The 144,179-nt window shown below is 39.9% G+C and overlaps 3 protein-coding genes across 7 annotated transcripts in view; 2 read left to right on the top strand and 1 right to left on the bottom strand.

The window, feature by feature from the left end:
- Nucleotides 1–9,270, top strand: part of LOC116332862 (collagen alpha-4(IV) chain-like) — a 35,959-nt gene extending 26,689 nt beyond the window's left edge. For all 3 annotated transcript variants that reach the window (XM_039602862.1, XM_039602861.1, XM_039602863.1), the window contains 18 exons: nucleotides 516–683; nucleotides 924–1,067; nucleotides 1,579–1,680; nucleotides 1,816–1,994; nucleotides 3,762–3,825; nucleotides 4,060–4,134; nucleotides 4,272–4,379; nucleotides 4,829–4,936; nucleotides 5,199–5,270; nucleotides 5,488–5,616; nucleotides 5,812–5,919; nucleotides 6,197–6,352; nucleotides 6,446–6,553; nucleotides 6,682–6,819; nucleotides 7,899–8,015; nucleotides 8,201–8,389; nucleotides 8,542–8,825; nucleotides 8,915–9,270. In XM_039602862.1, the coding sequence (XP_039458796.1) occupies nucleotides 516–683; nucleotides 924–1,067; nucleotides 1,579–1,680; nucleotides 1,816–1,994; nucleotides 3,762–3,825; nucleotides 4,060–4,134; nucleotides 4,272–4,379; nucleotides 4,829–4,936; nucleotides 5,199–5,270; nucleotides 5,488–5,616; nucleotides 5,812–5,919; nucleotides 6,197–6,352; nucleotides 6,446–6,553; nucleotides 6,682–6,819; nucleotides 7,899–8,015; nucleotides 8,201–8,389; nucleotides 8,542–8,825; nucleotides 8,915–9,175 (2,510 nt within the window). In that variant the 3' untranslated portion in view covers nucleotides 9,176–9,270. The remainder of the gene's footprint in view (nucleotides 1–515; nucleotides 684–923; nucleotides 1,068–1,578; nucleotides 1,681–1,815; nucleotides 1,995–3,761; nucleotides 3,826–4,059; nucleotides 4,135–4,271; nucleotides 4,380–4,828; nucleotides 4,937–5,198; nucleotides 5,271–5,487; nucleotides 5,617–5,811; nucleotides 5,920–6,196; nucleotides 6,353–6,445; nucleotides 6,554–6,681; nucleotides 6,820–7,898; nucleotides 8,016–8,200; nucleotides 8,390–8,541; nucleotides 8,826–8,914) is intronic.
- Nucleotides 9,271–9,579: 309 nt separating this feature from the next.
- On the bottom strand, nucleotides 9,580–29,075 carry nyap2b (neuronal tyrosine-phosphorylated phosphoinositide-3-kinase adaptor 2b). 2 transcript variants are annotated; one of them, XM_031755934.2, is made up of 7 exons: nucleotides 28,449–29,075; nucleotides 25,918–26,119; nucleotides 21,932–22,248; nucleotides 17,870–18,943; nucleotides 12,943–14,232; nucleotides 12,745–12,848; nucleotides 9,580–11,922 (listed from the first exon to the last, which is right to left on the bottom strand). In XM_031755934.2, the coding sequence occupies exons 2-7, from the start codon at nucleotides 26,094–26,096 to the stop codon at nucleotides 11,629–11,631; spliced, it is 3,258 nt and encodes a 1,085-aa protein (XP_031611794.2). In that variant the 5' UTR covers nucleotides 26,097–26,119; nucleotides 28,449–29,075; the 3' UTR covers nucleotides 9,580–11,628. The 2 variants fall into 2 exon arrangements, with proteins under 2 accessions (XP_031611794.2, XP_039458802.1); XM_039602868.1 differs by having other exon boundaries at nucleotides 12,745–12,836.
- A 10,336-nt stretch (nucleotides 29,076–39,411) lies between these two features.
- On the top strand, nucleotides 39,412–142,620 carry gpc5c (glypican 5c). Of its 2 annotated transcripts, XM_039601620.1 has the most exons (9): nucleotides 39,412–39,937; nucleotides 49,088–49,249; nucleotides 65,404–66,107; nucleotides 78,304–78,467; nucleotides 79,532–79,588; nucleotides 80,196–80,312; nucleotides 106,475–106,595; nucleotides 121,293–121,434; nucleotides 139,490–142,620. In XM_039601620.1, the coding sequence occupies exons 1-9, from the start codon at nucleotides 39,766–39,768 to the stop codon at nucleotides 139,672–139,674; spliced, it is 1,824 nt and encodes a 607-aa protein (XP_039457554.1). In that variant the 5' UTR covers nucleotides 39,412–39,765; the 3' UTR covers nucleotides 139,675–142,620. The 2 variants fall into 2 exon arrangements, with proteins under 2 accessions (XP_039457554.1, XP_039457555.1); XM_039601621.1 differs by lacking the exon at nucleotides 79,532–79,588.
- Nucleotides 142,621–144,179: the final 1,559 nt, after the last annotated feature.

Raw genomic sequence — 144,179 nt, 5'->3', positions numbered from 1 at the left:
AAATAGTATATTTATTTTGTTTTGGAGCATATAAACAGTTTGCAAAAATGTATTTAGTAAAAGTAGAAAAGTAAAGCAAAATACAGGACAATGCAAAATTGTTTCGCATCTGTTTAGTTTCACTAGAAAAGAAGTTGAATGAAGTACAAATCCCATTTCTGCTCCATATGTTAATAATTATTATTTATCTAGTTTCCTTATCTCTGTGTGATATAAAACTGATCATATATTTTATATCGACACGTCAAAGACAAATAGCTGCAGTTTGTGGACTGCAATATATAAATAAACATGGAGTAACACTAATTTTAATACTTGTTTCATCTTTTAATTTTTAGATGTTCATAAGTTGCTAATCTATGAAATAACAACACTGACCTCTGGTGGCCAGTATGTCCATACATAAGGAGGAACAGTCAATCAACTTCTATGTCAATATATGAGAATATTCATGCTCATTTATCCAGGTGATCTAAACCATATATTTTGTCACTGAATTTTATGATGTTGCATAGGAAACATTGGGCAGATAGGTCTGAGAGGCGATATTGGTCCACCTGGACATGGACGGAAAGGATCAAAAGGTGTTCAGGGTCCTCCTGGTTTACCAGGACCAGCTGGACCAACAGGCTCCACTGGCCTCCCAGGAGATCCTGGAACTGATGGGTGGCCAGGACAGAAAGGTCAGCCGATGGTATCTTATTGGATAATTATTTAAAACTTTATAAGTATTTTCCTTTTATTCTTAAGTATAAAATTCAACAGGTAATTCCATTCAGTTTCCAAAATCCAGTTTGTTTAACTTAATAGCCCATCACTTATCTCATTTACATTCAACAGCTAGCTGGCAAACAGCATGCTTAATTAAATCTGTGAGCCTCAGTGTGCTGATTAAAGCAAGGCTTTCTGTTCAATTTCTATAGGTGAAAGGGGGTATCCTGGCAGGGCTGGAGCCAGAGGTTTCCCAGGTCGCCCTGGACCTCCTGGACCAAGAGGTAAACAGGGTGAAAGGGGTCTTAATGGCCGCCCAGGTTGCCCAGGGTATCCAGGACCAGATGGTAATAAAGGCAAGTCTGTAAATGTGTTGTGTTTCTCTTATTCTCCTAACCTAAACTTGTGGGTATCTTAGCCTGTTGTTTTTTATTTATAATAATATATATTATTATTATTAAATATTTGATCAAAAAGCAGAAGATTATTATTAGTTGAAACAATCAAATATATTGAACTATGTACCTGTACTATTCAAACTCTAGACAAGTCTATGCCAAGCAAAACACACAAAATTCTATATCAAATATCAAAATTCTATATCAATATCAAAATACCTATTTTTGTATGTTTAATCTACTCTGATGTGCTTGTGGCTCCTGTTCACAACAATGATCAAATAATTTAATTAACTTTTATCTATATAGTGCCAAATCACAACAGTAGTTGCCTCAAGGTGCTTTTTATTGTAAGGTAAAGACGCTTGGAAGTACCAAATGTAGTCTTTTTCTTTAAGCTATTTTCTCTCACTTCTTGTGTACTTTATGGAAGAAAATGGCAAGCATTTCATTTCTGTTGTCTATTCAGGTTTACGTGGAGACCCTGGAGAGCCAGGAGTACCATGTCCAGTGAATATAAGGAAAGGTCCACCAGGAATGATTGGGCCAGCTGGTGAGCCTGGACTTCAGGGTAATGGAGTTTTAATTTAACCTGCATAAGTCTTTATAAAACAGCTTTATTCTTCTTTGGTAGAAAGACTGTATAGATTGACAGTGATAGACAGTGCAAAACTAAACAATTAGGAATTTGTGATGTAATTTATAGGTCCAAAGGGCACACAGGGAATGCCAGGTGATTCTGGATCTGATGGATGGCCTGGTCCACCAGGAATTAAGGGTATCGCTGGAGTTCCAGGCAGGTCAGGAAGAGCAGGACCTCTTGGAGACCCTGGGATTAAAGGTTTCATTGGTCCCAGAGGGTATCCTGGGAATGATGGAGATCGGGTACTCAAGTCAATTCAATTTAATTTATGTAGCACCAAATCATAGCAGTGACCTCTAGGCATTTTGTACAGTAAGGTAGAGACCCTGCACCAATACTGTGAAGTTATTGTCTGCATATTTTGATCACAGCAGTGTAAATATATATATATATATATGTGTATGTATTAGTGCTGTCAATAGATTAAAAAAAATTAACTCATTAATCTCACAATTTTCTGTAATTAATTATGTATACATATGAGAGAGAGGAGACCCTTGATTTTAGAGCCTTCATCAGGAACTCAATGGGGATGTGGCGTACAACACTAGAGGCCAACTTCAAGCCAATAGCACGTCACCATCAAGTGCGGGATCTACCAAGTAGATGCTCTGTCCCCACTGCTGTTCTGCATAGGCCTGAACCCCCTCAGTGAGATCACTGACAAGACTGGCTACGCATACCGACTACTGAATGGAGCAGCTGTCAGCCACCTCCTGTACCAGTGGCTGGACAAAGCTGGACTGAAAGACAGCACAGAGGCACTAATCATGGCAGCACAGGAAGATCCAAAGAGGCTGAGATCTACCACACCAGGCAAGACCCCAGGTGCAGTCTGTGTAAAGATGCCCCTGAGACAATCCAGCACATAACAGCAGGGTGCAAGATGCTAGCTGGCAGGGCATACATGGAACACCATTATCAAGTGGCCGGCATAGTATACAGAAACATCTGTGCCGAGTATGGCTTGGAAGTCCTGAGGTCAATATGGGAGACACCCCAAAGGGTGGTGGAGAATGACCGAGCTAAGATCCCATGGGACTTCCAGATACAGACGGACATAATGGTGGTGGCTAACCAACCGGACATAGTGGTGGTAGAAAAACAGAAGAAGATCGCCGTAGTGATAGATGTAGCGGTTCTGAATGACAGCAACATCAGGAAGAAGGAACACAAGAAACTTGAGAAATACCAAAGGCTCAGAGAAGAGCTGGAGAAGATGTGGAGGATGAACGTAATAGTGGTCCCAGTGGTATTTGAGCACTGGGTGCAATGACTCCCAAGCTAGGCGAGAGGCTCCAGCAGATCTCAGGAACAACATTGGAGATCTCTGTCCAGAAGAGCGCATTCCTAGGTGTAGCAGTCCCCCGGACCAAGGAAGAAATAGAGAGAGCCTCGATGGGTGCATTTTTACTTCAAGATTCATTCAGAATCTAACAGTGCTGAGGTGCGCCAATACAACGTGAAAACTAAACAGAAACACAAAACACATTTTCTTAGATGCTTATTACAAATATGAACTCAAATAAAGCAGAAAATACAACAAAATATCAACTAAGCAATCAAATACAACTTAAAACATGTACCTCGCTCCGCATTCCAAGGGCTGCAAATTGTTAATTTCGCTAGAGTCCGGTATCGCGCTGCTTCACGCTTCATTGAGAGCTGCCTACTGGCACATGTGCGCCACAAAACCGGTCTGAGGTGGAGGTGCAGCTTGCTGCTAACTAAGCGACAGAGTCCTCTACTGGACACTACGGGTAGCTGTTCAGGCTTAGATCAATAAACAAAAACTGGACCTTTACACTAGGAACAGCTAACATACTGCGCAGGACCCTCAAGCTCCCAGGCCTCTGGTAGAGGACCCAGGCTTGAAGGATACATACATATATATATATATATGCCTGTTCTGAGTGGCTTCTGTTATTCTGTCTCTGTGCATTTTTAAGTGGAATTATACAGACAAATGCTGGTGTTAAATTATTGGATTGTATTGATGTATGTTATAGGGAGATCCAGGGCTCGTGGGATATTCAGGTATTCCAGGGAGACAAGGATTTCCTGGTGTCAAGGGTAATTATGCATTTTTTTTAATTAATACATATTAAATAGCTGATTTAATTTAGCTACAAACAGTGGAAAATTTATGTAGAAACCTCAGTAGAAACCGCAGAATCAGTGCAATAATAATAAAAAAAAGATTTAAATACGTTGTCACTGCAAATACGGTCAAGAATGTAGCCCAGTCTCTCAGTACAGTCTCATTTTGTTATGTATTTGTTATTCAGTTATCCAAATCTCTTCCAGGTGATCCAGGACCATCTTATGGACAACCAGGTCCACCTGGACCCAGAGGCATCCCAGGAGAGGATGGCTTCAGTGGTAAGCCCCCCATTTATACCACATCTTAAAAAAAAAAAATAATAATAATAATAATAATATCCTACAAGATATATGGTAGTTTCATTGGCTAAATAAAGTTTACATACAAAATCAGAAAAAGTTGATAATTTCTTTAGCACCTCGAGGGATACCAGGAGACCCAGGTGATCCGGGACCCAGAGGAAACCCAGGACGACCAGGACCATCAGGCATTCCAGGAGAACGGGGAATACAAGGAAGACAAGGTGATCCCTATAGGTTTGATTTTAGAACTTTCTGGATGTACTTCAGCAGTACAATTAATAAACTGATGTTCCCAATGTTTGCCTTATTCATAGTTTGATTCAGAAGAAAAATAAATTTCCCCCTGTTCTTAGCTTTTTTCTTCATCATGAAAGGGAAAAAAGAATTCTGTGCAAGTAACCATTTCAATTTGTTCTCACATAAAATATTGTAAATATGTAATGTGTCAGCCAGAAGCTGGATTCGGTTGTATAAAATCTTTGAGTGTATTTAATTTAAAATAATTTAATCTGGATTTAAATTTAGCTCCTTTAACCATCAATTTGATCTACAATAATAATCAATTTCTTCAATTTGACACTTGATTTTATTCCCTCAAATAACATCGATTTGTTTGCTATATATAAATGCTTGTTTGAGCTCTTTTGTGTATACCTATGTATACGTACAGGCTGCCCGGGACTCCGTGGTCCACAAGGCCATCCAGGTCTTCCAGGTCTTCCCGGTGATCAAGGAAGTGTGGGACTACCAGGCCCCCCTGGCCAATATGGGCCCCCAGGTACAAACATAACTGTCTCAATCCAAGAGTTTAGATGTGTTCATATTGTTTAATAATGAAGTAAAACATTAAAAGGGTTATGAACATAGATTTGCTTTTTTCATTTATTTTTTGATCATATAGCATAAAAGATCATATAATAATTAATCATACAGAATAATAGAATACAAGATGAAAAAAACTGAAACAAGAAGGATGATTTTGCAATCATAGGAACAAACAAGACAATTTACACATCATCACACTGTGCTTGTTATGTTAGGGCCCCCTGGACCACCAGGTCTAGATGGACTGTATGGGCTTACAGGTCCAAAAGGGATGAAAGGGGCAAGTGGTAAGAGAGCATTATATGATATTATTCCTTTTCTATTTTTTTTTAGGACTGTAGGAATTTTGTTGCAGTTGGGTGTCAGTCCTGTGGCACATTATTTATTGTTACAATTAGTAATAATATGTGTAGTTGCTAATTTTTTTTTTTTCTTGATACACAATCAAATGTGAGCACATTACAATGTGATGCTTTGTTTTATATTCACTCACTTATAATACAGGCATAGGTATCCCTGGCCCTCGAGGACCAGATGGTTTTCCAGGAGTCAAAGGGGTCAGGGGCTACCGAGGACCTCCAGGAACTACTATTCTTGGGACTAAAGGCCAAAGGGGCCCACCAGGCAATCCAGGTATCATGACTGTTATTTGTAACAGTACTGTCTGCACTAGAAACACAATTCCCTTGTCTCAGGAAGAGCATCTGGCACAAAAACTGTCAAATCAAACATGCAGAGCCACTATGCTACTATGGTGACCCCTATTGAATAAGGGAGCAACTGAAAATAACTTTTTATGTTGCTGAGGGTAGATGTTTTTTCTTTTAGGTCTCCCAGGCCTCCCAGGTGAACCTGGTTACCCTGGTATAATCTGCCAAACACCTTTGCAGGGACCTGCTGGAGATCAAGGATTTGAAGGACCTCCAGGACCCCCAGGTATGTGTGTATGCTTGGTCATCTTTAATTTACTTTGCTCTACTTTATTTCATTCTCATTAAACCCCCTCCTGGGGTAAAAGGGAAAATATACAACAAATAAACAAAGCAGAGGGTTATTCAATACACATCATCACTATCACAAAAGGAGAAATAAGTAAATACAACTGTCAACAAATTCCCCTTTTGAATTGGATGGTGCTTTGTGCCTTTGTAACTGTGTGTATGTTTGCCACTAAATATATTTATATATATTTCAAATTTTGAATTTTTTTTAGGTCCTCCTGGAGAACCTGGGATACCAGGCTCCAGCCTTTTGTTCAAAGGAGACCCAGGCCCAACTGGCCCCCATGGCTTACCAGGTGTTCGAGGAAGAAGGGGCCTACCAGGACCACCTGGACTTTCTATCCACCAAGGCCCTATAGGACCAAAAGGTACAAACAAAACAATGTTAAATAGACATCATCAGTAATTTACAGTGCAGCTATCCAACTGATTATACTCCAAATGTTACCACACTTTGACAGGTGAGCATGGTCCTGTTGGTCTAAGGGGTCTACCTGGACCCAAAGGTCAGCTAGGTGCCCCTGGGCCCCAGGGCCCCAGAGGAGGAACTGGCCCCCCTGGAAATAAGGGTAAGTTGTACTGTAGACAAGAAACTAAAATATACAAGACTTCACAGTTCAAAGCAAAATAAATAGATTTTTAAAAAAAGTTGTACTTGTTCCTACAGTAGATGTAGTAATCAAAATATTTTTTCTAGGTGTCAAAGGTGCTCCTGGTGACTCTCTCAGTATTGTAACAGCTAATGCTCCCCCTGGACCTCCAGGTCCTCCTGGTAGCCCAGGACCTGTAGGATTCCAAGGTGTCATGGGTTCTCCTGGTACTCCAGGTCGTAAAGGTAAACCTAATGTAGTCTTTGGACAGTTATAAGTGTATATTTCGTTTCTGTCTCTGTACAACTAGTGTATTGTACAAGTCTTTACCCGCTCTTTATTTCTTTATATTTTACAAGGAAATATGAAATAGGTGTGAAAATACAGTCCAAGAGGAAAAACCATAGTTTGAGTTGTCTTAGGTAAACTTCTTCTAATTTCTTCAAATTAGATTTCTAATTTCTAAATCTAATTTCTAATTTCTTGAAATCTTCAGGAATAGTTTTCCGAGCTTCTTAAAGGACAGTCAGAGGTCTTCTTTTGTTCTTTTTTTTGTTCTCTGTCATGATTATATTGAGGTCCAGGCTCTGGGGAGTCCAGTCCATGACTGATAGTGTTCAGTTATGTGTTTTTATAACCAGGTATGCCTATACAGCAGATGCTTTCCAGAGGGTATTGTAAAACTGCGATGGTGCTTTTCTGTGTTCATAGTTCCGTTTATGCAGCCCCAAACCACGGGAGAGCCTGTTTCAGGGCCTCTGTCAGGTCTTTGCTTTATTTTTTAATTTCTTAAGGACATGAGTTGTATAAAGCGCTTTGAGTGCTCAGTAGAAAAGCGCTGTATAAGAACCAGTCCATTTACCATGACTTTCAAAGACTGTTCATCTGATGTAGTGTTTTTAGCCCTGCCAGTTCCTTCTTTGTCCTCTACTTTTCTGCTTACCTCAAATTTTTTTAAGGCATACTGCACATCATGTTGAGATATGACAATTTTTGGCTGCAAGTTCTTTGGGAATCACCTTGTTGGTGTTAAAATATATCCCCAGTTAAACTGTGTTATCTTTGGCATTTTTCATAGATTCAGATAATGAAATTGTAACAAATAGCATGATTTTCCAACAGGTTGCTAGTAATATAGTGTTTTAAAATTACAATTGAAATTTGGGTCTTTGGTTCTAAGTTGTCTGCTATGTGTTAGAAGCATTTTTATGCTTTAATGTTTTATAGGTCAGTGTAAAGCGGCTTAACAACCAAACAAAAAAACCCATACCCCTCCTGTATACGTGGCTGTATTTACTCATTTGCTTTTATCTGCATGTTTCAGGGGAGAAGGGTCCGGTGGGGTCTGTGGGCCTTCCTGGTATAACAGGTCCTCCTGGTCGTAATGGTCCAGCTGGAGATCCAGGAGATGTTGGTTTGCCTGGATTTCCTGGACCTCAAGGTAAATATTCATATTTTCTAGATGGCTCACTAAATTGGTGTGGAAATTTCCAGATAAAATTTGGAAATTCGCTCTGGGGTACAAATATAAATAGTATAGCTCTGATATGCTTTTTTTTTCAACCTCACTTTGATGCTTTCTCCACCTAATACACATGCTCTTTGTTCAACCACAACAACTTCAAGGTATCCCAGGTCCTCCTGGTGACCAGGGTCAGCCAGGCTACAGGAGGATATTGAGTGCTGGATTTCTGTTAGTTATACATAGTCAATCAGTTCAGGTCCCACGGTGCCCAGCAGATACCACTCAGCTTTGGGTGGGATACAGTCTCATTTACCTGGAGGCACAAGAAAAGGCTCACACACAAGATCTGGGTAAGCATCAGCATAAAGTGGTCATTTTGTTGATCTCTTGAAATGTATTCATCCCTGGTATATAGAAATTAGAAAAAACAAAAACAAAAACCCTTCCTTGTCTATATTTCATAACATCTGCTTTTGTTTTTTTCAATCTTTTTTCCTTGCAGGCCAGCCTGGCTCCTGCCTCCCTGTTTTCTCCACCATGCCGTTCTCCTATTGTAACAAAGCTGCCTGTTCTTATTCTAGTCGCAATGACAAATCCTATTGGCTCTCCACAACTGCTCCCATACCCATGATGCCGCTATTTGGCCAGGATATTGTGTCCCATATCAGCCGTTGTGTGGTGTGTGAGACCATTTCACCTGTGGTGACTTTTCACAGCCAGAGTCATACATTCCCTTCATGCCCACCTGGATGGAGGAGTTTGTGGGTGGGATACTCTTTCCTCTTGGTAAGTACATAAAAAAAATGTTAAAGTGTTTCAAAGGAAAACTACTGTCAACTCCCCTCACTGTGTACCTGCTGGCTTGCTGTCTTTAGCACACAGGAGCAGGTAATAATGGTGGTGGCCAGTCACTGGCTTCTACTGGTAGCTGCCTTAAGGATTTCCGAACTCATCCCTTCATTGAGTGCCAAGGGGCACGGGGTTCCTGTCACTACTTTGCCAATCTCTATAGTTATTGGCTGACTACTGTATGCCCAGCAGAGCAGTTCATAACCGCAAGTCCTGGCACCATCAAAGCAACTGACCAACAGCGAGACAGGACCAGCCAGTGTAATGTCTGCCACAGAGAAAGATAAGCATTGTGGCATTTTACCCATTTACCCAAACCTTACTAATACCACTCAGGGTTAAAGATGCATTTGATTATGTTCGTTGACAATAAAAATGTTTTGCACTCCTCAACATTTAAACAACTTTTCTTTTTGTCATTATTTTCACTTAGGTACCATTTATAGTTCTAAAAAAGCTCCTTATGTTCTATAATTGTGCTATAAGTTCAAGATTAATTTCCATTAAATCTGTCGGACTAATACTGTGATCCTCTCTGAAATGACCTTTTCTTGTGTTTATTATTATTTTATTGTTTTTAAGTTGTTTTTCATTTTGTTATTTTAAAATAAGACTTTAACTTGACATGTCATGTAAAAATAAATAAATAAATAAAATTTTAAGAAAAAGAAGCATTTTGACAGGATGCAGATTTTCCATAGCAGGTTTCGAGTCCATATTTATTTATTTCTCTCAACAGAACCCAAGTGACAATCAGAATACAGTACTTTATTCCTCAAACATGTTTTTTCCTTTTCTTTTCTTTTTTTTATTACGCAAAACAAGAGAACACTCAGTGCAATAAGACAGAGGACTGACGGTGCGGTGCTCTCTCTACCTTTTCACAGTGCACGTTTATACACACAAAAAGATTGTACATCATCATCATTGTTACATTTCCAACCTTCACCCACCAACATCATGAGGGCAAAGTAAATGTCTTAAGACAATCATTTTTTAAACTAGCAACTTGCATACAGTGTAGCCTGGCACACACACTCACACACACACACACACACACACACGCACACAGCTCTCTCCCTCGCACGCATACTGGTACCAACGAAGGTTTCTGAATCGTTGATTCTCATAGAGAGGGGGTACTGCACTTGCACTTTAGGGGCTGTTGTTAAACCCATACTATTTTGGCAATGTTGACATTGCCTTTTAATGTGCAAAAGAGAACCAACTGAATTCATGCAAATAAGAGGTTGAGGTAGAGGGAGAGAGCAGGGGGAGATGAATGTGTATGTAACCAGCCTGATTTAATGTGAAGGAAGATGAGAGTTAGTGCAGTTTACTTATTTTTTCGTAGCCTCACAGAATTGCAGGCCCTTGTGCAACCCCTCCCCGTCATTTTTGACAGCTTAGAGCTGTTGTCATGTGATAGGTCCTTCAATAATTTGATCTCTAAAATGGTTGCCAGCCATTGAATTGGATTGGAAACATTGTCAGAGACACCCAAATATAGATGACTGATGTCACACACCCAGCCATTCTCCTGAGGCTTTACCTTTCAGCCAATAAATGAAAACTTACATGGCACGACTCACTATTCCTAACAATTTCAAAAAATATATATAAGCATAAACTTGAAAGTTACTTCTTAAGCAAGTGCATATGGCTATTATAATCTGCAGTGAAATTAAGAAATCTTCTAAAAGCTCAGGTGTTGATTGTACGGGCTGGTCGTTGGCGTCAAGTATTTACACTGTCACGGTGCTTTGCAGTGTGCATGGCAATGTAAAGATGCTGGTACTCGCCAGCTATTGCCACTAATCCCATTTTAAATAACCAAGCATCCAAAGTGCAACCACACCCATATCTCGCTTTTACAGGCTTTGGCTGGTCTTGGAAAATGATCCTGTTTATAATGTATGTTCTAATTTGCTACCTCCCCTCCCCGCCCTCATAGTGTATTTTAGAATACAGCAAAAAACATTACACACTATCTCTGTCCTCTACAAATGCCAGCCAACAGGCTTTCCTGCGAAACAGCTTTAAAAGGCTTTGACGTAGTGACCACACAGTTTCTCACTGTTAAATACAAACTGAAGCACAAGTAGTTTCCTGTTTCTGTTCTAGGACCAGCTGTTGTACATTCTAGAACATCCTGGACCAGGCATGGAGAGACCTGGAATCTAAAGCACGGCGACGTAAACTCCCCAACTTACAATACAACAGTGAAAATGTAAAGTATATATAGACAGAATTAAATAGTCCATTCATTTTAGTGCTTTTAAGCACAAACAAAAAAAAAAGCGCTTGGCATAAGAAAATTATGCAACTACAGTACAAGTATCGATAGATTATGTTTTCAAATGTAAAATAACCTGAACAAAAATAACATAAAAACAAATATTAGATTGCATCTACATCTACTATACATAATTTAAGTTGCCTTTTGATCCCCATCATCTCATTTAGAAAATATCTATTCATCATCAAATATCTACTCTACTAATTACATTACAGGAGTCCAGTCACAGGAAATAGAAAAATATCAAATATCACCAGTGATGATAAGAAACATGACAACCTGAACAAGCAGAAATATTGCTGTGGTAACCACCATTGTCCTTTGACATCAGTGAGCATCATCCCTGTTGTCCTCTCAGCGGCTGCCCTGAAGCCTGTGATGTTTTAGGGAGGAGAGGGAGTGGGTAACTGTGGGTTATGTGTTCAAAATGCCTTGCAAATGTCAGATGGCGGTATCCCAGAATACCGTTGTCTGGGTGGGGTATGGAGGAGGACGGATCTTCTTGGTCCCGCCGTTTTTTCCCCAGCTTGGGAGAACAGATGCATTTTCCTGCTTGCACTGACTTCGTTCCTGGTGTCTGTCCTCATTCCTGTCTGGCAGAGGAGGAGGAGGCCTCTCCAGAGATCTCTGCAAGTGTGGATGCTGTCTGGAACGGATTTCCATGCATAGGGTGCGTTTCCTCTCGATTTGCTCTAGCATAGTGGTGTCTCCACATATCCATGGCATCTGGGGCATCTGAGGAACACATTTAACATACCACGTGAAATAAATACAAATGAACTCTTTCTAGAATTTCTTTTTGATGTCATTCACAATTGACTAAGTGATCATATAACACAAAAAATGAATTCAGGGGCGGATGGGTGTGGTTTTTGATTTGATTTGGTGTAACCCAGTGTCTCACCAGTACTGATCATTTGTAATGGAGAGAATGGTAAACCCATTTATCTGTTCCTGGCTTTAGGCAATAAAAGAAAAAAAAATAGAAAAATGATTTTGACAAAAATCATGTTCACCAAATTGCTGCGCTAGGAGCACCCTTACTCATGAACTTCATCCTACATTATGACTTAATAAATCAGTTTAAAAAAAATACAGTTGATATATCTGGCAGAAGATGAAGAGTTAAACATAATGTAGATCTCTCTGAAAGTTGTGAAACCTGCTGTGGATTTCTCTTCACTGTCTTTGCAAACAATTTACATTTTTTAAAAATAAATCTTCAGTTGTATCTATTATGTTTTAATAAACTGAAGATTTTTCACATTACTAATGAAAATTGCCTAATTAACCAGTGTTATTAATTAGTATTTTGTCAAATAGCTAACTAGTCAGTCAATTGAATAGTCACTTAATTTGAATTGTTGAGATAAAAGACCATAGATTTTGAATCCCCACACCAGTTTGAAGACCAACGAGAACAAAATGTCTTTAAAAAGTCTAAACTGTTCCATAACAGACTAAGAAAGAAGTTTTCAGGACCTATAAAAAACTGACACTTCAGGTAAAGATACAGACAAAACAAAACAAAAGAAAGAACGAACCAGATGTGCATACCTGACTTTGATGTGTCTCTGTTGCCCTCCTTTGTGGAGTTCCCACTGGGGAAGGATTAGCAGGTTTAGACGGTGAGCGGGCATACTTAGATGCTGCTTTCAGATCTACAAAGGAATAAAAAAATCACATATAGTATGCCATTTGAATAGTTATATGCATTGTCTAATGCCGCCTTAAAATTTAGGTCCTAACACTCACCATTTCCTGTTCCTGTGGTCATCGGTGGGCTACCTGATGACCTTCCGTGGTGAGTGGGTGTTGTTGTTGATGAATGCTGTCCTGATATTGTGCTGCCATTCCTCTCTTGTGCTTTTGACTGGTCTGTGTTGTAATTTGCTCTGTTATCTCGTCGGGGGGTGCCATCTGATCTGTATCCTCGCTCCTTATTATCACACCTGTATTCCATTGATGAAGGGCTCTTGGTGCTCTTGATGTCAAAATGATGATGCTCTGAGCCATTCAAACTTCTGTCTTTGCTGTCCCGCCTCACTTCAAGGCCAGTTCTGCTCAGATCTTTGCTGTCCTGCCTGGGTAAAGGAGGAGGAGGAAGATCTCCACTATTGTGGCAGCTTCGATCTCTCCCCTCATACCTGGATTCGGAGTTGGAACCAACTCTGTCCCTGCTGTTGTTGCTTCTGGATGCTTCTTGTCGGGGAAGGATCTCTGGTGGCTGATCTATTCTACCTTCATATTTGTGCTCCGTGTCATTCCTTTCTCTCTCTTTGCTCTCCTGTTGGGGTAACAAATCAGGACGGTGGTCTTTGCTATCATGCCTGTATTCTGGTCCGGTTCTAACCCTGTCTTTGCTCTCTTGTCGGGAAAGAAGCTCAGGGGGCCTATCTCTGCTTTCGTGCTTTGAGTCCACACCATTTCTGGCTCGCTCTTTGCTATCCTGTCGGGGTAAGAGTTCAGGTGGCTGATCCAGTCTCTCTCTGCTTTCATGTCTGTAGTCTACAGGATTTCTTGCCCTTTCCTTGCTGTCTTGCCTTGGTAACAGCTCAGGTGGCTGATCAAGCAGTCTGTCTCTGTCTTTGCTCTCCTGTCTTAGCAAAGACTCCATTCCATGTCCCCCACTTCGATCTTTACTGTCTCTCCTTGGTAATAGGTCACCATTGCTAATCCCTCTGTCCTTGGAGTCTCTTCTTATCAAAGGGATTGTTTCAATGGAGCTGCTGCCCCTATCTTTGGAGTCCCGCCTTACAGGGATGGGCTCTGCATTGCTGCAGGCCTGGTCCCTGCTATCCCTGCGAACAAGCTGTGCATCTACATTGCTACAAGTACGGTCTTTACTATTTCGTCTGTGGGGCAAAGGTTCTGCATTGCTGCTCCCTCTCTCTTTGTCTTTTTCTCTGTCTTTGTCTCTGTCTTTTCTATGTGAAGACTCTTTACTGTGACGCTCCTTGGATTCACGCTTGGACTCCTTGCTGTGACTGTGACGTTCCTTGCCTTCTCGCTTTGACTCACTGTGAGACTTACTTTTGGACTCAGCTGCCAAAGAAAAGGGGGGTAAAAATAAAAAACACATAATTAGGTGAATCAATAGATATTCAGTTTTTGATGTACCTATCAAAATAAACTGGATTGAAAAACACACACAAATAATAACAATAATAAATATGATAAACAGTGGGACAAACTGTGAGTATCATCAGAATCAGACTTGTTACTGCAATGCAAACAGTTATCCACTAGGTGTCCCTTACTACCCATGTGTGAAGCTGTGGTAGGAGTTGTAAACCTCTGGAGTTGAAACAAAATGATTGATAGCCATATATATATATACAGTGGTGTGAAAATTGTTTGCCACCTTCCTGATTTCCTATTTTTTTAACGTTTGTCACACTTAAACATTTCAGATCACCCAAAAAATTTAAATATTAGACAAAGATAACACAAGCAAAGACAAAATGCAGTTTTTAAATGAAGGTGTTTATTATTTAGGGGGAAAAAAATCCAAACCTACATGGCCCTGCTTGAAAAAAATGATTGCCCCTTCCTGTTATAAGATAAATTAACTGTGGTGTATCACATCTTTGGAAAGATGAGTTCAATGTCTCTAGCCAGTTTCTCTAGGCCTGATTACTACTGTGCCTGTTCTCAATCAAGAAATCGCTTACATAGAACCTGCCTGACAAAGTGGAGTAGACCAAAACATCCTCAAAAGTCAGACATCATGCTGCGGTCCAAGGAAATTCAGGAAGAAATAAAAGACAATGTAACTGAGATTTATCAGTCTGGAAAAGTTTATAAAGACATTTCTAAAGCTGTGGGACTGCAGTGAACCACAGTGGGTAACTGGCCACCCAAAATTACCCCAAAAGTGCAGCAACAACTTATCCAAGAGGTCACAAAAGAGCACAGAACAACATCCACAGAAGTGCAGGCCTCACTTGCTTCAGTTAGGGTCAGTGTTCATGAATCCACCATAAGAAAGAGACTGGGTAAAAATGGCCTGCATGGCAGAGTTCTATGACAAAAGCAACTGCTGAGCAAAAGGAACACAAAGGCTGCTCTCAATTTTGCCGGAAAACATCTTAATGAACCCCAAGTCTTTTGGCAAAATACTCTGTGGACCCACAAAACAAAAGTTGAACTTTTTGCAAGGTGTGTATCTCATTACATCTGGCAGCAAGACAATGAAACACACCAGCCAGTCCACTTATGAATGGCTTAAGAAAAACAAAATGAAGACTTTGGAGTGGTCTAGTCAAAGTCCTGAAACCTGAATCCAACTGAGATGCTGTGGCACGACCCTAAAAAGGTGGTTCATGCTCTCAAACCCTCCAGTGTGGCTGAATTATAATAATTCTGGAAAGATGAGTGGGCCAAAATTCCTCTGCAGCGCTTTAAAAGAATCATTGCCAGTTATCACAAATACTAGATTGTACTTGTTGCTGCTAAGGGTGGCCCAACCAGTTATTACGTTTAGGGGAAAATCACTTTTTCAAGCAGGGCCATGTAGGTTTCGATTTTTGTCCTCTTAAAAATAAACAACTTGATTTAGAAACTTAATTTTATCATTTTTTTGATGATCTTAAACATTTAAGTGTGATCAACATACAAAAAAATAGGAATTTAGGAAAGGGGCAAAAACGTTATATATATATATATATATACATATATATATATATATATATATATATATATATATATATATATATATATATGATTTCCATAGGTATATATGTATCTGAATATATATTATATATGCATGACTGATTTCGTATAGGTCGTGTCTCTGGATAGGTTTCCGTACAAGCTTTAACTTACAATACATTATGGAAGCATCCCCTGTCATGCCTGCATGCGTCATATGTGCAGTTTCATGCAGATGTGTGTATGGGGGGGTAAAAGAGAGCAAGTGTGGTGATTAACCAGTTGGTAAGTGGGTCAGGGTAGCTGTTGCTGCCCCTGTTGCCTTAGAAAGGGAAAGAACAAAATGATCCTCCATTCCTTCATAACCTTCATGTTCACAACACACAACATATTAGTGTTATGTGACATTTGCACTAACTAAACCAAAAATCTCACTGATGAGAAATCAAAGGGTAATCCTCGCACCTAAATGCAGTATCTAACTAAAAACACTTTATTCAGCAGCTAATAACGCCAATCTCTGGAATAAGCAAAAAATATATACGAGTCTGGTACATGCATGAACACGTATATCAAAATGGCAAGAAATCATAAATTCTCTCAGCGTCCACCGTCCCCATCTGCACAGCTGCTCCAGCTGCCCGATTGGCTTACGTATGTGTGTGCTGATTGGACAGAAAAGGGAATCTGAAATCCTGTGATCAGGTGTAGGATAGAGTTCAGAGGCATAATATCTCTATCAGGAGCATGCATTGTAGTCTGACGTGCCCTGAGCTGTGATTGGCTGCATTACCCACGGGGAGGGAATCTGCAAATAAGAAACAGGGATTTCTCCTCCTTCCACTGTTGCTATGTTGTAGTTGCTAAGAGCACTGAGTAAGGATGGATGTGTGGATTCTTTGTAGCTTTTTTTCATGATTTATGATGTATGCATAAATGCTGTGTTTGGTGGTATTTACATTACAGAAAACTGTTAAGCTGTTAAATTGTTGTTAAATTCTTTCAGATTGTGAAACTCAGGTATGAGGAGAGTTATGTGAAGTTGAGGGTTAAACAGCATGTCATCTTCACTGTATATGATTACGTACTCCATCTGACTTTGTTACTGACCCTTCTCAAGTAAAGTACGACATGCTTCTACAAAATGAATCTAAGCTTCAAGAATTTGTGAATCATCCTGTTCTGTTTTTGGTACAGTTTAAATAGCAAGCACATTGGGTTTCACAATATTCAAGTTTAAAACCTCTATTTTAACAGAAAAATAAAGGTTGCAATATGCTTGAGAATGAGAAGGCCAATTTGTGACTGACTGATAATGCTGCTGGCACCAAACTCAGAAATATTTTCTGCTTTTATATCTTTCTTCTTTCGTAAATTCAATTTGTGCAGCAAGGGGTTTGTTTTCCTACCCGACCGCACATATTTTGGCAGCGTCTTCCTGACTGTGGCATAACATCTGTATTTAAATGTTGATGTTTACATATTTAAAAGTAATGCTGCCTGATGGCCTAATGCCATGAGTTGGTTTGAGAGACCTACGGCCCGCTTTAGTCTCTAATCCTCTCAGATTAAATCATACGATCTGTATCAGACTTGGCTTGGCAGGTCTAGATTAAACAAACGCAAACTGCAAAGTGCCCTGCAAACATCGTGCTGTGAAAGCGATGCATTAAATGCACAAACTTGTTAACTCTAAATGTGGACTGATTAAGGAATTAAAAAGTGTTTATTTATGTTTGCTGCCAGGTTTACTGCCGCTAAATCACTTTAAACTAACACAGTGCACATTGCCCAGTGACACACTTCTGTGTTACCTCTGCTCTTTAGTTTGTTATCCTACTTTCTAGTGCTGCTTTCTAACTAAATCTGTCATTCTCGTGAAACAAATGTGTGTACAGTAGACAGGGTAGAAAAACTGTTCAATGGGCATGTGTTTGCAAACTATCTACACTCATATGGAAACCAGAAAGTTTGCAATACTTTGAATTAGTATCTTTTTGTAACTACATTTCATAATTGTAAGACTTACTTTCTCCAGGCTCCTTGGATTTTCTTCCACTGGAATTTTTCTTTAGCATATTCCTGCCTGTCGTAAACAGGTTGGTTAGTTCATCCAGAGGGCTGGTGGGTGTCCGTGAGCGGCCTGTTGATACATTTTGCATAGACCCATGAAGTCGTCCGACACCATCTTGAGGTGGCGAGCCTTTTCCGTGCGGTGTAGCAGAAGCACTTCGGGGCAGACCCCCAGGGAATGGCATCGGAGCATCAAAAGGAGGTGTACGCATGAGGCTGAGAGGGGTGAGACAGCGACCCATGCTGACTGGCGATGGACAAGCAGAGTGGCTACGCTGATAGGATGATGATGAGGAGGATTTATAAAGGGTACAGGGCAGAGGAGGCGCAGAGGAGCGTCCAGAGACAGTGAGAGTTGGGGTGGCTGTGAGCTCTCTACGGATGTGTGCGGAGGAGGGTGGCTCGGTGGAAGAGGTGGGAGATTTGCTGTACGACTGGTTCTCCAGCATGGGCAATTTGGCTACATCTAAAGGGGTGAGGGGAGACTCATCTGAGTTAGGCGAGCACTGGGCAGGCGCTGGTGGGAACACCAACAGTGGAGGTCGATGAGTGAGTAAATTGGGGAAGGGTGCAGGAATGTCACAGAGTGGAATGTTTCGAGGTGTGGAGCAGCGGCTGAGAGGCTCGGGTTCATAGGGTGCCGGGGTAGGGCACGCAGAACGACATCCTACAGGGTCGGTGCGGTACTCCATGTCATCCAGAGCTGGGTACTTCATCTCCTCGTACACAGACTCATCTGGCTCCTCATCCTCACTCTTCAAGGGTTCTCGCATTCCAACATCAATCCCACCCATCTCTATATAGACAGGTTCGTCTTCACAGTCATCAGTAGGGCTTTCATCACTTTGAGGAGGTGATGGGTTGCATTCGTTTGGGGAAGTGACATGGTGGAGGGGTTTGGAGGGGCAAACCCCACTGCCTCCATGGCTCTTAATGTAGGACTCATCGAAGGAAACACTCAGTTGTGTGTTGGGGTTCCTCTTGGGTTTGGGTGGCGGCACCCTCCTACAGTCCTCACTGCATCCCTGAACTGCTCAAAAAGAGAGAGAAAGAAAGTCTAAGATCTAATTTGTTGAGGTATGAGTCAAATAATTATAGAGTCATATATAATAGAGTACTGAATTGGGTGAAATTCAAGTTTTTGTAATCTATTTGTCATTAATTATTAATGTGGGTCAGTTGTAGGTCTTTATGTGCTGCTGAGCGCAATATCTTGAGTCAGATATGTGGGAATAGTTGAGGCATATACATGTTTCTAGGTCACATATATGGCAGCATGTGAGTGTACTATCTGGGTCACACACACTGTTGAGCTTCTTTCTGATAGTGGTGACGTAGCTTTGCAGTGCGAATCTTTTTAGATGTGGTGCGGAGAGGCATTTGTACAGCTAGTACTGTAAAATACACTGCGGTACCACTACAGTAGCTTACAGAGGGTAGCCATAGCTCTATGCTACCAACTTGCTCTGAGTCTATTTCTAGGCCAAATACTGAGATGTTTAGATAGAAGTGTCCCTCACACTGGCAGGTAGTGGGAGATGAATGTGGTTAAGAGCTGGAGTATGTCTAAAATTTTTAAAACTGCAAATTTTATACCTTAAATAATTCATGTGGCAGATGGCCGAGACACACTCCTAGTTCCAGTAACCGTATGACTCACCACCCTTACTCCATGCATACAGGCGCACAAACACACACTAAAGATGCCGACACATTAAGAGAGAGGAATTAGGAGTGATATGTACCTATTTCACAGCTCACACTGAAGTATATCCCTATAGGTTTTTAATGTACTTTTTTTTTGTTTTTGTTTTTTTTTGGGGGGGGTTAGGAAAAAATTGGATACAGTGTATTGCACGTTGATAAAAATGTCTCTTGTTTATAATATTATTTGAGAAAAAAATGAATTCAGTGTTAGGTTTATGATCCAGTGCAAGAACCAAAAGACTACAAATTAAAACAAAACATCCAATTTTGTTCTGCTTGTTGCATGCTATACATTTAGTCACGATCATATATATAAACTAATTTGAACAGAGGATGCTTGGGTCTTTTGGACTGGTGTTCTCTCCTAATTAACACTTGCTAATAATGTGCTAATACAAGATTTGGTTAAGCCCAAATGTGTTTTGGCATGTGCTTCTTCCAACTATAATACTGAGATTCCTGCATATGCTCCTCTCCTGCCTTTGTGTGGGCATGTGCATGCATGTGTATATATGTGCGTGCAGTAATGGGCACATAATGATGTTCTTCTTCCTCGTTTCCACAGCAGCAAATTACATTACTACACTAGCAGGTTTCCATGGTTAATGCTGAGATCTGTTTCAGCATGGATGATGAATCCACCCCTTCAAAACATTGCTCTCCTTTCTCTTCTCCTCTCTCCACTGCTCCCTCTACCCCACCTCCCCCTTGCAGCGGATGTGTTTACCCGCAGCACCCTCCCCCCTCCCACTCCTCCTGGGGAAAACGAATCTAGGTCAATCGCTCCTCCTGAATGAATTCTACTCTGACAAGCTCCTCCCCTTCCCACTAAAGCGCCAGCTACAGAGCACGCAACCCTCCCCTCAGCCAGGGACACCCCCACACTCTCAATTTGATTGGCTCAGAAGCCTTAGTTTTCAGCATCTCTGGAACCTCATTGGCCCAAGCTGCTCAGTGATGCTGGGATTGGCTGGGCTGCAGGGGGTCTTGTTTCTGTGAGATGGTTGCCGTGGTGCCCAGGAAGATCTGTGCGCACATAGTGATCCCCACCAATCTGAGCCAGGCAGGGTGACTCCCTAAACATCACGTTGGCAGCGAAGCATCCAAACGGGAATGGAGTCAATGCTTCCTGCAAACTCTAAATCTTTTTGTTATTAATGCAACCTGAAAACTCTATCTTATGCTATCAGTTTAACTTTGCAAAATGCATTTATTGTGATTTTTTTTTTCCCTGAGACAGTACTGTGCAGCTTGCATTTGTTGCAAGACAAACTGTTTTGGGATAATAATGTTCAGTTAAATTACTCTAAACTGCTCTTACATTGGCACAAGGCATATTTGAAGAGGAGTTTTAAGCACTAACTGAGTTTTAGAACTGTCAAAGCAGTTGACGCACGGGAACAGCTTCAATTACTAAAAATGTGGCAATAACCTTCTATAAGCAGCACTATTATTACTCTGCTGAGCTGAAACCTACTATGCTGAGCAAGAGATGGAGTTTGTATATAGAGCAACACCTGATGATTACATGCACAAGGATAAATAATCCCAACGTGCTCCAAAGATCTTATCATACACTTCAAGGTTCTTGAAATATAGTGAAAAATGAAGCAAGCAGGATAACACATGATAAACTGGGGTACTTTTTCTCCAAAGCCTAAAGACATGAGAAAAGACACACACACACATTCACATGCATTATAAGTGACTACTTCCATCTCTGTCTCTACATGGTAGTACTCACACATGCAACCTGATTTATCTGTTGGGAAGCAGAAATTTTGAAACTACCATTTGCTAATTTGATAACAAGAGAAAAAAAAGAAGTATGAGAATGAAAACTCAAACAAAGGTACAACTTATCCCAAACTTCTTAATCTTTCTTTGGTATTATAATGGTATTCTCAATTTCTATGGCCTGTTCATTTTGCAGTATGTTATTAAATGCATGCTAGAGTAGGTCAGCCCTCACGAAATGGAAAACCATGACCATCAGAACATATTGCAGCACAGATCTCTTTAAATATTCATTTATTATTATACATGTGCTTCAGGCTGTCATGTTTGCAATGTTGTTTAGCATAGCCAAAATATGGATACATATGATATATAATACTTTAATCACAGTTCAATCCCCTATTGTATTTACACCCTTCATCTTATATCAGTTTACACCTATGGTAGGTCAGTGAAAAGCATACACTGAATAGTTAAATGTCATGTCATTGTGAGAGAAGCAATGTTGAAGAGGGCCCTGCAGTTCAGCTATATATAGTGCATCAGTCTTGTGTGAAGTGCCACCTCCACTCACCGTCACATCTCTCCCCGCGGCAGGTGGACATGGGACTGTGGTCCACCGCCTCAGACGACATGCTCAGCTTGGTGGCTGGGTCTCTCCTGGGCTTAGGCGGGGGCTGCTTCCTAGAAGTTGGACTTCCCACTTCCTCCTCTCCTCCACCCCCAGTGTTCCCACCACCGACCGAGTGCAGGGACTGGGAGCGTACTGAGAAGCCCTGCCCACAGGCGATAGGGTGCAGGTGGGGCACGGGCATGCGTTCCTGGGGGTCTGGCATGGTATTTAAGCCCATACGCAAGTGCTTGCCCTCAGTTGCTATCTCCTCACCCGATCTGAAACAGCGAAAGAGGAAAGACAAAGAGAAGGGTTAAGAGATCAGAATGAATAAATGTGGAATGCAAAGATTAAAAAAGATAAAGACACAGAAATACAGACATTCGACAATCCAACACATTACCATCAAACGTCTTTCATTTGATCGTATGCGCACGTAGGTATGTGTATTTCATTGTGTGCAGGTGGTCAAAATGACAAGAGCACTAAGTTAACAATAACAGATGTGTTAGTGCCATTGACAGGATGGCTTCTTTCAGGGCAAAGCATTGATTTGAATTTAACCCTGGATATGACTGATAACCCTCACACAAGCACACACAATCAATCCCTTTAAACGGATGATTGGCCTGAATGGAGTGTTAATGATGTCTGAGTGTTGTGCAATAATGGCATAAAGGGAAGTGTGTGCTTGAGTGTAAATGGGTGAATAAATGAGTTCAAGATCTGACTGTGTTTTACCATCATATTAAAGAGAGAGCAGAACTAAGCTTCATTTCAGAGATTTATCTGTTTGAAAAATCTCACATTTGCATGTGTGATATTGTCAACCATGCATGTTGGTATGGATGTATGTGGGGGTGACCCCTCAGCTTGTTACTTTGCTGACTGTGACTCCCTCTCTGGCCAGCTGCTGAACAGAAGGTGCTCAGTGGGTTGGGTTCATTGGTCAGGGGCTTAACTTTGCCTAGCAACAGGGTACCCATAGAAACCAGACACAAAACCAGCTGCCACTGCACAACAATAATAAAGCACACGTGCACGCCATAAGCACATGATAACCGCAGCAGGGTTTGTTTTAATAGGATACTGCTGATATAAGTTAAAAAAAAGGGACCTGCAGAAACATGTAGAGGCACAGAATGAACAAACACAGAAGTTAAAAATTATAAGTTTATGTAAAAATAACTATAAAATATATAAACAATAATGTATATATATATATATATATATATATATATATATATATATATATATATATATATATATATATATATATATATATATATATATAGATATGATATATATATATATGATAGATGATAGATAAAAAAACATCAATGAAGAAATTATAAATTCTTTATCAACAAGATTCAGCCACAGGTGTCAGCAGCAAAGCATTAACAATGTCTTACATGTTTTGGGCATGCATCTGCTGTGATGTGCACTTTTATATACATGGGTTGGTAGTGTGGGGGTGGCTGGGTGTGACTGGAGTACTGGTGACTGGGTTATTTATAGGATATTTGCCCAGTGATTGGCTAGAGGACAGACCACAGGTGCAGTAGGCGCAGTTGGGGTTGATTTGTTTTTGAGCAGCTCTGGTTGTCTCACTGTGACACCATGGGATGGCAAAAGAAGGCACCCCCCCAAAAAAACCCAAACAAACAAACAACCCCCCCTCAAAAAAAACCCCCAAACACTTACTAAATGACATACTGAGAAATAAGGAAGGAAAAAACGTCTGTTTGTGTCTGCATGCACGTGTGCACAAAGGGCAGGGCAATCGTTGGGAATTTGCATGCATATGCAAATAAATGCATGTGCATCTGTGTGCATGTGTGTGCATGAATGTGGGATACAGGTCGTTTTGAAGACTCTTTGACATTTAAATGGATTTGTGTGTCTGTGACTCTGTGGATAACTTTTTTCCCTCTGATGAAATACAATAAAAGAAAACCAGAGTGAGAGTGTGCTAGGCAGGAAGGCCCGCCTCACTCAAACCAAACGTGCTGATTTGATTGGCCTATGGCTGCTCCAGCTGTTACCAGGCAGAACCCACCTCCTGCAACTGAGCTCACACTTAATCTCTCTTTAACATTTTTTCCCCCATTTTCCCCCCAACTCTAAAACACACTTGTTCTAACAAGCTCTTTTTTCCTTCACACGATCACACTGTCAGTTTGCTCTTTCCAACCCTTTCTCATAAACTAATATATTCCCTTTTCCGGTTGTTCATGCCCATGCACGCACATAGTACGCAGCATGGACACACAAATTCTCACACTCTCACAGTCATTCACTTACTGTAAAAAAATGGGTCGTCTCATTGACCTACTTATAGGTCTCATAAAAAATCCAACTATTTTTTGTCTCTTTCTCCAGTGACTGTGAATTAATGTTTTAGGTTTGGCAACACCTAAAAGAAAGTGAACAGCGGATGGCACTTTCCTCAGACGTCACCCTGTCCCATTCACCAAAGTTACTGGACAGGACTGCATAACAATGAGGACAATGAGATCTTGCTGGTAGGTTAAAAATAGAGGCAAAGAAAGATTTCTGAATTTTCTCTAAAAATGCCACTTTGTTTTTCTAATGCCAGCGGTGTAAAGTTTGAGCTTTGATCATGCAAGTGATGTGCCATTTGCATATCCAGTCATACTGGGAGCCAAAAAAAGAGACAGAGCTCTTTGGAGATGCATGGACCATTGAGAGAAGCATGACAGGGATCAAAGTGTTCCTGTATAAATAGGTTAAAAAGCCACATCTGGTCAGATATAAATGCTCAACTCCCCAAAAGCACCTTAATTATTTGATGAGCTGCTAAAATTGCCATCAGCTGCTAAAATACTTTGAGCCAGACAGACTTAGAGCAAGCAAAATTATTTTTAGAATGTTTGAGAACACTGGAAAGCATAAATTACAAGTACCCAGTGTACACTCATGCTTCTTTCTGTCCTATATTACAGCAAACTTTAGATGAAATTGATAGATTAGACATCATTCTAAGACCTAATGAAAAATCATACTACTCAGTATGATGCCTGATGGATATAGAGTTTCTTTTATGTCATGGCTATAAAGATCTGCTCTCCGTTTTTGGGGATTGCAAATGTCCATGTTGTCACCAACAACTTTCAAAATCCCTCCAAATACCCTGGTATCATCTCCTAATAATCTAACACCCAGTGGTTCTCTAACACCCAGCAAGCAGGATTTTTCCACGCGCTAGGCACATGTTTACAGCTTGTGCCTCTTATTTAGTGAAGTTTCAGTGGGACCATGTTCAGTGGCACTGCTCTAAGGACTTATTCATTACAATGTACAAAAAACAGTGCAGTCAGACATGCAAGCGTTCATAAGGCTGGTTAGAACCCTCCTCTCACACACACACACACACAGACACACACATGTCCATGTTTCCAGATGGTTTTTAAATAAAGGTGTTTCGAAACACTCACATCATCAGCCTAATTCCCACCCTCACTTCCTAACTTCCTGGGTGTTTTACTGTCCTGGCCCACCTCATTCCTTCTTAATTGTAAAAGCTTGCCATCTCAAAAATAGAGCAGTGATGACCTCCATACAAGGACAAGTCCCAAATAAGTCTAAAAGTGAAAAATTAATTATCCTCCATAGATCACGGAGTGCACTGATCCACACTTGTAAACTCCATAACATAGCAAATTAACAAACCCTCTGGCTACTTGTCCCAATTTCCTCATCCTTAAGCACGGGATACCCGAAGGCAAAGTGGTTTGGGCTCATACCACACGGGTCCAAATGCCCTTGAGCATCAAGTCCCCTGTTTCAATATCCAGCTGGCTGGACCATTTGTTGCATGTCATGCCCCCCCTCTCTTTTCCCATATACCCTGCTTTAAATGTAGTCAAAACATACTATTGAGGTTTTCATATTTGCAAACACTTTACTTGTTTTCATCCTACCTCCTTATGGCTTCCTCCTGTTTTCTCTTCTTCTCGTTTTTTTCCTTCAGGAATATCTTGTTTCTCTCATTCCTGGCGTGGTCCAAGTTCTGAGCTACCAGGCCGTTGTAGGCTCTCAGGCCATTCTCCTCAACATATTTGAAAAAGCTGAGAGTTTCCTCCTCTTTGGAGCTCATCATTCTTCAAGTATTTCCACTGCATTCTGGGGGGCATACAAGACATATCAGTCATAATTATTCTTCTAGAAGGGTCACAAAAAACAAGAGTGGGCCAGTCATGAGAAAAGATGGATTTCACAGGCCACACGTTAGTGCCACATGTTGAGTATATGTGACATTGCTGTTGATTTTGAATATGTCTGAATGTTGCTGTAGAGTTGGTGGTGGGCCTTCCATCATGTCTGTGTCCAGAAGAGTATTTTCCCTGGAGGTTTGCAACATCTTTTTCTACTGTTCACTCTGCACACAGATGCACACACGCACACACAAAAAAACACACGCACATGCAAACATATACAAAAGCTCATGTGCACATGGAAAGAGCTAAGACTCACTATTTAGCAACAATTACTCATAACCTTCTGCTTCAGTGTGGAACAGTAGCGGCTGCTCATTTTCTCAGTTGTGTTTGCACATTTTCTGGCTGAAATTACTGGCTTTAACCAAGCGAGTGTGTGAATGAGACTGAAAAAGGGCTTTCATCTTCTGCAGTCATAATAAGGCCTGGACTCGGAAAGCATAAAACTCCTGAAAGCAATCAGATCAGCACAAATGAAACAAAACTATGATGCATGCTTTTACATTTACAAATATCATCAATCTTGTCTCTTAAATCCTCAAATACTCTCTTCTCGAGTTCTGCCTTTTGAGTCGGTGATAACATTAATGTTCTTAATGAAAAAAGTGAGAAGAAGCCTTCTCTGTGAAATGTCGACACTTATGTAGTTACTCAGTGATTCACTCCTAGACGGTAATTAGTTTATAAAAGCAATCGTTTGCAGCCACTTAAAGTCGAGGCACAGAACGAAGCAGTTAATGATGCGATTCAGTCTGCATGCATGTTCACTTGGCTGAAAACAAGTGCAACCGCATGTAACGCAGTACATACAATGTGCAACGGCCAAATGTGAATTTCGAGAGGGCAGTGGCGGAAGAGAAAGACAGAGCATGCTTTTATGTAGGTCAGTGTTTTCAGATCAACCTAAGACTCATGCTTGTTTACGTGTGAGACAGGCACTGAGTGTGAGCTTGCATGGGGAGGGGGAGGGGGCTTGTGATATCTCGATATATGTTTGCATGTGCATGTGTGTGTGTGTAGAGAGGCAAGGGCAGCAAGGGGGGTCTTGGAGGGCAGCCAAATGGAGATTGCATGGCCAACTCAGAGGCTGGCCATTGTCTGGCCATCCCTCAGCATCCTTCTACCTCTTGTCGGTCTATGACTATGAATATGTCCAACATGTGGGCTAGGTCAGTGGGTTTATCTGCCAGTTCCACTCCCCATGATGCATCTCAAAACTGTTTTGCATAGGCTTTTACAGGCAAGATGAGAGGACTGATAAGAGCCAAAAGACAGGATCAGGATCTCAAGAGCAAAGTTCAAACTAGGGCAAGGATGCCTGGTGTCAAGTGGTGCAGAGATGTTTTCTCCTGATAATCGGGTTTTATCACTAATGCACAGGCACAGTGTAACACCTACAGCTGCACAAATACCCTTTTTTTTTTTTTAAATCACAGTTGCTGAGGGAAAACGAAGCACACCAGTTAGAGGTACGGCAATGGGAAGGCACAGTTCAAACAGTGTTTGAGCTGAATTAAGCCTGCCTGCCTAATCCCTGTAAGCCTGCAGCAGCACTCTGCACTGGAATCAGCTTGTTTATCACAGTGTTTTTACCAACCAAACCTTTCTCATTGGATTGTCCTCCCTCAACTCATTGATACAAAAAGCTATTATTAATTTTTCATCTCCATAAAACCTGTCAGTTCAGTGAACATTTTCATTTTCTTTTTTTTTAAAGCAAAGCTTGTTTTGCTCAGTGCCTTGCTCAGTGACATGATGCATTCTTTCTCTCTCTTTTTCTGTCTTGCCCCTTCTACCTCCATTTGCCCTAGGTGACATAGGCTGCAACAGTTGGAACACAGAGGTGCACTTTGCTTTAAATGATAGTGGCACACCATTTCTGTTTCCAAGCAACCATGTCACAGGAGAAGGCCAGCATGGATATTCTAGAGACACACTGTCAAGAAAGATTGCAAGGGCAAGAATCTGGTGACAACATGCATGGGTACTTGTGTATGCATATACACACACGCACACACACAGACACACACAATCATTCTAGGACCAAGTTAAAGCTAGTGTTTACTTGATGCAACACTTGGCATGTCTTTACACTTGATGGATTTTTATAGGCACTTGAGAAGGGTGCACAGTATGACATGTGTAGCATTAGACAAGCAGGCATTTTTTCTCAGTGCTTTGTGGGTTTGTAGGTCAGTGCTGTGGATAAAAAAAGTGTTCTGATGCATACTTACAATAGGGTTGTGTCCTTACTGGTTTGTGGACCAATGCGAGGTCTGTCTTCCCCTGACAAGTCCACTGTACACTAATGAACTCTGAGCTATGCTGGAGCACCAGTGCACTATTCCACTTAAAGCCACATAGACTTCCATCCATTGTATGGTCCAACTGATTGGCCAGCTAGAAAGACTGCCTGTGACCCAGGATAAGGCTGGTGCCAGAAGGGAGCCGGGCCATTGGGTACCCGGCCCAGTGCTCCCTTCCCTGGGCAAAAAAGGGAGATGCGTCCGCTCCAATCCAGATGTTTCCACAGTTCAAGCCAGATGGCAGCTTCACTTCTTCAAACATCTGCACATGCTAAAGATGGAAGGAAGACGCAGCATAGCAGCTGACCGCACCCGCATACATCACGCAAATGCACACTAACACACTCACACGCTCTGACATGAAGCTCCCACTTGCAGTTACAGACCAGGCACTCAAAGTCTTTCTAATTTCCAGAATGTCTTTCCTTCTGCTTTAACATGTCAAAGTGCTGCCCGGGTAAAAGGAATCCTTATCCACAGTGCCCTCAAGGTTGAGACCGAGGTAGAGCAAAGTGATGTGCATTTCCAGGTAAGGCATTCCCTGCCTGCTCCCTCCGTCCCGCTTAGACAGATAGGTCTGCACGCTCACACTGTGCTTAAGCAGATGACACTGGGCTTCCCAACTATAGATCACAACAAGAAGAACACGCCCACTGCCTACTGTAGCCACCTTCCACTAGAGCGTCATCCTCTCTCCCTCTCTCTCTCCTTTTCCTACACTTCTTTTTTTCTCTTGTGTGCTTTTCAGCTCATCTTCAAAAGCACTCATACCCCAGCCTCTTTTTGCAGTTAGTCATTTTTATTCTCTCGTCTTGTGTGCCTCGCCTGCCTTCCCTTAGCGACTGGGCTGTAACTGAATCCTCAGTGTTTTTCTGCTTTCAGCACCACGGAGAGCTCTCTCTGTCAGGGGGCGAAGGCGGGGGGTGGAGGGTTGAGTGGGTGGGCACATTCAAAGGGGGCCAAGTGGAAAGAAGGGAGGAGGGATGGGGGGGGGCTGAGTGGGAGGAGTCACCAGGTTGCCAGGGTGTGACCTCATTAGACACAACCTCCTCTCCCCCTGGCAACCGATGCGATTCCCCTCCCTGCTCCCCCCTTCCTCCCTCCCCTCTCTCTCTCACAGCTCGTAAACAACACCAAGACATACACACACATAAAAAAAAAAAAAAAAAAACTTGCGGTGAATTCTACTGTGTTGCTTTCAAGTTCATTCATTACATGTACAGTAGTCAAAACAAAGAGTAATAAATGCATGCAGGGAAGAAACAAAAAAAAAAGAGAGAAAACAACAATACTTTTTCATTTCTAAAGCACACACACATTGACCTGCTGATGCAAATTTAAAATATGTTTTGCATAGAAAAACAAAACAAGCAATCCAGTGCAGAGACTTGTTCCCAGTGGCCACAAAAGATGAACGGGATGAAAACAAGGACAGAGTTGAGCCTGAGTTGCATGTTTGTTGGCGGGTGGAGGCGGGGGGTGCTGCTACTGTGGCTGTTGTGCACCCCCGCTTGACTGTCTGGGGGATAAGTATTGGTTTCAGTAGCGCTGTCAGTTGTTTCAGTGGTGAGAAAGCCTGGTATATGGTGCAGAATCAGGGGTTAAGGGAGGGTGAGCTGTTCGGGTTGGTGGGTAGGTTGATGGTGGGGGGGCTGGGTTTGCTTGGATGGATTAACACCATCGACACAAAAGGATTAGCGAGCAGAGATCTGTTGTTTTCGTCAAACCTTCCCTCCATTTCTCTTAACCCCACCACCACAAGCTTGGCCAGGTTGTGTTTTATATTTTGTTGGGGGTAAAAAAAAGGGAGGTTGGCGGCAACAAAATGATTTTTTCACAAACATGTGATGGTCAGGTTAGGGAGGAAGGGAAGGCTTAAAAAAAGGCCGGCAATGGAACTGGTGAGTCCACCACGCTGTGCTGTGCTGACCTGCATTTGATTATCAAATTAGGCATTTGTTTTTAAGTTAATAAAGGAAAAGAAAATCAGGGCGAAATGCACTCACTTAAAACACACTTTTAGATAAATCATGCCGCATGTCCCAAATAGACAACTGCTATGCCCTCACTTAGATAAAAATCAGCTGTCGAAAGGTAGACACCCCTTTTTCCTGACTGTTGAGAGGGATGTGGTCGACTGATCATGCACAAAGCAAGTCGCTCTATCCAGCGTACGCACACATAAACATGCACATATACAAAAAGGTCACTCTGACCTTAGTGCATGGTCTGTGTGTACTTCTCAAAAGAAGTATTTAGATCCTATCGGAGCTCAATGAACACAGACTGTATGGAAATCTAATGGGTGAATGGGTTAAACAAATTTTTCCACCACGTGCGCAGGAGTACTTTGTTTTGTGAACAGTGGAGGACACTCCCTCTGGGACAGAATGGAGGGTGAAACAGGATACAATTCCTCTAACTTTTCAGTTCACGCACGCTTACAGACACACAATGACTTGCATAAAAATGCATTAAGAATGCCTAAATAGATGCTTAAAAGCAAGTTTTACTGAATTGAAATGAAGTAATGTGGTTAGATTGTGATAATGAATATGTTATTTTTGCACTGTGGAAATAAAGAAAACAATTTAAAGCTTTTGGTGTGGTTATGCTAATGTCTAGATTCCATATTCATCTCTCTTAATTTAATTTTCTCTTAACACCTTATTTTTTCAATCATTGCAAGACTAAATATAAGGTTACATTTACATGAGCTTAAAGTTGCTTAGGTTCAGTGGCAGTTGCTGTATGCTAAATTTTGAGGGGAAAAAAAGCTAATTAAACTAAAACAGAATTTTAAATGTGACAATAACAAAGTCAATAAATATTTCCAGTGGACACAATGCATTTTTACCCCTATTTAGTGAACAATAGATGTCCTTTGTTTGTTGTTGTTGTCAATTTAGCGCTTAGACTACATCCTCCTCATTTAGTATCAAGCCAATAAAATGCAGTCAGTCATTCAGATTCAAGTCACTTGTAAAGTACATAACCTTGCCAGTTCATGTGTGCAGCGAGACATTAATGACTGTACAAACAGAGACCAATGTGCCCTGCAGCAGATGCCTGGTACTCAGTTCAATCATGCTTGTAATGATGTTGCATTGATTCAGTGCTGTAACAGGCTAATGAAGAGTCTATAAAAACCATTATGCCAATCAATTAAATGTCACTGAGGAAACAGAATCATTTTAATCCTTTCCAGTGATTTATTAGGTGCTGTTTCTTTCTATCTGAAGCTAGAAAATGATTTCTACTTCTCAACGGTGCGTGAGGCAGCATTCATATGCTTAAAAGGGCCCGTGATGCTTTGTGGCATTCTCTGTATTCTGTCTGCTCTGGAAGTGCCATGAAGGTGATGCTGAAGAAGGCAGTGAGACAGTGGCACTAAAGATGTCAGACTTTCATTAAAGATGCAGCATGGCTTACTTCCATTCCTCACATCTCTAAGAGAGAAATAGAGCATAAGCTTCATGCTCTGACCAGCAATCTGCAGACATCTGACCACTCCCAAATGGAGGAGAAACAGAAAATAACAGAGTAAATGTCAGTGTTTTATATAGTCTTAAAGACTTGCATGTCTTATACTATGATTTAATAGTGTGAACTTGATTAATTATTATTATAAACTTGCATTCGAAGAAAAAGGAAAAGAGGCGACTTCCATAAGTAAAAGTGTTTTTTTATATAAATGTCTTAACATAACTGTTTATTATAGGAGTAAATACTGTATTCTGTTTTTTACATACGGCCTTGATCCATATGTGCATACAATAATAATATACCCTAACCCTAACCCATCTCCGAACACAATATATTTTATTTAGAAATGTTAAAATGCTTTTTTAGTTTGAAAGTTGTTTTAAAAAAAAAAGTCTTCATCAACCTTCTTAACACTAACACAACAATTATCTGCACTTCCTCCCTCTGGAGATGTCAAGCTGAGGCATGTCTCTAACGACCACCCTCCGCACTTCCCGCTGTTCCACCAAGACAGAGAGGTGAAAATAAGAGACTGAAGACTGTAATCTCTCAAACAGGCGGTTGAGGGCTCCAATCTTGGGGGTTTAGCCCCCTGTAAGCCCCTTAAATCCCCAGTTTAGAGGGCCAGGACTGATGGGCTAAAGCCCCCACAGACGGTGTACTAGCTGCTGGTCTCAGACACAGCATGAGGACAAATGACAAACATAATTGCTGCAGCTTCCTCATCGTTTCACAAAGTCATAAGACAGAACTGAGTTCAACTGGATCAGATACATCACAGTTTTTAACACGACATGATTTGGTTAGGTTTCTAGTTACGGTGCACTGTACATACTAGAACATATTGTTCTTCTGTAATCACCAGCTGATGTTGTTTATCATGTCTGTCTCATCCTAAAATGACTGTGAGAATACCAGAGGTGACAGATGACTCACTGCTCACAGCTACAGGAGATTATTTCAGTTCAGATGTTTGTTTTTTCAAAACACACGATCAAAAATGAAAAAAAGAACAAAACATGGTATTTTCGTGCCTCCAGTTGAGCTTTTTGTTATACTGTGATACATGTTTGTAGAGAAAACCTGCGGGTAAATGGGGACTGAATGTCATCTGAAAGAGGACAAGTTAGGTGACTGGCGCCATCTGCTGTAAAAATAGCAGAAACTCATTTCTTACCTTTTCCCAACAGCCTTTGCACTCTACATACAGGGAGTGCAGAATTATAAGGCAAGTTGTATTTTTGAGGAATAATTTTATTATTGAACAACCATGTTCTCAATGAACCCAAAAACACATTAATATCAAAGCTGAATGTTTTTGGAAGTAGTTTTTAGTTTTAGCTATTTTAGGGAAAAAAGGGTGACTATTACTGTGCATAATTATTAGGCAACTTAACAAAAACAAATATATACCCATTTCAATTATTTATTTTTACCAGTGAAACCAATATAACATCTCCACATTCACAAATATACATTTCTGACATTCAAAAACAAAACAAAAACAAATCAGCGACCAATATAGCCACCTTTCTTTGCAAGGACACTCAAAAGCCTGCCATCCATGGATTCGGTCAGTGTTTTGATCTGTTCACCATCAACATTGCGTGCAGCAGCAACCACAGCCTCCCAGACACTGTTCAGAGAGGTGTACTGTTTTCCTCCTTGTAAATCTCACATTTGATGATGGACCACAGGTTCTCAATGGGGTTCAGATCAGGTGAACAAGGAGGCCATGTCATTAGTTTTTCTTCTTTTATACCCTTTCTTGCCAGCCACTGTGGAGTACTTGGACTGCGTGTGATGGAGCATTGTCCTGCATGAAAATCATGTTTTTCTTGAAGGATGCAGACTTCTTCCTGTACCACTGATTGAAGAAGGTGTCTTCCAGAAACTGGCAGTAGGACTGGGAGTTGAGCTTGACTCATCCTCAACCCGAAAAGGCCCCACAAGCTCATCTTTGATGATACCAGCCCAAACCAGTACTCCACCTCCACCTTGCTGGCGCCTGAGTCAGACTGGAGCTCTCTGCCCTTTACCAATCCAGCCACGGGCCCATCCATCTGGCCCATCAAGACTCACTCTCATTTCATCAGTCCATAAACCTTAGAAAATCAGTCTTGAGATATTTCTTGGCCCAGTCTTGACGTTTCAGCTTGTGTGTCTTGTTCAGTGGTGGTCGTCTTTCAGCCTTTCTTACCTTGGCCATGTCTCTGAGTATTGCACACCTTGTGCTTTTGGGCACTCCAGTGATGTTGCAGCTCTGAAATATGGCCAAACTGGTGGCAAGTGGCATCTTGGCAGCTGCACGCTTGACTTTTCTCAGTTCATGGGCAGTTATTTTGCGCCTTGGTTTTTCCACACGCTTCTTGTGACCCTGTTGACCATTTTGAATGAACGCTTGATTGTTCGATGATCACGCTTCAGAAGCTTTGCAATTTTAAGACTGCTGCATCCCTCTGCAAGATATCTCACTATTTTTGACTTTTCTGAGCCTGTCAAGTCCTTCTTTTGACCCATTTTGCCAAAGGAAAGGAAGTTGCCTAATAATTATGCACACCTGATATAGGGTGTTGATGTCATTAGACCACACCCCTTCTCATTACAGAGATGCACATCACCTAATATGCTTAATTAGTGTGAATGCTTGTAAAAGCATTCACAGTATTGTTGTTGTAATCTTTATTATTATTTTTTTATATCATCTTCCGACGCTTTTTTGAAGTCCTACTCCTTCAAAACCGTTCAACTTAGAAAAACCATTCAAAGACCGTTAGATTCTCTTCTTTAGGACATGACTGCTTCTATTTTTCTCATTTTTAACATTTATATTTTTAATTTTATTCAACTTTTTCAACAAAATTTCTCATGTATTTCAATGGGAGACCCTTCAAATCCTAATTCAACTTACTCATTTTTAAACTCCTACTACTTCCACATACGTTGACATAGAGCCACCATTCAAACTTTAAAACGAAGACAAGACATTCAACTATTCAACTTGTATTTATCTTTTCAATATCTATTATACTTTTTCTTCAGTTCCAGTTTAAGTTTCATCCTTTTTTTCAGCTGTTTCAGAGTTTATAATGGGTGTGTATGGATGGAATGTTGGGGCTAGAGTGAGACAGCTCAACTGCTAGAGTGAGAGGAGACGGGAATTAATCTTACAATCTTTTCTGAAAACTGCTGTTGTGTCCGCAGCGTTTGCTCTACAGGTATGATTTTACCCTCAAAACGTAGCCATCGTTGTCCTCTTTCATCCAACGTGTTTATTATTGTACTAGGTGTTATGGTTCTGTCATAAATGTCACCAATGCGCAGCCTCCTCCCTCCAACTCCTCCATAGACTCCAATGTTAAAATGGCTCAGAAAGTTCCTTTGAAAATCAGAAGAGCAGGCTGTCTTTACACTGTCTCCACGTCCATATAATAAACTCCACAGGCATGAAAACTGAGACTTTGGTAGACTGGACATTGCTGCCGCTCACGGTGAAAGAATTATGTCGATATGACTTGTACTTTTCATTTGGGAATGATTTGTTTCGGGCTGACTTTTCTGTTCATTTTAAGCAGCAAAAGTGAGGTGCATGTCTGTGTGCGTGTGTATGGAGCCATTGGGTTCAGTCACTATAGCAACCAGGCTCACACCTGCCTGCCTAACGAGCTCTGTCTCTCACTGTGCCAAGATTCATCTTAAACACTTCTCTTTCAACTGCTGCTGTGTCCACAGTGTTTGCTCTACAGCCATCATTTTACCCTCAAATCATAGCTATTGTTGTTCTCTATCCAACAGCATGTCTTTGAAAGCTCAGAGATTGAAATCTTTACAACTGTGTGGATCCAAGTAGAGGGATCACATTTTAGTCATTGAGTGATTCAAAGAATATGAACTTTTAATATTCATTCAGATGTTTTCTGACTCTGAATTTTCTTTTCTCATTACTTAGGTTTTTCTCATTTACAATTAAAACATTTTCAGCTATTTTCCAAATTCTGTGTGGATGTCAGCTTTTAGCAGTTCTGCATTTTTGTTTTCAGGTGAAAATTTCTGTATTTTTCATCTCATTCAACATTTTTAACTTAAAATTCAGCAATTAATTCATTTCAGTGCATACATTCAGATTCAAGCATTCACACTGCAGTTTCTTCAGAAAATGCACTTTCTAGTTGGTAGTAGGCTTTCGAGCCTATACAGCTTGGAGTAAGACAACATGCATGAAGAGGATGATGTGGACAAAATACTCATTTGCCTAATAATTCTGCACTCCCTGTATCTTTGTCTATCTGTGTGTAAACATCAGTGGCCAAATGTGTGTGAGTGCATAGGTGGGGAAATATTCATCTCTCACCTTTCTTCTTCTTCAGCCTTCATTACGTTAGCTTAGCAACACCTGTGTAGTGTAGTGTATGGTCCAAGCCCTAGTTTGCTTATAATCATAGCAGTCATAGCTGTCAATTTCTGTAAATAATGGCAGATTTTCCCACAATTCCCGCCCCCAAATCTTCTACCTTGCTTGTTTTATTATAAGACTGCGCTACTTGCTAGCATCCTTACAAAAACAGAGCTAGTCGTGTTTGTTAGCTAGCTTGAACAGGTGTTTGAGCAGTTTAGTAGCATTAATTCTGACACTCAGCTGATTATTGGGGATTTTTTCTTGCCTGTGTTAAACTTTCACAAGCTTAGTAAATTATCCATAAGGGGCGCAGGAGTATATAACTACCAGGTGAGAAACTTCATAATTCATCTGCTTGTGAACATATTTTTGCATAATTAAAAAAATATGAATATCCCATTACCTCCACTAAAGAATTTCAGAACGCAGAATTTTAATGTTATATCCAGTAGTTGTCTCAAATTACTCCAGATAACTTTGAGCAATACTCATACATCTGAGAACAAAGACAGACCCAAAACTGCTAAACTTGTTTATAAAATGTGATGTTTTTCATACCAGCAACTGCATTTCACTTCAAGCAATTTCTTAGTGACAGATTATTTACTTGTAGACATGGATCTGATGTTAATATTATTACTGCTATTATTGTTGCTAGTATTGTTAGTATGTTTATTGAGCATGTACATAATCCATATTGAGACCTGAAGAGTAGCTAAAATACATTTGAGCTGGAGAGTATGGCCATGACATACAGCTACAGCTGTTCTCTGGTATAATAAAGGTGATAAAAGACAACAAAAATAAGAATGCAAAATTAGGGATCACAAAAAAATAATTAATTAAAGAAATCATGAAATGTGTGTAAGTTTCAATACGATATTTCGATTTGTAGGAAAACAGTAATTAACATAGAAGGTACAGCATGTACTTTCAGTTAAAAAAATGTATTTATGTAGGAAGGTAGGGCATTCTATTAACGTGTATTTGTGTTACTAGACTTTACCACGCTACTGGGGGCAGAACATGACCTCAAATCAATAATTCTCCAGTATTTCCCTAACAGTAATCGCCAAGCAGCCTTTTGCTCTACTTTACATAGCAATGAGCCAGTGCCATTAGTATCTATAAACTAGACAGGAAGGGTATGGTACTGGGGCAGTATGCTATATAGTCTGAATCTTTTCATTACTAGGGTTCATATAACTCCCCTACACAGTTGTTTAGTTCAGAACAAGTGAATTGGACTGAAGTGCAATCTTATTGTGGAACTCGGAATCATACCTTTATTCAGGCCAACATTCAGATAACAATAAAATGATAAATAAATACAATTACTGATCAGTCTATTAGCTACACCTTGCTGGAACCAGGTTGGACCCCTTTTGGTTTCAGAGCTGGCTTAATTATTCATGGCGTAGATTCAGCAAGGTGCTGGAAATATTCTTCAGAGATTTTGATCCAAATTGACATGATAGTTTTACACAGTTGCTGCACATTTGTCCCCTGTGCATCCATGATGTGAATCTTCCATTCCACCACATCCTATAGGTGCTCTATAGCTTTGAGATCTGGTGGTGGGTGCGGAGGCCATTTGAGTACAGTGAATTATTAACATTCATTAATATTTGTGAGGCCATTTAAACTTTTTTTTAAATGCTATGGGTTGTTTTGATCATGTGTATATATATAAATACACTGATTGCGGCCATGTGATTGGCTGATTAGATATATTCATCAATGCACGGATGAAAAAGTGTAACTAATAAAGCGGCAGGCGTAAAAAAAAAAGCCCAAAAACATAAAAAAAACTAAGGAAAAAATCAAGGGAATTATCTGTTTATATAAAACATTATCTATGCTGACATGGTGTGGTCAGATCTTACAAAAAAATTAAAGTATAAACTCACAAATATAATTTTAGGTATTGACCTAAAACATGCCATCATTTAAAGAGCTGACATTCTGTTGATGTGCACTTGTTAAAGCATTTTTTTAATATACCATTGGGAATTTGTTTTTGTGAGCAAGCTGTTATTGATGCTCAGAAACCATAGTGACCAAATTCTTTACAGGTGCTCCCATTGAACTGTTTCTGAGGTGTCATAGTCATCACCCGCTGTGCTGCAAGCCATTTGGCTTTCTTACATCAAGCTTTGAAGATGGTTTCATTGGGTGACATTTACACTGTGACTATACAGTCATCAGAAAAAGTAAGTACATTCCCTATTTGTACAAGAAAACAATGGATCCAACTCCCTAAGAAGATTTGCTTTTCAATCATTTGTGCCACAAAAATATTAGCAGATGTAATTATTACAGAAAAGTTTTCAGATTAAAATGAACTCCTTTCAGCTTTACCCTTCTTCACAATTGCTCACCAGAGCAGTTGTATGATTTTTTGCACATTTTTACACAACCCTAATCCGATGTGTGTCTCCCAGGTTTATATCAGGGAGCTTTTGTCTTTGAGGCAGATGTGTAAACCAATACACTGTGTCCCCACACAGTTGCATGTTAAAGTATATACAATAAAAAAGTAGCTCTAACAAGCCAACACTTCATATTGCATTGTTTTCATTCCATCTAATTTTAATTTGCTATTTATTAATAATCGACATCTTTTGTAGCAGTTTTTCGAACACGATGCCACCACCACATCTACTAAACATTTTCGCCAGAAGATGGCGCCAATGTAAATTAAACAAGTAAAGCTCTATCCCAGCGCTCCTTAATGCAGGTAGAATCTACTGGGAGCCAGTTGTGATACTTTCAAATTGAACAGAATGTCTGGTCATCTTTAAGCCTACATTCAATACTCATTTAATCTTCTGCGTGTCCTAAAGAGATCAGATTAGACTGGTGAGAGGTCCATTTAGCCTAAATATTACCCTAAGTCCTGATAGTGCTAGATCACTGATAGCAAGTGGCATCTTAAATATTTTACTATTAAGGATTTAGAATGTCATAAGGGAGAGAGACGCTTCGATCTGCTGTAGCAGTGTTGAAGTGAGTTTCAGTAAGGGCACTTAGCTGAAGTAAAATGCAAGGGAGGGGAAAGTGCGCAAGGCTTTGGAAATAGGCATGCAGGCAGTAGACCAATGCAAAGTGTTAAGCGCGGGACACACAGGGTTTAGCCCACACCACTCTTCCTCTGTCCAGGAGAAGATCTCTACTGTGAGGCGGTCACACTCACCAATAATGTGAAAACCAGACGGAGAAGTTTGTCAGATGTTTAAACTAACCGTCGCTTCATTAGACACACGTACCGTCTTTTTTTTTTCTTCTTCCCAACCTTGTCACACAGTTTACAGTCAGGTTACAGTACGCTATCCACGAGGATACCTGGTGTGAGATGCGGCAATGTCCCGAGGAATATGCCCACGCGTAAACTCTGTCGGATGCTTTTGGATTTTGTCGCTGCTCACGTTTGCGGTGAAAGTGATCGACGTGGACACGTACAGCTGTCATGAAGTGAGGACCGCTTTCCAGCTGGTCGGGCTGATCAACCGGGTACCGGAGACACCTGTCACAGGTGAGCGAGTGGGTTTGGCACCCATGGCGAGGAGCACTTTGGCTGAAGCGTCTGATAGCTTTCCAGAAGCATTTTAGTCTTAAAACGAGTGAAGTCATAACAATAAAGCAAACACCATACTTAAAAGGTGTAGATGATGTCATGTTAAATCAGCCCAGGATTTGACTTTAATTAAAAATAAATAAATAAAAGTCCTTTAATGAATGGGCTCCTGATATCGATTACATTGCTCTTGTACTATGTGAATGTGGATCACTGTGAATGGCCTTATAAGAGTTAAAAGTTCACTGAGGTGAAAGAAGATATTGCATCTGTCTTGTTTTTAACATATTGGTCATATTAGATGGAGAATTTTTAAATTGTTTCGACCAGAGCATGTGTATATAATAATGCAATGGATTGCGTGTCCAGTTTCCTAGGATGATTTCTGTGATTTCTGTTCTAAACAGTGTAACATACTGACAAATCTGACATGATCTTAAAGTGAGTGAAGTCTGTCTGAACATGTTTGTCTGTTCTTTGAAGTCAAATATGTCCGTCATCTTGCAGTCTTGAGTTTGTGTTTTCTTTATAAATCATATCTCTCAGCTATTATGTACACATTTAAGCTATTCATATATGTGTGATATTAATTCGTCTAATATTATAGAATTTGCAGGTTCACATGCCATCCAGCTGAGACAGGGTTTGTGAGCTACAACAGATCGAGTGTGACGCAAATAGTATCATATGATGAGGACAGTGAAAATAGTGATTGATTTGAAATCTCGAGGTTTCTTTGCAGTTATTAAAGATTGACACACACAAACCTAGAGCATTTTATATGAATAATTTCTCTACATAGCTACAGCAATGCTTGGAAACTGTTTTAAAAGCCTTAAAGGTTTTGGGGTCTGTGCTTTCTTCCTGCGCACCAAAAAAAAAATAATAACAGAAAAACAAAAAGAGTTATTTTATGAGGGTAAACATCGGTTCAATATCTTTTCTTGGAGACATTTATAAACCAGTTTAAACATTAGTCCTGCTTTGGTAATTTTGCTGTTTTGGTAGTAACACTGTGATACTGGTGTCAGTTTTAAGATGGAGCAAATTAGTGGCCAGTGACTATATGCAGTCACTGGCCACTATATTAGTTACACTTTGCCTTCAAAAATGCCTTAATTATTCATAACACAGATTCAGCAAGTTGCTGAAACATTCCTCAGGGATTTTTTTAATTGTTTTAATGCTGATATGATAACATCACACAGTTGTCCCATCCATGATGAGAATCTCCTATTGTGCCACATCTCAAAGGTGCTCTAAGGGCTGAGATCTGGTAACTGTGGAGGCCATTTGAGTGCGGTGAACTCACTGGCACATTCCAGAAACCAGGTTGAGGTGATCTTAGCTTTGTGACATGTTGCATTTTACTATTGGACGCACATCATTACACCAACACCAGCCTAATATAAGGCTGATTTGATTTTACCAATTCTGACAGACTTCTGTTGTCTAATTTTGGTGGGCGTGGGTGAATTATAGCCTCAGTTTCCTTTACTTAGCTGGCAGGAGTGGCACCTGGTGTGATCTTCTGCTTCTGTGCTATGCTTTCAGATATGCTCTTCTCTTTATCTTGGTTGTAAACAGTGGTTATTTGAGTTGCCATTGCCTTCCTATCATTTTGAAGCAGTAGGGCCATTCTAATCCAGATAGCTGCCACACACTGGATCCTTTCTCTTTTTCAGACCTTTCTCTGTAAACCCCAGAGATGGTTGTGTGGGAAAATCCCAGTAGATCAGCAGTTTCTGAAATACTCAGTCCAGCCCATCTGGCACCAACAGCCATGCCACGTTCAAGTCACTTAAATCACCTTTCTTTCTCATTCGGATGCTCAGTTTGTCTTGACCATGCTTAAATACACAGAGTTGCAAAAGTGGCTGCTAAATGCATATATTTTAATTCAACAAAGCAGTCTCCTATGTTTAACAGTCATCAGTATGTCCTTTTCACTCTATTCTACTCTTTTTTTGTATGTGTTATGTTATTGGTATTGTTATTATTACTTAAACATTTGATGTATGTCTGCTGCATGAGGCATTTTTATCTTGTCATTGCAAAAATCAGTTATGTTATTTGACCAGAGGTGACCAATATTTGGCATTCAATGTCCGTATATTGCTGCAGGCCAGAATGCTCAGTGCAGTAGTCACATGCAGGTTGGTGGCAGCTTAAGTATCAACCAGTTAGAGTCTGCATGCTGTAACTGGGAGAAGTGCAACTGATAGCTGAGTGGTAAACATACCAAGAGGTGCATCCAAACCACTCGATATGTTTGTTTAGTAGGGTGTCACTATTAGCAACAGGGAATATTCCTTTGCAAGCAGTAGTTAGCGCTTAATGACAACGAAAGGGCCTTCCAAGCACGTCAGCAGTCTGAGACAAGACCTCTGTCACAACATTTTGCACGCTCAGCTTTTCAAAGAAGCTACATAAATATCTCATTCTGCCACCTGAGAATAAAAGATGTTATACAGCACGATGCGATGGTATGAAATGATCTTTCTTCTTAACTGTAAGAGTTTTATTTTTGCAGAATGAGGCAGTTGTAACTCCTTAGTCTGGACTATAAGTTAATAAAACATTGCTTTAGTTTCACTGTTGCATTTTGGGCTTGCAGCTTGTTTGTTTTCTTTTTTTCAGTGGTTGCAGTGGAGATACTTGTGAGCTACCACCAGCTCCTTGTTTACCAGCATTGATCCTTTTTCTTTGAGTGGGTGTTTTGGGTTAGATGCAGTCTTGTCTTCAAAGCGCTCACCAATGGATGTTTGGATGTCCATACCTTGGATGTTCAGTGGTTGCAGGTCTGGTTTTACTGGCATTGATCTGAGGTGTGAGTCAGTCCTCTGTACTCCTTGTCGTCCCCATCAGTGATGAAGCAGAGTCATCAGAGAACTTCTGCAGGAAGCACTGGGTGGAGTTGTGGAGTCTGCAGTGTAGATGGTGAAGTGCAGAAAGATGTTATACAGCACTATGCGATGGTATGAAATGGTCTTTCTTCTTAACTGTAAGATATTTTTGCAGAATGAGGCAGTTGTATGTGTGTAAAACATTGCTTTAGTCACTGTTGCACAATTATGCTACAGTCTGCTTCAGCTTCAGTTCTCAGATGAAACGCCAACAAAAGCAACGCTTGAAATTTGAAGTGGCAAGACTTCAGTGCTTTTCACAGTCTGATATTTGTTTTAGGATACAGTGCTGCATTTCATGTGTGGTGAACTGATTACTCACAAAGTGGCAGGAGTGTGGCAGCCAGAGGTCCGTCCAATTGAATGATCCTGTTTCAGATAGATGCACTTTACAGTAGAGATATTTTCTGCAGATTTGTTTAGTCTGTATTTCTTGTTTTCAAGGACAGCACAAGTGAATTAAGTTGTGGTGTAAGAAGGACTCATATTCTTTAATTATGAAATTAAAACTGCATTGATGAAGCAATAATTCTGTGTAAAACCCAAGTGAGTAATATAAGATGTAAGAACTGGCTGAATTAATTAAGGAGACTTTAAAAGAGCTTTGATGTTTCCAAATTTATATTAACACTAATATGACGTTTCATTACCAAACAATTTGGTTTTTAGACAATATTTATTCCCCTGGCTACAATTTATAGTGTAAAGGGGTGACTGTCTCAATGCTAGATTCATCATCAAGGGAACTTTGATAATCAGTGACATGAAGTTGCTTATCCTCTGATTTATGGCCACTTAGGTGCAGTGGTGGAGAGCCAAACACTCCATACTGTGATTACTACGGCATGCTGATATAACCCTTTTGGAGATAGATCATTTGGAAAGTAGACAGCAAGAAGTGCTGCTCGCAGACACATAACTTGATGAATTGGGTTCCTGGATAATTTCTTTAGATATGATCAAAGTATTTTACAGCTCAGTTAAAACCTTTTAAGCAAGCTATTTGATCAGGATTGTATGCGAACCACACTCACGTTTCCCTCCCATTTTCGTATCGCCACGCTAATTCACTGAGTCATTAACAACTGTTTTAGAGAGAAAGAGAAAGTGTCTTGTGTCTTTAATGCAAAAGGGTTGAGGTCGTGTTAATAGAAAGGCGAACGGGAACACAGTGTGTTATCACATGTCGCCACATCCTTAACCGTTTACAGTGTTAAAGGCTTTGGCAAGCTCTCAAAGTGCGCCACAGTCTTTGATTGGCTCTGGCTATGTTGATTCCTTTTTTAACTTGGCTTCTCTTACTGAAGCTGTGCACACATGGAGCACACCTACTCCATACAGACTTTATTGAGCACTAGTCCATTTTCTGTCTGGCAGTTTCTCAACCATTTTTTTCCCCAAAGTGGAATGAAAATCAAACAAATAACAACATAAAAAACCCAGAATCTCCAGTTTCTTAAAACTGAGGATGTAAAATCATAAAAATAAAATAAAAATCTTGCATGGTCTTTGATCTCTTTACTTAGATACTCCAGCCAGTGCTGTCCAGACTGAAGGTGAGATTACCCTGTCTGAGTAGGTTTTCACATAGAATCTCTTATTGGATTTCAGTCTGAGCCAGTCTTGTGTTTCAGATGATTGTGGTCTACGTTACCCTCCTGGCTCACTTATGTGGTGGGAGAAAATGTGATTTTATGATCTCATTTTATCTACCTCTCAAACATAACCATGTACAGTAGTGTGTAAAGTCTCAAGCCACCTCACATTTCTTTATATTTTCCTAGGAAAATGGAAAATAAATAGAGTGATTTATTGAAACATCTGCGGATATGCGTGGAAATATAGTATATAAGGCAACAAGAAAGTTTTTGCAATTGCAACAAGCTTGAATATCAGTATTTAATATGTATCAACTACTTGATATTGATCAACATAAAAAAAACAAGCATGTCCATCTGATATTATGCTGCTTCATCAGGTTGGATCTGTTTGCCTGCCAGCCTAACATCTCTCTTTCTGCTCTGTCTGTGCCCTTTAGTGTGGTTTTAGACTCTGTGCCAATCACTGTAGGCTGTTCCAGATTGGGATATGGGAAAGTTAAACATTCCATTTGAGTTTCAAGGTAGTCCAAAAATTCAGGTGTGTGGCAGAGACCCTTTTGAAATGTGTTTTGGTTCAACATGGCCTATCCAAAGCATCACAAATCTGTATAGAGCAAATATCCTGAAAGTTCAGTGGATCTTGGGATTTCAAAGGGAACTAACTTCCTGAGGCAGGAGAAGGGTAACTGCATTAATTACTCACTTTCTAACAAAGTTATTCTTGTTCTCAGAAAAATATTAGAAAAAAACAGCAGTATCAGGAAACCACAAATCACCTGCTCATTAGTGCATACCAAATCCAAACAACATTTCCATACCATACTGAGGCGATGTGAGCTACCTATGAATAAATTAGTACCAGAGTTGGTGCATGTATTTTTGAAAAGTGCAGCATATCTTCTTCTTCTAAGCATTATACTGTAGAAAACTCAAATGTGATACTTCAGTATTACATAGGCGTGGCATGTGAACAGTGGTAAACAGCAGTAGAGTTTTTTCACTCAGATGTTTTGGCTTGTTCAATGAAGGGCGCTGAGATGTTGCTGAAGGGATCATGACTAACAAGTCAAGACCCCTGAGCCATGTCATTAATGGTAAATTACCCCAGAGGTATTTGTCATCTGAGGACAATTAAGGGGATTAGAAATCAAAGTTGACGTCTAGAGGGGTGTGTTAAAGTTCAGCCAGGCAGAATGAGCAGTATGTAGATTAGGCACTAATTACAGAGCTCAGTATAATGGCCAATTGGATTGCGTGTAGAATCAAATAAAAAAATACCTACCTTCAACTTGTAGACCATGTACAAAGAAAATCTTGCTGTATTTCTGCACCATAGTATTCTGTGCATGTTTTTTATATAACATTCTGATTGCCTGGAAAGGTTGGTATGAGAGTTTATCAGTTCTTGTAGATTTTCAATATGCAATTAATCAATGAATTAATTAATTTTTGGGTGGAGTGGAGGTATTAGAGTGGTGTATAGTTTGGAGAGGCTGGCACTAACAAAAAGACAGGAAGCTAAGCTGGAAGAGGCAGAGTGCTTTATTGAAACATGTGCAAACATATGTGGAAATACAGTATATAAGGCAAAAAAACAGAGTCGCCAGGTAGGGGGTTCGTGGAAGTCAAACATGCAGAGGTTGACAGAGGAAGATGATAGGTATAGGGTGAGGTGGAGGCAGATGATGTGCTGTGAAAGAAGTTTTTCCAGCACCCCTGCAATGTCTTTTTGATGGTACAAAGACAATCATCTGTACATAAGTATTCATTTTCATTAATAAAAAATGTATTTGTACTTACAAGGGCATAACAGTTGAAAAGGGATCACTGGTAAGTAATCAAGGATTGGAGTCACTGATTTGCAAAAGTTTGGGTAAGGAATTAAAAAAGTAGCACTTAATTAGACAGAATCAGCATCATGAAGATGAACAAAGATTGCAAACTCATAACAAGGTTACAAAAAATTAACAATTACATAATGAATGTCTAGAACTCTAGGGTATATCAAAGTTCTGTTTGTGGGCAAGTCAGTACTGAGTGACCACCACAATACTTGTGTAAAGCTGCGAGCCGTGGCTGAGATCGCAGCTCCTTCATTTAAAGTTGAAAGCCTGGAATTCAATCAAATTTGGGTTATCTGATTCAAAATGCACTGTGATGACGTAGAGCCAAATGACAAAACATTATGTATAGATGTGATTTTATGCGGGAATGCCTTAAAGGCAATAGTGTTGACACTGTGCAACATATGAATCCTTCCACCTGAAGGTTTGAGGCATGACTGGAAAATTGCTGTTGAGTCAACATCCTCGAGCACTTTGACAGAGCTGAGTAGTTTGCCAAGTATAATGAGGGAAATTTACTATCGTTGCTATCAACTGTTGCTTTTGCCGAATGTACCCTTTTGTTTTTTGACTTTGCAGAAGTTTTCATTCACGAAAACACTGAGCAGCCTTTTAAGACCCATGTTACATTCAAGTGACTTAATGTGAACCAGTCATGCAGCAATGAAAGACAGAAATAGGATGGGTTTTAAAGATTTGTATGTTGGCTATACTGCAATTACAAATGCATTATGGTTAAAACATTTTCACAAAGAAGATGAAAATTGATACATACAGTACAATATGTCCTGTATTGTAGACTTCAGTGAGTCTTGGGCCTGCGTTCACAGGTTCCATACTTCTCCTTCATGTAGAAAGCACCAAATAAATATTCTAAAAGATAAAAAAGAACAAATTCAGGAGTTGTTTGCTACAACAGGGAGGAAAAGCAGTGGCATGGGCTGATTGCAGAAAATGGCTCAGTATATTTGGGACACAGTCAGCCTGTCCTGTCTGCTGCGGTGGCTTTAAGAGCCAAAGTCTTCCTGAGTATCACTTACTCCACACAGTTACGCGCAGTGGACGGAGAAGCCAGGCTGAATTCCACTATGAGTCCCTGGATATTACTTTCATATCACAGATAACACGCAAACACAAAAGAGGGAAGGAGCCAGCCAGTGAATTGAGCAGGGTCAGGGACAGAAGAGGAGAGAGGACATGCACCACATATAGGGAAATCTTAGCCTAAAAATAGAGCAAAAACAATACTTTGTCCTTTCAGAAATCTTTTAAAAAAAACTTGATGTATTTTTAATGTCAAATAAGCATAAATTAAGCACTAAAATTGTTATTGGAGGTTTTTATAACAGGATCAAACGCTACAAACGTTTGTGAAGCACTTCTAAAACTAACAGTTTGAGCTTTTTTTTGCATGTCATTTGTTTTATGACTCAACTGTTTGTCCACGCTAAAGAGGTCCGAACTGGGTGTAGATTTTAAAATCTATACAGTGACTGATCTATTTAATCCAAAGTGTATGAAAAGAACAAACGAGTTAACTCTTTGGCACATGCCTGCTCTGCTTCTTAAAGATTGTTTACTGTAGTAGTTGCTGTTACTGGATTGTTCTTAACTTTTTCATCCTCAGAAAGTTCATGACTTTTGTCCAGTGGAGGATGTCAGCTTTAAGTCAATCACTGTTGGAAGATGGGATGTGTATGTTTAAATTATCCCTCTGCAAACAAATAAATGTTCGATCAATTTGGGTCTGTTTACCCAATTTGATCTTTATATGGAGCATTTTGATTTGATTTGGGCTCTTAAAGTGATTAGAATCTCAATATTAGGCTCCATGTAATAATAGCCAGGGCCAATATAGAAGGAGTGGACTGCTACAGAGATAGAGATAATGAGCTGTAAGGGGCAGGACGGCCAGTTATGACTTCACTCATCTGGCTCTGAGATGGGAACAAATGGAGCCTCACTGGGTAATTAAGAGACACCCAGGCCTCACAAGGATATGCCAGGCAAATGGGGGTGAGGGAGGGAGGGAGGGAGGAGAAGGGAAAGAGGGATTCAGAATGAAACCCTATTGTGTTTCATGGCGGGATTTGGACAGTGAGGCACTGGTCTTGTGGTCTCTCCTTAGGCCATGCTTTAGGCTCTGGTTACAACACCTGCCTCCAGCCACTCCTGTTCAGCCCTTCCCCCAGTAAAATGAGTTATCATACCAGACTTATACATTATGAAAATGGAAAATGAGCATGTGCATTTGTGCAAATGTGGGAAAGGACAGTTTCAGTGACATTGTAATTGCATTTATAAAGTATAAAAAGCACTGGTCAGAAGTAGGTAACACTGGTAGATTACTACTGTACAAATTTCTAGCTGAACTAAAATATGTGTTTGTGATTAAATTGTTCTTTTTTATTGTATTAGCTGATGAACTGGAGTATTGTGATTAGCAGGAGCTTTTTTATAGATGTGATTTCCCACTGTTGTTGCTTGTATTTGTGTGTGTGCTTGTGTGTAAACCTTTGGGTGTTTGCATCGCACCATGTTTGCATGTACATCCTGATATGACTGATGTGCTCAGTCACATCAAATTGAGACAACAATATATTTAAGAGGAAAGTATTATGGCAGGAAACATGGATGAGGACTTTCACTTCCTCTCATCTGGCTCTTCTGTCTGTTAACGTTATAGCTTGTCTAAATTTGGATTGACCAGAAAAAGAGAACAGCAACTAAACTAAACCTGTTTTTTTACTTTCTTAGATGCAGATCTGTTGTTTTGTAAGCACCAAGGCCCATCCTGCTGCACCCGGAAGATGGAGGCGAGCTACCAGTTTGCTGTAAAACGGGACACTCTCCATAGCGTTCAGGTCTACACCCTTGAGATTAAGCATGTGATTGCTTTCCATGTCGATGCCTTCCAGGGTAAGTTCATATACAATGGGGGTCAAGCTAGGATTGAATTGACCTGAAACTGTGTTTTATGTATAGTATAATTATTCAGCGTGTTGGTAAGTTGTTATGCTTCACCTGTGTATGACATACCTGCAGCACACTGTACCTGCCACTGCATGGGACTGATAGCCCAGAGGGGCTGGCTTCTGCAAAGAATCAAGCTATAAAAGTTGACCCAGCTTTTGTTGACCTGTAACTGAACTTTATTTCCTTTACTAGAATCCAGATTAAACAATAAAATAAGCAAATATCTAGGTTTATTTGCTTGTTTCCAGGCAAGAATATTTATTTGTAAGATTTCACTCAGATTCCCAGGACCTTGGTAACTGGCGTGCAGGCAAGTGTAACTGAGGAAATGGGCATGGTCCCACTTCTTCTGTGGGTTTGGCAGCAGCAGAAATATGAAGCAGGATCACTGAGGGTAGACGGGAAAAGAGGGTATGGAGGTCTTTTTCTTAGCCTCTAGTGTTTTGTGGAAGATGGTCTGCTTCAGATCGGTCCAATCCTGCTCCTGGGACAGTAAAACAATGACTGCAGTCCTTGGAAAAAGAAATTATAGTAGTTTCGAGGTAGGCTGAAACAATCCTTGAAAGTAATAGTTCTTTTTGCTTTTGTTCTTTATTTATTTATATAATCTTTGATATAAAAAATCTTTGCTGTAGATAAAAGCCTATCTTGCAAGTTAAAGGTCTTTGTGCTACACACAACTAAGTCAAGCACCAGTGCGCCAAGTTTGCCCTCCCTCCTCCACTAATTGCAGTGTCATTTAAATAAAAAAAACAAATCTAAAACAGACCAAGTTTTTCCTCCAGTACAATGCCACTCGGTAGGAAACATGCCTCGGATGCTTTAGTGCTACAGGAATTTTAGTACCATGCAATTAGTTTTATATGGCCACAAACTGCTTTGATGCAGCATTGGCCAGATTTTTGATACAAAGGAAGCAAGAAACACTGCTGGTCTTGGTGTCTAATATGAAATAATGGAGTAATAACGGGTAATGCAACAGTCCTGCACATCGATGCCATGGAAATTACTGCTCACGTTTAACTCATGTATGTCATCTGGAAAGTGTATACTCATGTCACATAATGTTTCTTGAACTAAAATGAAAGCTATGTGAAATTCCACTGCTTTAACACAAAGCATTTTTATAGGTGTTTAAACGTTTCTAGAGATAAGCTCCTCTTACAGCATGCTCATAAACCAATTAAGTGAAATAGCTGTGTTTGTCCTTTTCAGGGTTGTTATTATTCTTCCCTCCTTACCTCATGTCTGAGCCTTCCTCGTGAATGAAGATCAGGTGTTCAACATATCCAGAAAAGGCCAAGATGGAAAATAACAATGGAATAACAATAGAAACTGGATGGTGCCGAAAATGATGATGTCACTAGGCTTTAATTTTTAAGGCCTTCTAAGGACAGTCTCTGAGCTGTCTGGGTGCCTGTAGTGGAATGTGAAGTAGCCAGTGCCTTATATACTAAAGTAACAAGAATATGAATTCGTCTGATAACATTGGTGCTGTTATTTAAACTCTAAATGATAGGAAATTGTTTGTGGATCACCTTTTCCTTCTACTTCTTTTTGTTTGCTCTCAGCTTATATTCAGGTGTGTGCAGCAAATCTCACAACGGGTGCAGTGTCTGAGTGTTTTTGTACACTGTTGTTCGTATTATTTGAACTCAAAGCTCTCATGCTGATTGGTAAGGTTAGCCAAAAGGATATGCACACTGGAAGTTACATGGGGGTGTGTGAGGAGTGTGTCTGCGTGTATATGTGCTTTCGTTGGACATCGTTTGTTTTGACAGCCTTAAATTTCCTACTGTGCTTTGTCTTATGTGGGAGTTGCCATGTCATGAGTATGACCCCCTAAATGCAGACCACATGTGCGCTTGTGTTCCTGTAAAAATGTGAATAAACAGGTTTGCTTGCTAGCTTCAAAATCTTGAAAATATACAAATAACCTTAGCTATAGTTCTTCCACCTTATCATACCAGTGTCCTGCCCTAAAACCCACAGCCAGGTTATTCATTTTCAGGCATCAGCCTCTCTCTTCCTTATCATTCATTCTTCCTAACATTAAACCTCCCACAGGATCCTCACAGATACACCTAGGTCAGCTCACTGGTCTCCCTCTCTCAACCATAGCACAAACAGGCTCTCCTAATCCATGTCATAGCTGATAAGGAATGGTCATTGGGCACTGATGGTTGGTAGGTGTCAACCACAGAGCCCGGTCTAAGCTCGGTCAGCTTAAAATTGCCATCAAGGGCTTTCGGCTGTCACCCTGCCATAGCCAATCAGATCTGGCGTGATCTCGCTTGGAAACTTTTCTGTGGCCTAATGTTTTCTTGCTTGTAAGGATTCTTACTAGGATTTTAGTAGATTCTTGTTCAGGGAACTCTTGTTTGCAAGCTGTTGAACAGGAAAATAAATTTCATGTGTTTGTTTGTCTGTGTGTGTGGTGTCTGCGTGTGTGTGAGAGTGTGAACGACAGGTGGGAATGATGAGCAAGAGAGTAGGTATCTGGGTATATAGTCACGGGGCTGGGATTGCAGATGTCAGGAAAATGCTGACACTTTTGATCACTAGTGACATCGATATGAGAGGGGGGCCTGACTCACAGCTAAAGGCCATTAATGTTTGTGTAATATAGAAATTTTGAACATGTGTACATTACATGTGCAGGATATTGTGTGTCTGTGTGGGAGGATATACATATGCACCAAAGACATGTAAGCATGTACAATATTTACCACCTTCACTAGACACTGTGGCCACCTCGAGGCTCAAGTTGTCCTCACAAGACTTGACAAATACTTTTTCAGAGAAATGTACTCTCTTGGCTTAAATATCATACAAAGTGAGTGCACTACATTTGAAACTTTGCAGTACGTGCCCTTTGAGGACAAGGAGTTAATTTGAGAAAGAGTGACAGGGACTGAAAACCACGCCATATAAAGAACGATTACTTTTCTCACTGAGGTGGCATAATTAGCTGATCCTTGTTTCATCATCCAGGAATTCTCCAGACGCCTTGTCCTGGCAGGCTATGCTTCTGTGTGTGTGTGTGTGTGTATTTCTGTACATGAATTTCAGACCCAATGTGATCAAAAACCACAATCGAAGACTTGAAGATACTTGAAGGCCTCGGCTTTTAAAGGCAGAATGCAGAATAAGAAGACAAACTAATGGGGAGAATAGATAATGGTAATGCACGATAATAAGTGAGTCACTGTGAGATTGTTTGTCTGCCCAGGTGGCTTAGTTCTGCCTACAGTAATTGTCCCCCTGCCTTTTGGGAATTTACAGCTCTTCTAATTGCCTTTTTAGACAGTAGTTTCCATGTTAGTTGCTCTTTGCACTCACAACCCCATGCCTCTCATTTCCTCTCTTTCAGCACTGACAGGCAAACAAGAATACCTAGCCTGAAGCATTTTAGTTTAATTAAAAAGTTTGCTTAATGCTTTCTTTATTTTAACTGTCAGAATCATCCTGGGTGGCCCACACAACGCAGCCTTTGTTGAGCCAACAAGTTCATTTATTACATGTATTTGATTTGATTTATTGCTTTTGCATATGATAGGAAGAGTGAGTCACTTGACTGCTACATCCTGTTTTCAAGCATCGTTTATCCATCAGATTCAGGTCCCTCTATCTTTATTGCAATCTCTGGATTTGTCTGCAATGTCTTTCACTAATTTTATCCCGTCCTCTCTCACATCATCATTTTTGTTCTCTCACTTCACGTCTCTGCAGATGTTTTGACCGACAGGGTTATTGCTCTAGAGGCTGACGTTTGGACACAGGATGACATTGCTCGGCACTATGAGCTCATGCTCAAATTAGGGAGGATATCCGGAATTGGTCCCTACATGTCTCATTTAGTCTACAGGGTGGAGGGAAACTGTGTTTATGGACTTAATATTGGAGCAAATGCATTGTGTCTTTCGAAGTGCGTGTGTACTAAGCATGTTTCTATTGCAATGCCTTTCTAGCCTCCTGAGTAAACATGACACATGAGGACAGGATGCAAGAAGGATGCTTTCAGAGTTTGGAGAACTCGGCCTCACTGGGGAAAAGTGGGAAATAACAAAAGGAAAAGAGGGAGGAGCAAGGGAGAAGGTCAACGTGCCATAAAGTCTTGAAGTCGGGCTCAGATCTGTCCTAATTACCTCTGCTTTTCATTTGCCCTTCTCACCTCATGAATGTGTGAGAACCCAGAGAACAGGGACTGGGGCCTTGAAAGTGAGCAGAGAGAAATAAGATGAAGGGAGGGCTTGTTGCTAAAGGAAGGAGCACAGTGAAGTGTGCACAGGTGTGTTTGAATGTGCTTCTGTCAGGTGTCTTTGCATTGTGAGTGAACAGGCTTTTTCTCTGTAGAGTCACTACATGCTGCTCTTGACAACTTTCCTTTTTTATCTTCCCGGGTGTCTCTCTCCTTCTCTCTCTCTCTTTCTGTGAACCATGCTTTGTCAGCATTGGTTGCTTAACAAGAGCATGCTGGGCCCAAGTGGGCAGCGGGCCAATATCTTGAACTTGCTGGCTGGCATGTGTGCTGCAGAGCGCTCTCATGTCTTAAAGATAACATGGCTGCCAACAGTGCACTCTGCAAAATAGAACCATAACCATAAACATATCTCTGTTCTCCGCTGTCTTATTTAATCCAAAAGTCTTCTTTTGTTTTTCTTCATTAGCCACCATCTTCCTCAGCAAGCACGCATGCATCACAATATTAGATTGAATGCCTAAGCAAATACCATAGCGGTCTAGATATCTGTCTAGCCTTGTGCCAAGTTCTATTGCAATGATTAGAAGGAACCTTTGATAAATATCCAATTTTTTTCCCTCCTCACAAATTATTTTCTGAGGCTGCTTGATAAATACTGTTTCCTACATTCCTGTTAGAAATAGTGGTGAGACTACTGTTGGTGGGACTAGGAGCACAATAAGCATCACACTCAGGAAATTTCTTGATAATAAGACAAAGTCATATTTCCCAGTCCTTGTTTCCAGTCGTAGGCAGTTTGGCTTTTCTGGAACAGATTCTGTCTGTCTGGCTGATAGGATTCATACTCTGCTGCTGATAGGTTCAGCCTGGCTTTTTCTTATGTTATTTTCTTATGTCTCACTGTGCTGCACTCATGCTTCACTGGCTGATCTGTGCGTGTGTGTGTGTGTGTGTGTGAGAGAGAGATGTATATGTAGTTTCTTTCAGATATGGGATAACTCACATTGTTGAGGTGACAGCTGAGGTATAGGTCACTTCTATGTTACGTTTCTCATGACTTCATTCAGACATAATCAAAGTGACAGAGTGGACCGTACTGTGGCATCTGATGCTGTGATGGTCAAGGTTGTGGAGAAAAGAAGAGACATCCTGCTTAGTATTTTTTTGAAGACCTTAGTCTGAGACCCACGAGTTACCTTCCACATTGCCATCTGTGTAGCCTGTTTGCTTTTTCATAAATCCTGTCTTCATAAACTCTCTTCACATTAATTCATACCACCTCTCTTTTATTAAGTCACTGTCCATCTCAGCCAAAAGCCTCCAGAGTTCCTAAGTAACTGTTGAGCTATTGAGGAATTTTGGGTGTGGGGTCATTTTGGGTGTGCACGGCCTACATGTCTACACTAAAAACAATATTTATGCCCAAAATGTGTACTTTAAGTAGTTTGATTCAATGCAAATTTTCCATGTAATTTTGCAACATTAATACAGTACAAAATGTTAAATTTAACGGGATAGGTTAAATGAAACACGATTGATTAGTATTCATTCAGTTTATACTCAGCATATTTCACTCAATGATTAATTATTTGAATAAATAAACCTTTGATTTTATATATTTCAGCTACATTTTACCGAGAATTATCGCTTCATGTTTATAAGGGCCAAGAATCATTTTTTGAATGCATCTGTTAATGTAACTGCTTGTACAGTGATTGCTAAATGTTACTAGATGTGACCTAGTAAGGTTGCTTGCACAAAGCTTAGTCTTGCTACTTGCTTATGTAGATGTATGTACATGTGTCCTTACACAGGAGCTGTCAGTCAAAATGTTTTTGAGAAAATGCCTCATAACCAGAACCCTTACCACAGAGGTTTAATATCTCCAAGGATGAGGAGATATTGTTGAGGGAGATTAATGTGGATTTGACCATAATAAGGTCATGCTGAGGCACATAAGGGGATATTGGTGAGCTTGGGGAAATGACGTGTTGTACTTTGCAAATTGGCCAGACTTCCTGAGAAGGAGAGCTGTTTTCAGCCAGTACCTGTGGGAGACCAGTGCATGTGTTTAATGTATGCTTTTAATGAATAAGTGGATCAACACTGCGATCAGCATATGCCTCTGTTGTATGACTCACATGTTTGTTTCAGCCCAAATTTGGTTGGAATTAGCTGTCTTTCTCTTGTGTCTCTTTACCAGCTGAGTGTGGGAATGATCTAGCAGATCACTTCCACATTCGAGTCAAGTCATTTTGCTCATTACACCCTGTCATAGACACTCCTCTGCTTCTTCTGTTTCCTTTTTGCCTCTGTGGCTTCTTTGTACCATTAACGAGTCCCCACAGTGGGATTTATTCACTAATTCCCAGGTCATTCATCCATTGTATTAGGGGAGGAGTTGCAGTAAATGATGAAAATGGTCTTCTGACTCTTTCCAGCTGTGTCCTCTTTATATGATCTGTGATAGATCGTATCTGCTGTATTGTAGGCCAAGATGAGCAAAGGTTTTACACAGGTTTAAGCCTTTAAGTCAAGCACAGTGCAGTCTGTCATTGGTAAACTGTCACCACTTTGGGTTTTGGGATTATGATGGGAATTTGCCCTTTAAGAAATATTGTTTTGCATAGATCTTGATTATTTAGTATTATCCTTTTGTTTATTGTAATATGAAAATACAAGCATTTTATGTTGTTTTCATAGCATACTGGACTTTGACGTTTATACAGACCAGTTTTGGCCCCTAATTTAAACAATACGTTTGCACCTTCCTGTATGCCTGATTTATGATAAAGCTGATAAATGAAAACAGAGGCCACACCTGCTTAGAAAAGTGGAAAATTCTTTATTAGAGTCCCTTTCATCTTGGATTTGTTTAACACCTCAGTCCGTTTAAGGGTCTGTTTCATGTTAATCATATGTTAGCCTAAATGTTTCCTTTCATTTTTTTTATGAATATCTGGAGTCCAGTTTCTTTCTCTGGCCGTCTCTAGTTTAGTCTTCATCAGTTTCCACTTAAGTAATGGTTTATTACCTGGACATTTTTAAAATTTGTCACAAACTACAGAGAGTCATGCATTTAGCAAGGTTGTGAAGAAAATGGTTCTAGCACTTTTGTTTGATTTACCTGTGTATGTAAAAAGGCATCGCCGGCTAATTTGAGGTTGCACCGGACCTATATTCTTTTGCAAATGGAATCATTTCACTACTTAATTTTTGTCAATAGAACATTAAGTTCTATAATACTGTATGTGCAATAAGGTTATGCAAATTTTTGATTGTCAATGCAAATGGTTTCTGTGTATTGTGATTTCTCAAGGCATGCTGTCAGGTATACAAATATATCAATGTATCATATGCATGAAGTCTACCTCCTCCTGAAGAGACTAATCTGAACAAAACTTTGCATGAACCTTGTCACACATACAGCAAACAATAACAGAGAAAACTTTAAATTTGGCAGCATTTTCAATTGCTAGTATGGTGTCCCGAAAGTACACCAAGAATCCCTGGAAAAAAAACTATGACGCTTTTTGAAAGCACACATGAACTACTCCATTGTTACATTTTTAGTGAACTATAATAAACATGAGAATAATTTTTTAATCTTTTAGAATTAAAGTTACTGGGGCCCCGCCCTGGAGCCAGGCCCGGGAGGGTGCCCATGGGCGAAGGCCTGGTGGCCGGGCCTTAGTCCATGGGGTCTGCCGGGCACAGCCCAAGAGGAGACATGGGCCCATCTCCGCAGGGCCCACCACCCGCAGGAGGCGCCATAGGGTCGGGTGCATTGTGTGTTGGGCGGCGGCCAGGAGCAGAGGCCCTGGCGGACTGATCCTCGGCCGCCAAGCAGTGCGTGAGGTGGCTCACCTCACGCATGGCTTGGGCTCTGGAACCAGTCTCCCAGAGAGGGGCTGGACTCTGTCTCAGTCTGGAGTTGCCCCTGTGAGAGGCGGCGGGCTGGGGTGGGTATTCTAATATCCCCTCGGCTTGCTGCCAAGTTTTTCCCGTGGATGAGAGGGTTTGTTCTGACCATCTGCGCCTTGCGCGCCGAGTGGCAGAGTACCCAGCCAGTGCGTGGTGGTTGTTGGATAGTCGGGATTCACCTTCCTGACGCATGGCTTGGGCTCTGCGCAACCAGATTCCGGCACTACAGTTCTGGACGCCGGGCAAAGAGAGGGGCCGAGTTGTCAACTGATCACCACCAGTTACAGGTGGCGGGAGTGACGCTGGACAGACCCGCCGTACCTAAACGCTGCAGAAAAGAGGCAAAAGGAACGCCTACATTGACCCAGTTTGTAGATCTTTCAACTCACCCCGTGATATGGTGATATCAATCTGCTAGTATGGTGTCTGTGCAAATCACAGTTTGGCCATAACGAACACCTTGTTCGAACAGTACGTGGCACCACACCAAGAATCCCTGGAAAAAAATCAACCTTCCCACATAAAAACACTATGACGTTTTTGCCGACAAAGTTCGGGCAGTGGCTGAAGCCAAAACAAAATCATGAACAACAAAAATGGCTCCATTGTTACAGGCTCTGGATGTTGTGAGGCTTTTTGATCAGGGCAGTACCCTGGACTGGCAGACCGGGTGGTGGTTTTGCCTCCCTGGGAAAGTCTATGCCAGGGTGCTGGAAAGGAGAGTTAGTCGAAACCTCGGATACAGGAGGAACAATGCGGTTTTCGCCCTGGTCGGGAACACTGGACCTATCTTTATCCTCTCAAGGATACTTGAGGGTCATGGGAGTTTGCCCAACCAGTCTACATGTGTTTTGTGGACTTGAGAAGGCATTCGACCGTGTCCCTGGGGGTGTCATTACTGGGATTTCAAAGTTCAGTCATCTGCAGTTTTAATTACAGAACTTCTTGCATGAGAATAATTTCAGATAAAAGCAAAGTGGATTCCTCTCACTGTTTCGGCAAGATGATAGGGACTACCCTCAACAGCATCGCGGAGAAACACAAGGTTAGTATTGAGAAGTTCGCCATGACACTGGCATAGTGGCGCTCAAAAAATAATGGGCGCCTCCTGGGTGAGGTGTTCCCGGCATGTCCCATCGAGGACGGGAGGACCTCATCTGATGTCTTGTGATAATTGCAAAGTGGCTTCATTCACTGTGCGACCCGCTATATGAAAAATAGATGGATGGATCTGATGTCTTGTGATAATTGCAGCAGCATTCACTCAGCGCTATACAAAAAATGTTGATAAACAGCAGCCTCCAGCGTTGTTGAAAATGTTACGTTATGTTGGAGTTTTTCTGTTGAATATTTGCATATATGACCATCCCTACACCTTCTGCACTCATGCAGCCCCCTATCAGCACCCCAACCACTGTGTTCACTAGCCTTTTCATTTCCTTTCAGATCTTTATTAAGTTTCATAATCTGAAACTTTTGTATGAACTAATATTCTTACTGCATGGAGCAATGCTACATTTTTCTCAATCTAAGCCAGAGTTAGAAAAAGTATGTCACTTGCTGGTCCCTCTCTTTTCTTTTGTCATACAGTTAATCAGAATGGATGCTGTCTACTCACTTTTCCTGTAGTGTTGACTGGGTAAAGTATATTTTGTTGCTATGGTCACACACTTGTAGTAACACTTGCTGCATTTAGATACGCACAGTTGTAATCTATATACCAATAAATTAAAGAGAAAATGGGACATGACTAAACTCCTATGGCCCTCTTAATGGTAAGTACCAGAGGTTCTGTCCATCAGTCTGTCAACAGTCTCTACCAGTGCTGACTGTCTACATTTCCCCTTTATGGTATTAGCCACTTTAGCAACCTTCACCCCACCACTCTTCCCTCAGCCCCTCACCCACAGCTCCTGAGCTCTGTCTCCTCTGTCCCTGTCGTTCTCTCATCTGCTCATCTGCTCATTTCCCTGCAGTCGATCATGTTTCCCCTCTTTTGCCAAAGCAGAAAGCATTGCCCCCCTCCTCCACCATTCAGTCTCCACGTTCACTCTGCCTCCCTGCCACATTATAGGGCAGTGCACTGTGGACACTGCAGGATCTGAATTTTTAATTTTTTAAATTTTTCTTTCCTTACCTATTGACACAGCAGGGCTGTCATTTAGATTCCTGGAATGCTAATAGTGAAATATAAAGCATCCACACCTCTCCCTCATTATTCCAAACGTTTACCTCCTGATAGGACAAGACAGGCAAATTAGTACTTGGAGCCAAAGGTCAGCTACAATATGTGCACATACATTTTGATTGTATATAAGCTTTCAAAGAGGTTTTTCAACTCAAAGTGTTCTTGGCAGGAGGGCAGCTTTCCGATTCTTTTAGGTCAAACTTATGTGAGCAGCATGTCTGCGCCTGCGGTTTGACAGATGAGTCATGCTACCACTTTAGATTTTAGATGTATGATTTCGCTGCACAAGTATGATGAATCAACTGATTAATTCAGAGACTTATTAATAGTTTATTACCATTAAACTGGGAGATTGTGTGACACTGCAGCTCTTCCATGTAACCTAAGATGACCAGCAGTGCGTGGGAGATGATGGACCTATATACAGTATTTCTGCTAATTAAAACAAGAATATGTAATCTACACACATGTCACTATGTCACATAACTGTGTGGTGACCTGTTTGAAACCCAAGCGTGTAGAATTAAAATGCTTTGCCTGAGAACATGGTTGGTCAGGTTCAGTCAGGACTGATTGCCAAGATAGGAATGACCCACAACTCCATGGTATGAGAACAGTGTCTCCGGTCTCATTATCACGGTATTACCACATCTCCAAGCACATGGAAGCACACCCACATCTACAGGGTCACATATAGATGCTTGAAAATAGACGTACATAGTAGCAAATATATAGATTCTCTCTGCTTGTGCTCGCACAAAAATTGAAATCATGCAGTGTCATCTGTGATACCCTGTATCTCAGGTTTTCATAATGGGATTTGGATGTAAAGTCCAATAATGGTTATAGGGTTACAAAGTTTTTTATACACACTCGCACGCATGCACTTATGAATTCAAGAACTCGAGCCCTCAAGTGCATCATGCAACACTTGTTTTTATTACTGTTTATCCACCAGCTATCCCACAGTAATTAATTTTAATTGAATTTTAATTATATAGCACCACATCACAACAGCACTCACCTCAAGTTGCTTTATATTATAAGGTACAGACTCTATAATAATACAAAGCAACCCCAACAATCAAAGCAGTTGGTGACAATGGAAAAACTCCATTTTAGGAGGAAGAAACCTCTGGCAGAAACACAATTTGCCAGGATAACAGAACAAAGTTAGATTGCAATGCAACACCTCTACAAGCATGCCACATCCATTATTAGATATGCCCTCATGGGACAAAATACATTTTCAGGAGTATTTTTACCCAATGCAAACATATATAATTCCATCCATCCATTGTTTTGTCCACTTGCCCAATTTAGGCACACCAGGGGGCTGGAATCTATCCCAGCTTTTAGGTTGGAAGTTGGGGTAAACCTTGAACTTAATATGTTTCCTTTTATTCTGTTTCTCTCCTGTTTATAACTGAACTGGACGTAGTATTTGTGCAGGAGATTTGGTGGAATTTTGTCCGTTATTATATGAATTATTAATTTTCAAGAGGCGACTATCAGCGGTGCAGCAACCAGAATTTCAGTGATGTGAAGCGAACAGGCAAAAGAACTGTTAGTGAAGTGAGCACTTACGAGTTAAACAATTTCAAACTGAAGGCGAACATTTGAAATGCTACCTTAACGAGCAACAGATAGTTGCTCTAATAGTTATTTATTAGAGAGTCACCCAAGGTACTCAGATGTATCCTGGAATGTCCACCAGCAACCCATTGTCTATAATCTATAAACCAATGGATGAAAGAAAGTCTGGAATTTTCAAGGACTACTTACAGAGTCTTTAAATAATTAACAATAGCCTCTATAATGCAACAGCAGTCAATCTACTGGTGAGACAGAATAATTAACCTTTAATAATTAACATATGCACATCTTGTGCATGCATGCATTGTGATTTAGACTGAGGAATCCATCCATTCAGTAACAACTGTGTAGCAAAAACAAGAAACGCCAGTTGTGACAAAACCATAGCGCTGTGCTTATTTTTGACTTGGTGATTGTGGCAGTTTCATAGTGACACTTTAGCTTTAATTGAGACAGTTAAACAAAGGGTTGGCATGCAGAATGTAAAGTGGAAATAACCTCCTATGACTTAAATCCAGTATTTTAGAGAATGAACTTGGCATAGCATTTGGATGTGGTGCAATACCTTATTCCAGAGTCATAAATACATACTCAGTTTAAGCCACTGTAGGGCAAAGGCCTCTTCCTCGTTGCCGCTGGCTGCTATTTTACACATTTAATACATTGTTTATTCCAAACGGAGAAGATGTCAGATCACACCACAGGGCCACAGACAAACAAGGTCTGTTCATTTGTTTCCATATAGTTAGCGTGACAATTATGTGTTTTGAATTTCAGTGTTTTAGGACATCCTAGCAAATTAAAGATAATTGCCTCGTAAAAAAATATCCTCCAAAATAATCCAGTAAGGCTTCATTTCCCAACAGGATCACAGATGGGAGGCTGTGACATAGTAATGATAGCCACCCACGAGTGTGTGTCTGAACTGAGTGTGGTCAAGTCCAGAATTAGGTACAGTGGTTAGACAGAACAATCAAACTCCACTGAGTTTCACGCAATGCTAGTTGTGGCTTAAAAAGTGGCCTGTTTTTTGTTTTTTGTTCTTAGTATATTTCCCAGAACTGGAAAATGCAGAGAAGCCCACAACAGTCATGCTTGACTTATCACAGGATGAGAATCTAGATCTGTCTAACCGTTGGAAAGAGCTTTTTCGAAAATCACAGATGAAAAATTAAAAATGAATCATGGGATCCAGTTCACACTGTATATAAAAAATCAAATGCCTGTGGAGTCTGGTATAAGGCAGTTTATGCCTAAAGCAGACTGTGCCTGGTCATCACTGTACCTTTCTATGGAGGCAGGGTGCTTGATGGTTCTTGCTGTTAGTGCATTAGGTCTTTTGTGGCTTGCATTATATAAACTTCCTTTATACAAGTCTGCACCCCTTGTCTTATCTGGTATATGCTAAGTGACAAGATGGATGATTTGCATCCTAGTAATGAGTAGGTGAACAGTAACGTTTGAAGGTTAAATTACAGCTTATACTGAAGTTGCATTCTAGGTATAACTTATAAATTGTACCTTCAATTATGTATTGTGAATCTACAATACTCCCTGGGAGCTTATGTTTATATGACTTGCCTCCAGATTTTTGTGGCTGCATGAATATATGTGTGGGTTGTTCTACCAAGTTAATCGAGCAAAAGGCAATGATAGGTTATAACTATAACCTCTGCTCCCAGAAGGATAAGAATGAGGTAAAACACTGTGTTCCCTGCCTCATAGCTTTGCTTAAGAAAGATCTGAACTGCTGGAATGTTTGAATAATTTCAACTGCACCTCACTGCAAGCTGTCAGCCATAGAGGTTTGAGTGGAATCATAACATAACATAGCAGTCATAACTTATCACTTATTGTTTGTCACGGGGAGTGTGGAAAGGAAGAAAGGTGGGTTGTTGTTCCAATTCTATATATTCGGACATGGACACGTTTGAAGTAAGAGCCGTGGAGAGACAGGGAAGTCCAATGAGCCCAGGGGCCAAATGAATCCAGATGTCAGAGCATGTTCATAAGGTGGAGTCGGGTTGTACGGTAGTTGTTTTTCCTTGTTTAAAAGTTCAGTCGTTTCTTTATTCCATTTTTCCTGGCAGTTTCCCACTCTCTTCCCTTTTTCTTCTTTCGTGTTCTTTCTCCGTGTCACTCTCTTGGCAAATATGAAAAGCTCTTTTAACAAGTATGGAATGTCTTAAGGATTCAGTGATCCTGTCATAAACCCACTGAATGATTTGCATCCACTTATGGGGCTGCTGAGAGCTAGAAGACTTTTTTTGTTCACCTCTTGTCTTGAGAATACTTCTGTTTTCTTATGTAGAAAAGACGCTCTGTCTCGCAGAGAGAAAGATTAAACCACGGTATTTCGGAGCATGATAATGTTATAATAACACTATGTAATGCCGTGTAATCTAAACCTGTGGTTACATCTTGTGGTATAAATGTCCTGCGGCCATTAAGCATTGCGGCCTTGACTGGCAGGCAAGCAGGCAGACCTCACATTGATAACAACTTTGCAGACCAGGACCAGAGGCTTAGAAGACAGTGAAATGGCACTAAAACGGTGTCTTTACAACTTCTTTGGCAGCCTTGCGATTTTTTTTCTTTGCCCACTCCCTCTCTTGGCTTCCTGTTTTTCTTCTCTTCTACATCTCTTTTTAGCTGGACCTCTTTGAAGGCTTTTCTGACAGCTTTCAGCAAGCAATCCGACTATAACTTGTCACCCTTTAGCTTTCCAGTTATATTACCTCACAGAGGATTTGTTTCCCATGTCTTTCGCCCTTATTTCAATCACATATCCTTTTGTTTTCTAGTCCAGTTTTATAGGCAGCAACTTTAAATGTTAGCGGGAGCAGCCCTGATCACAGTGATGTTGTTATCGGGTGTGTTACAAATGAGTTGTGCTTTTTACTGGCTTGTGGGGAGTCCCAGTGTGTCACAGACAGCGGTCATATTAGTGCAGCTGTTGAGGAGGACATGGCTGTTGTTATCCTTCTGTCTGTGAGTTGGGAGGGGCTGGACACACACACACACACACACACACACACACACACACACACACACACACACACACACACACACAGTTCTGAAATAGATTTGCTTTGGTGAATGAAGTCTGATGAATCAACATCCTTGTTAAGTTAAAATTATTCCGGATGTTTATCAATAAATAAATAAATAAAAATAAAAGTCCAAAATGCCTCATTAATTCTTTATCTGTTATTCATCTGTTTTCAGTACCACATACAGTATTGAACAGGTACTGGAGACTAATGTTCTTTTCAGTGACTACTCTACATGTATATGTGTTTGTACCTACACACACATGTGTGCATGGTTGTCGGAGTGAAAATATGTGCGTCGGCCCCCTCTTTCTCTTTTCTCAGTGTCTGTACAGTTGCTACTGTGCCTTCATGTTCGGTCATGCTTTCAAGCTGACATCACACACCAAGAGAGGAGGGTTGAGTCCGCGACATACAGACAGAAACCCACAGGAACCCACACACTTACATGGAAAAAAAATGTATGGAAAGATGCTGGAAGTAAGATCATGGGTGCAGTGTAGAGTTTTGAGTCAGTTGTAGAGGCTGTAGAGGTGAAATAGGTTGAATAACCTTCAGATTTCAGATTGCAATATGAAATAATTAATGTTAACTTTTTTTAAAGTTGCATTCAATGGGAAATCATATCAATTAGTAGAGAAAAAGTTAAAGAGTAAAAGTAAAAAAAGAAAATTCATTTGGTTCCAGCTCAGCCGTAGATCTGGTCATTTGTATTAACCAGCCTATACACTGACACATTTGAATGCTTACAGCTTCAGGAATATTGACCTGGACAGTTTAAACATTTTTAGTGCAGTATGTACTTAATAACGTAGGAGATTACAATGGTCAGCATTTTATTAAAACTTTCTCTCTCTCTCTCTGTAGAAAAGCAGAGGCATCTTTTCTAAGACATGCATACTTTGCGAATATTTTCCATAACATTATCCAACTGCAATTCTCAGTTCAACTTGATAAACATAAACCAAGCCTAACTGTTTAGTTTCCAGACCTTAGATATGTGTTTGCAGTTGAAATGCCTTATGCAGTTCCTGGTGAGCTTGTAGATCATGTCATTTAAGATTTATTGATGATAGTAATTAAATGTTATCTACTTTCCCTCTGTCCTTTTTCTGTGTCTCTCTCCTTTCAGACATGTTCCAGTCCCTATTATCCTTCTCTCAAGGCCACCTGAGTTCGCTGTTGGAGGCAAGCTTCCCATCGCTGTCCCAGCAAGCACTGCCCCATGTAAATCAGCTTTTTTCCTCCCTCTCCCTCTACCTCCGTGGAGGTAATGTCTCTGTGGAGGGAGAAGTCCACCATTTTTTTAACAACCTCTTCCCACTTGCATACACGCGCCTTATAAATCCAGGCGTTGAAGGCAGCATAATGGTGGGCAGTAAAATGGGTGACTGTCTCCGTATGATCCGGCCAGATGTCAGCCCGTTTGGCAATCACGCTGTCGTCATGGCACAGAAGCTGACCAGGGCTTTGGGGGTTGGGCGGCAACTCGGTCTGGCCCTGGAAGAAGGTCTGGAGGTCATGAACGCAACCGAACATGCCAGACTGAGCAAGGAGTGCGTAAAGTCCCTGGTGAAGATGATGTACTGCTCCCACTGCAGAGGTCTGACGTTGATCAAGCCCTGTGGGGGCTACTGTCTGAATGTAATGCGAGGCTGCTTGGCTTGCTTGTCAGAATTGGATCAGCCTTGGAGGAGGTACACTAGGTTGGTGAAGAAACTTACCCATGCCATGGCTGGGCAGCACAGTTTGGAACTGGCCGTGCTGGGCGTCGGAGGGCACGTTAATGAGGCCTTGCTTTATACACAGCTTCATGGTCCACTCATTACTGCCACGGTGAGTACACACTGGTGAAACATCGATCATAGCCTTTAATGCACAAGAAAAGGCCTCCAAAACTTGTCTCTTTTTTTTGTTTGTTTAATATCTTTGTTTTATACATGTACCTTGGCAAAGTTTAATATATTGATTGGAAAGCTTTTGCAGCTTGCTTGTCAGTTATGACTTATTTTTTTCCACCAGTGCAACAAAGAACCCTACACACTACATTAATGTTTCTGCTACGTTGAAACTTTTCAGAGAAAAATAATGTTTATACTGAATAGAACTTTAGCCCCTACCAAGTTAACTGAGGCTAGAGGAATAATTTTTCAAAATGGTAAGGCAGCTAAAAATCTCCATTGTTTACATTCTGACTGTGGAAATATTGCTCATTGACTATGGTGAACCTGAGACAAAAAGTGGATAAAGCATGCAAGTGAGTGCACTTGCATGCTATAAATGCTACCATATGGTTTAAGCAATATGTGCGCACAAGTTAATATTCTCAACAGCATATACAGAGTTTTATAAACTGCTGCCGCAGAGCTTTTAACTGAATACTAAAGCTAAACCTTTTTTTTCTATAAATGCAAGCATTACAGTTAAGCTGTACTGAATATACCTAGTTAGGCAACTTAGCAAGTAGTACAGAGGTTATAATACATATTGTGTAGTCTTCTTTGATTATTGGTTTCAGACAATATAGCTTTTGAATCAGGCCATTATTATCACAAGTTCAAAGCACCAGATTGTAATTGCCTAGCAATATTGATGCTGGTCCATCTGTGTAAATAATTTTTCTTGGACTAAACTTCAAATAATATTTATCTAGAAGGTAAGAAAAACATATTTCATACTTGTAGCAATTCTGGTGACAAATGGCCAGCAACATATAAAGTAAGTAACTTATGTGCTTCTACATGTGAAACCAGCAGCGTGGCTCTTTAGTTGTGGAGGAACGCTACAAAACATAAATGGATCCGTATTAATGCATAGACAGTTATAACCTGCACAGATGCTTATAACTTTCTCTGTTTGTGCGTAACAGAGGAGAGTTAGGTGCCAGGCTTAAAGACTGACCTAATAAAGCTATGCGGGGAGAGACACCAAGCTTGTATTTCATGTGTGCGTACGTGTGCCTGCTTGGTATTCATAGAGTGGCAGGCAAGCCCAGAGCAGGGGACTCAGCATGAGGACAAGTGGGACAGAATTGAAAGAGTTCCAGCTAGGCCATACAATCTAGACCTAGTAAGCTGACAAAAAAAGGATTTAGATACTAGTGGCTTTCATATGTTTGAGTAAGCACTCACCAAGGTTGGAGCATAAACATGAGCACCCATGTGTAAAAAGTCATCACACACGCACCCGTGCACTAAAAGGCCTACGAGTTCTATGAAATACCCATTGAACCCATTGAAAAATGTTAAACTGTGGTACAAGTGCAAAAATGTGCTTAACTAAAGTCGACTTGAAAAAAATGAACTCTGCTTCTTTTTTGCCCAGTCAGAGTATTATATGGAGTTGTTATTAAAGGAATTATTGTGACTGTGCGGTTTAATTCTGGGATGCTGTCCCAAACCATTTGTGGTTGCTCTTTCATTTACTCTGTTAGCTGCAGACTACACGGTCTCCAATATACGTTGCCATACAACACATTGTACATACAAACTCACACACTCACACAAACACAGAGGATTGGCCAAGGATGACATTTTTAGCCCAACCTAGCAACCTAGGTCTAACACATTCCTGCTTTTATTGATATAGAGCCTAACTGTGGGTGGGTTGAAGGGAAGTGATTATAGATTTTGGTAGATCCTAGAGTTGGATTATGAGAAGTAGACACCATTAGGGAAAAAATGAAAAAATATGCAGTAAAACAGCTACTCTAATTGATGCAAATAGTAGCACCAATGTTCAGTGAGGCTTTCTCAGAATACAGCTGTGTTTAATTCGTCTTAAAGTTTCTCCAGATTCAGCTGTGCTTGTGAGGCTATTTATTGAGATCATTACAAAAATGATATGGCTCATTTGACCTACAGGGAAACCTTATATCATCTGCGCGGTTATGATGGCCAGACTGGGATAACTCTTAACACATAAAAGCATGTTTTTTTTCTCACACATTCATTCAGTGACTCAGTTGCTTACTAAGCTCTTTATGGTATGCCTATGAGAAAATAGCAACAGTGGTCCATATTAGAACAGTTTATATGCAGGTCTACCTTATCCGCTTGTTGGTTTTACCCCACCTTCTCATTACGGTCTTACGGAGGAATGATAATAGCAGACTGGGCCTTTAGATAATGGAAACAAGGGCTCGTGGGTTCATTGGAAGCTTTCCATTTACCATCGCGGCACCTCAGTAGACTGCAGAAGTTTACATTGCAAGCACTTTTTCTTTTACACTCGGCCACAATAAAATTAAGAAATATCATTGGTTTGAAAATACAACCTCACTTTCAAAAGTTGGGACAGTGGGTAGAATATAAATAAAACTGAATTTATCGAGTTGCAAATGATTTGAAGCCTATATTTCACTGTTAATAGAACAAAAACTAAGAGCTGAATGCTGAAACTGAGAAATTGGACTGTTTTTTAAATTAACAAATATGCTAATTACCAATTTGATAGCAATTAAAACACACATGGATCCATCCTACAACTACTTAGGTTAATTGTCAACAGGTAGTAACACAATGTAGGTAGGAAATGATCAAACCAAAAAGGGAAGGGTGTTTTAGAAGTAAAGATGGGGAGGGATTCACCCAGCTGTAAAAGGCTGTCTCATCGAATAGTAAAGCTATTTCAAAATTATCTTTTTATCTTTTTAGTCAGCTTTAAAAATGTATCATATGATAGTTTTATTATAGTATTTTTAAAATAGAGAATCAAGATAAATCTCCAGGCAGTGCTGCATTAAAAATAGTCACAGTTCCTTGGTGGATGTGGCTTCACTGGTTTAGGAACACATGTGAAAAAGGTCAGTAAATTTATTGTGTTGCTGCATCCACAAATGCAATTTTAAAACTCTATCATGCAAAGATAAGGTCAGATATAAAGAAGATCCACAAACTCCACCAACTTTTCTGGGTTTGAGCTCATTTAATTTGGAGTTAGGCAAAGTGGAGAACTGTCGCCTGAGTCTTGAAAGTTAAAGGAAATATTCCTGTAAATGACCTTATTTGGTCTAAAGACATTGTTCTGTATCAGTGTGTGGTTCAAAAGACAGTGTCTTAGGTACTTTATAGTGCACATGGCATGGGTAACCCACACATCTCTGAAAGTTCCACTTGCTGAAAAAATGTAAACAGGCTTAGGAGCACCATGTGTTCAGATGTCTTACTTATTTTAGCAGGACAGTAGCAAACTACATTCTGCACATGTTGCAACAGCACATGGTTCTGTGACCAGGAGAGTACAAAGATCAAAAACTGTTTATATACCATAGTAATACATGAAGGAACTGAAATCTTTAGTTCCCAAACAATTAGAAAGGTGTTTAAAAAGGAGGTGATGCAAAAAATACGTTTTTTGAGATGTGTTTCTGAGAATGAATTATAATTTCTTTTGTATTAACATTTATCTCTTTTATTTTAATAATTACTTTCATACCATTTTCATAATTTGTTTCAGATATGCTGATGAAAACAGTTCAGAAGGTCTTTTTTATAATCCTTTATGACACATATGCTCAGGCTTTTATACATAGTTCCTCTATCTAATATTTCAGACTGTTAGCTTAATGTTTGCTGCCAAATAATGCAGATGGCAAATCTATATGCTTAAACCATCTTTCTAAGTTGCGTGTGCCTTTGGCACGCGTCTAAACATCAGGCTGAGTGACTGACTTACTCAGCAGTCCATTAGCTAATGATGGTTGATGCAGCCCATCTTCTCCTCAGTCACCCTCACACATTTCTGCCACTCTCAACTTCTCTCACTGTAACACTGTATGCTGATCATATGCAGCCACACCACAACAAATATACAAACAAACAAGAAATGTACAAACAAACAAATGAATAAATAAATGTTGTTATAACAGCCATAAATTTGATTACGAGTGGAATGCCTTTGCCTCTGAACACAAAGCAGTTGCACTCAGTTTAATATCTTTCTCTAGTAATCTTTACTTTGGATTGATGGATTGACAGAATCATATTGTTTCAGAAGGCACACCATTTTGGATCAATATACAGTTGATTATGCTGATGAAATGTCAGTAGAAGGAAATCTAGTGTGAGGTTTTTCTTCAGAGCTCGTGGTCGGCTACTGGATGGATAGTTTGCACAGAACAGGAAACGGAGAAATACAGACAGAAAACAGACAACAAAAAGACAAAGAATGTTTCCAGGGCTTTGGTATATTGATCATAGTCTGTAGCTTCTCCAATCAAAGTCCAGATTTGCGTAATAAACTTTAATAGTTACATCCAATGTAATAAATTCACATTTGTTTATTTTTTCTTGTCTATTACATAGTAAATCAGAACACCTCATCAAGTCTATATTAGCTCTCATATTGATTCAAAAAAAGTCAGATTCCTGATGACACTTTTTGTTCTTTATAACACATAAATTTCTGATACCTTCTTGTGGCTTAAGCCAAAAGTTAGACGTCTCGCCTAATTAAATAAACATAAATACATTTTGTAACACTGAATACACAAAAATCACACTTCAGTGTTTCTTATTTATAGTGCTTCCTGAATCCTGTATTTTGAACTAGCTACCATAATAATATCAGGCAGCAGCTGCTGTGATGTTAACACAAGTGCCTGCTGCATCTGTGTTATGATTTTCATGGTAAACGCTGGCCCATTAGAAGCCTTCAGATGAACACATGGGCTCCCAGTTTCTCTTTAGATGCTTATTTTCTCTCCCTGTGGCCGTATGTTCCACAATATATCGTAGAGACAGACAAAATGAACTCACTTGACTTTCCCAGTCTCTTTCTCTTGCTTTCTTTTCTTTTTCTCTATATATAACACCACTTGAATCCACTGAGACGTCTTGGCACATTCTGTGTCTGTAATTCTCAGAAATTTATTTACAGTTTTGGATAAACGTTGTCAACAAACTCCACAGTAACACCCGTATTCACAAGAAAAAAAACAAAACAAAAAAACAAGAGGCTCTCATTTTTAGATCATCTGCGAGTGATTTAATCAGGGTAAACAAGCCTCAGTGTGGAGAGAGGAACTCAGTGTGCTCTTTACAGACTGCAATCTGAAGGACTTTTTCCTGTGATATACGAGTGACTGCAACTCTCTTTAATTAGCACTGACATCATTTGGACAACGGAAAAAGGAGAGAGGGTAGGACAGCTCAACAGAGACTGAGAAAGAATAGACAAAATGATTTACACAAAATGAATGGAGCCCCACAAAGACTGCGATGAAGAACTGTTAGAGAGAGGCAAAGAGCACGCAGGGGGAGAAGTGCAACAGTGTAAATTGTCTACACTCTTTTAGTCAGGGTTGTCGGAGATCTTCCTGTATGAGTGGGAGGATTGCTGTAGAAAGAAAAGCAGGTTATTCAACATTTTGTTTTAGCTACTACACATAATCATACTCACTTCAGTTAAATTCAGTTTTATTTGTATACTGAAAACCCCCCCAAAAAACATCACCACAAACTGCTGAAGAGGCCAGAAAAGTCAACCAAACAGAGCATTCACTATGAGCAGCACTTGGCAATGGTGGAAAAGAAGATCTCCTTTTAACAGGAAGAGACCTCTGACAAACCCAGACTCAGGGAGGTGTGGCTATCTGCGGCGAATGGTTGGTGGTTAAAGGGAAGGAGGAGAGAAAAGAGGAGCGTAGAAAGACGAAGACAAAACACAGAGAGAAGACAAAAGTTAATGACGTGACATATAAAGATATGGGGATTGAAAAGAGGTGAGCGGAGGACAAATACTCAGTGCATCATGGGAAGTCCTCCAGCAGCCTACACCTATAGCGACATAACTAAAGCCAGTTACACACTGGAAACAATTTGCTGTGAGAGACCATAGAAAACTCTCTTTAACTTCAGGGTTAGAAACTAAAGGTACTACCAATGAAAGTGCAGAATACCGTTGATGGACATATGACCAGGTAATAAATATATTATAAGGTCACAACGGTAACCAGAGCCTGGGATGTCTGCAAGCACGCTTCAAATCACTTCCTGTGTATACACGGCTTAATGTTTCATGGTCAGCTTTTACAAAATGTTTTTATATAGAGGTGCTTTATTAAGCTCACACAATTAATATGGAAAAGAAAACCCACTAAAATTAAAACTAATTTTAAAAAAAAGAAATGGTGATAATAAATAATATTTAAACTTAAATTAAATTCAGCTTAAATATGTTCTAAACAAACTATAAATGCTGCTTTCTGTTTATCATTCAAAACTTGGTAGCTTACCATCATAAGCAGATCTAATCACAATATTTAACGCTGACCAGCAAACATCTCATCTTGAGGCATGCAGATGTATATAATTTGTACATTCGAGTTTATGGAAACAACACATTATTTACAAAGCATTCTCCTTCATCCACAAAAGAAACCATAGATAATCATTGTGGATAATCAGATTTTGACAGACATGCCTTGACCCAGCTATGCTGCTGTTATTATTATTATTAACAACAACAAGAATAGACAGCTTTTATTAACAAGGGGTCGTAACAGGAGTAGGGGGAGTTCCACACAACCCAAAAGGGAATTGTATCTCTTTCCTGGACTGAACCTGGGATCTTGTAATAATAATAATAGTAATAATAATAATAATAATAATAATAATGCAATATTTATCAATCTGTATAGACTGTCTGATGCCACAGTAACACCTTATAGCCTAGATCTGTGTCAGTGTGTGGTTAACCATATAACACAGTGTGGCAGTGCTGTTGAGGGAAGAGAGAGGCTTTCTTATTCCCCTAACCCACCCACATGTTCCCAGAGGGGTCAGGGTTTGAACTGGCAAGTATCCAGTTGCAACCCTGCTTCATTAACCACAAGGCCTCCGCCACAGTACCGCTAGTCTGGCAAAATAAAGACAAAGTCTGTATTATACATACATGTTTATGTGTTATTTTTGGATAATTTTATATTGTTATTACAGACTTTCACACATTGTGCCCAGTGTTGATCCTCACCAAGTCATTTCGGGGGAGAACAAAAGATACCTTAGAGCCTAGGTATTTCTTCTGTTTTTACATTAAAGTTTAATCAGCAAAAAAAGAAATGTAAACACTTGTGCGCACATAATGAGACTTCCTTTTCTGTTTTCATGTGTGTAGCAATTAGCGGTGCAGATTTTTTTCCCTTCAACATAGTTACCATGCTGCTCAACGGCACAAATTCTTTGTGGTCTCTTTGGGGAAAACATAATAAATATAATATACAGCCATGTTACCAGTATTTTAACCAGTGGCTGGTTGCTTTCCCACTGTTATGATAGGACTGTACTACTGTGAGTATTTTCTTTTTTGTTTTCCTTTAGTCTGAAACCACAGGGAATCAAGTCAATTAATTCAACAACTTCTTTACTTTTGATCTTGCAAGTGCTTTTTCCAGCCTGGTAGTTTGTTACATAACGCTCATTGAGACATTCATATTAAATTAAATTCTTATTCCAAAGGCAATGTCTCTTCTCCTACTACACGTTGGTGTGTCATTTCTAAAGTTCAATGAAAGGATTGGATGATGGTGTGATCCTATGAGTGTTTTTTAGTGATATCACCAAAAACTAAGGAAATTTGAAGTTTAAGCTCCTTGCTATAATCATTGAAGTGGAAGTTTCCTTATTTGTTTTCATATATATATTCCGTTACAATGTTGGATAAACATGTCAAAGGTGGCTAATGTTTCAATATTGAAAGCTTATGTACAAGTAATTACTATACCTCAAAAAGTCAGGCTTCAGGCTGCACTAAATGCTTAGGTTCAGGCAGTTCATTACTTTTATATAAGTATTATAAAACAGAGGGAATATTCTTAATATGTTGATCTCACACAGGCAGCTTCGATTGTGAATACAAACTTCCAAATTCCCAATCAAAGGGCAGGCAATCACAAGAAAGTTGGCTTTCAGGGAGAATTGCTGAAATAGCTCAGTCTTGGATAGTTGATGAACAAAAGGCTGCACTAAGGCCCAGTGTAAGATAAACAAGGATTAATCTGAACTGTGATGTCAAAGTATTCCAGTAGAGGCCAAGATTTAAATATTGGCAACAGGAATGTGCATAATGGAGATTAGTGTACATGATAGTTTATAATTCTGTGAGATGGTTTGAAAGGGGACATTGTTTCAGCTTAGGTCAGGAACTGATGATATAACCCAATCCTTTAATCCTTTTTTAAAATTTCTTTTTATTTTTTCAATTGCCTCATCCACCGTCAGAGCCATGAAAAGGAGATATTTTATATAAAGTTCTGAGCTCACCTAGAAAGGGCATTTAACTGACGATGACGTTGGCACCGCTTACAAATATGGTATGATTCCCACAGAAACAGTTGGTAGCATTAGGCAATGACATGTGATTGTTTATATGCACATTTAGCACATACCCCATCGGAAGAAGAGGGTCTTCACTGACCAGACAAGCTAATGCTCATCTCACTATGTGTTGTGCTTGGGGTCAGGGGGGCTGAGAAAGTTCTCCAGGCTTTACTGGATAATCCCTTGATAAATAAACTGGGAGGAAAGACCACCACTGCTATCTGTAAGCTAATACTCCCCTAGAGAAGCGATGGCAATGGGCTTGGAAGCGATTATCTTGCTGCTCTTTTTTTCACTCTCTTACTTTAGGAAGATATTTAAGTAATGCACAGTTCTTCATAAAGTTGGAACAACATAAAACACATGAAAATAGATCCTGGCTTAGACCTTTGTGAGATTTAAAAAAACAAAAAACAAAATAAATCTATCCACTTTGGAAAGGAGTTATGTGCAACTGTGTTGCTATTCAAAACTGTAAATCCACACCTGTAAAACATACTGTACACATGCAGTGTAGTTGTAAAAACACTAATCCACCCTCCTTGCAGCAGTAGAAATCAAATTTCATTGGGTAGCTCAAATGCACATAGAATACATGCCTTGTATTTCCCTAAAGTCTTCCACGTGGAGAAGATCCATCCCATCAATCTGCCCCCTCCATCAGTCTCTGTCCTCAGGCAATCATATAAGGAATGCTCTGTAAAATAGCTGAAATTGTGAAGGTATAACAAGGGCAAGCAGGTGGTCACACACACATACACACTCAAAATCAAAAACTCACGCTGGGCCCAAATGGGATTTCCATTCTCACGCCATCATCAGGTCATGCGATAATTGATTCATGGCCGTGTTTTAGGTCATGTCATTATTCAGCCTGTCATCTGATTGGCTTTCAGGATTATGTGGTTATCAGAGCCAATCTATAAGAGCATGTCTGTATTTCTCAAGAGGATCCTTAAGAGGATCCTGTTTATTTTTCCTGACAGTCACTTTGTGTTCAGTTTACACTGGATGTTTAGTTAGGCATAAAAATGATTTGTGTTAGTGTTATTGTTTTGAAATGTCAGCCTTTCTCCAATCTTTTTTTTTTTTTGGCCTCTTCAAAAAGTATAACATTTGAACCTCTTCTCTGTGTAAAAAAATGGGGTAATGCAAACAGAACTGAGAGTGACCCCCTCTTGATGTTCATATTTTACTCAGATGTTTACATTTTTGTCTGAAAGAATAGTGCAATGTTGAGAAACGCTGATGAGAAATGGCACTTTGAAAAGTTCACAATGACAAGATTATACCCTATCTTAATTTCTCATCAGTGCAGAGACATGATAACCTGTAGCACTGCCCTCATTTGTCACACGCTGAACTTTATTTAGCACATTTGGTCTCATGCGATTAAAGAAAAAAACTTTTGACAGTGTTTCCTAATAGAAGCACTAATAAAAAAATGTCCTGTTAATAAGTTTCAGCTCATTTATATATTGGCAGCGCCCACATATATATGTATATATATATATATATATATATACACACACACTATATATGCAGTGTGTTGTAAAAATTTTCTGAGGTCCTGAGCAGTCAGAAAGGCCCCTTTTGTCTCTTTTTTATCACTCACTTTGTGCTTATTATTTCTGTTATGGCGACTCCTTCATGGTATGTAGTGGTTTTTTCCCCTGTAATATTATTATTATTATTATTATTTTTACCCAGAATAGTTTTCTTCCTAGCCAGTCATAATAAGGTTACATTAACCTAACACAAAATTCAAATAATAAAAATGATTAAACATCCAACTAATGCATCATAACTACACTATTTTCTTAAGCAAAACCTGTAACTTTTTTACAGACTATTCTGCTCCACCATTTGCTTACATGGCTGTTGCAGAGGCTGCCAGCTTCCCCAGTTTCACACACAGACACACACACTTCCATATGCACAGTGCAGCAGACCTCCCAAACTCTACAGTCTGGACATGATGTCATAAGATTTTATGTTGTAATGAATCTCTGGAATTGGATTTATAGATTATTATTCCTTTATTCATTTCTGTATTTATTTTGCTAAATGAGAAAGAGGCACATTGTTTAATTCAGCAGGAGCTGTTGCATTGGCCAAGTAACTGTCGTGCCATTTATAACAGTAGTAATTCCTAGAATTAACTGTGTTTTTGGTCAGAGCAATCAAATAATCTCATTTGTCAGGCTTTATTTTGAAATGTTCAAATCTGTGTTCTAATACATTTCTAAACACACTGTGAGTGTGTGCACACGAGATGAACAATGACTGTCCACAGAAGCATTGCAGCGCATGCAAACAGCATTTAGCTCAGAGTGTTGACAGGCTACATGGTCAAAACAGTTGCTATGGTCTATCTTTTCTCACCGCCGCAATGTGATGCATGTGTGTGTCGTGTTTGCATGCGTATGTGCGGCCATACTCTTGTGTGGTTTAGTCCGTCCACCACATGTGAGCGTGTTTTATGGGTCCAAAGGGAGTTAAGGTTAATGCAGTAAAACAACCTTCTGCGTGCCCAGCGTATGCCTTAAAAGAGGATTTGACACGAGAATGCAGTAAAAAAATAAAACTATGGATAAAGTAGAAGGTTTTTAGTGAAAAAGAAAAAAAATCAGATACTTAATATGATGTCATTGTTGAGTCCTCTGCTACTGATGGGCCTATTGCATGGTTGGTATGTGAAAGCTTTCATTTAAACAGCACATGAGCTGACACATCTGCCTCACTGTGGAGGGAAAAGGATATTTTTAGTGCAACTGTGAGACACATTTTGTTACTGTTAACATATTTCAGCTACTTCAAAACTAATCCAAACTCTTCCCAGCATGTGGACACACCCCTTCAAGCAAAAATTTAAACACACATGCCGCCAGGATGGATTTGTTTCTCTAAGATTCTAAAGTCTAAATCTTCTTTACTGTAAATTCAAGTTACCTTGTTTACTAAGAATGAGGTGGTCACTGACTCTTTTCCACTGTTTCTTACTGTAAGGCTAAATATTACGTAGTCCTTTTTGGATGTCCTTACACGGTAGAGTGACTCATCTTTCTAGTCAAAGCAATATGCGCACTGATCACTGTAAGGAATTGTTTAGTTCAGCTCGCACCAGCCATTACAGTCGGTCTCTCTGGCTAATTGAGGCTCACTTAATAACGCTGCCTAGAGGCTTTTAAGCCAATGAGATGTCATTGATTTTGTCTCTCGTTTTTTGCGGCACACGCCCCTTTATTCATGACCCCGCTGTCTCCTCCTCTCTGCCGCTGGCTTTAATAGCCCGCTGGGAATACTTGCCAATGTTTCCAAGTGTGCACACATGCATTCACCTCCATGAAGTAGTGGAATAGTCTGCATTTACTGTCAGACCTCCTGGCAGTAACTCACTCATCAAACCGTTTCTTTCATCGCATCCCTCACTTCATGGCCACCCCTTTCCCATGCTCTCCATTACTCTGAACTTGGCTGTTCCATAGTTCTTTTCACCTTTCTTCCCTCTGTTATCATTCACTTTAATATAGCTGTCCTTCATTTAAAGCGGTGATTGTATGAGTGCGATGAAAGGTATTACCTTAATTGCAAGTAAGTTCTAAAGTTGTATAGGTGTCAGTGGGTGGTTTTGAAGCTTCACTGCTGTTCCTCCCATAGTTTTATAAGATTTCTTTCTTAACAGGTGTTTGTTTGCTCTGTCCTCCCCACAGGTGGACAAGGTGTGTGGCCTGTCTACAGGGGAACCCACACACATGCATCCTACTAGCCCCAAGGTCAAAATCTCGACAGTGACCTTATCTTCTCCTTTTCCATCTTCCCCCTCCTTCCATCCTTCATTAGAGGGGTTGCAGAGGCAGTTAGGTCACTTAAAAAGGTAAGGCAAAGCTACAAACATTCAGTCCTTTAGTTTGATTCCAAACTTTACTACTGGCTCTTCATTTTTTACAGTCAATGTTTTTTCTTGTTACTTAGCTGCAGTACTAGATGGAATGTAAACTCAAATTAAATAAAAAATGACTAGGCCTGTATGACACGGCCTAAGGGGTTGGCCAGTGTCTATTCACAGCTGTCACTTTTTGCTTTCTTCAAATGGCTAGTTGGATACAATTCACAACCACACACTGTAAATGTAGTGCCTGGTCCAGCTTTTTTGAAAGGGGTTTGCACAGTCCGTGCCCTCCACCTGGCCCAGTCTGAGGCAACCATCCTGTGCCCACAGCAGCTGGTAGTGAGGTGAAGTGTGGGTAAGATTAATGTTGACGGACCAACAATTTCCTGTTTACCCAGACGGCCATACCACCAACTCTGCACACTAGCCGGCCTCGATTACATAGCAGCACTCACAAAAACACACACACAGACACCCTCTTGCAGTGTTGTCTACCATGAATCACTGCAGTGATGCCAGCCTAGCTGACAGGCCTGGCCTGGCACTAGCACCACCATTCATGGCAACACAATCCAGCTCACTACATGCTGCCAACACTGACCAGCGCACATGTGAGTACTGACCACATCAGAGGCACGGCAGCACCAAGTGCAGTAAAGGGAGACTCGTGTACAGCTGAAAAATATGAAACGTGATAGAGTAAAACAACATTTATATTTATATATATATTTAAATCTTTGCACATGTGCATATGTTTGCATGCATTTGTTTACTGACTTGACAAATTCATTCCCATTACTGTCTCAATTTTGATGTGGTGTGGGGAAAAATAGGTTTCGATTTATATGTGGTATATTCAGTGTCTGCATGTGCATGATTAATCACTCTCTTCCAGGGTCAAATGAGTGTCTTTTCTCCCTCTTCCCCACGTGTCCTGTCATGTCATCCTTTTTTTCCCTTTTTTTCCCCCCCTCAATCCCCGTTTCACCTCCCTGCATCCGCCTTGCTTGCAATAATCTCACCGGGACTCCAACTCCCATCATTCCCAGTTCATTCCCTCCGAAACATTTCAAGAAAACTAAACAAAATCTGGGAATCCTCTCTAGGTAAGCATGAACCCAAGAGACACACTTTTTTCTTTTAGAAATGGAAGGTGGTACAGTATTGTGCTAGTATAGATTGTTCAGATATTGCTAACAGGTGATTAACTTTGTGTTTTGGGAGATGGGTGCATATTGCACATCTTACAAACACCGGTTTCATCAACGGACTCAACACATTACCCTGTATGACCCCATGTGTTTTTAAGCCTCTTTCTCACGGGTGGCGGCAATGTGTGTCCGATCAAAATATCATGCCATTGTTTTGTTCATGATGACAGTGTCTATATTGATAGCATCTGTTAGCTGTTCTGGGGAAGCTAAGAAATTACCACACAGCATCATTGAGAAAAATGTGCTGATGCAGTGAAGTGGTCACATTCAAAGCCATTCATTTCCTGCCACCATCAGTATCATCACATGGGTGCAGGTCATGCTTTCATGCTTGTTATTAGTGTCATTGTACGGAAACACAGTACCTCACCACCAGCTGCCCTGAAAATGTAACCACTAATGGCACAATTGCACGGTAAACTTTCAATTTTAAGTGTACCGATTGTGAAGAAGACGAGATATGTCTGCTTAAAAATTATACTTGTGGTTTTTTCCCCAGGGATTTTTTGACAACCCTAAATCGCTATAAGTCCGTCTTCACCATGTTACCAGAGCTTCTATGCGAAGTGTCGAATGATGAGTCCGCTTGCTGGAGCAGAGATGGAGTGGTGGAAAGGTAAGAGAAATGTGTTGCGTCAAAGATAAGAGCTTTCTTTTTTGCAAAATGACATTGCAGTGTTGCATGGATGAAGGCTTGTTGGTGTTATTTCAAACAGAGATGTAATACCTTGCCTGAGATTTGACAGAAAGTGACCTCGGTGTTTAAGTTTGTGCGCTTGTGTGGAATAATGTTATGAGTCAGCGTGGCTGGCTCTCGCTAATCACTGTGGAAATAAGTAAGTCATTAAATCAGTCTCTGCACTGAATAAATGCAGGCAGCACAAATGGTTGCAAGGCGCTCCTTTCCTTTGTGCTGGAGTCATTTTATGAGTTGTTAACTATGCCTTTCTCTCTTTCCAATAGTTTAAGAGATATTTATTTTGTGCTGATTTATAGGTGTGGCCCTAAAACCCTTTTCCTGTTTATGGTTTTGGGCGCATCTCTTCGACTGAAGTACTGTGTGTGGTTATGCATTTCTCCATCAGCGTAAGAAGAACAGACAAATGATGCAGATAACTGAGCCAATGCGAGTCTGTAAATGATTCCCCCTGCTGGATCTGATTCTTAAAAGCTGTGAAAGCTTGGTCCACAATTATGACAAGATTATGTGCTGCCTCTACTGTGGTGGCCTTAAACTGCCCCCCCTTGGCATTTCAACTTAGTGCTCTGTTCTGGCAGTATTAGCTTTGACAGAGGAAAACAGAGGACCAAATGATGGCTTCCCCCATGAGTGCTTATCAGATCTTTTGGCCCAGATTGAGGTATGCATTATTTTCTACACGAGTACATGGGATAACATCATGTGCAGGAACAGATGACTCACATTCTAAGAAGAACCTTTTTATGATCCTCGTTGGATAGCAGGATTTTGATAAAACTCTTCATTGAAGTTAGGTATATTTCCAAATCTCATTTGTTTTTATTTGGATCTCTTCTCTTCTCTTCTCTTCTCTTCTCTTCTCTTCTCTTCTCTTCTCTCTTCTCTTCTCTTCTCTTCTCTTCTCTTCTCTTCTCAAGCAGCCAAAGTGTGTGCCACATGCTTGTGATCAGATATACATGAGAAAGATTTTTCAAAAAACTCAGTGTTGGGTGTTACTTTAAACGTAACTTAGTTACATTACTAGTTACTTCATCCAGTTAATTCAACTCCTAAGTAAAGTTACTAGAGTCTAACTAATGTGGTTGTGATCCTTGTTTGTATTTACTGACTACCAACAGAAAGGTGTGCACATTTCCACGAGAGAAATCACGCCTGGACCGTGATTCATTTTACACAACAATTGCACTACTTTTGAAGACTCAGAACTTGGAGATTTTTCAACAAGATGTAGGTAACACCAGACTGCAGATTGCATAATGGAGACAAAAAAAAATTTGCATTTTGACAAGAGACCGCCCACCATTATAGGAAAAATCATAAAGCCTTTGAATGAAAATAAACACTGTTGTGACAGTGATGTACACTGTTCTGGTGAGTGCCAGGTCTTTCCTTATGGTGTCAAGTGTTCTTGGTTTGGCGATAAATAAACAAGAGAGAAAAGCCGATCAGCTGATCATTGATCAGTTTTGATTGAAGTGGAAAACGGAGAGGAGGAGAGAATGAGAGAAGAGAGAGCTGTGCAGCTTCAGTCTTTTCAAGAAGTCCGGACAATAAGAAAAAGACAGTACCCTACTGAGACATTTGGCACAACTCATAAACTGTTCAGCTTGGCCAGTGGCTTAAATAAAATTCAGCAGCTAAAGCCTCTAGACTTCACTGTTATCTGACACAGTTGGCATGTTATTACAGTGAAAGGAGGGCAGGATAACTGCAGTTACCGGGCATGTTACTTAAAAGGTTAGCTGCCACTGGTTATTTTGGTGCCGTGGTGCCAGTGGCTATTCAGCTAGCCTCTTTCACTGTATCTGACACAGTTGGCATGTATTACAGTGAAAGGAGGGCAGGACAGGGCATGAAAAGGGCTGCCATTTTGGTGCCGTGGTGCCCCCTGTGCCTTGGAGTGCCCCTGATGAGGGAGGCATGGTGTAGTGATCACGGCGAGGGAAGCCTTGGCAGCATAAAGATCCATTGTGAAGTCAGTGGAGAGGGGCACAGCCCTGCTGTGGGGACCCCCAAAGCCCGGAGGGTGAACAAAGACCCTCCTATGAAGCTGCATGGGAAAGGCTTGGACATCACTGCCATTACTTACTGCCACTACTGACCATGCCTGGGAAACTTGTATGAAAATGCCAATGAAGAAGAGAGAAATAAAGACAGTGAGAAACAGGCTTGGACATCACTGACCTGCCACTACTGACCATGCCTGGGAAACTTGTATGAAAATGCCAATGAAGAAGAGAGAAATAAAGACAGTGAGAAACAAAGAAGAGAAAAGATTTGTTTTAAAAATACAAGAAGATGAAAAAAAAGTATGATCCATTATGGGCATGTGCTGTTGTGTTTGTCCACATGATAGACTTCTTTCCTGTATGGTGGACACAAAGCCACTCGGGGCTCAGCGGGTTTTCCCAGTGGACAGGACACAGATGCAGACACTCTCACATATCAGTCCACACGGGATCCATATGCTAGTCAACTGCAGGGGAGTCATTCATTCAGACACAATCATAATGCGCTCAGGCAACGAGACACACATCTAAATGTGGAAACTCACACACACATACAGACACACTTGTAAGCTATAATACTTCAAAGTACATCAAAGGCATTTGGGATTGAAATTCCCTTCCTCTCTTTATTCAGCAGCTGATGACAGAGTGGCAAGCGGGGGGCAAGCAGTTGTACTTAACAACTAAAACTGTGTTTTGGCAAGTGTTCAAAATCTCAGAATATTTACACCGACACAGGTGCAAATACTTTGCTTCAACTTTTCCGGAAAAATAAGCTCAATCAAAATGATCACAGTTTTTTTTTAAATTTACTATTTTTTAGGTTAGCCACTCACTCGATAGCTATGTTATTACAAAGTGAAATAACTCACTTTAATTACATCAATTACCATTCCTGTTTTTCTTGCCTTTGAAGTATGCTTAGAGATACTGTGTGCATGTTTTCACATGATGCTTTATTAATTTTCTTCACTTATCTAATTATAGTTGGTTTTACTATATATTTGACACATAAACTGGATATATTTTAAAACAAAAGGGAATCATTTGCTCTGTGAGTATGCTTCTAAAAATCTTTTAAGAAGTTAACCTGACACAAATCTTAGCCACCTAGTGTTGAACTCTTCCAAGCGATTTTTAGTCTGTCTGTTATTTATTATGGCAACCCCTGCCGAACAGCATGGCTTCTTTAATCTGAAGGAGGCTGAAAGGCACACATGTCTGAAAAAAAAAACAGCTCCAGCTGGTAATTAGACTGTTTCTGAAAAGAGATGGAGATACTTGCATACAATACTTGTGTGAGAAAAACAAACTGTTTCACACTAGCTGTTCCTTCATGGATCCTAGCGTCCTCATGTTAAGGAGGATGCTACCATGCTACACATGTTACCATGGCAGCTAAACATGCTAAACATGTTAGCATGACAGCAATGCTAACATGACCCCTTATCCAACTTAGGGTTGCAGGGGTGCTGAAGCCTATTCCAGTTGTCATACGGTAAGAAGTGGGGTACTTCCTGGAAAGTTCCCAGTTTATCACAAGTCTATCACAGAAAAACAATGATTCAGACTTAGCTGCTCCCTTTAGGGGTCGCCACAGCAAATCATCTGTCTCACAATTCAAGGATAAGAGTTCACATCTATGGTTAGCTAACCTAACAGGCATGTCTTTGGACTCTAGAGAGAACCCACGCAGGTACAGCAAAAACATACAAATGCCACACAGAAAAACCCCAGTCGCCAGCAGGTACAAATCTTAAACTCTCTTCCTGTGAGGCAACAGTGCTAACCACCACACGACCACGTTTCCTGCAGTCAGAAATCATTGTGTTTATTGCATAGCCCACTCTCTCTGCATTGACCTTTATGAGGAGCAATACTCATTGCAACAGCAATAGTAAATCCCTCAAACCCCCACTGGGGTTTTTTTTAAATGCAATATTCATGTATACCTAACTTGTTCATATTTATACTATAAGTGCATTCTCATTGCTATGGAATTCTGCAGAGAGGTGTAGGTGCTTTTTAGTGTATTATTCTAATTATTATAAAAGTTTTTTAAGAATAGATAATTCTATCACCTATATTTTATGACCCAATACAAACGATTCCACTGTATTGGGAGTAGCTCAAGAGATAGTCCACGTACAATACAGCAGTGCGAGTCCTTCTGAATGCCTTGCATTTTTATAAGGTTATGACAATCCATTTGTTTATCATTTTGACATCTGGAATCCATTCTGTTATTGCAGAGAGCAACAGAGAGAGCGCTGCGCTGGGCAAAGCCTTCACCCCTTATACTCGCACTCGTTTTTCTTCACGCCTTCTAGTCCCATCCAGTCAGCCTTCTCTGTGTCTGTCTCTCGGGTTAGGGGAGTTCAGTTCCAAAAAATGCGAGCGAATTGGATAATGAAAGAGGGAACTATAAATTAATGACTATATGCAGAGGGAAGACATTCCCTGCTCTGTGTGCAGCCTGTGTGCTTCACATATGTGCCTTTAAGACCTGTGTTCTGGTGACGAGCAGAACAAGAGAAGTTCGTTGTTGTTCGTCATGATTTGTTTGCAGAGAAAAAGTGGAGCATTTCGGAAATGTTGCCTACATATGTTTACATTTTCTGCCTCTACACCTACCCTTTAACCCTTTGCCATTGTCTGCAACTGCTTCCCTTTTTACTACCTCAATTCCCCTATTCTACTTCCTAAGCTCTTATTCAGCAGCCCCTTCCTTTCCCATAACCCTGGTCTACTTCCTGGGACCTTAGTATGACCCACGCTGCATTGCTTTGACTCTTTTCTCTTTGGGCCTGCGTCTTTGTGGTGTGGGTGTGTATATGTGTGCGCACTCGAGAGAAAGAGAAAACAACAGTGATCATATTTCAGTATTTGTGAGGTGTTTATACTCTCTGAAGAAATGCTTGGATTCTGAGTTTGGATTCATGGATTTTCTAAAAATGGGGACAAGTTTAGATGTCAGCAGATGTAATTCTGTTGGCATATACAGCTATTTGCCAATGTGGTTCCTGCATGAAAAGTGTTTATGAGTTTCAGTCTCTTCAAGTTTTGGTTTTATGGTGTGCCTTGAGCACACTGTATATTTATAAAGTTTCTTTCCAACTTCTTTCAGTCTTATTCTGATTGTTTTTATAGAGGAGATGCAACTTCTCCCTTAGACAGTGTGTCCAGTCAGTGCACTCGGTTGAGCTAATATAATTAAAATGCCACAATAGATTGGCATGTTTTACTGGACCAATTCCTACTGGGCGAGGTAGACACTGTGCACTCACTAACCTCGGTGCTTGCCCATTGGCAAGGCATCAAACTCATAGCAGGAGAGAAAGGATGAGAAGGAGAGGATATATGTGGTGGGGAGAGGGTTAAGGAAGTATGAAAGAGAAAACAGTGGATGGAACGGCAGATGAACTCATGGATAGTTGAGGGGAAAAAGGAAGATATAGGTCAGTGGCAGCAGGAAGCAGCGACTTAAGTAAAACCCTCTGTCTTTGTGGCTTAATTGACTCTATGAGCCTGTTTGAAGTTTGCACTGTTTCTCTGGTCGGCAGCCAATAGTGGTCAGTGTGTCACTGTCTTCTGTGTGTGTTTGAGAGTACTGTGCATTCAAGAAATTCTGTTCAGTTCGACATTTCAGTGTAAAGAACTGCTGAAGAAAGGACAAAAAAAGCTTAAATCTCCATGATGTCAACACCACTGCAATATGCAGTTAAATGGACCAAAAGGGATGCATTTGAAACAAAGTTTTATTGTATGGTATCGGGGTGCCTTGAACGACTTTACAGTTACTCAGTGAAGCTCTTATTTACATTCACTCACTTAGCATACACTCCATGATTATCATGTTACAGTGTCACAACTTTGGAGTGTTCTGTGCATATCTATTGTTAAAGAACTTTTAATGAGAATTCATTTACTTTTTGTTTTAATATAATAAAATCTAAGGTCACAGCTTGTGTCACAATTATATTTATTGAGTTTTACCACAGTTTTGCCAAACAGTTGTTTTGCCATTCAGTGCTACACATGTCCGACTTGTTGTTATGAATGAGACATACTGCAGAGAAAACAAAGACAAAACTTTATCTCAAGTAATACAGCCCACAGTAAGAGACAGTTATATCAGAACTACACACTCATATTGTTATGTTCAATGTAAAGTTTGCACTAATCAGAGTTATAGAAAATCTACTCCAGACAGACATATCATATCTATGTGGCCACATGATGATGGTGGCTATATGGATTTCACAATTTTTGTTGTCTGCTGACAGCACACGTACAGTACTGTAGAAAAATCTTGAGCCAACTTTCATTCTTTCCTCATATTTTGCTTCCAAGGAGCCAGGCGTTCTTGTAATTTTTTAACGTGATCTTGAGCAATAGCTCTTCATTCTTTCTGAAGTGTTTTTTCTTTCTTTTCTTTTTATTTTTTTACCCGTGCATTTTCAGATGAATGCTTTTTTTCTTCATTTATTAATCCGCTTAACACTGACCTATAAATTATTCAAGCATAAAAGAGGCAAATAACTCAAGGAGTGCAATGTTGTTGTGTCTGCACCTAAAAGGCAACTTAACGAAGAATCAATTTTAAATTCGAAATAATTTATCTGTATTTCAGGTTCGAGACCACCACTCATACAGTCCTCTATCACTTTTTCACCCGCACACATAATTCATATTTCTCTGGTTAAATCAGCAATAAATGCCAAAGACAACACAGTGTGACAGGCATGAAATAGTCATTTTACACCAAGAAGATGAGGAGCTATTAGTCGAAACCTTGGCATGTGTCAGCATAGTGTGCAGTGTGTCCTTAAAAAAACTGAAGACACTGGACAAGTGGAGGAGAAAAGAAGACGTTGCACACGTATATAGTAGGTGAAGAGTATTTGAAGGTTGCGTCTTCAAGAAATAGGCTAAAAATCCAGCAAAGACCTATAGTAGTAGTAGTTGAGCCTATAATTCACTGAACCCTCATTAGAATTGGTCTCAGTGGAAGGTTGGTGGACAAAATGCCATTCATAAAGCAGGAAAAGTAAGGAGAAAAGGATCTGAGCTGAAATTCACTGGCAACAGGGAATTGGAGTGATGAATGCAAGTGACCAATTTTTGGTTTAAATTGTTGTCAATATGGACAGAAGAGGTCAGAAGAGAGGTACAACAGTGAGTGTCTACAACCTTATGTAAAACAAGGTGGAGGTTCTGTCATGATTTGGGGATACTTTTCACAGAAAAGAACTGTCAGATTTTGATCCACCATCAGTACCATCTGGAAAGCATCAGAGTGGCAGCAACTACATTTTTCACCATACAGATGATCACAAAGGCACCGCTAATGAAGTAAAGGCATGCATGGTTAGAGTGGATCTCTATCAGTCATGGATTAACCTTTCCAGAGCCAGGACCTCAACTTTATTGAAGCAGTGTGATATCTGTAATGATAGAGGTCAGAACAAAAGGCAGCCAACATCCTTCAAGTAGCCTGGAGAACAACTCCTGACGGCTACTTCAAGAAATAAAATGAAAGCTTACCTAAGAAAGTTCTGGCTGTGTAGAAGAACCCAAGTGGTCATACCAAATACGGACTTTCAAGCTCATTTGCAATAACAAACTCTGTTATTGCCTTGTATTCTGTATTTCAGTTTATATTTGCACGTTTCAATAAATCACTGCAGCTATTTGAAGACATGAGGGGTAGCTTAAGTACTGTAATACATCCAACACACAACAGCATCACATAGTGTGATCGAATTTGACTTTCAGAGCTAAGCACCTCTGTCATAACTATTTTTAGAAACACTTTTATCATTTTTCCCAACAGATACATCAGACCTTGCACATAAAATACAGACCTGACCTAGGCAAGACATATATATATCTTCCTACTGTATGAGGTAATGTTTACCTGTAGGCCTAAATTTAGGGCATGCAGTGAGTATTGGCAACATTCCCTGTAGCGTTTTTGTGTAAATGTGTGTACAAGTTTCAGTTTCCAGTGAGTGTTTTTTACCATCAAAGTGAGAATGTGAGCAAGACGTCTGCTGTGAGTCTAGTTACAAGTTTAAGAGTTAGTCCAAGCTTTTGCTCAACCCACTGCAAAGGTATATGAATTTAAAATGAAAAAGAATGACCGGCACGGGAGGAGAGAAGGAAGGCTAACAAAACCAGCTCTGTGCAAACAACAAAAGTACAGTCCACTACTGTGGAGGCTGTTGTGTGTGCCTGTGATCTGTGTTCAGTGTGTGTATGTGGTAACCTGAAACCACAGGGAAAACGTTCCTAGAATTCCTGGTGGGTTTGGTGTCATGGCTCGCTCACTGGAACCCCCTGAGTGGTGCTGGGAATGTGGCCTCTCCACGGAAGAGCAACAGAATAAAGGGAAAGTCCCGCCCTATTTTCATACATTCATATACACTTGCTGCCATGTAAATGCATGCGCACACACACACCATTTAAGGAATATATACATGAAATAAAGGTAAAGGAGAACACTTCTGAAAACAAATTCATGAACTATATATTCAAAATATATTTTACTAGTTTCTGTGTCTTGACCCTAATCATCTATCCTTTGCTCTGAGACTGTATTTGAAATTATGATTTTGGATGCAAGTGATAAATGCAAACTGGATCTGCTTCATAATACAACTGCCAGATTTGATCAGTGATATAAGGTGTCCCCTGCTGAGGAGAATCAACAGAGCTCAGTTTAACTGGGCTGTAGTTAGCTTTTTTTTCTTCTGTTAGCCAGAAACAAAAGATTAACACAATTCAACCCTTTGGCCATAACTGGTAAATAATAATAGTAGCTTGTAATTCAGGTACTAGGGCAAACGGCATACAATCATAGACTTGCAATGTATTTAAGCAAGCATAACCTCAATACAACACTTAATTGATTGGTGTGCTGTGCCTAGGTGAGCTAACAGAGTGCAATAGGCATCAGATAAGAGTCCAATAGCTGACTGTATGTGGGGGAGGGACACACAGAGATGCGCACAATATTGCTCATTTATTAATCCCAGTAACATGTGGTTTGACTAATTTCCCTAATGATATGATAACAACAATAAAAAAGGGTAATTTCCTTGATATTAGCATTTTTAGCTCACAGTTGGCATGCAGTTGCTGGCACTGTTGCCACACATCAGGGGTTTTAGGTTAAACCTGCTGGCTGGGGCATTCTGTGTGGAGTTTGCATGTCCTCGCTATGCTTCTATTGGTTCTCTCTAGGTACTCAGGCTTCGTATCACAGTGTGAAAACATGCTTGCTGGGTTAACTGGTGTTTCCAAATCGGCAGTAGGTGTGAATGTGAGTGTGATTTGTTGTCTGTCTCTCTGTGTTAGCCCTGCAATAGACTGTTGACCTGTCCAGGGTGTGCCCTGCCTCTTGTCCAGTGACAGCTCAGATATTCTCCAGCTCCCCGTGGCGTTCAGCTTCATCAGCGGTGATGGTGCAGCCGTGCTTCCCTTTAGGTTTTAAACTGGGGCTAATTTCAGGATAGGATTTGACTCAAGGACCTTGAGTCAAGGTAATATCACACACTGCAAGAATAAAATCCCTCCATACCAAATACTGACTTTCAAGCTCATTTGAAAGTCAGTATTTGGGATGGAGGGAGACAGCACAAGTTTGTAACAGTAGAAAAAGTAGCTTACTTCACCAAAGACACAAGTAACTTAACATAGAGAGAGTGGAGCAAAACAGAACACATGCAGACAAGCCTGGTTGAGAGGAATCTCCCCTGAGAGTGCCAGAGTCAGACTGCAGAAGGATTGAGGTTTTAAAGGCCAATGCAGTGCAGTGCCTCTAGTCACTTCCTGCAAGTTAGAGGAACAGCACATAGAACCTTAAAGCCAGAGTGCCTTAGGATTTTCACAGTGCTACTTACTTACTTCATGAAGATTAGAAATGTGCTTTGGCCCAGATAATTAAGTGATTTGCAACACATGCAGCAGTGCTTTTAAAATCTATCCTGTAATGAACTATAAGTCCGTATACAACAACATCTATTTGCATATCTGTGTAAAATCAAGATTTTGACATTACTAAAGTCCCAAAAGACCACCAGCTTGACAAATAATAATGAAAGGACAGACACCTAAGAAGATTAATTCCTTATTAAAGGTATTCACATATGCCTGCTCATGACAAACATGATAGTTATGGCTGGGAATTCTGCCAAGAAAGCCATTTTGTCAATGTGTTTGTCAGTGCTACCATCTGTGTGACTTCATTTGGATAACACCTCCCTGAACTTTGCCCTTCTTCTCTTTGCCTGCAGTACAGTCACTCTGTTTTACTTCTTGACTTTCACAAGAGTTTGCACAACATTGTGATGTATATGTTATTCTGGTGTCAGTAAGCTGCACTTAGAGCTGACTCCTTCTATTGGTCCATTGCTATTGATATATGAGTGCTTGTGGGTTATCTATCTGTATATTGATTGCATATAGACACAGTGAATGTACTTTGTGGCCGTCTGTGCATGCTCTGAGTGGGTGTGCATAGGTTCATGACAGACGATGGGTTTGACTCCCATGTGCCCTTTGCGGCAGCAGAGAATCTGAACCATGACCTCCTCCGTCAGCACTCCCACAAATCCCCTCCACTCTGTACGTGGGTATGTCTGCATATGAAGATGTGTTTTTTAATGCCTTGAACACTACCACTTAATGCCCTTTACGTATACAGGGAATATGGAGGCCTACAGTAGGTTCAGATGTGACATTATCCCTTCCTCTTTTTTTTTTTTTTGTCCCTGTGTCTCATATATTTTGGTCACTGAACCTTTATGTGAACACAAAGCAGGCTTGTACATACATGCAAAATATAAAATGTGGATTGTGCAGATTCAGCTTACGAGTGGTGGACCCCATGACTGGGTTTTAGGTTACCCTGGAGCCGTCAACCTTAAGCATTAGATCACGCCATTCTGACCCGGATTAGACAGACAGACAGACAAACAGGTGGTCGAACCACCCCAGAGGATCATGGTCCACTCCACCCGTCTGTCCTCTGTGGCATAGTTTACCCTCCTGGCTCTGCTCCTGCCTGCCCTTGTCTGCTTTCCAAACACCAACTGCCCCTCCAGCTTCCCCCCAGACCTCTGGCCTCAGTTATCCATGCTCTCCTCGGCATGTAGGCATGTGACTGGAAGGAGGGGTTACATTCATCAAATTAGGTCTGGTAACACTTTCTTTTTTCACACACTCATTCTTCTTTCTTTCTTTCTGTATTATATTATGTGCATTTAAGTCTGAGTTGGATCCCACTCACGTTTTCAGCTCTCTGTCACTTCCTCTTTCATGCATCCTTCATCCCATTGTTGCTAATGCACATACATGATATTCTTGAACTGTGACTATGATATCTCTTGAACTGTGACTAGTGACTGCTATCTACGCGACCATGTGAAATGCTCTTTATTGTCATTGGAAAGCAATGGTACCACCTACTGGTGAAATGCTGGCTTTCCGCTGAAGAATAGAATAGTCTCTGAGGGGGTTAGTGAGGTATTGCCCGCTCTCATTCACCACCTGCTGCAGTTTCCTCTCGTCCTGATGGACCTGTGTGCAGCTCTCATGGTTAGCGGAGGAAGTCTCTGGGGTAACTAAAGTGGGTGTCCAGGGTGTTTGAGGGGTCTATAAGTGATGATGATGCTGATTCAGAACTTTCTGCTGAAGTCTGCCAGAAAAATACAGTAAATGTCTCTGACTTTTGGGGTTAGTGAGGTGCCAATATGCCCGCTCTGCTGCACCTCTTAATATTTTGTTTCCACAGACCGCTGTAATTTCTTTAAAATGGTCTTGGGCAATGGTTCTCTAGTTTTTTTGGAGATTTGTCAGCATTGGCTCCTTTTTTACTCATTTTTGTGCAACAATTGTTGAACCACAGTGTGCAGCTCTCGATGGTGGAGGCGGTAGAAGTTTTGTTACTAGCAGCCTGTCACAAAAACACATAAATTATGTCTCTGGGGTAGGACTGGGCCTGACGCCTAAAAGTTTCCTAAATGAAAGTATACAGCCTTTAACAGGGTGTGCAACCTTTCTGATGGCGAGTGCCATTTAAAATTTCCTCAGAAGTCAGTGTGAAATGCATTTTGTAATTAGGCATGAACTGTTACATTATAAGTCACTGGTCTTATATTTGTTTGTAATAGGTTAATTATCAGCTATAGATTCAGAAAATTCACTGTACAACAGAAAATACAAATGCTATTGAACAATGATAAGAAAAATAAACTGGGCCAATATGGCATTTGAATACAGACACACACATGAAAAATACAGTCTCACTCAGAATAGTTAATTATATTCATCTGGTGACTTTTGGGCTCATGTCTTAAAGAGTTAAGGCCTCTGCAATTTTGAAGACAGTTAAACTTGTCATTAGTGATGTCGGCCTGTGAAAATGCAAGTTCCATATCCTTCTGGCATTAAACTTTAAGATCTTAGTGATTAAAGATTTCGTTTAATCTGAAAAAAAGTCTTGAACCACCTTCTTAATATTTTGTTTCTAAGGAGCCAGACTTTCCTGTAATTTCTTTAAAATGGTCTTGGGCAATGGTTCTCAGATAATTATTTAATTTTTGAGGAGATTTGTCAGCCCATTGGCAAAACTTTGCTAGCCCCTTTTTACCAGCTGTCAGCTACTTAGAAAAGGATCCTGGTGTTATTTGTTTGTCCCCAATCCTGACCAATTGTTTTTACCTGTTTTTGATTCAGAGAACATCTCCTGGTTTCATCCATGTTTCCTCTAACAGTACAAACATCATGACCAGCAGCTTTACAGCTGTGGCTCAAACACTGATACACACAATAAAAACTCAACTGATGAACCAGTGTTGTGTAAACAAACAAGAGAGAAAAGCCGATCAGCTGATCATTGATCAGTTTCATGATTGAAGTAACAGACACAGCAACTGAAGTCCGGGACAAACTGTGTTCCTTCTAGAAACGCTTAATAATTTCTCTGAATGCCGGACGAGAAACATTTTAAAGTTCACTATCAGACTGCCCAGCATCATTGTTACTAGCAGCCTGTAAACACCTAAACTTGGTTTATATCTGACCCAGATAGACTGCACCAACGAACGAAATAAATAAACTTGGTTTATCTGACCCAGATAGACTGCAGGTCATAACTTCTTACCTGAAGTTTAGTTCAACGCCTCCGACCGGCGGCTTCCGGGTCTCTCCTCCTCCTGTCTCCCTTCCCTCATCCACCTGCTGGCCTCCTCCACTTGTTAATTTTAGGAAGCTCCGCCAGGACCAAACAACTGAGTTATTTTTACACACCGACCAGCTTCTGCCAATCCACCACCCCCAAAAAAAAAAATAAAAATCATCGGGCCACCAAGCATTAAATGACCAGTATCTGTGCGTGCCATCAGTTGTCATGTCTTTATAAGTGCCTAGGGTTGCCGACCCCTGCTTTATAAGATGGGGAAGAAAATTCAACAAACACCTGGCAAACCTTCATTAGTGGTGTCAGTGCCAAGAAACCATTTGTAAAGAAGGAAAACAGGAAGAAAAGGCATCACACAAATCACACAAGAAATCGACTAAAAACCAGAGACCATAGGTCTGATGGAGTGATGAATCCAAATGTGAAACCTAAATCATCATGAGTCTGTACAGAGGAGGTTAGGAGAGAGGTACGACCGTTAGTGTCTACAGCTGGCTGTAAAACACAGCACTGCCATGATTTGGGGCTGTGGTCTTGGGGATCTTAATTTTAATTGTGAAAAATATGCTAAAATTTTGATACACTATTGAATACATCCTGGAAAACATCTGATTGGCAACAGGTTCATTTTTAAGCATGAAAATGATGCCGAGCACACTGCCAATGCAGTGAAAACATGCCTGGATAGACAAACACACAACATCAGTCATGGATTGGCCTCCCCAGAGCCACGACCTCAACGCTACTGAAGCATCTTGACATAGAACAGAACAAAAGGCAGTCAAAAACCAAAGAAGAGCTTTGGGTATCCTTCATGAAGCCTGGAGAACTATTCCTTAAGGCTACTTAAAGAAATGACATGAAAGCTTGCCCAAGAAAGTTCAAACTGTGTTGAAGAATAAATGGCCTGTATTTGTATAGCGCTTTACTTAGTCCCTAAGGACCCCAAAGCCATTTACACTACATTCAGTCATTCACCCATTCACACACAGGTGATGGCAAGCTACATTCTAGCCACAGCTGCCCTGGGGCGCACTGACAGAGGCGAGGCTGCCGGACACTGGCGCCACCGGGCCCTCTGACCACCACCAGTAGGCAACAGGTGAAGTGTTGCCCAAGGACACAATGACTGAGACTGTCTGAGCCGGGGCTCGAACCGGCAACCTTCTGATTACAAGACGAACTGCCAACACTTGAGCCACGATCAAGAGTTGGCCGTTAAAGGTGGTCATACCAAATATTGACTTTCAATACTTTGTTTTTGTCTTATAAACCACTACACCTATTTCCCATCTTACTAATAAAATTCAAAGCAATGATTGTGATTCAGGACTTTTACACAGTATTGTAATTCTATTGCTTTGAAAACAGTTTGTATTTGTAGTTTGTAAGAAATACAAAGAAAAATGTGTGTGACTTTTCAAATGTGCAAAAAATAATTTTCTCTGTCAGGAAATGATGCTTGCCTGCTTGTGATTTTCGTGTGTGGGCATCCTGGACATGACATTTGTGTTCCTCCAATCTAATGGGGCTGCATAATGTTTTCCCAGAAGTCTGTGTGGTCTATTGAGTCAGCCTATAGTATGTCTGCTGGTACACTGAGGCAGGCGACACACTGAGGTGGAGAGCAGTTACACCCAGTGACAGACACACTCAGGCCTGGGAATGTCCTCAAAGCAAACCACGGGCCAATTATAGCTGTAATCTATATAATTGCCACCAGAGGCTATTAAAGCTTTAAACTCCATAGCTGTACTGTATGTTTCCATTTGTCTGTCTCTAAAACTAGAGACAGACTTTGACAAATGGCCACCGTTTATTTTGTAATTTGTTTAACTTTCGTGTAACCAAGAAATCACATAAATTTGTAGTTGTTGAATGAGAACATGGGTAGTGGCCCTTCCACTTAGAGGAAAATAAAAACGTCAATTTAAATTTCGTTGCTTTAATGTTAATTACTTGGTTTAGTACAAGTGGAAAATAAATAATAACAAAATTGCATTTTGCAGATTTCTTTTTTTTTGTCATAGAAATTGTATTTATTTTTTAAATAATTGAACTGAGAATTTATTCTATGATTTCTTAAAAAAGGAGCTTTTGCATCTTTTCCTGGAAACATGGTCTCTATAAACAGCTTTAAAAATTATGAATCATAAACTGTTCTGCAAACACAGGCTGTAATAAGTGTATTTGACTTGTGAATTGCATTTAAAAGATTAAATATCGTTTGTTTAAAATTTGTTTAACAGAGACCTGAAAGTCTCTGCTCCACAGCTGGTTCCAGTTATACAAGCACAGAGAAAGAAGTTTGATTTTTTTTTTTTTTTATTATAATATCCGTCTGTAAGACTCATGAATGACAGACTGGAATATAAGCTTCAAAGGAAACGCTGATATACGTCAATGGAATAACAGTATCAGTTCTGTCAGTTCTACCCTCAGCTTATTCTTAAAGCTCAGAGTATTGATGCTTCATTGGATGCTGGATGCTTTCAGTACATAATAGTGGCCACATGGGTGCAGTGTGAAAGCATATTCTGCCAGGCAATCTGCTAAGTCTGAAGATATTACACATGCAGTCCAGCTTCATAAATACACACTATGTATTTTTCCCCCGAATGACAAAGTAGATTAATCACTCATGGGTATATCAGGGTTTGGAGGAGGAAACAAGTTTACAGAGTACATGTTAGATCTGTTTCCTTCACGTATTGAGCAAGAGTGCTTATATTTCACTGTGTTGCAAGTTGTGATTTGCTAATGTCAGGAATTGCTTACACGGCCATCGGGATGACAGAGATAGAGCGTATGTGGGGGAATATGAGAAAAAAACCAAGACCAAGAGCAGTCAGTTGCTTGGAGTAGGTCAATTACACCAAATTAATTCAGCTCTTTGCAGTTGCTGCGATTGTCTGATAAATCGATACATGTTCATTAGCCTGGAGTAGCACTGAAATGAAATATGCTTGGCTGGTTGGAGGATAGTAATGGGCCGATGATGAGCCAAACGAGATAGTGTCTCACCTAGCCTGAAGTAGGAAATAGAAATAAATGGGTAGAATAACCCTAATGATATCAAACACCTCCAAGCTACAAGATAATCACAGTATGTGATTACCAGTACGTATATGCACATTCTAAGTGAATCACAATAGCTTGCCATATCTCATTTCCCCATCTTTTTTTTTTGCCCTAAAACTGAATTCTATTCCTCTTGCTTAGTGTCTTTAGCTCCTTGACTATCCTCGGGATTAGCCTAAAGCTAGATGCTATAGAGCACTGGTTTCAAACTTTATGGACCCAAGGTTCAATTTTTGTGCAAAAATGGCTTCCTTCATCTAGACAGACAGTTGAGCAAAGAGAGCTGCCTTTTCAGATGCAGCACTCTTTTGAAGTAGCTCTTCTTTCTGAAAATATATTTTGGTTATCAAGTATCTCTTTAGCTTGTTTGACAACATATTAGCATTAGCCAACTTGATCCCAAACTGCAATTCCTACCAGTACTCTCAACTTTGGGTTTGTTGGGATTTCTTCCAGGTAAGAAAATGCTTTTTAGTTTTTCTAAATAAAAAGAAAAAAATCCATCTTGGACCATCTTGGCTATTTCAATTCTAAAGAGCATCACAGCCTGCCTATATCATAAGACCATGGTCTGCTGCCTACAGAGTGAGTAGGGTTGACTTTTATCTTTATCCACCCAACAGTCTTATTAGACACGTCCACTCAATAATTGACTACAGAAAATATGGAGACAAGAAAACATTAAGGCTATTTTCTTTCATGACCTGGTGTTCTGGTCACCACAAAAAGCGAGAAAGCAAGTCTGACCCAAGTGATTGGGTGTGAAAGCTTCTTACAGAAGTATTCAGAGAGTGTTGGCAGCGATTAAGCAAAGTGAAAATAGGATTCAGAATAAATACTGATGGGATACTTAATGTGAATCAAGAAAGGCCATTTACAGGTGTTCAACAGCATTAAAAAAAGATACAGAAAACAAACAGTACGAAGAGGAGCATTCGCATGTGCAGTAACACCTTTCATTGCACAGTAGAGGACAGGCTTTTAGTGCACGATTGCCACGAGTAATTTGAGCCATAGGACCTCCAGCCATGTAGCTGTGACTGTGCAGCCACTCAATAAGCTAACTCGGTCTTGGTAAAATCACCCTGGGACCTCTTAAGAAGTGGTAAAGCAGTTGAGCCCTACGTAGTGGTGTGTAATTCCAACCTAACCCACAGCCCCAAACAGCCATAATTCATTGGCTTAAAGTACCACAAAGACATGCCACCAGTTCAGCACAGGTGATGTGCCTCCGGTAAACTCCGAAACTTTAAAGAAGGAGAAGGAGGAAAAATCTTTCATCTTGGCTGGAATGACCATGAATGTGTAATGATACCTTCCTTTATTTGACCACTGCTGTGTATTTGGTATAGGTCTGCATATTTGGAAACATGGCCCACGTTACTTTGGATTGATCACTTACAAAGCACAGTTGGTGCAATTTTCAATGGAATCACTCTCTTTTTAAGAAATAGGAACTTTTTATAAATACAAAGAGCATCTGACACTGACATTCTGGGACAAGGGATATTCGGTAAAAGCATGTACCCCTTAACAAACCTTTTGAACCCTTCTCAGCCATAGAGTCTTTCACATTACTGGTGCATTCTGTGATCCAGACATGGTTCGCCTTTGCGTCAATCCAGACAAGTCCATGAGAGTGACAGAGGAGGCTACAGTACAGCAATAGCTGGCATACATGCACACTGTGTGATATAAAATGCATAATGCAAGGTTTCTTACTACAGCATAACAGATAAACACGAGTACGGTCCAGGATGTTATTGCTGTTCAGGCCATATTTTTAGTGAGATGAGCAATTCAGATGTAGTGGGCAACATGTGATGAATAGATGTAAATACCTTGTTAGACTGCCACCCCCACTTTTACAAAAACAGTCAACAGGATGCTGACTTGAAGCCAATCTGTTCAGATGTCGTCAGATTAATGGAAGATAGCACACGTTTGAAAGGGGCATTAGTAAAAGAACATCTTCTGACAGACAACAGCCAAATAGGTTTGCTTCGGGTATAATGGTTAATGACAGAAGGTGATGTGGCTGTTCGATCATATGCAGATGATTCATCTTAACCAGTACCTTTCTCCGCACTTGATCAGCTTCAGCTTCAGAAGAACAACTGCCTTGACTCATGTGACTGAATGAATCAAAGGCTTGAATTAGACTAGGGTGGTTAAACTGCAAGCCTCTAACCTTTTCTCTTTCCTGATGCGTACATGTTGAATCAAGATTGTGATGAAGACTATTTTCACACTATTCCAACAAACAAAAAACGGTCAATTTAAGGTGTTAAATATGCAACAAAGCAGCACAAGTATGGGTAGCTGTTTCTTCTGAACTCAATGCTTTTGTCCCACTGAGCTCAACTCACTTTGTTTTCTGCGGCATCATTTATAACAGAATAGAGTGGTATAAGTGTGCTGTCTTATCACCTAGCTCTGTGCAAAAAGAGCTGGATTTAAAAATATTTAAATAAATCTTATAAGTATGATAAGCCAAAGTTAGAGAGCCAAGGCTGAGATGGTTTGGACATGTGCGGTGGGGACACAGTGGATATATTTGACAAAGGATGTTGAAAATGGAGCTGCCAGGCAGGAGGAAAAAGAGAAAAACCTCAGGGAAGATTTGTGGATGTAGTGAAGGAGAACTTACAGAGGGCTGGTGTAAGAGAAGAGGATGATAGGGATAGGGTGAGATGGGGACAGATGATCTGCTGTGGTGACCCCTCAAAGGAAGCAGCCGAAGTTTCGCGCAGGAGGCATTGGAATATATTCATATGAGTAACAGAGTAGAACTTGACTGAGCTCAGGTTCACATAGCATGTCTGATCCATCCTAGTGTCTGTCTTTATTGGGTATTACAGGCAACTAAGGTGCAATTGTCATGTTTCAGGATTTTAGTCATATTTCTAATCGAACTGGGGATAACTTTTTCACAGGTTTGTGTATCATTAGGAAAAACTGGAATTTTTTTTGTTTTTAAATACCCAACTGACAGCTGGAACAAGGAGGAGGTTGGAGGAGACTGATAAAAAGCAAAACATCCAAGGCCGCTTGCCCAGGTGTTTCTGAGAACTCCAAGTGACTGGAGCTGCTGATGGCATGTTCATGTTGTCACCAGCTGGCTTACAAATGACAGCGACAAGAAAAAGCAAGATTCTGCAGTGTCTGTATTTGCCGGGAGGGAAATGAAAAGAAAGAAAAAAAAAAGATGACTTGTCTTGTTGTAGACTTGGAGAGATCATTTAAGAACAAAGAATAATAGGTGGGGGTGCATGGTGGATAAGAGTAATCAAGCATCGAATAGAAACCACATTGTTTAAGCTTGTCTGCCCTGCAAACGACCTCTCCTGATTTGCGTGCTGTTTCCCCTTGTGCATTTTGTGATGTCTCGTACAGTTGTCCTTAGAGTACAGCTGACTACACTAACTACTGTGAAGAGATTGGACAAGATATCAATCAAAGAATTTGTCAGTGCTTAGTTTTTTAAATGCTTGACGTTTAAAGCATTTATTTTTAGCGTGCGGTTATCTTTGGAAATAACTGTTGGGTTTCAGGGACTGTGGCAAGGCCCGAGAGTGCCACTTGTATATGCTCACATTGCCTTACAGGGCATAGAATTTTAAAGCATTTGTATGTGTTTGCTCATGTCTATGTTTATTGCCTATGGATGACCTTATGTGGGATGGTGAGTAAATGTTTGTCAAGTGGCTCCTGACAAGTTGCCTGTTCATGGGCTTGAGGCTGTTTGCCATACAGTAAATGGCTACTAAGTTCACAGCATGTGAGAACAGTCTGGCCTTTCAGAACAAAACCTCCTGTTCAGAGTATTTCAATATGCCCAAGCCTTGCATGTAAAGTTCACTGGCTACAAACATCTGCTCAGCGCCCCCTCCCCACACACACTTTTTTGAAAGGGCATAAGAGAAAGGTCTAGATTTCTTTTCCAGCGGTATGGGTTTACTGTTATGTGAGCAGCATATACTGTGCAGACTGACTAAAAACATGTAAAATAAATTAACATCAGACAAGAACTCGTTTTTAGTGTATATCTGTAGATAATTCTCCTTCCTTTATATTTTGCTTGGAAAATGGGACCAACTGGTTATGGCTGATGGCCACGCCTCTCTGAAACTGCTTCTGCCAGAGGTTTCTTCCTGTTAACAGGGGGTCTGATGCCAAGTGCTTGCTCACAGGGGGTCATATGATTGTTGGGGTTTTCCCTTTTTTATCTGTATTATTGTACAGTCTTTACCTTACAATATAAAGCACCTTGAGGGAACTGTTTTAATTTGGTGCTATATAAATAAAATTGAATTGAACTGAATTGAACTGAACTGAATTGGAATAGGTGCAGTGATTTATTGAACCATGTGCAAACATACATGGAAATACAGTATATAAACAGCAGATATTGCCTAGTGAATCCAAATCTGATGGTACTTCTTTGCATTCATGATTCCATCAGTTTTGAGAAGATTGTTTGCCACTTATTTCAGTCCAGTTCTTGTGTAATTTGGCATACCTCAGCTTTTTCTTCCTGTTTCCCTTCCTTAAAAATGACAGACCTCTAGACAGCCACCCTTCCCTTGAGACCATTGCAGCTGAAGGACCAGGTGTGTCTTTCAGATCCTGTGTCAGATCTTTGTGAAGGAGTATTTGAAAGTGTCTTGACTTTCAGATAGTCTTCAGCTGCTGTACATTGTTTTTTAAGACATTTTTCCTCCATTTGTCCAGTTTCCTTAGATGTTTTAAGGACACACTGCACCCCATGCTCAGATATCCAAGTTTCTGCCTAGAGTATTTGAGAATCAGCTTCTTTGACATTTTTCATAGATTCATATGTTATTGTTAAGTGACTCGTTTGGTACCAGGACTGAACAGAAAACGAGGGGAAAAAGAAGCCAGTCTCCAAAGAAAAACTTTTAAATACCTTGGACATTAGCTATTTTTTCAATCTGTGATTTAGGAAATTTAAATATATATATGGCAATAGTTTTATTTCAACAAAAAAAGTTATAAAGATTCGATTATTGACATTTTTTGAATGTTAAGCAGCAAAAAATTGCATGACTGTCTTAAAAATATAACAAACATAAATCCTCAAACAGGAGAACTTTAAAAACACAGCTGATATAACCCACTGTGCACTAATCACAGGACTTCCCCATGAGTAACTCAACACATGTTCAATTCCCACAACAGCTGGGGGGGTGGGGAAAAGCTTTATTAATCATGCAGAACAGACAATTTGCTGTTTATCTTGATAGCAGTGCCATCAGCCCAAGTGCAGCACCCTCTTCAGCTGAAATGGTGCCACCCACAGCCACAAAAATACACACTCTCAGTCATAGTAAACAGCCTCATCTCCTCTCAGTTATTAATCACTGACATTTTTCCCTTCCTCGCCTTGCTCTAATTCAGTCTGATGTTTGTTTCACAGAAATGATTATAGCTAGGGCAATTAACATGTACTAATGTGAGCACTAAAGGGCTTAGATATATGTCCGGTCTATTTAGTATAGACCAATTAATGAAATAATCACAAACTAGTCACTAATCCCCTGTATTTTTTAACATTATGTTTTGTAGAAGTAAGTTCACAGTGGATTGTGGAATTCAGCATGAAAGCATGGAAATAGAACATTAATAATGCACACAAACAGTATTAATAAGCAGTGTTTTATTTTCAATGCAGTCCATGTTTGCTAAAATGTTTCTATCATGTTTTTTACCTTAAATGTTTGTTTTTGTAATTTTATCAGTGTGTCTTCTTACTACATGACCCAATATCAAGCTAAAGTGTGCAACAGACCCACTAATGCTTTGGTGTGATAGCAGGTTCTGCACTCTCAGTCTATCATGAATTCTGAACCCCAAACAGAGCCTCAGTAGCAGATTCTGCTCCACTGATGCATTGAGAGGAGAGACGGCCAAGTATCACAAATTCACATTTTATCAAAGAAATGCTCCATTTACCTTACAAAAATAAAGCTTTGCAGCAGTGATTTTGGTGTTTAAGTAGCTAAGCATGAGAATATTTATAGCATTTTTCCACATTACAAACAAGAACAAAGATAAGGTAAGATTAAGAATTGAGGGGCTGAGGAAAAAGACTGCTTCAGTTTGTATTGCAGTGTATTGATTGTCTACATAGATGTTAGTCAAGCCCATTTACCTAGAAATTCTGTTTTAAATCACACAAGTACTTACTGGAGTTAAATATTGACATTATCAAAGAGAAGATGTGTGTCTGTTACCTATAGACATACTTTTGTGTGCGTAAAACACTTCATTCCAGGTGATCCAGGTGATAGCAGCATGTGCAGCTATTACATGCTGCTGTCAGTACTGGGTTCCACATTGTTGCTAAATCTGCAGTAATGCTTACTGTCACTTTATGTCACTAAAACAGGTCAGAATGCTAAGCACTGAATTTGTTTAGATTTCAGTTCAAGTCAGTTTTATATGTAACTACACCAGTTAAAACATACATTCTGTTAATCAGTGCACTGTGCTGCACACTGTTATAATTAGTGAGACATATTGTAGTGAAACTTTGCCTCAAAGTAAGCCATGACCTGTGAGTCTCTTTTCAGTTTGAATATTTGTTTCAGTTACAGATTAGACACATTAGACAAGACAGATTGCCTTGATGTAGTAGTTATAATTCTTGCGTTTCTGCCTACTTCAGTAAAAACTAATGTTGAGTTCAGTACCAGTAATGTATGCTAGGATTTTTCTCCAGTAGGAGACGTATTGTTTAGTCTTTACATCCACACTGAGACTGTTCTAGCTTGCACAGTGTTTGTCTTTTCACAATTCAATAATAGGATCCTGCTGATACAAGGCATGCATCTAATAAACTTCAGGAGAATGTCACAAAGCGTCCTGCTGATGAACATGTACATAAATTAAACAAGATGATTCTAATGAATCAAGAAAAGATCTAGATTATCCATTAATTTTAATATCTTCATTCCTAATGTCAATCCCAGAGGAGTCCTTAACAAAAGAAGTAATAAAGCTCCCATCATTTAAGAAATGATCTACAATCATTTATTTGCCTGGCAAATGCACATGTGTAATCTCTTATTCCAGTGATGCTTTATGTTTATACAGTAGTCGTTTCAGGTTAGAAATCATTGAAAACTCTGAAAGATAGAATCGGTAGTTTTTAGTTGTTTTATGTTTGTTTTCATGTGAAGAGTAATAGCAGCCACAAGTGCTCTCAAAAATAAATAAATTAAAACAAAAACAAGAGTTAACCATAGCCTGTTGTTAAAGGAAGACACTCACGCATGCAGTAGTCTAAGTCATTAAGTCCTTTGTGAATGTTACAAGCTTCGGCAGTTGGGTTTAACAGAGAAAATAAAGTCAGATTCACCATGGGTCACTTTGCTATGAATCCCTCGCAGTAGCAAAAGGCAATTTTCTTCAAATTCCAGATCAAATACGCATCCTTGTAATTCAATTAATGCAATATACATATAAAAATATCCTTTACCTTGGGTATTCTCAAGATGAACCCCCCCCATACACCTTAAAAATAAATAATGATTTTTCATGCTTTGCCCCAAAACCCACAAGCATTCCTTCAGGCTTTGAAAAGAGCAAAACATTTCAGTTTGGGGTCAGCATCAGGGAGTACAGGTCACTGCTAGTCTGTGCTTCAGGCAGAGGGAAAGGACGCGAACAGACAAAGCTGCCTTCAAGAGTGCGCATCAATTGTGCATTCATGGGGGAGTGAGTCAGTTCCATAGAAAAAGGGCTATGAGTCAGAAGCCATAAATGTGTAGAAAGAGTTTTCAAATGCTTGGTGAGGTTCTGCATTTGAGGCCACCAGAAGGGGAGAAGAGCTAATTCTAAAAAAGAAGGAGTGATCATTTGGGTGCTGTAGCATTTGTGCTGTACTGTCTGCTCAGTGTTTAATTCCCTGAGTTATAGCGCTCGAGTGAAATTTATTCCAAAACAGTTCACTGTTGCCATTCAGAGCAAACTTATAACATCTGAATTTCGCCTTGAAATTTGCAGCATTAATTGTATGTCTATCGCGTAATCAGTTCTGGGATATCCTGCTGTGTCAGTGGTTACATCCCCTATGTAGTATCAAACAAGCCCTGCAATGAAATGTTCCAGGCCAAACTCACTGCCAGACTCACCATGACACTTCCCTTTTATTAGCATCCAATTTGATGAGCTCATTTCTGCACCAACACTCTTATCACAAGCCAAGCCTGGAGACAGTCAGACCCCTAAGACACAGCCCCCCACTTTAAACCACTGCTTAGAGAGCTGTTTGATTCTTCAATTAATCTCTTGTGTCAGAGGGGAGAAGCTGAAAGTCCAAAAGCTATTGATAGCGTCCGTGTTCAGAAGACTGAGAGTTGGCAGCAATTAAGAATTTTCAGTTGTTGTCCAAGCAGTTTGTTGTGTGTATGTGTGTGTGTGTGTGTGTGTGTGTGTGTGTGTGTGTGTGTGTGTGTGTGTGTGTGTGTGTGTGTGTGTGTGTGGCACACAGAAAATCTGGTTGGTAAATACCCTAAAGTAAAATAAGCACTTGAAGGAAGAAAATGAAGCATAAAATCAAATACACAAACAACGAGATGTAAAGTTAATCTGCAATGTCAGAGGATTACACAGGATTTTTTTTTTTTTACATCATTTTGCTGTTTCAGCAAGATGGAGGAGCACCGACCTTATCAAGACATTGCTTATATCACAGGCCAGAGATTTTCAGGGTCAGCACTTTTATGATTGCCTCCACTCATATTCACAAGTATAAGTATATGCAAGCACGACGACAAAAGCACTCACATACCCATAAAGACATCCTTACAAACACGCTCGCTTAAACCATCCATAATCACTTTATCAGCCTCGCGCTGCCTGCTGAAGCATCAATTGATTTGTTGCCAGTACATGTCACTCCTCTCCAGTGCTGTTAAATCTCCCAAGTAAGGAAGATTAGCATCAATATATAATTCCAAAATTAATTTGGAGGAAAATGAGGGATAAGTGCATCGCATCATCGAAAGTCAATTTGCATATCTCACCCTCACCTGTGAGGTTAACTGCTTGCGGTATTGACCACAATAATACTAGACTAAAATAAGATTAATGACACAAAGAGCGAGCCAGTGATGGTGTAGGTTACAGGAAATGGGCACCGATTCTTTACGGACAAATTTGCAATCTATTGTTAGACATCAAAAACCCTTCCTGTTTAATTCAGGTTGGCCGCTAGAAAAGTTTAGCCTCTCTGACATCAGCTCAACAACAGCTCTGAAGAAATTAACAGCTATAGCTAACAGCTATACTGCCAAGCTTCAGGGCCACAGAGCATGCCAGAGTTTAAAAGGCCCAGCATGCATTTGTCTCAATCACAATTTTTACAAGGCAGAGCTCAGCTATCATTAAAATATTTCCTCTCACAAGAACAAGAAAAGCATCATTAAATGATCTGGATTAGATTTCAGTGTTGATGCAGGAGAGGATGCATAATGGAGCTTTTTAACAATATGTTGTTGACAAATGAGGCAAATTATAAAGATGCTGGAGTCTAACCAGGAGCCTGGCATAGTGTGTGTTTCTGATTGGTTATAGTGTCCAAGGTATATTTCCATAGTGATAATTCACAGAGTTAAATTAAATTGTGCAACTTACAACAATAACACATTAGCAATAAGCATTCTGATATTAACAAATACATTCAGCATTGCATGTTAACAGAATAAAGATGATGTCGGCGACTAAATTGATTCCAGCTTTCTTTTTTGTCACAGTTATACAGGCAGAGTTGTAGGAAATGGTCTGCATGCCCAGAGGAATAACCCAGAGGTCAAAGTTCGCAATGTGGAGTGCGCAGTTGCTGAAGCCAAGGAGAGGCTGGAAAACTTCAACACGGTAGGATGGATTTTTCAGTTATCATATGCATAGCTTAATTCTTTTATTAGACCAGCTATCATAAAAACAAGAAAATATTAATAGAAATCTGTCAAAAATGTGTTTACAACTATAAAATGTGTACTTATTCATTAGTAGAATAACAAACTGAATTCATGTTTTTACACTTAAATGTGAGCCAGCACGCTGGACTCAATAATTAATAACATTCAACCACTAAACCTATTTTTTTTTCTGTTCAGGAATGCAAGCAAATAGCTGTAATTCAGCATCTAATATTTTTTTTCTCTTCTTTTTGTCAATTTTTCAGCGTTCTTGTCAAATAGTTGTTTGAAAATTTATGAATAACAACAATATTTATATTTTAGCATTAAAACTATGATTTTGAGTAAAGAGCTTAACTGTGATGGATGCACATGGTCTAATTGTTGTTTTTTTGTAGTTAATAACAAGAGGAATTAAGAAAATAATAATAATAATAATAATAATAATACAGACTTGATGATTGTTGGTTGTGGACAAATGCAACTCAAAGTCTTTTTTTTTCTTATAAGGACTCAAATGCTATAACACATTGTCAAAAGAACTACTGAAATGTCCTTGCCATTTTCTTTTGATCCAAAGACTTGTTTTGAGCTCAGAGGCAGATATCAAAGATAAATGAAAAGGATAGTGTGTGAAAGGGAGACAGTGACAAAAAAGGGAATTACTGTGGAAAGGAAAAAAAAAAGAAAGATGAGAGGCAGGAGCAAAAGGTCATGAATGAGTGACAGATAGCATAGATGACACAGGCAGCTTCAAAGTGACACTGTTTGTCATGTAGATGGGGTTTAGGGCTGAAAAGAACCAAGAAGAAAAGGGCCATTTCAGACAGTCCCTAGAGGCCATTTGAGGAGACAAACGGACCAGGATTTGGTTCCCCTCTGCCCGCCTGCCCTTTTGTTGCCCTGAAAAAATTATGGCCACAGATAGAAACTGAGCGATGACTAGAGTTCTATCTCTATATCTCGCTTTGCTTTTCCGTTTGACCACTTTTATACCTATGTGGTTTCCCATGCTTCCATCTTATAAATTTCCCTTTTTCTCTGTATTAACTTAACTTTTTGTTTTAGTCTTATTTGAGTCGATATTGTCACACTTCACTCTTTCATCTGTACAGCAGCCACACTATATATCACTCAACCTGTTAACTGGCAGTTCAAGATCATTCCTGTTAGACCACAACATCCCATTGTGCTTGTGGCTGTCAAGTGCCTCGTTGTCATGGAAACTATGCAGAGTTGAGCGGGTGTCCTGTTGACATTTACAGACTTGAAAAGCCTACCTTGCATCTACACTAGGTGCCAGAGCTTGACTGAGCTTTATGTTTGTGCCAGATAAGAGAGAGTATCACAGTGTTAGCCTGCATGAAGTGACAGTCAACCAAAGAAAATCTTGGTCGACTGAAATCGTTACTACTCTCAAACCAATCGATTGGCGGCACTGGGTGGGGGGTGATAAGAGAAGAGACGCTCAGCTTGGTCTCGGTGTAGGTGTGTGCTCCTGCGAGACCGAGGAGCTAGTGAATCTGTGGTTTGGTGTGAATGCTGTTATAAATGAATTATTAGGACAAACACGGAAATCGACCAGTTCTGATGTATTTGCACTCAAAGCCTTGAGCATAAACTGGGAACTTGTTTGAACATAATAACACCGACAGGTCTTTAGACTTATTTTAAATTTAGATGCCCTGTTGGTTGTTGGGCTTTGATATGCAAACTGCTGCAATGTTTAGACTCAACTTTTTATATGATAACAAACTGAAGCTGCACTAACAATTTCTTTGTTATGGTGTCAGAGGAAAAGTTGACAAAATGTAAATGTTAAACGAACAGAATACATTCATTTGGGTAAATTCAAAGCTACTAAAAACACGCAGGCGGTGACAAGATTGGCTGATCAGTGAGAATTTGGCTGAATAAACAAATATCAACCAAGCAATCAACCGGTCGAACCAAAGAATACAGCACAAGTCATCACATGTGTTCATACCTGTGTGAACAGATTGCTTGCTAAGATGCAGATTTGCAGACATAGGAACACACAAAAAAAGAAAACTGTATGTTTTCTGAAATGATGCATATTAACTTTCATCTCTAGTTCATCTATGCCTGATAGCAAAGATGGTCCCTATTTAGACAAATACTGTAGGCCAGATAAAAGTGGTTTTGTTCTGAATGCAGTTTAAGGGTACTACCATGTTAAGCTTGAAATGGCTTGAAAAGTATGTGAGGATCCCTAAATTTAGCACCCTTGAATTACCTCGTAGCCTTAAATTTCAAGATGTTAATTGGCACATTATCAAAATCAGGGAATTTTAATTTACAGCAGTTACTTTAGCTGGCTGGTTGCTGATATCAAAATGGAATTGACTCTCTCACTGTGCCTGTCTTTCTACTTGTAAAGCCTGAACGTGCCTTAACAATTTTTCTTTACTACAGATCCCTCAACAGGTGTTTGTACACGGCATCAGTATGTCAGCTCCTTTTAGCTTACATATATAACATATGTTTGTCGAAATATTTCAAGTCTGTAAGCAAGGGTCAACATGTTTGGAACCAGAAGCTTCAATTCATCAATAACCTTTGAGCATACTTTTGCTGGATGCTGGCAAACAGTTGATAAGTAAAGGCACAAAAAGGTGGTTGCATTTCCAGCATGCAATTTTCAAACCCTGGGCAATACCTGAAAATTAATTTGCTTTTTAAAATCTATCTGCATTCATAAACAAGGACTGGAAAAGGAAGTCATACTATGGGCAGAAATCTGTGCCATCAGAAACTGAATTTGAATAAGTTAAATTTGAATTTGAATTACTCGGATTGAATCTGAATTGTAACTTGAATGAAAGCTTTTGAAAACTGAATTTGAATTAGTTTAATTTGAAATTGAATTTATGGTTTGAAAATGAATTGATTTGCTTTGAAACTGCATTTTATCCTTTAAAAATTCAGCTCTCGAATAATTTCAGATTCACTTCTCACCATTCAGTTTCAGTTCTACAATTCAATTTCAGTTCCAAAATTCAGTTTTTGGGACTTACATCCGGTTCGGTTCAAGCGCAGATTACTAGAACTACAGACTGATAAGCGTTACTGGACGGAATCTACAGCGTCTTGAGCTGAATTAAGACTTCAGAAGTCATTCGTCATGTCGAATCACCAGCGGATAAACTCTCAGGTTGGTAATAAATGTATTACATGTATAAGAACAAGCGTCATGTTAACAATTGATAGCCGTACAGTAACTTTTATGCTTATTGTAGCTGCTAGCTAAAAACGCTAATTTAGCGTGGTTGCCCTGATTTCAGCTTTGACAAACAAATATGATCGACTGTTTCTAGTAGAATTCCAAAGTTGTCATCTTGTACCCTGTCAGAGCCCTGTATGCTTGCAGAGACCCCTACAGTAGGGAAACATGCAAAACGCTGTCCAAACCTTTGTATTTGAGCTTTATTTATGTCTTACACAGCATCCCAACTCTTTAGCGAACTTAATAACTTTAGCTAAAGTGAATAGTTAGTCTTATTCATTAGTGCAGCATTACTGGATCACCTCCGTTTGAAGTAATATAATATAATATACAACTATCACTGAAACAGCAAACTTTGTAAATAAACAACACTTCTCATTCTAAACGTTTGGCCACAGCTGTAGATTACACTATCAGTGCTTGTTCACTCTTGACAATAATTACATTTCTAAATTCTCTTTGTGCATTTACAGGTAAACAATATCTAATATTTTATCTAAATGACTGCTTTGTCTTTGAAAAGGTGAAGAGCCTGAGGCCGGTGACAGTCCAGTTCTACTCTAAGTACATCCTTACGGTGGCTCACAGGACAAGGCGACATTCCTGTCCTGCCAGAAGAGAAGAGAAACTTCAGAGTCTTCATGAAGTTCAACCACACCTGTCATATTCCATATGACAGGGGTCTCAAACTCCATTCCTCGAAGGGCGGTGTCATGCAACTTTTCCATGCCCCTCGAGGACTGGAGTTTGAGACCCCTGCCATATGGTGTTCATGCAGTTTTCTACCCCACAGTTACAGCATGTCTGACTGCCTGTTCAGCATATGCAAAAATATATGATGAGTTTAAGCATGTGATGACTAAGGCCTTCCATTATGGTGTTTGTCATCACATGTCACAGACATCTGGATGATCATTTGGAATAAACAAAAAAACAAAAACTTGTTACTTCATCTTTTATCTTTATTATTATTTTTCTTATTTTACATTTTTCATTGTTAGGCATTGGGTTTATTTGTAGTAGTCCTTTCCAGCTTCTTTCCCTCTTCCATGTTACTGTGTCAGCTTGTCAGCATCTATTTGGGGTTGGGAGTGGAACAGGAAGTAAGGAACAGAAAGTGCCATTTAAACCAGGAGAGGTTCTTATATTTCAGAAGAAGGATTAATTCAAAAGAAATGACCTCAATGCCATATTTTATTTAGGAACCCTAGAGAGCACTTTGCAAAATAACACATTCTTATAATTTCACCCTCAGATGAGCCAAGCTACGACTGTCAGGGAAGGTGATGTAGGTACAGAGCATGTGAGAGTGGTTAAGTTGATGTCTCTTGTCTAGATGAAGGCACAGGAGGGATCAATGGCAAGGCATAGAGATTCAGTATCTTCAGTCTTCAGTGGACACTCCATTTCTGGCACAAAACACCTGTAAAAGATGGTCGATTTAGGAGGTGACCCGACAACTTCAGCCTGTCAAACATAGCAATGGAGCAGTATGTTAAAAAAAAAAAAAAAAAATCTAATTAAGCATGCACTCAGTACCCTAAGAATTATTATGATAGTTAAACACAGTGATAGTTGTATATCATATTATATTACTTCAAACAGAGGTGATCCAGTAAAGCTGCACTAATGAATAAGACTAACTATTCACTTTAGCTGAAGTTATTAAGTTCGCTAAAGAGTTGGGATGCTGTGTAAGACATAAATAAAGCTAAAATACAAAGGTTTGGACAGCGTTTTGCATGTTTCCTTACTGTAGGGGTCTCTGCAAGCATACAGGGCTCTGACAGGGTACAAGATGACAACTTTGGAATTCTACTAGAAACAGTCGATCATATTTGTTTGTCAAAGCTGAAATCAGGGCAAACTACGCTAAATTAGCGTTTTTAGCTAGCAGCTACAATAAGCATAAAGGTTACTGTACGGCTATCAATTGTTAACATGACGCTTGTTCTTATACATGTAATACATTTATTACCAACCTGAGAGTTTATCCGCTGGTGATTCGACATGACGAATGACTTCTGAAGTCTTAATTCAGCTCAAGACGCTGTAGATTCCGTCAGTAACGCTATCAGTCTGTAGTTCTATTAATCTGCGCTTGAACCAGAACCGGATGTAAGTCCCAAAAAACTGAATTTTGGAACTGAAATTGAATTGTAGAACTGAAACTGAATGGTGAGAAGTGAATCTGAAATTATTCGAGAGCTAAATTTTTAAAGGATAAAATGCAGTTTCAAAGCAAATCAATTCATTTTCAAACCATAAATTCAATTTCAAATTAAACTAATTCAAATTCAGTTTTCAAAAGCTTTCATTCAAGTTACAATTCAGATTCAATCCGAGTAATTCAAATTCAAATTTAACTTATTCAAATTCAGTTTCTGATGGCACAGATTTCTGCCCATATTTTTCATTGCTCTGAGATTCAAGTATACTATTGGAAAGACGCACACTGCTTTGTATACAGTGGGCTGCTGAGGGGGCCTGGGAGCATGGAGCAAACCTATAAATAACCAAAAACCAGCCAGGCATGTGATCGTCATTGTTCTTGGAAGACCTGCAAGCACGTAAAGGTTATCTTACTAAAAGTGCAGGCAAACTATCAATTTTTATCTTTGAATAAATAAATAATGAGTTTGATTGATTTTATGTTAAATCTGATTTCATGTTAAACAACAAAAAATAGTTTGATGGCATAAAGTGTGACTGTGACAGTAACAAAAGCTAAAAAAAATAAAACTTCAAAAAAATCTGTTTGCCTGGTTTACTCTAATGGACTAGATTATTCAAACCATAGCCTGCACAGTGTTGGTCCTCTGTGCATGCTTGCACCCCCACTTTCATCTTTTCAAAAACTCCTTTGAGTTTCAGACGCTCGCAACACTTTTAGGTCCTCACCGACTGTTTAGGGTTAAGATTTCAATTGTGTGTCGATGTTAGGAGAATAATTAGGCTGTGCGTTTGTCTTCTTTCATCCTTTGAACTACTGTGGATATTTATTTCATTTTAAATGGAAATTAGACACTGACAAATAGCAAATGCACACCGACTGCTTTTAAATCATATCCATATTTTCTTTTTTAGCTTAAAAGATATTGCAGGTTTTTCAGCGAAGGTCTAATCTCAGCTTTTTCCAGATTTGAATAACCTCAATTTCCGGGATTAGTGGGCTTAAAGACGTGTATATTTTTACCTACTGAAGAGCAGTTACACTCTGAGCACTGTGGCACTAAGAGGATTGGAAAACTACTCTTGATATATCGCAGACTATGACCCATCATCTAACCATGGCACCCTTCTGTTTAAGCACTCAGATCCCTTTACAAAATGAGTATGTGTGTGAGTTTCATCCACACAACCCTACACATACAGTACACACGGGGATAGAGCTAGAGGACATGCACACAACATTTCCACGTTAAATCAAGGACATAACATCTAGAAATAAAACTAAAATTCACACACACACACGGGACAAGGCTAAATCTTGACCTTCTATAAAATAGTCCATTAAATGAGTAGGCCAACTCCCCTGTCCTCCCCTGTGTACCTCCTCTAGCTCTCCTCTTTCTCCTTTTCTTTCTCTTTGCCTGTAAATGTTGCTAATCCGGACAATAAATGTTTCAAAGTAGATTTCTGATTCTTAGCCATCAGTCCAGCTGTTTTTGGGTGGGGATCATTTCACAATGGTCTATCTGTTTCCATGTGATTATGAAGTCCAGATCATTTGTCAGTTTGTCACTTTGCACTTTTGTAAATGCAAAGTCAGCGGCAACATTCAGGGTAGGAAAAAAACCCCAAAACACTCAGACGCTGATTCTCGTGCTTTATTTCTATCTTTATTTCACTCAGACACGCCTATAAAGGGGCGATAGCATTAACAATTTTGAAAGCGGTTGCAGGATAGAGAGTTGGAAGGCATAAAGATGCAATATAGTGAGGCTGACGTGTGATTGATGGGACTGACTGCTGCTTTGCTGTCTTGTTTGGCCAGTGGCCCGGACAGGTTCCACATCAGAGAAGCCACGCTTGTTTTAGATCCACACTGTGCATATCCTCTTTGTGGGTCCAGTCAGTCCATGGTCCTATCAGCTGCTGCACAGACTCAGAGACTCAGAGGTCTATGTGCCTTTGTTAGTTAGACTTAATTGTGCTTGCTTTTTAGGGAGCGTTAAAATAAACAGCTGATTCTTTAAAGTATATCGGTTTTATAGATATACAGCTCTCAGGACTTTCTGACTTCAGTATACATCTCTTTTATGATTTAGCAATGCCTGCAGCAGTGTGAAAGGGTTTGAGCTCTCAAGAGTTAGTGGAGTCCAGGGATGAAGAAAGAGCTCGGGCTGAGCTGGCAGCCTGTCACAGGGAGGGGACAAATTCTTTCCACTTGAAGAAGATGATGGAGTTGGTCTTCACAGGAGCTCTGCTGCACTTTACTGCTGCTGTGGCAACGATACAGCAACAAGTCTCACTGCCCAGAGCTCTCCGTTCACTTGGCAACCAGACTTCATGAACCCAGACTGTAATTTAATCATAACATTTTTTTTTTTTACTGCCATAATTAGATGCAAAGCTCATAAAAATTCAGTGAACTGTGGATGTTTTTCTTCATTGGGTAATACTGTATTTGCTTGCCTTTTGGGTTATAATTTTAATACAGTGATTCTTGTCCTGTAAAGAAAATATGTGGCTGGTTGTGTTTTTGGGACACGGTTTCAAAAATCCCTTTTCCAAATCCCCCTTTTTAATCTTTTTCAATCTGCTATGGTATGCATTTGTAAAACCATATTAAAGACTGTTTTCTTAAGGTTATCACCAAGATGGATTACAGACTCTTGTGGCTTCTCCTTTTTAGTAAATGTTATTGAATCAAGGGGATGCTGGGTTTTTATGTGAAATTATTCACTTTTCCATTTGGGATGATGGGGTATAAAAGTGCAATTGATCATATCGCTGCAAATTGGCACTAAATTCCTGATCTGTTTCAGTTGGGATTCTGAATATCTCATTTTGAGACACACTGATTTAATTTACTTTACATTAGATAAATAAACATATTTTCAAAGGGTTCAGGTAAGAAGAGAAATCTTGAAATAGAAAAAGAGGAGAAATGGATATCTCAGAGAAAAAGTAGGCCACGATCTAATTTAATTTTCCCAGCATATTGGCCTTAGTAAAAGCACAAGTAGTGTAGAAGCTACACTGATTTGACCCAGTAAGTGGGTTGATTATCCTGATAATGTTTGGTATTCATGGTGTGTAAACTGGATTGGTGCCTTGAAGTCAGCTCTTCAAACCTTTTTCTCCTTTATAAGGACATCTGAAGCCGATTTTCATGTCTAAAAAAATCAGCTTCCCAGCAGCAAATGAGCAGCATTTGCTGTCTTTTGACCCGCACACCTCTCACAGGAAGCTGTCGGAACATGCACTCAGAAAAATGCTGATGTCACCGAAACTGCCACACATTTTTCAATAACATCTCCATCACTTAGCTGTTAGAAGTCAAAGTTTGTTCCCGTACGCATATATTCCACACACGAGCTGTCTCAGTCAGTACCTTACAGGAGCAGGGTGTGACAATCCAATGCAGCGATTAGGTAATGGGGGTTACATGAGGGCATGTCCAACAGAGTGTCACTAACAGCGACAAACTCAATCAGCTTGTGCTAGCTTGTAGCGGAGGTGTGGCTCTGCTGTTGTTTAAAAATGTTGAAAACATTACTCAGAGTTCTAGGAAACTTAGTTGGATTTTTTTTCCCACAAACAGCATCTGCTTTCAGATTTCATACTGATTTAATATAGTGTCATGCAAAATTAGTCCATGTGAACACCTCTGGCTCATTATATTCAAGATTGGGTCCAGCAACACAGATCCTTGTATAGCTTTTCTCTGTGTTTCCCCTATATTCTGATTCAGTAAAAAGGACTAGATGTTACAGTCCCTGATAATGCATTGCTTTAGATGAAGATACTCTTGAGGGATGGCTGTTATGAGGAAAGGCAGCCCAGAAACTTTACCAGCAGCACGCATCGTTGTGTGCCTCAACTTTCGGTCTTTTACCCAGGCTAATCTGCCATTTTTCTTCCTTGGTTAGGTTTAGGGATTAGAGATCTGATCTAGATTATCATATTAAAATTTGGGACACATCGTCAGTAGTGGACCTTGGATTCATCGGGTGTTTCGGCGATTCTCACACCCTCATCCAAGGAGGCCCTGCCAGGGTTGATCAGGCCCTGGAGTGTGTCACTGGTTTATGTTAAATTGTTATTTCTCTTCTTCTTTCTTCTGTTTAGTTTTCTACAGTTTATTTTCTATTCACTGCAACTGAGAAATAATACTTACCTCTTTAGCATTTATGGAGCCTCACTTCTTCAAAGGGATAGAAAGGTGATAGAGAGAAGTAAGACAAAAAGGGACAAGATAGGAGAGAGCAGAGAGGAGAGCTGGAAGGGGGGCGCCCGATCTGGCTTCCCACACCTCCCCGCCTGATCGGGCTGTCCAAATTGTATTTTGCAATTGCATCCAAACATGATTTTTTCTCTCTTAACATGTGGGGAATATGAAGGCTGCTGTAGACAGACAGAGCAATTTAAATTCCAAAAACGAAGCTATGAGAAACTGTATTATAATGAAACCACTGCTGCCATCAGAAAATAACAATTTCATTCTCTACATATACATGGATAAGGCTCTTTTATAGTTATGATCAGCCTTGTTGACCATAACAGGTATAATTAATATACACAAGCAACACAGTATAGCTACTCCAGGTATGGATGGCAAAGCACTGCAGCTGTCCAGAGTTTGTTTTGAACCTGTCACTCTTCTTAGAATGCACCGTTTTCATCTTTTCATGCCTATACTCTTAGAAGAAGCTTCTCTCTCTCTCCGGCTCTCTCCCGACCGCCTTTTCTTTGTCAGGCAGTGTGAGAAATCGAGATAATTGCATCCAGTTCCTCTTTAATTGGGGACATCCACAGACACACAGACATAACACATATTTAAACACGCTTATTTTGTCTCCCAGCTGATGTTTGTTTTTACATAAAAGCATTGTGAGCCTTAACGGTATGTGAGAAAATGAGAAAATGTAGCCAATTTCATTCAACAAGTTGAGAGTACTTATGTTATGCAGACATTCAAAGTTCACCGCTGTCGGTTTTTCCTTCAGTATCCTCCAGGGTTTCTTTCGCTTTCCTTTTTTTTCTGTCCACATATGCAGTTTTATCACCACTGCCCTCAATGAGGTGATACTGTTTCAGACAGGGCTGAAAAAGAGCAGATGTGGGCATATGGAGGTTAGGACTTATGATCCTTGTCCGCAAGGTTGGCAATCATACCCTAAGTGTATGCATAGCCATATGAAAATGCTTACTGTAACTGTTGCAGTAGTTTTCATCATATGCCAAGTGGTCACATTTCACATTTTTACATTTCATAATTAGATGTCCCATTTATGTCTACATTACAGCAGAATCTATATCTGTAGTATCTCATCGTTCACATATATACACTCAGACAGCTCAGTCTTGCTTCTAGACTCCAATGTGATTGGTTACTCCTGGCAGTACAGATTTTAGCGTGACTAGGAAGCATTAAAAAATGCAGGAATTCAGCCCTTGATGCTCTCAAACCTGCCGCATCATCCTCTAACTAAAGAATGCTTTTGAAAAGAAAGAGCGAGGTGCATTAGTTGGCACTGTGAGAGGGGAACTAGAAAATATTTCATGATTTGGGATTTTATTCAAAGCCTTTTTGGAATACCTGATTTGCCCTTGGATGCCAGGGTAATTTCAAGGTAAGCCTTAAAGGAAAAGGTTTGTATCTTGTATCTGTGCCCTCGCCGTACTCATCAGCTTACACAACTGCAAGTTGTTCAAGCACCTGTCTGTGCTCCTTTTTTAAAAAAAACAACAACAACAAAATGTACAAAGCACTGAAAAGTTTCAGTTTTCTTTCTCAGACTTGAAAACCTTTCATTTGTCTTTGTTGTTTCTCGGAAACTGTTGGCATACAGTATATATAAGTGATGGCATTAACGATAATGACTTCTGATTATCATAAAACATTGTAAAGTTAATTGCACTCGCGAATTATAGTTTGTCAGTCTTCATTTCGGTGAAACTATTTAAAGTTTAAATTGAAATTAAATGTAAATATACATGTTCTCAATTATAATAGGTTGTACTGAATGACCGTTCTAATCCAACGGTACACAGACATGTCAGAAAGAGTGCCGAGTCATGTTAGAACCATCTGTCTGCATCTCAAAGGCACAGTAAATCTCTGCCTTGTGCATAATGTAAAGTCTGCTGCTATTGAGATATAGTTCCCACTTGTCTACTAATTGTACCTCATTGGAGACAGATCAGGAGGATGACCCTTTGAGTCGTTGTTGTTATTTCTCATAAACAGATCAGCCTTTGTATTGTTGAACATATTGTTACGGTTTTCTTTGTTGTTTTCTTTTTGTAGCATATTTTATATTTGAAAAAAAACTGACAAAGCTTAGCAGGCTGCCTGTGTACAAACTCTGCCTTGATGTGGTGACGGCTTCTGCTCTAAAGCGAGAAGGAAAATTAAATAAATAAATACAAACCATTTTAAGAAAGTGCTTAAGATGCTCATTGAAATCCAGAGCAGAAGCAGTCTTTTTCTATCACATTATACATTCATGTTATTCATATCTCTCTCTAGCTCCACGGACAAATTATAAATTTGCTTCCTCGCTATGTTAAAATTGTAAAGGAAGGACTTTAGTTTGACCATTTAGCAATCACGACTTAACAAAAATAACCCAACACCCTGCACTCTGTAGACAGCAACAAACCAACAATTATACTAACCGTGGTTTCCACAGCAACAACACCTTAATTGATTCTCTCCCTAATTAACATGCTTTAAGGACAGCTGGGCCAAGCAACATTGTGTCAAACATCCCCTCAGTGCCATAGTTATAAGCTTAATATCACGCTGGCATCAAGTGATGGTGCAGAACATTATGCTGTTTTGCAGAGCATTTGGTTGCGAACTGCTGTAATGCACACCGAATTTATTTAGTTGCTCTACATGATAAAAAATCATAATGGGTTTATCTTATTCAAGAACATTGCTTTCTCTTTTTTTCCAGTTTGTCTCAGTTATCAGTCATTAGTCTGTCAGCAAACTGTAATATGAATTAACTCAAATATTGTTCACCTTTTTCCCCTCCTCTTGTAATTTATTTCACACTTGTGAAAATTAAGGCATCCAGCTTTACCAATGACTTTCACTTTTACCTAAAATGTACAAGATCTGGTTTATCAGCCTGTACTTAAGTGGTTATAGCTGTAGCATCTCATTTTACTCTCTCAGGCCACAGTGAGAAGATGTACTTTCACATTGGTTGAATGTGATACATGATGGAAGTAATGAGTATACCAATTATCATGTAAAAGTACCAGTTTGAGTCAAAACCATTCTAAATGTCTTTCTCTAGTCATCCCATTTGTAATCACTAATGTGATAGAAGAAAAAAAGGAGTACTAATATGTCTATTTGAATAACTCTGATACCCAATCAAGAATTTATTTGTTATCTTAAGTTTAATTCAGTTCTGTGTAGCTTCCTCAGTTTGTTCTTCAGTTTCTCTTTTTGTCAGTTTGGGGCCTTGACTATCTTGACATCTAGTTTTTGTTTTAAATAAACCTCTTATGAAACATCTTATTAATTGAAAATTAAACCTTTCTTTACCATTAGCAACTAAATTAGTTGCCATGAGCGCAATTAATCTGTTAATCTGTCTCTTTTTTCTGCTAGTTGAGGTTGTAAGATTATCCTTATGCATCTTTTTTGGGACCATGGGACTTTTCTTATTGTGCTATTGAAAGTGCAAGTGAAAATGTACAGGGTGGGCCATTTATATGGATACACCGTAATAAAATGGCAATGGTTGGTGATATTAAAGTCCTGTTTGTGGCACATTAGTATATGTGAGGGGGCAAACTCCTCAAGATGGGTGGTGACCATGGTGGCCATTTAGAAGTCAGACATCTTGGATACAACTTTTGTTTTTCAATAGGAAGATGGGCCATGTGACACATCAAACTTATTGGTAATGTCACTTAAATTGGTGAAGAAAAACAATGGTGTGCTTGGTTTCAATCTGTAACTTAAGTTCTATCAGCAATGTTTGTGTGATTCAGAACAAAAAAAGTTTCCTGAATCCACACACTTAGAACATGTTGCAGACTGACAGCCACCCTTTGTAGAAGCACATTAAGCTTGTTAAAGTAACCAAGATAGCACGTTAACTTTTACTGTAGTTTGAAACATCACGTGGGATGAGTGTGTTGTCACTGGACCACTAGCATATCTGATTCTTTGTCTCGTTTCTCTTTAGTTTTGCACTCTAATTCTTATAAATAAACTTGTCTGGTTTTGTGAAATGTTTCTTTTGGGGCACTGAAGGCTTAGGAGAGAACTTGTTCTTCTGTTGTCAGGTGTATGAGTCAGTCACTGGGGTGGTGTCAATGACAAAGACATCTGTAATCCCACAACACCTGAAGACATGTTGAGAGGTGCATGAGAGGAATGGGGCCAACTCCATGCCTCTCATTCACCTCTCAACATGTCTTCACTGGTTGTGCCTTCCATTTAAGGTCAGTTAGTCCCAGGAATGATCTTGTAAACTTTGTAAAGCAGGTTTAACAGTGTATTCACACATGTGTGTAAATGCATCCATCTATAATTTTACATATTCCAAAGTTCAGGTATCTATGCCCTTATTTTGAACTTAATGCTCAAAGTATAGTTTTCTTATTGTGTCATGAGAGTTTGTCGGACATGGTGTTATGGAGCAGAGACCACCCTGATGATGGTGGACAGCATGAAGGGCGAACAAAGCCAATTAGTTGGCCACACAGTAGGAGGGAAGGATATAGTCCAGGCTAAAAAAGTGTCATTGTAGCTGTTTATAGACTAATATCTAATAAAAATAAGAATAATTCGCCATGGAATTACCAACTGCCACTATATAACTGGTTTGTTTTCTGGCAAACCTAAATATTCAATATAGAGTAACTTTCCAAAAGTATCCTGAGATTTATAAAGGAAGTGTTAAGATCTTCCACTATGATCCATTTTGCCCCTTACAGATGACAGATTTTTGAAGGATCTGCAGCTTGCAGTATCAGCATCTATATTAAAAAAGTTTTCTCTTTGTCTTTGTATTTCTCTTTGTCTTTGAAACTTATGTTTTTCTTTTCCTTCCTCTCTTTCTTTCTCCCTTTTATCCCCCAAGTCTGTCCCATCTGTAACAACTGAAAATAAAATAAATAATTTTATCAAATACCAAAAAGTTGTTCACAGTGTTTCACATGCAGGATATTGGGATCTTATGCATTAACCGTATTTCTGTGCAGGACACAGAGGAAATGTTTCCAGAATTGGCAGAAATGGAAGCCTGGGAAGAGCTGAGCAGTGGGGAAAGGGAGGAGGGCAGCACCACAGAGTGTGATGACGAAGATGGTTGTCAAGCCTCAGGAGACGGTCAAGACAAACACTGTAAGTCACACCTTTCCATGCAAAAACACTCACTATGCAAGCACAATTCCACACAAAGTCTGCATGTTTATTTAGAATATCAATTGCGTTATATGACTGAGGAAATATCTGCCTCTGGAGAGACAGTGTGCTTTCTTTTTTTCAGCGAAGTGACCCTGTTATTGTTTTCTAAGAACTGTCACAAACTCTCGCTTTTATTCACCTCCTACCTGGCAAAGGACATTCACCTCAAATCCTATTTTCACACTCTGCTGAGGCTCCAGCAAAGGTGGTGGCACATGAGTACCTTATATACCAGATGCCAAATCAAAAAGATGGCTTGTTTACTTACGGACACACTCTATTGGACCTCGTGTTCATTTTAATGAATATTTTATCTCCTGCAGAGATTTTACATTAATAATACCATATTACCATGGTGTTTTGTTTTTCCCTAGCAATGCAGTGAAAAAGGAGGCTGGTGTAAAGCTTTGGGTTACAAGTATGGTGTCAGCTGATTTTTTAAAAAGCCTATCCAACTGCAACCAGTGTTAGGCTTGTTGTACTTTAAAACTGATTTTTTTTTTCAATGCACCTGGTAAATAGACCATTTGGAGATACCATACAGTGAGAGCTAGAAGGAAGTGGATGGGCAATACAAAGAGGAAAGTAATAAAATCCCAGCTGAGTAAGCTGAGCCTCTTCAGCTCAGACTGCCAGCATTTCAGCTGCTGATTCAGCAGCCTCTTAATATGTAGCATGTACCATGTTTACTCTGTCCACCACAAATCCAGACAAGCACATGTCGTACATTTGGATGACTGCATGCACATTAAAATATATATTTTAATGACGAGCAATTAAGTACAACACAGACTGAAGTGTATTTACGATTGTGACTGTAATTGCAAATTTACATACTGCTTGTCAGTCTTTCTCTGTTTCCTTTCATGACATTTTCACTTACCCCTTAACACTATCACAACATGGCCACACTTTTTTTTAGACACCCAGCAGTTTTTTTTTGCATGGCTGTTTTCTTCTAGATTGCAGCAGTCAAAGCTTTGTCATTTTACCAAGTTGTTTAAATGACATTTAACTGCTGTTCAATGAAACAAACACAACCCATATTGTTCACTTCAGTCCTGTAACTGCAAGGTCAACACTGCTATAATTTTTTTTCTCTACCTATTTTTAAGACAAGACAAAGTAATTCTATTTAACTGAGGTCCTGAAGATTGCACTGAAGGCACAATCTTAAAATAAGGGAATGTTTCATTAGTACAGCGTAATACTGTTTGTACTTGGAGAAAATAAAACAATACGGTACAGTTAAATATCAATGAAAAAGTCCAGTTACATGCAGTTCTGGAAAGGTCCTCTCAGCCCAGCTCTTTGTTACAGTGCAGATGAAAAAATCCAGTCTTGGTCAGAGTTCTGCCACCACCACCAGTATTCCAGATAATCAATGCAAAATGCTGTCTGGGATTTCCTAAACTACCTTCAGTAATTTCTCAAAAAATGACCCATTGTTTACTGTCTTTTAGCTTTATAAGTGTGTTCTCCATCAAATCACACCTTTTGGCAGGGTAATGGGCTATAAAGTAGTATTACACATTTGGCCCTTGTATTAGACAAATACGAGTGTAAGACAGAATTTCTTGCTTCTCTGAAGTCTAATGCCAAGAGATAGCAAACATTATCAGAGACGCACATCACACCATACAAGGCTGAACTCATTTGTGAGTCTGTTCAACTATTTGGCTGAAGCTGTCTGGTGCATATCAACTATGCCAGTGGGCATTCTTTAACATTTTTTTTTTTCAATTGCATTCATTCTCTTTCAAATTCTCCTAAGTGTTCAGTTTTCTTTAACTGTTACGAAGTTACTTCTTCTTCACGTCTTACTGTGATCTTTGACAATTAACAAAGTGGGACTGGTAGATAAACCCTTTATGACTTTTCATATATTGACTAAACATTCATCCAAACATCAACTTTGGCAACCATTAAAGTAATTTCCCAGCTGGGCCAAGATAAAAGACATTGTAGGCATAGATTATTTTATTTCCATCTGTTTTTGCAGTTGTTTGCCACTGTATAACAGTGCCAGAGCTCCCAGGGTCCATGTTAAAAGGGGGCATGACCGCCTACTGTTCTGCTAAGACAGACTTCATTACGAAGCAAATGAACAGCGCTAATCTGTGGAGAACAGATTCTCAGTCTGTGCCATCGCTCAGATGGGATGAAACTGCTGCAAGTCTTGCTGAGGCAATACAATTCCTGCATACTGAAAATGCAGTTTGTTTAAGATTGCTAATACAGATGTTTCTATGATCTATGACTGTGAAAAACCAAAGGACTGTACTAGGCAGCTTTTTAAAAAACTGAGATAGAAACTGAAAGTACAATGTTTCTACTTTACACTGTCTGGCTAAAAAGAAAGCATTACAAATAGTCAAGGCAAGATTTGGTAAAGATAATTTCTTATCAGACATACTATTGTGCTCCAAAAGAAAGTGCAGTCTGATTGCATGATGTAATGCCTGGTTTGATCTTGGCTCAGATCCTGCTCCTCTCGCCTGGAGAAATTCACACAAGTGTACTTTGTGCACCAGATAAGGAAGGCCTGGTCATGTTCGAACTGCCATCGCCACAGCCACGAACAGGGGAATAAATCTGTGATTCTTTAATGAACCATATTATCCCTCGCCCCTGCAGCTATGAGAGCCTCTTCTGTGGTACATTTTGTGGCGTGACTGTGGCTTATTAACTGTATTACCCGAAACACTTACACTGCTTCTTCCAAAGGAGCTATTCATTTGTAGATAGCTCATTAACGTATTAATCTCTAAAATGCCCACAATGGCACATTAAACCACTCTTCATTAGGAAAATAGAGGAGACACCAAATTTCTGTACATCAAAAGCTGGAACAGTACTTTATTTGTCTGTCCACCAGCATAGTCTGAGTCTGGCAGATTAGGCAGTCGTCTCTGGCTTTCTGTGAAGATCCGCACAGAAACAGAGAAAAGATAGAGTAGAGAAGTTTCAAGTTTAAAAGAATGGGATTTTAGTTTATAATGAAGTCTTAAGTTTAGAATTGAACTTGGGGAAAAAAAAACGAAAAAAAAAAAAAAAACTCCATCCCACAGGTAAATCTGTTGTATTTGACTTCAAATAGAAAAGTTATTATAGCGTTAAAGCTGTTGTTGAGGCAGTCTACCAGGTATTGTGTGAAAAGTCACGAAAACAAAAAGGAGATGAAGGCAGGTTATCCATCTCGGAGGAGTACGAGTAATCGCATGGATAAACATTTCCTGTGATTGAGCCGGAGGGATGTGCAGTGACAAAGTGTGAATCGTACAGCCATGAAAGTAAAATTCTCTTTTGGTAACAAACACCATCTGTCAGGAATGCTGGTGAGCTCATCAAGAAAACGAAAACACCCCCTGGCATTTTTTTCACAAACTTTACAGTTCAGTGGGTAAACGTGTCTAACATGGAGCCATAGGCAGTGATTGTTTCTCTTTGCCATCCTGTCAAAAAAATGTAATTATCAAAATCTGACTAGATTGAAAGTTAAAGGAGTCGATTATTGTGCATCTGGTCTATCCTTGCATACCCTTATTTGAGATGTGAGTGTGTCCACAAGTGTGTGCGTGAGTGTAAATATGACCCTTAGGGATGTAAACTCTGATAATTAAGTTAAATTAACAGCAGCTAGTTTGGTGGCTTTTTTACTTAAGAAAACAAAGTGCTGCATAATTAAAAAGGTGTGGCTGTATGGTACAAGAAGGCCTCCATCAACAGGCTTTGAATTTACCTCTAGGGGCAAAATCTGCACTCACGTCTATCAATGCTCGATATTTCACTTTCTCAATTTGCTCACATACTCAAACTCACAGGCAAACACACACTGAATCTGACCTTGGTGAAAGTGTTCAACTTAAACACATAGTATCAGCACACTAAGGTAATGGGTTTGTTGTTGGTGGTGTATTTTTACCTGAATGTCAAAGGCATAGAAAGAACTTTCCTCCAAAGCCTATAAGGCCAAAAAGGTGTGTAGCAGCTGTTCATCCTGGCAAGGGAGCTACATTTCTGAAATGAATAGCTGCATGGGCAGGATACAGCCAACCTGCACTAGTGTTAGTAAGATTACACTGGATCGACCACAGTCCCACTACAGCCTGCTGTTGTCCAGGACCCAGCACGCACTTTGCCTTTCTTGTTCAAAAATACAACGAAAGAAGGCGAAAAGACTGGGGATTAAGGGTGGATTGTTGCAAGTTGGATGATTCAAGGTCACAGCCAAATGTGAAGGAGAGAGGAAAAAAGAAAAGCCTGAAACTAAAAGCACTTGAGTGCAAAAGGCATAAGGCTGTCCGTTTTTACATTGTAGCGCAGGTAACGGAGAAATAAAAAGATTCAAAGGTGCTTTCAAGACGAAATCAAAACAGGGCCTATGATTCAATCTACCGTGAGAGTAAAGGGTTAGAAGGGTGGACTGGGGATTTGGTGGTTGTATGCACTGGCAAGCTAGATAGAGCCAGTCCAACCCTAGATCTTCTCTTTCTAGGTTCTGGGCTGAAATGAGGTCCCTTAGGACTGCCGTGCATAGAGAGGTGGCTGGCCTGCAGATGTAGTGGCTGTGTCCCGGTGCGGATATTACCAGTATGACTGCCATTTCCCTCAGCCTTTCATCTGGAGCTCAAGGGGCTGAGAGAGAATTCCGCAGGGCAGAGTAGGGTTGTTGAAGAAGGAACGAGAGGATTAGCAGAATGGTCTGGTTTGCGGATAGATGTAGGAGGAGTGAGTCACATTTTTTTGGTCAGATATGCAGGGCCATCCATTTGTTGTATGTGAGACTGTGGGTAGTGTTGCAAAGTTGTCTAAATACTTGTTTTGCCAATAATTTAGAGAAATGTCAGCGTCGTTTCTGTTTAATGAATGACATATGAAATACATCCTTCCTGATCATTTAAACTACAAAGCAAACTTTCTGTCCTTTAGTTTTATTACAATCGTCACAACTGTCTTCTATTTCCTGCTGTCTCTATTCATCCCTTTTATACCATATTTCACCTTGCCTTTAAGTGGGCTCCTTTTTCTCACTTGCATGACATATTCTACCCTGTGGTTTTATAGCACTTTGAAAGCATATTAGCTTGAAAGGCTCCCTAGGCGCACGGTCATCAGAGGAGAATGGTTCTCATTAGCCAGCATCATCATTTCCTTTCTTAGCAGTATCTGTAAGGCCTTTATGATTGAGCTTTTGCAGCACACCTTTGGGAGCCTGGTTGGGAAACACCAAGAATCTCTGGTGTGGCAACAGGTAATAAACCAAAGGAAATGGTGGGAGTGAGTATGTACAGAAATTAGTGAAAATTAAACCTAGAATTCAGTTCACCAGAGGAACACAGGGTGCTAGTGATCTAGTGCTTTGATACCACAGCCACATAAAAGCTTTAACAGTACCACAGAAGGAACTCTTATTCTTACAAGACATTCTTACATGCACACGTTTCCAAGCAGTACATGGACTTTAAAAGATGGTTCAGACTCATAAAGTGTTCTTTATTGAAAGCAGTGCAGTGGCTAGAACTTCATGTTTAATGTGTGAATAAAAACCTGGTACACCACCCTTCCCCCTGAGCCCCAATCTGCCTTAGATTATACTTTTAGGTTGCTGTTGAGACCTTATTTGGTAAACCTCAATGAACTTATAGAAATGTGTTGTCGGTGGCCAGTGTTGCTGGTGTGAGTGACCCTCTTGACTGTCTGTCCTTGTCCAGAGCTTATTGTCGGCTACTAACACAGAAAATGGCATTCCTGCTGTAACACAGCACTGAGCAAACAAAGTCAGACATTCCACTGATATTGAAAAATGCAGTAGAAGGATAAGCAGGGATGAGTGTGATCCTCTTCTGTCTCATCTCAGCCTAGTATACAGGGGGAAATACAACGTAGGTGAGGGGAGAAAGACGGAAAAACATGGGCTGGGATTTTCCCACTGATGACGTGGGAAGGTAATCCTTTGTACAACGTATAAAATGCAAAGTTTTGTGTTAAATGACAATCACAGTATGTTGTTTTTGTTTGTTTATTTTTAGATGGCAAAAAGCATGTTTGCATGGCATGAGTGGTAATGAAATCTGGTAGCAAATTGTCTATTTACTACCCGGAGTGCAAAGTCTGTGTGCAGGCTTTACAGGTAAGCATCAAAGAGACACACGTTGCAAGACAAGTCACTTCATTAGAGCCCAGTCCCATTGATCTGTGGTGAGAGCAGCAAAGTCCTTCTCCCTTATCCATAAGAAATGTGGCAATTAGAAGTGAACCTGGTGCAGATTGTCAGGCCAGAGGGCTGAGAGAGGGCTGACCTCTGACTGATTGAACTGATTGCAGATTAAAAGGACCAGTGTACTCAGTGCACAGTTCTAAGTGATTTAATTCTAAAACTGCAGTCAGTTACGCAACCAAGAGTTTACATCAAAGTATTTGATTCGCCCACACAAAATCAAACATTTATAACATCACAGCGCAATGTTTTTTTTCTCTCTTACCCGCTCAGATATGTGAAAACACTTTGAAGTTGAGAAGGCAAGTATCACTTAAATCACTTTAATTCAGAGGGGGCCCGTCACATGGAGCAACACAAGGCTGCATTCCATTCTGTGCACTTAACTTTTATGTGTGCACCGCTACTTGGTGTCACTAAGCAGATAGTGTCAGTGACAGTTTACACACACTAAAGCAGGCACTGAAGTGCTGAATAAATTAGTCTTGATAATTTCAGAAAGATTGTGGATTACAGCAAATACAATATGAAAGATATTTTACAGCCAACATTTTTGATATTGACCAAATAATATAAATAATGATTCCAGTCTATTTATTTGGTTATGGAGAGACTGTTATGTGTAATGCATTCTGGCTAGGCAGCAATGCAAAGCAGAACGGTTAAATGAAACAAAGTCCTGTTTAATTGCAATAGTAACATCACAAATGTGAAAGCATTAATCTTAAAGGTTTGGTTTATAGTGTTATGAGACTTTTATAAAGAAAATAAAAGTTCGATGTCCTTGGCAACAAGACCATCTCCCAGCTTTAAAAGCCAATAAGAATTTTCCCTTGTTGCATCCGTCTTCCTGTGTCCTGTGTGGGGAGAATTACAGCATGCTGCTAACACTGATGCTAACTGATCCAAAACGCTAACTTAAAAATCACTTTCTGTTCAAATGTATCCAATATTAAAAATGTTTTCTGGGCTTGGTCTGCTATCGGACAGATTTTTGACAAGGAGCCGAGGCCGCTCTCTTTATTGGTTACATAATGGAAAAACATGCAACAAAATAACGACTTTCAGAGCACATACCTGTTACTTTACCACTTCATCGATTGGTTAGTTTTTTTGTGAGTATAACCATAAACTAAAACCTGCTAAAAACTAGAGCGCAAAGCAACACTGTGTTCTTTCAGATTAAGCTAGTGTTTTGTTTTGTTTTTCCAGTCCAGTTATTGTGTACTATGCAAGAAAAATAATGGCTCCAGTAAAATCTAAAAAAGTACCATGTGAAAGCAAGTAAAGTGATAAAAAAAACAGCTAAATACAGTCTACAAATAACCAAATAACTCTCCCATGTTCTCCCATCACCTAAACAACAAAAACAAAGCAAAAAAGTGAGACTCTTCAGATCAAAATGTCCCCTCCAGAATAGGAAAGTCTGGTTGTAGCCTAGTGTGGCTAATGTGGCCAAAGTAAATGTTAGCAGAGGGACGACTATGACTTGTGGAAACTTTAAAACAGACCATAATGGGTCTCAAAACCAAGGGTATTCAGGGTGGTGTGGTATTTTGGGCTGAAACTTGAAATATACATTGTTGGGGACATGTAAGACTTGTTAATATCTCTTAAAAAGTTTTGGATAATTCAACCTTTAAGGCTTCTGTGCCAGTTAGTTAAGTCCATGGGGAGAAGTGTGAGGTTAGTAAGTACACGTGAGGGCATTGTTTCCCTGAGTGGTACCTCATGTGCATGTCCTTTTAATGGTTTAAAAAACAAACAAACAAACTAAAAAAAAAACTAAAAAACTATGAGCATGTGTGGTGTGTGTGTATGCGTGTGTGTGTGTGTGGTGTGTGTGTGTGCGTGTGCGTATGCGATTGAAAAAGAGAGAGCTAAAGGATATAAATGGCAGTTTATTTCTGCATCCTTCATGCTTGTCTCTCTACAAGGACAACGTGACACCTGGCAATGTGATGAGGCAGCTGGTGTCTGAGTGCACACAGGTGTGGTGTGTGTTCTGAGTACCCTGGTGTGTGTAGCGATGGGTGTGTGTATTTGTTTGTGAGATTGAGGAGTTGTCTTGGGCATTAAACTTCCCTCATCTTCCACTCCATCTTGAGAAACTGTCACATTGACTGCTGGAGGTCACTGTCCTCCCAGGGCCCCATTTGCCAATTTGTTTCTGTGTATATGTGTTTGTGTGTGTATGTAAAGGGTGTAAATTTTAATCTTGCCAAGGAGCTTAATAGTCTAGTACAGCCAAGAATCACACTGGACAGATTCCACTCCACTGATCCCCGTGCTAGTTGCCAGGCTGCTGTGCCTGTTGCTGGGTTAGCTTTAGGCTAAGACACGTACCCCACTGGTGCTCCAGTATTTTGGCCCTTTTAGCCCCCTGAGTGGCCTGCCAGAGACCTTGTACCAGTCCTGTTGTACAGGTTGCCTGTGAACCAGGGAGGCAGTTCTCAGAGATGTGCATGAATTCACTGTGTTTCTCAGAAAACAGAATAGGGAGATTAGTTTGAATGAGTGAGGAGCCCCTGCCTGACATGCCACCACATAAAGAGTGATTTGCGGACAACAACAGCACAGAGATGGATGGCCAGTAATGAACTGTGTGAATTCATCCTCCCCTCCTTTTTACTCTCTACCCTTACCTTTCTTTGTAAGACAATGTGTGTGTGAAAAGAGATAAGAAAGACTTGTTTAAATTCTTGGAACGGTAAATGTGAGACAAGGAAAATGAGGCCTTGAGAAATTTAACATTTCCCTGTTTTAACAAACAGCGTCGGGATATCCAGGATTTGTAGCTGGTAACAGCAGCATGGCTGTTTTTTTGTGTGTAAAGTTCTGATTGAAAGGCAGTGATATGGCTAGTTATTAATGATGTTTTTCCCCAACCATGAAAAAAACAACAACTTTGACTTACAAGTGTAACAGGCATGGAATACATTCAGTGAAGCTGCATCTACAACAATGTTGCGTACAACCTTAAGAGGTCATTTAAATGGTGTGTGGTCTGGATTTTGTATATTTGAACAAGAAAACATTTGATCGTCTTAGAGCTAGTGCTTCAAAATTAAGGTGGTATAATTAAACAATACCACAATGGAAATTAGCTGTGACTTTTTTTCTGAACATTTTGAGCGTGGTTATATGCTACATTCCTTCAGTTGCCAGATGTTTAAGTGCTGTCCTGTGTGTATCCGTCTTTTTTTAAAGGGGTGAAATGGGAAATGGGATTCAACTAGGTCATTCCCTCCATTTCTTCTTTTTTAAGCTATACCTACAGTTGCAGTCAGAAATTTACTTACGCTCATCTTGGGCATGAATGTTATGGTAATTTTAGGCCTTTAATGATTTCTTTGAACTTTTCTTCTTCAAGGGTGGAATAATTGTTTAGCATAAATCTTTAATGACTTTCAAAAACAAGAACTGGGTGCACAAGTTTGCATGCATTTCAGCTTTTTTTTCCTAATCCACACAGGTTCAAAATTATATATACAGGTACAAATATATACAAACATTTACTTAAATCTTTTTATAAGTGATGATACTGAAGGTTCTGCAATGTCTTAACATGACAAGGCCAGAGCCTGTTAACTGATTGTGATTGACCACAACTGGTAGTTTCTCTTTGGTAGCATAAAAAACACTCATTGGATTGACCAATATGCAGACCAATGAGAAAGTCCAAGGAACTCAGTGAAGATCTAAGAAGGAGATTTGCATATTTACACAAATTTGGACAGTCCCAGAGTCTTAAAGCCATTTCTAAGAAAAAAAATGCAGATTCCAAAATCATTAGTTCAGTCAGTTTGTGTGTAAGTACAACTTATTGAGAAGAAGAAGATGAGGGGAAATTTGTGAGAATTTGGTCCGAAACAATCCAGGAACCAAACCAATGCTCAAGCCTTCCATGAACTAGAAACTGCTGGAACTGCTGCTAGTGTCACTTTCCACAGTGAAGCAACTTTTACATTGGCCTGAGAGGGTGCTGACCAAGAAATGCCAAATGCCCTCTGAAGAAAAGTTGTATGATCAGATGAGACAGAGATTTAGTTGTTTGGCAGCAATAACAAGAGGCATATTTGCTGTAAAGGTGAGGCTTTTAAACCCAAGAACAATGTACCAGTTCTCAAGCATTGCGGAAGTAGCATCATGCTCTAGACCTTTTTTGCTGCCATTGGTACTAGTACATTGTGCAAAGTGGATGGAATAATGAAGAACTGCCTCCAAATTCTTCAACTTGACCTCAGATCAACTAGATGGTTGAAACAGTTGTGTGTCCCAAAGATAAAGCTTGTTGGAATGAATTAAGCTTGTTAACTGCTAACACTCTATTCTGAATTGGCCTTCTCAAAGCACCGACCCTGGGTCCATGCTAGAAATTCAACCAGTTTAAATGAATTTGACTAATTCTGCCAAGAAGAGTGGAGGGCCAGAATTAGTTCAGCCAGAATTATGATAGAAGGTTGTTGATGGCTACTAAAAGGTCAAGCTGCAACTTGCTAAAGGATGACCATATATTAGTGGGTGTGTATGTATACTTTTGACTCTGTGTCAAAATCTTAAATAAATTCAAACATGTGCAAACAATTCTTGTTTGTTTTTTATTTTGTTTTTTTAAAGATGACTTATTTTTTTAAGGTTATGTTGTACAATCACTCCACTCTGGAAAAAGAACGGTTCAAAGGAAGCCCCAAATTACCGTGACATTCGGGCATGTAAACTCTGTATGTAAACTTCTGACCACAATTAAAAGTGGATGTTCTTGGTGGAACAAAACCAATGTGTTTTTAGCACATTTCTAAACTCATGTGTTTATGATGATTCACTTGCATTACAATTTTAGTTTGGGGAGAAAAGGTCTTATATCATCTTCAAGTACATCTTCCAAGCAATTCACTGAACTGCATCTATCCACTGTGTTTGTCATGTTACTGCAATTTGAAGCAATTTTTATTCACTTCACTTCAGTTTAATTTATATAGTACTAGATAACAGTTGTCTCACAATGCCTTTTGTAACCTAAAGATCCCACAGTACTAGGGTCTCACAAAAAAGTTTGTGTTCCAGTGACAGTGAGAAAAACAACTGTATTTCATTCATCTAGTAATTAGCACTAATTACCAGATACCTCTGTGTCCTTCCCCTTACTTGTTTACGGATGAAGCTTGCTAACCAAACTTGCTAGCCATAAATGATGAGTTAGCACTTCATGGTGTAATTGCAGAGTCCAGAAACCATTAGTTGATGTCACAGTGTCCATCTTTCAAACAGTTTATCTGCAACAGAACTTACTTGAAATTAGTACTATATGAAAAGCATATATAAAAAAATGACAAAGCAGAAAGCAAGTGAAGGCCTTAAAGGGAAACATTGCACGTAGCAAATATCTGACAAGGTTACAAATCCGGTTGGATCTAGTGTGAGTTTTTCCTTCCTATTTATGACAGACTAATGGTAAAAATCATTTTTACTTACAGTACTTTGGTGTATTTTAGAAACAGACAGCTGGCACCCATGCACTAATGCATATTTGGCAACTGCATAAAGATCTTGTCTTACAGCAAATAAGGATTGATCTAGAAAATCGACAGTGTCATTATGTAGAAATACAGGAGCAGCCGAATAAACTGTGCCTCTGTTAGTTTTGATGCATGCTCACAAGTGTTGTATTTAAGCTGGAGTCAAACATGCACTGTCAATAGGCTGACAGCACATTTATCTGTTTACAGGTTCATGGGTACATATTTTCATCATAATGTGTGAATGAACAGTGGAAATCTTCTTTTGCTTGTGTGCATACTTAGTGTTTGCATAAGATCTAAAAACTAATAAAAACAAGGAGTCACCTATGTTAGGGTAACATGAATACAAGGCAGATCCAGAGGCCTTGTCAAACCCAGGCCCATGTGCTTCTTTACAACCTTCACCCCCAACATCCACCTCCAATTAACTGCTATGCAGTTGCCGAAGAGCTGCAAGGTCAAGAAAATGGTTAGCAAGATACTGACCTCAATTCTCCTTCACCACACCCCATCAATGCACCGTAAGTCATAAGTTCACCTTATAACTGTCTTTAGAAATCTACACAGCAGGCAGAGGTGTGAACTGACACCAGGTGCTTTAAAGTTCATGACAAACAGGTCAAAGTCTTCTCATTACTCATGTAAGTTCAGCGTGGGATCAAGTTGCAACGTACAACAGTAGGTTACACTGTAAATAGATTTGCTGTATCGTAATTCTATGTGGATATGTAGTATGGTGAAATAATAAAATGAACTTTAGTGACATTTATCAATGTTTGTCGTAGCTACAAAGTCTGTACTCAGTCTAGAAAAGCTGTCTTGTCATCTTGATATCAAGTAGTGTGACAACTTGCTAAGCCCCAGTAAACAGTAGCACCATTCCTCGCTGGATTACAGCTCCGCAGCTAGGGTTGAGCCAAGAGTCTTATGCAGACATGCACGCCTCATGATACACACATACAGAGGCAGGCAAAACACAAATGTAGACATAATTTTTCAGGGTTAACTTATTTAATATGTGTGTGTGTGTGAGTGTATTTATTTCTGCAACCCTATATGCTGTGTGAGTATTCTAGCCAACTGTAGTTTATATATGACACAAAGGGAAAAAAAAGAGAGACTAAATCTTATCAGCTCAAGACAGAAAGAGAACTGTTTGACAACAGTCTGCTTCTTCCTTTTGCATACCTAAGTTTAAGGATTTAATCTGTGAGACAGCAGCCACTGTGTGCTGGCAAACCAAAAGGAACCAAGAGGAGCCAGGGGAAAGAAGAAAACTAACACGGTTGCCCGGAGAATCATCATGCAATTTTCGGTCGTTCAGAATTTTGATGGCCGAGACATTTGTTATTCTTATTATTCACCTTCCAGCCTTTATTCCTCCATTTCTCTCTTGCTACCCTCCCATCCCTCCTCCCTCTTGGCTAGGGCCTGAGGTCCACCTCTTCTTCGGAGCTTTGGCCTGGGTTGTTAGAAGCAGCTGTTGTTCCTCTTTGGCCAGTGGGAAATAGAGGCTCCTCCAAACACACAAGCTACCCATCTGGAGAGGCATTAGTGGCAGAGGACACAGTGAACTGTTTCTCACACACTTAGCCAACACAGAGGTCATTGAGGTTGTTAAACTGTATGTGTAGTTAGGTAACACAGTAACCGCAGTACATATCAGAGTGAAAGTTGGGTGGTCAGTTGTATAAAAGGCACGAACCCTTTTCTCTTCATCTCAATGACACAGTTTACCGCATCCCTAAACAGCAAGTTTGAAAGCTACAGCATATTATTTATAGTATTATGGAAGTGTTTACAGGCCCCACAGACCCATGCATCGATATCCAGAGACTGCCCAGACATGAAGGTCTTAGGTTCTGTTTTTTGATTTGATTTGATTTTCTCTGTCCCTGTTTGTTGACTATTACAAAACATCTATAAAATCAAATCACATTTGTCATATACTGATGAAGAACATATGTCACTGACTGCTGTTGTGATGGGAGAAGTATGTTGATGTGCCATTGCATCGCCTTGAAGTCGCCTGAGGTGATTGATTCCATCTGTCTTGATACAAGTGGCGATGGATATTCATCCTCATACTGAAAAGCTGAACTAAATGTTTTCCTCTTCTAACCCTCTATGTCATCCTTCACTCCCTCCCACCCTGTGTTTTTTTTCTATCTTGCTTGTTCTCCCTTCTTTTTCCCCACTGTTCGGGGATTTACACATGACTCAGCTTATGAAGCATGGCTTATCTGCTAACATTGTCTCATTATGACAAGAACAACATAACATTCCATTAGTCTTCTGCCCCCCAGTTTTTCTCTCTTTGTGCCTCAAGCTGTTGGAGGCTTTAAGGAACAAGTACTCTTCTCTTTTTTCCCCCTTTAAATTTCTGCCCATTTTTCTCTCCCATTGTAAGTAATTTTTTTTCTCCTGTTGCTATGTAACTTAGGCACTCATATATTATCATATCGTATTATTGCATAACATTTCCACTCAATGTGATGCCATTTTTTACAGTATAGTGCTTCTTTTGTTTTATCTAAACTTCTAAAAATGTCATGCATTATTAATTACATCCATTGTCTGTATTTATTTTCTTTTTTTTTCAGTTTGAAAAATGTTCGGTGCTTCCTCGACATGTTGAGGGGATTTCACAGTTTTTTTTCGTCTTCTTTCAGGTGGTCCCTTTAGGGATTGCCTACCTCACCCTATCTCTAGCATCCTCTTCTCTCACACCAATCCTCCCTACTACATCCATGATTCTTTTCTGTGGTGGTCTTCCTCTTTTTCCTCCTGCTTTGCAGCTCCATATTCAATATCTATCCATCTTCTTCCTCTTGTCCAATTCAGGGTTACAGTGGAGCAGGAGCCTATCCCTGCTGTCATATAGTGACAGACAGTGTACACCAGGGGTCCCCAATCTCAGTCCACGAGGGCCGGTGTCCCTGCAGGTTTTAGATCTCACCCTGGGTCAACACACCTGAATCACATGATTAGCTCATTACCAGGCCTCTGGAGAACTTCAAGACATGTTGAGAAGGTAATTTATCCATTTAAATCAGCTGTGATGGATCAAGGACACATCTAAAACCTGCAGGGACACCGCCCTCGTGGACTGAGATTGGGGACCCCTGGTGTACACCCTAGACAGGTCACAGATCTATTGCAGACAGATAGCCATTCATACTCACATTGAGCTTGCCAATTTAGAATGACCAAATAGCCTAACACTGTGGATGTCTTTGGACTGCCGGAGTCTTGCATGTCACTGGCAGAACATGCAAACTCCACACAGAAAAGCACCATCCTAGTTTCAAAACCATGATCTTTTTGCTGGGCTAACCACCACACCACCATACCCATATTCTATTTTCATACAAAATGTATAAGACAACATCCTGAACACTTCACCTTCTACTGCAAACCCCCTCCTCACTATAAAAGGTAATGAAACATGCTCTGGTTGGGTTGCTGTCAAATAAGCTCAGAGCACAACTTTAATACTTTGACAAAAATAGGCCTGGTTACATTATTAGTTTACTGAGTATTGACTCTCCTTTTAAAACTGATTGCATCTAATGTTCTTTGATTTAAATGATCACAGGAGACGTTAACTGGTTGGCAGTACTGCAGAATGTGTCATAATTGGTTGTTCTGGCGAGGACTTTCTCCATTAATTAGCCAGTTGGTTAGCCAACAGCAGAGCAGTATTAGTGTTGTGTCGGCTTATTCAAATGCTCATCAGGGGCTTTTTACACCCCCCTGATGAGATGCAGCCCATTTCCACTGAAACAATAACAGCAATCTGATTTGGGATAAATGATGTCTTTGTCTATTGTCTACTGGAACAACAAAAACTATTGGCACGCAAAACACTTTTGTCTCAAGAGCCCCGCCTAGCCCTATTTACACATACACGCTTACAAACCCAAGAGCGCACTTAAGGATGGGCTGATGTTTATTCTCAGTTCTGCAGAGGAATGTATTTTTAGAAGTGCACAGAAAGGAAGAAGAAATACTGAAGACGGCTTAAGAACACCAATAACATTAGCTCTTTAATATAAGAGAAGAACTGATTTATTTATTTGGTATTCAAAGTTCTTCTGATGTGTGCTATAAAATTTGTGGTGAGCTATCACATACATGCCTGTCAAGCTGTTTGACGGCCAGCTAGTCATACAGGGAACTCGTTTTTTAACAAGACACCTGTTTGTGCCAGTTTTGCTGTGAGATACAGTTTAAAGAAACCACTTGGCATTAGGCTTTGCCTCAGTGTGGGGACTCTGAGCATAATCCCCATCACAACCAGTGCTAGGGCCTCGCCTAAATCAGTTCCAGAAGTAATTGTTAACTTGTTAACTTATATAAAGGGGTTGCTACAAAAATATTCTATTCATTATGTTTGTTTGTACCATTTTGCTATCCAGCGACACCTTTTTGGCACATCTCAGTCAAAAGGGGTCAGCAAAACTTCTGAGGTAATCTTGAGTGCAGCACCTTCAGGCTTTGGATCGTTTCCAACGTACCAGCTGTGTCTAGGTCTCTGACATTTATTTGGCAGTATTCTCTCAGGTTCTGTTTTATCTGATCATCTTGTCATCACATGTTATCTTGTCATCTCTTGTCTTCTCGCTAAATGTATGGAGATTTTTGTACGCAGTCTAAGTCTGGCATGACCAAATAACAATCGCTTTCAGTGAAAATGATGTAAACATATAAATATCTGATTAAACCCAAAGAAATCACTACAGTCTATCAAACACTCATCTGCTTTATTGCCTCTTACCTGTTTCTCTGTAAAAATAAACTGATGCCAATGCCAAAGTCAATCCCCCTTAACCTCTGTGCCTGTTTGCTTCTGTTTATGTCGATGGGATGCTGTTGTGTTCCTCCCTTAGCGCCCACATAAGCCTTTCTGGATCACTAAGTGCTGCTAACAGATAAATCTAGACATCTAATACTTGTAATGACGGTTAATTGGAATGTAACTGAGACTGGGTGTGCACTTGTTGCACTGAGACTGTTAAGCTCCCAGTAATTCACTGATGTGCTTATTGGGTTGGGTCAGTCAGGGAGGGTGGGTAATTTGGATTTCTGACACACCAACATTTTGTCACCACCCAGAGAGAAGGAGATATGATGGCAGAAGCAGTGCGATGACACTGATAAATTAAAGACAACTGAGATTTCAGTCAGTTTTCATGTCAGCTGGGAATCTGTGTGTCTAAATAGATGTAAATTATGTGGGGTGTCTGTTACAAAAAGTGCAATTACTTTCTTATGACTTACTGTCATTATTAGTGTTTCTTATACAGCAAAAACAAATAATGTTGGTGTCAACCTTGTAAAATCAAAATTATTAAATCTTTCAGTTAATAATTAAAATAATTAACTTTCATAGAAAAGGGTTGTTATATAAAATACTTTGATTTGGAATTCTGATTCATTTTTTTAAAGGCATAACTACAGTCAAAGGTCAAAGGTTGAAGGATTTGGAAGTTCTGAATAGCGTAGGTTGGAAGTACTAACACTTGTACGGTATTAATTACTCCAGTATACTGTATGTATTTAAGAGAAGTTATTTTAAACAACATTAAAAAGTGCACTGTAGGTTTCTGGTTATTGGCTTGTTTCTTGAGCAGGATTTCACCAGTTAGGTCCAAGCCGGGAAGCCTTGTAGTCCAGTTCAGCTGTCCCTTTTGAGGTCAACATCCAAAGAAAAACATGGCTCCTCTTTGCTCTCTTTGGAGATTTGGCATTCTGCACTAACCTGCTGTTGTGCTGCTTGTAAAGTCAGCTGCCTTCTCTAACTAAACCTTTGAATCATCAGCAGGCCTTTGCATTACCACAGTTGGAAGTTCTGTTGGTAAATCATTTAGATGAGCGCTACAAGCAGGCCTCCGCCTCTGGAAAGAGCACCTCTCTCACCAGTTCAGTTTTTATTTTATGTGTGTAATTAAAAGAAATATTTTTAGTTATTAAGTAATGTAGCAGCATTATAAATGCACTGGCAAAAAAAAACTAAACTAAACTAAATAAATAAAAAATAAAGCATTTTTGAAAGCAAACAGCCACTGCCACTAGTCTTTGAAAGGTATTAGAGTTTAAGTGATGGGAATCTTGACTAAGTGTTTATTAAATATAATATGCAAACCCAAAGAACATTTAAGCACATATACCTGAATTTAATGGAGGCTAAACTTGTTATTTTCTGTTTCTCTTTCCCATTGTCTCTCTCTCTTTTCGTCTCCCACAGTACCCGAACCGTCCAGTGCTGGTAAGCCATTAGGGAAACATCCTGAAGGTGACAGCCCACGAGAAAACCCCTCTAAGCCCCCCTTAGTGAAGATGATAGGGGGTTCTTCATCTGCCAGCTGGACACAGTGCTGCAGCCTTGCACTGCTTTTTGCTGGACTTTGCCTGCAGTGGATCCTGTTCTGATGCCAGCACAGGCTGCAGATCAACCTTCACCTCTGTCCCTTTAGGAACCTACACGCACAGAAAAACTCATATACATATCACAGATATAATCCTTACTGCTATCCTCAACCTACATAGATACAAAGGAGAACAGGGCAGATGCAGACTGGTGTCCTGCAGCATCACAAATGTGGATGTTTGGACAAGCTGATATTATGCACGCTTATCTACAAGGCTACGAGGCTGGACGTGTGTATGCAAACATGCACGTCCTTGTTTCACTTACACAAACACACCTTTGTCATCCAAAATGAAACGCCATCATTCTGATTTTACTTACAAACACCTGCCAAAAACGCTTTGTTCTTTTTCTGCTGCTGGTGTTTACTTACCCTTTGATGCTAAAAACCTCATCACAGCACTGCGTCTCATTTGAAAACTCAACTCATTTCTATTTGGGGATTAAGGAATGCATTGACTGCTAGATCAATCCCAGGTATGTGGCCTCATACAGCAGATTTGATATTCTCTAATGACTGCGTGCCTTGGCAGGGATAAGAATGTAACAAGTACACAGGTACAGCACAGGCACACATGCATGGCTGAATTGTGCAGATAAACTAGGTGTGTATAGTATGTAAGTGTACATAGGTGGACAGATTTGCTAGAGTTTATGAGGTTCTGATTGAAAAAAAAAAGCTCTTAACTGACTGAGCTGAATAGAGTTTTCGGATTTTTTCTTTTCTCGTTTTTTTGTTTTTTTGAGTTAGCTGTGAATGGGCTGTGCTTGTCGCTCAGTACAAAATAAGAAAGGGTGCAAAAATTTAAAAAAAAAAAAGCATTATCAAGAATAATGCAGAAATATGCATAATTTCCTCCTTAAACCCATGACATAAATGGACGGTTTTGGACATTTGAACAAAGTCTGTACATTGTTGATTTTGATCATGTCTATTGTGCATCCATGTTTGTGTGTTTACTCATTGAATTACACCTTAATGCATGTATAACCTACAGAGCTATCAAAGTCTTTCCCACCATTTTTCACTGGTGACATGACATCAGGGTTTGCCTTTCTATAACCCTAATTTCAGAAATTTGGGACAATTTGTAAAATATAACTGAAAACAGAATGATTTGCTAATCTCATAAACCCTTATTTGATTCACCATAGAACCCAGTAAAATGGTATATTTACTTTTCTTTGATGGCAGCAAGATCTCTCAAAAATGTTGGGACAGGGTCCTGTTTACCACTGTGTAGCAATCACCAATCCGTAAAAGTCTAGGAACTGGGGAGGCTGGTTGCAGGACACCAAATGTACAAGCTGCCAGTTCCATGCTATCAAAAATGCAGACCTTTGAACTCAGTGCTGATAACAAACCAACACTTTTCCTCTTGAGTCCAGAGGACGTGGCATCCATATTCCCTGAAAAGAATTTTCAGTTTTGATTTGTCTGACCAGAACAGTTTTCCATTTTGCCCATTTTAAGTAAGATTAGGCCCAGAAAAAGCAGTGATGTTTCTGGATCACTTCTTTTTGGCTTGATGGAGCTTTAACCTGTATTTGTGGATGGCACGGTGAACAGTGTCCACAGACAGTGATTCGTGGAAGTTTTAGTGAACCCATGCTGTTATTTTTATGTCAGAATCATGTCCATTATTAATGCAGTGCTGCCTGATGACCTGAAGAGCACAGGAATCCAGCAGTGATTTTTGGGCATTTCTCCCTTGCGCACAGAGATTTCTCCAGATTCTCTTTTACGTACTGCGGATGGTGAGAATTTTTTGGTGAAATAGTGAAACTCTGCCACACTATGATGGTCTTTGTACACCCAATTATGTTACTGACCTTATGCCAATTAACCTACTTAGCTGTGACATTTTCCTTCAGTTATTTTTTAGTAGCAATTACTTATCCAGCCTTTTGTGTCCCAAGATTTTTGACAGTTGCTTGCCATCAACTTGAAACTGACCTAATGTTTTTCATGAAAACGTCTGTGTTCTACTATAAGCAAAATATATGTTTATGAGATATGATGATTTACAAAAATCCAGTGATTTTCATAAATCATAGGATGCTGTTTTTATTTACATTCAACACAGTGTCACAACTTTTTTTGGAATTGGGATGGTAAATAATAGGAATTTGAAAACAGGAGCAAATGTGACTGCTTTAATTCTAATTTAACAAAATCATTTTTTTACAAAACTATGGGCAACTTGTGTTTGATTCATTACAGCGGTAGCCTTTTTGTGAGCCCATCTTCTTTTGCTTTTGTCATTTATTTTTTTTAAATATACATACAAAAGCAAAAACAAACCTAGAGTTTCAAACTAATGATGAACTATTGATGTTTCCAATGATCATGCATGACAAGAGAGCAAAAAGAAAAATGTGTCGAAAAAACAAACAAAAAACTCCCAAAACTAAGTAACGTGGCTTGCTCTTTATACATCTTTTCCTTCTTGTGTAGATTGGTTGTATCCACTGGTACTAGCACAACAGATTACCTGTAAATGAGGATGATGAATGGTCCCTGTTAAGAAGATGCAGTATAAATGCTGACTACGCCATATGTAAAAGCTACACAGACACAGTGTCTAAACTCAATAGGTCTATATTGTGCTGGCATACCATACATACAATAAAAGTATTGTAGTTAATGGAGAGTAAAGATGGCCACAGCTATGTGGGTTTCAACAGTTCAAATGTTTCACATTTTGGGTCAGGTAATCATATTTGGTTGTTTTCCTCCTTGTATGTTCTGTTCCAGGCCAATGTTCTTTGCACTCACTGGTTCCTTACAGTCATATACCCTCGCATGTGTATAAATGTACATATTTTGCATCACGTGTCATTTGTTTTGTGTCTCATTTCGTCTCTTTTGTATGGGAATGATATAGTGTTGTTGAGCTCTATTAAAAGTGCTCTGCTCTTTCGTTTGCTTCTCTGGCCTGTCCTTAAAGAATACCAGTCATAAATAAAGCAGATCTTCCTACTAGAGACTGTACACACATTATACATCCACACAGGTGTTTTTATTTAATACTCTTGGGTCATTTCCCCGACTTTCCTGTTGTTGGTCCTATGCACTTTTCAGCATACCTACATCCATCTTCAACCCAATTTGCATTATAAATACAAAGGCCAGTGTGTATGATCAGGAGCTTTATTTTTTGTATTGTCTCAACTTCTGTTGCCCTGGTTCCTTATAAACAAATTTTAAACTTGGGGGGTGGTTACAATACTTTAGATACTTTCTGAACCTGTAAAAGGTCTAAGTTGATGTAGTTTGTTTTCCAATGGTTTGACCCATATCATCTAGCTATCATCTCTGTGCACCAGCTAGAGCCAGGAGAGCTTAGCTTTTAGGATAAAGTGTGTGTTCATGCTTGCAGCTGGTCAGCAGTGACAAGGATTGAATTATGAGGGCATGGGCAGGGCAAGCTGTCTCAGTCTGACCTTCTCTATTTGCATCTAGGAAGCCTTTTGCTAAACATATCAGTCTGTGTTTGTGCCAGGAATAGAGGCAAAGGCAGTGTGCAGAAGACATGAATAAGTTTGGCACCGTCAGTCATGATGACAGGGAGGACGTCAGCTCACTGCACTCATGTGAGACTGACCTGTTGGCCACTCCTGAGGGGGAACTTTGCCTGCTCGTCGAGTTTAATTACCCTTAATTTGTCCCTGAAGTCTTGATATCGTTTTTAGTCAAACACAAAGCACGCACAAGCAATGCAGAAGCACATGTTTTTTTTGTGCTATGACGCTGAGAGTACTGTAATCGCCAACGAGATAGCGTGAGGCTATGGTTTAAATCAGCTGTATGTCAGGCTGAGGCTGTTTTGGGAGTTATTTTAGCATCACTGCATGTAGCCAGAATAATTACATAGTGTCAGAAGGATTTAGAATTGATGGTATAACTGGTCTCCAGTGTAACAATGATCTTTAGTTATTTTAAAAAAATGCAAAATGGCAATGCATCAGGTGACAGCAGCGCTTCAAGCCTTACCGCACCTCCCACTGTTTTAGCCATCAGCCCAGGAACATATAACTAATAGCACTTTCCTTACTAAAGCACACAATGTGCACAAAAATCATCTGTCACGCACACACGCACGCACACACCAATGATCTCATTCACACACCCTGTCTCACAAATGCACACTTCCAACTGCACGCACGCTGTATTTGATCCTTGGAGTCTATTTCATGCTTGTTGCTATAAAACTGAGTGTCTGCTTGGCTGCAGAGGAGAGAGAGGAGGGTGCCCAGTCTGTGCATAGCGTGCCTTCTCTTTGCCCAAGCTGTAATTGGGATGGATTGTTCCTGCCTGACAAAACCAAAGCCTGCCATCGGATGAACGAAGCCATGGAAGACTCTAAAATATGAACAATAATGGAAGTCTGAAACTAAAATAGAGTTAGTCTGATAATTGCTTGGAACTTTTATTTCACTCCTTTTACTCATTAAGCAGTTTTGATAAAGACTATAGATGATTCATTGGGTATTTACGCACGTT

The sequence above is a fragment of the Oreochromis aureus genome, linkage group 18 (assembly GCF_013358895.1).
Source record: "Oreochromis aureus strain Israel breed Guangdong linkage group 18, ZZ_aureus, whole genome shotgun sequence".
Taxonomy (NCBI): domain Eukaryota; kingdom Metazoa; phylum Chordata; class Actinopteri; order Cichliformes; family Cichlidae; genus Oreochromis; species Oreochromis aureus.
This window is presented reverse-complemented; position numbering and strand designations above follow the sequence as displayed.

What these genes read in the sequence shown, in the direction of transcription:
- nyap2b (XM_031755934.2), bottom strand. Translation starts at nt 26,096, where the DNA reads ATGATGAGCTCCAAAGAGGAGGAAACTCTCAGCTTTTTCAAATATGTT. An exon ending in CAGGAGGAAGCCATAAGGAG is followed by an intron (nt 22,249 to 25,917) that starts GTAGGATGAAAA and finishes TCGCTGTTTCAG; the next exon opens with ATCGGGTGAGGAGATAGCAA. An exon ending in CCGCGGGGAGAGATGTGACG is followed by an intron (nt 18,944 to 21,931) that starts GTGAGTGGAGGT and finishes CTTTTTGAGCAG; the next exon opens with TTCAGGGATGCAGTGAGGAC.
- gpc5c (XM_039601620.1), top strand. Translation starts at nt 39,766, where the DNA reads ATGTCCCGAGGAATATGCCCACGCGTAAACTCTGTCGGATGCTTTTGG. An exon ending in CAGTTAGGTCACTTAAAAAG is followed by an intron (nt 78,468 to 79,531) that starts GTAAGGCAAAGC and finishes CATCATTCCCAG; the next exon opens with TTCATTCCCTCCGAAACATT. An exon ending in AGACGGTCAAGACAAACACT is followed by an intron (nt 121,435 to 139,489) that starts GTAAGTCACACC and finishes CGTCTCCCACAG; the next exon opens with TACCCGAACCGTCCAGTGCT.